Consider the following 104,835-nt stretch of genomic DNA (forward strand, 5'->3'; position numbering starts at 1 on the left):
AAATTGGTCAGAAAAATAATCTACAAAGGTTTTGATTTTCGATCAATCATTTGTAAGTCATTTTTTCATAACCAAAAGTGACAAAAACAAATATTGACTGCAGCTTCCATTTGTTTATATTTCTGATTTTCTTTTTTTTCTCAACATAAATCACATCTATACATCACATACAATACATATCAAATCAAACATACACTAAACCAAATTAACTTTCCCCTTTTTTTCTCTTATAGTGACTTTAAGAATGCTTCCACAGGTGCCCATTTATATTTCAGTTTTTCTTGATATTCTGTGATAATAAGAGCTCAATAAACTGATTGATTACCTATGAGTTTTGGACTTTTGAAAAATGGAAAACGGTCAACTCTGGTTTTTGGAACATAAGAACATTATACTGTTTTCTGACATTTTATATACCAAACGATTATCAAATAATTGAGAAAATAATTGGAAGATTAATTGATAATGAAAATAATCCTTAGTGGCCAGGTAGAAAGCCCATAATCACTACAAAATCTTACTGTAATACCGACAATGCTAGCTATCACTATAAGAATATCGTTGGATTATTTTAAGATGTTTGTAGGATTCTTTAAAATAATCTCGGGACTACAGGGGGTCAAAGGTCACAGTTAGGTCCGTTAGATCACTCTTCAGCCCTGATCTGTTCATCAACTGTTCCTGCTGTCTCATCATCATCATCATTCAGTTTTTCGGTGGTCGCCGTAGAAACAGTTGCCATGACACCCAATGCCCGTAAGTGATGCAAGTGTTCCAGGTGCAGAGAGACTGTGGACAGTGTTGAGGGACTCTGTGTGTGTGTGTGTGTGTGTGTGTAGTTACAGAGTTTTACTGTAAACTGATCCACACCAGCCTCAATGACAGATAATCGGAAATTGGCTCTGGGCCTTTTTCCACTGTAGTCACTTTACCTTTGTGAGCTGTCCCCACCTCAGAGCTGGACGGGTAGGCCACACGTTCAGGTATGAAATTAGATATGTGTGTGTCACAGTGTCAGAGAAAGTGTGTGTGTGTGTGTGTGTGTGTGTGTGTGTGTGCATGTGTGCGTGGTGTGTGTGTGGTGTTTGTGTGTGTGTGTGTGTGGTGTGTGTGGGTGTGTGTGTGTGGGTGTGGGTGTGGGTGTGTGTGTGTGTGTGTGGGTGTGGGTGTGGGTGTGTGTGTGCGTGTGTGGGGTGTGGGTGTGGGTGTGGGTGTGGGTGGGTGTGGGTGGGTGTGTGTTTTCACTAGATTTTTAAGAATCGGTCCTCTCTAATGATAATAAATGTTGGCTGCAACATATCAGTGGTCGTTATCATCACTAAGATTTGTATCTGCGTTGTACTCAAACTTATTTCCAGCTCTCCTCTCTGCAGAGATGTTGCTTAGCATTCAGGATGTGAAATAGATTAGACGTTTTTTTTCAGTGTTTGGCCGCTTAGTTCCATATTTGGATCAAACACGGCTGGAGGGGTGAACATCTCCACCAGAGATTGTAGCAAGGTTTTCATTTCCATTGCAGATTCTGATCTTTCCTGCCTTTACTAGGCCTACTGTTACATAAAAATACATGAGCTCACACTTTGTTGCATGCTCAGGCTGGAGTTCAGTTATTTAACTTCACAACTGCCTGCCTCCTGAACGTTTCTATTGTTTGAGTGTTTAACCTTTGTTTGTCCTTGATTTTGTATTTTTTTATTATTATCATTACGTTTTTGTTTGCTTTTTATATTGTTACCTCCATTTTAACTGTGTATTTTACTTAATGTTGCACTGCACAGCACCTTGTAACCATGGTTTTGAAAGATGCTTTATAAATAAAGTTTACTTACTTATTTAATTGCAACCTCCTTTGACTGTATTTCACCTATGAAAGAGAAGAAGGTCTTTATCATCAATCATGGTATCAAAATTGGATTGACATATTGTTCTATTTGTTAATAGCCTAAAGGAATACTTTGACATTTGGGTAAAATAAGCGTATTTACTTTCTGGCGGAGATTAATTAGGACTACAGCCAGCAGCTACTTATCTTAGCTTAGCATACAGATTGGAAACAGCTAGCTTTGTCCACAGGTAACAAAGTCTGCCTACCAGCACCTCTAAAGCTCACTAATTGTTGTTTAATCCGTACAAATAGTGTAAAGACAAAAAAAATTGTTGTTTATTTCTTGGTAACTTTCTTAAAGGTGTAATATGTAATACCGACACCTAGTGTTTAAAATAGTTACTGCAGTACAAATTCAAAATACCAGAGAGAGTCGTCTCCCCCGCCCCCTCCTCCCCAGACTCGAAGTTCATGGAAGTTGCCAGGCTGAGACCGGAGCATCCACAACAATGTTGCTAGACGCTTGTCTCACATAGCCAGACATTACTTCACAGCACAGCGGAGTAGCTAACGTTAGATGCTGGCTATACTGACAGTCATAAAAGCCCGTGCTCACGCAGAGCTCTGTACCCAACTGACAGACACATTTTCTCAGCTTAAAATTACGGTAGGAACCGCTAAAAACACAACAACCTCGCTGTCCTCTCCACCCTACAGACAGACACATTTCCTCTGCTTAGAATTAGCTATGGTAGGAATCGCTAAAAATAACATTACCTTGCCGTCCTCTCCACCCGATGGACAGACTTTATTTGCTTAGAATTATGGCAACAATTGCTAAACACACTGCAAACTCACGGATTTACAGCCTCCCTCTCTTGGCTTAAAATAACTCACTGTTGTCGGCTATGGCTGCTGAACAGGCTACACGTTGTAACAGCCGTGGCCCGCTTGCCTGGTCCTCTGGTAACGTTAGCTGTACTGTTAGCAGGGTTAGCATGGCGGCGTTAGCCAGGACTAGTCGGAATCACTTTACTGGCTGTGTCTCAATTGTTATTGCAAGTAACCAACTCTAGCTCTAGCTATATAATTCAATATGAGTACACGAATGTTGGAATTACATAAAATGCCCGTCCCTAGTAGCCGTGATAAATTAGCCTGAAGCTAATGCTTACCTGTTCAGGAGGAAATTAGCCAACTCTGCGTCCTTTTGGGCTGTAAGCTGTCTCCATCTTTCAAATACATCTTCAATATTTATATTGTTACGTCTCTGGTCACGCAACTGTTAGAAACATGCTGTTTTTTTTAGGTCGGGTAGAATATATCTACATTGATCCTGTTAGTTTATCATTACAGCTGTAGCGCGCTGGGTTTAAGTTTTTACAGGTATATCTGGCAACCCGGCCTGGCTGTCAAACTGGGCAGTTGATAACAACACACAGGCTAAAACACAAACAGAAATTCCGTCACGGAACGGAAATTTGAAAAGGAGAAAATACTGGAATTAGCAGTGTTGTCAGAAAAGATAGTATTTCAACTTGGCATGTTTGCTTAATATCTAATGATGCATTGGAGTCATTTCTAGATTTATCACAATAAATATATTACATATTGGACCTTTAAGTCTCACTAGTTGCGTGCAACTAGACTGGCACATAACTCCATATAACATGTTAATTAGTGAGCTTTAGGGGTGCTTGTAGATGGATTTTGTAACATTTATTAGAGCCAGGCTAGCTGTTTCCAGTTTTTTACGCTAAACTAAACTAACACTGCTGGCTCCAGCTGACCATACAGATGAATGGTATTGAGCTTCTTAGCTAACTCTCCGCATTATTTGGAATAAGTTTATTTCCCAAAATATTATTTTAAAGTTGCAAGAATATGTAAAAGTTTTTCAAGGAATGAAATCAAAAAAATGTCATGTCACTTTGGATCTACTAACTAAAAAGTCTGTTTTATAAAGTTTAGCCGTGAAATAAAGAAACAAATTCCAAGAGTGAACTGAGTGGAAGTCCCTTTGCATCTTAAATGGATTAATGGACATTTTTAATGAAGAAACGTTCATGTGTTTATGTTTTTTATAAAAACTTTAATCATTTTTAACAAGTTTTAAATATACAAAAACACATGCAGAATAGGGTAGAAGTTTAAAATATACAAAAACACATAGGTCTACAAAATCCACAAATCACTTATACGCTACAATGAACTGAAATAATTAAATTAAAGTTCAGAGAGTTCAGAGATTCGCCCCCCCCGCCTCACATAACCTTGTCGTTTTGACCCTCCATACCTCTGTCCCTCTTCTGCACTCTGCTCCAATTTTGCTTGCGCGGCCACGGGCACGCACACTGGGGGCTCGGCCCTACGCAATGGAAAGGCGGGCGCGCTCGACTTAAAGCAGCGCGTTGTCCTGTTCTGTGTTGATGTGTCGCAGATTTTGCAAAAGTGAGGGAGGCAGGCAGCTGGAGTTTGGAGTGAGAGAAAAAGGCAGAGACTCGGCGCTCAAAGCAAGTGTTCACACCGGGAGAGATCGGCTGCAGTCGCACTTTAAGGGACCACCCCACCCCCTGTCCTCTGTAGCGTAACTATTTTTATTTCACCACTTGGACAATAACAACAGAGAGACAGTTTACGACTTGTTTGGAGCGTGTGGAGCAGCGCGCGGAGATGGAGCTGTCATCAATAGGAGACCAAGTGTTTGCTGTTGAGTCAATAACAAAAAAGAGAGTGAGAAAGGTAAGAGGGACGACTACAAATTACACTTCATATAACTTACATAACTTATTTTTCTGTGTATTTTGTATCCTATTGAACAGTATGTTCCGTACGTTCCTTATAATATCTATCCTATATCCTTATAATTACCTGCGCCAAAGTTTAACATTGTTTCACAGCCTGAGTCGCATCCTGTATCAATACCCTGTGCAGCCGCTGAGATGCTGCAGCATGAACGTGTTTTGAGGGAGCCTACGCAGCTGTAGTACAAAGCTGGGAAAGGGGGTGTGTAGCTAGGCTATTCTGAGAACGGGTGTACGGCCAGTGTGCGGGGAGCTGCGCAGCTGATTTAAGTTTGGCCAGCCAGCGGCTGAGCGCCGTTGTGAAACTGCTACGTAATGTCAGTCACTGAATGCTGCGTAATGGGGAGCCATTGATTCTACAGAGGATGAGATGTGGACTCGTAACAGATGAGAAGTGAGCGGCACACTGTCGTTTTTGACGCAGCACGTGCACACACAGTGTATAATAAATAAAAAGTGCAGTGCGTAATCACTTTCATAGGCTAGGCTAATAGCTTGTTGTTGAAATGGTGAAACAAATGTATCCTACTACCGGTGTCCTCATAAATAAACAGTTTTCCTCCACATGGGCTACCGGAGTATCCGGGGAGTGATACAGTTATTTTTCTCTGGAATGGTTGCGATCCTTCTAGAAGGCTAGCTGGTTGAACGTTGCGCAACATCACGTTGTTTACGCGTTCCCATGGCCCCACCTATCAGAGCCACCGGTGTAATGGTCAAGAGAGAGCCCGTGCATTGTTGAAACCAGCCGTGCGCGGTCACGTCACCGCGATGCGAGAGAAAAAGCTGCTGTTTGGAGGCCGCCCAGCCCCGCTGTCATTGACGTCATTCCTCAGAAAAACAACATTTGAAAGGGAGAAAAATGTCCATGACCCTCCTTCTCTCTCTCTCTCCTCCCCTCCTCGCTCCAAACTTTAAAGGGACAGTCATCCTTTTTCTCTCGCACTCAAAACACAGCAGCTGGTTCCATCACACTGGACCAGATTTAAAATACAAGTTGTGTAAATGTGTCTGACACTGCTGCTTATCCTCTGTAAGTGTAACCCCCCCCTCCCTCTGTCTCCTCAGGGTAATGTGGAGTATCTACTGAAATGGCAAGGATGGCCACCAAAGTGAGTAAGCCTTGAGTCATCATGCAGTGAGCTCATGCTTTCAATATAAACTCAGTAACCTTTTTAAAATATGCTTCTTGATACCTGCGCACCATGTCCTGTGAAGACAGATAGATAGATAGATAGATAGATAGATAGATGTATTTACTTATTTGAATGTGTGTTGGCAGGTACAGTACTTGGGAACCAGAGGAAAATATTTTGGACCCACGTCTGGTCCTGGCCTACGAAGAGAAGTGAGTAATCTTGAAGAGCTTATTGTTTTATGCTTGCAAAGCACTTTTTTGTGTTTTCTTTTTTTTTTTTCTCTCGCTCACAATCTGTTTGTCACTTTGTCTCTGTCCTCTCTCTGTCCCCTGTTTCTACCTCTCTCTCTCTCTCCCTCCCAGTCAGGAGAAGATCAGAGCTCTGGCCTATCGCAGGAAAGGTCTCAGACCCAGGAGGCTCGTCCTGCGGGTAGCGACACTTACCTTTCTTCTTGTCTCTCAAACCTTTGTTATACCTTTCTCCACGAATGCTGGCTGCTCAGTGAAGACTGTTTTTTTTCACAGACAGTTTTCACGTTAACCCAGGAGATGATTGTTGGTAACACAACATCTCAGAATAAACCGTCAGATAGGTGCTCTTTAAGTTGATCAATTTGGAGTACCTTTAAAACAAGAAGAGTCCAAATTAAAGAGAGAGATTGAGATATCTTCACTTTTAGTCCCTAGTATGGGTCAAGCTCATTTCCCATAATGCAACTATCACATCTTTTATTTGACCCTACCCACCTGGTAATACCCACCTTCTTTTAAACCCCACATCTCCAGTTTGTAATGCAGACCTTCTGTTAAAAATGTTTAAGCGTGAAGACAGTGCCCACGTTCATCGTAATACACGAACATGTCCCCCGGTGCAACAGTGTGGTTCATTGATGTGTTTTTAACCACGCTAGATATTTAGTTAGATATTTATTTATACTCTGATTTATGACCCACTTCCTGCAAAACTAATGACCATCAGCTGCCCTCAGCTGTACTTTATGTACGTTTAATGCATATTAGCAAATGTTAGCATGCTAACAGGCTAAACTGAAATGGTTAATCTGGTTAATGTTACTTGCGCATATATCAGCATGTTAGAACGATCACTGTGAGCATGTTGGCATGCTGACGTTAGCATTTAGCTCAAAGGACAGTTGTAAGTACAGTCACACTGAGCTGCTAGCATGGGTGAGACTTTTTGGACAACAGTGGAGCTCTATGGCACAGCGGACTAGGCTATAATCAGGCTTTTGATACACAGTCGATACCTAGTAGGATCAATAATTGTTGGTTTTTGTAATTTTATTGGATTTGTTTACTACATTTTCCATATATGTCCTTTTTGTCACAAAGTTGTCCAGCAAATACATTTTGTTCGGCCAGCGGAAAGTACCCAGATGACAGAATTGTACCTGGGAACCTGATGTCGCTGTTGTCTCAAAATGAATACAGTGATGATTCACGTGTTAACCCGTCACCTTTGCTCTGCCCCAGAATATCTTTGCCATGGACCTCCGCAGTGCCAACAAGGCCTTGGAGAAGCCCCCCCCTCGATTGCGTCTCTCCCTCACCCGCTCCATGAGTACAGATGTGGACCAGGGCGAGCAGAGCAGCCTGTACCGTGGCCTAGCCAGGAGGAAGAGCAAGCAGAGGGTGTCCAAACGGGGGCCAGCGGGACCCTCAAACAAAACCACCTTTCCACTGGAGAAGATTGAGGAGCCCATTGAAGAGGACTGGGGCGTCACCAGCGAAGAAGAGAAGCATGAGTCTGAAAGCATTACTGAAGAGAGAAGTAAAGACATTATATTATATTATATTATATGGTTCGTTTGTCAAGTTACAATTCCAGTAGATTGGTCATGACCTTTGACCTTTTAAAAATGAACAAAATGTCTCTTTTTCTTTCCTTAGGTCAGTCAGAGTGCAGCTCCCCACCCTTGCTTGAGCGACAGGACTTAGAGATGGACGTAGAGGAGAAGGTGGACGCCGACCTGACAGCGGTAGGCACAGAAACATGGACTGACAGACCGGGCGGAGGGACATCTGAAACGAGACAGAACCAAACGTTTGCGTGCGACCTATCAAAAGACAGTGCCTCGGTGCCTGAGGCCATACCGGAAGATGTGGTTTCTGTGAGCGACAGGTCAGACTGGGACATAGGTGAGGAGAGCGTGGAGTCAGATGGATTAGAGATTAGATTAGAGGGCAGTGTTTGTCAGAGCAGCAACACGACCTCGGTGATAGTGAGCGTTCAGGGGAGCAGCAAGACGGCATGTGAGTGCTCCCCTACTGAGGCGAGGAATGAGGAAGTGAGTGACGACAGTCCGAGTGTTACCACGACAGCACCGGGCAGTCAGACTGCTCCCGTTGCAGCAGAACAACCCGGGAACGTGATTTCTACAGACGTGACTATCAACTCTCTGACGGTGACTATTAAAGAAGCCGTTGTGGCTGAAGGCTTCTTTAAGGGCTATTGAATAATGAGAAAGAGATCAAGAGAGATCAGAATAACCATCATTAGACTAGCCACTCATTTTATACATGTAAATATATGTGTATATTGGGTATTTCCATCCATCCATCCATTTTAATCCGCTTATCCGGGGGCCGGGTCGCGGTGCAGCATGCTATAAGCAAGGTATTGTGGACATCCCTCTGCCCAGCAACGTTTTCCAGCTCTTTCTGGGTAACCCCGTGGCGTTCCCAGGCAAAATTAGATATATAATTTCTCCAGCGTGTTCTGGGTCTACCCCGGGGCCTTTTATCAGTTGGACGGGCCTGGAAAACCTCTAATGGTGTGTTCACACCAAATTCAAAACAAACTTTTCAAGATGCGTGATTGTAATTGTGAATTACGAAGTCAATGCAAAGACGCAAATAGATAGTCGCGAAAATCAAACAGGGTTCAGATACTCCTGCATAGCCTTGATCGTTCCAAACGTTTTACAAATTGGCATCGCGATGTAGTTATTTTGGCGTACTTTTATCCCTTTATTGCAATTAACCACAGCTAAATCTGTACCTCAAGTAGCGCTGGAAGCGGCAGTCATCCGGATGCACTTCCTGCACACCGAACTGTGTGTGCCTCCGGATGATGTCATGAACCCAGACACGATTTGGTTTTCCGACGTATCTGGGACTTCCACAACGGGTACAAAGCAGCAAAAGTGGTTATTTGGTTACATGGTTGATGAGGGAAAGAAATGTTGTTGGTGCCAACAGTGATACACCGTCGAGTCTCATGTGAGTAACGCAAATAAACACAAATGCTCCCAATATGATTGCCGTCAAACTTGCGCGATCAACGCAAGGTGAAAGTTCCCTTCGCGGTTGGTGTAAACAGAACATAACGGGAGGCACCCAGGAGGCATCCTGATCAGATGACCAATCCAACTCAACTCGACCCTTTAGAAGTAGCAGCTGGTGCTCTACTCCACGTTACCTCCGGATGTCTGGGCTCCTCACCCTATCATAAAAGCCACCCTACGGAAGAAACCCATTTCGGCTGCTTTTTTTCGGTCACTACCCAAAGCTCATGACCAGGGCCACAGGGAGTCTGCGGACCCAGAATTCCGCAGATTTTCCGCAGATTTTAAACATTATATAAAATAAGACTCTGAATGTTAACACATCTGAATCAACGCTAAAAACTGTAAAAACATCCGCAGATTCTGTTTGGGTCTGCTCATGACCATAGGTGAGGGTCCAAACGTAGATGGACTGGTAACGCTCGCATCACTTCTGATGCCGCATCAAACCGCCTGTCCATCTTTCACTCCATTTTACCTTCACTCGTGAACAAGAAACCCAAGATACTTGAACATCTTCGCTTGGGGCAGTAACTCACTCCCAACCCAAAGGGAGCAATCCATCGTTTTCCGGCAGAGAACCGTGGCTTCAGACATTTACTGACTATCATCCCAACCGCTTCACACTCCCTGCAAACCGCCCCAGTGCATGCTGGAGGTTACGGTCTAATGAAACCAACAGAATCACATCATCTGCAAAGGCATATGGATAAGTCTTCCCCCCCAAACTCTGCCTCCTCCACAGAGGATGTGTTAGTCGGGTTCAGGAGTTCCTCAAAGTGCTCTCTTCACTGCTCGACAATATCTCCAGTCCGGGTCCGCACTTCTCCTCCCCTGCTGAACACAGCCTTAGCCAAGCCCTGCTTTTCCTTCCTGAGTTGTTTAAAGGTTTGCTAGAACTTCCTTGAGGACAAGCAAAAGTCTTTCTCCATAGCCTTCCCAAACTTTTCCCACATCCTGGTTTTTGCTTTGGCGACCGTCTTAGCCCGTCTGACCAACCGGCTGCTTCAGGAGACCCCTGGGCCAATCAAGCCGAAAGGCCTCCTTCTTTAGCTCAAAGGGTCATTAGGTTGCTGCCACGAACAGACACTGACAAACTTCTGACCACAACTCCTAGTATCTGCCGCCACAATGGAGGTTTTGAAAATGGCCCACTCAAATTCCCCTGTCCTCAACCTCCCCGGGATGCACAAAAAAATTCTTCCGGTGGCAGGAGTTGAAGACCTGGCGGACAGGAGCCTCAGCCAGACATTCTCAGTTCATCCTCAATACACGTTTGGCCCAGCCCCTCTCCAGGAGTTTGGTTCCAGAACCAGCGCAAATATATCTAGCTGATATCGCTCCACCTCCTGCACCAGCTCCAGTTCCTTCCTCGCCAGAGAGGCGACGTTCCACGTCCCTTTAGAGCCAGTCTGCGATGCCAGGGGTCAAAACGCCGACGTTCCCACCTTTGCCTGCCGCTCGTCTCACAATGCAGCCAACCCCAATGCCTATCCCTGCGAGTGTTGGGCCCACAGGGTGGCAGCTCCACGTTGTTCTTTCAAGATGTGCCTGACCGAGCCCCATAGGTCAAGACTCTATAGGTAATTCCACGTGTTTACAAAGCTACACTCATTTCCTACTGAGTTCAAGAAGACATTGTTGCCTTTGAATAATTAATGAGTGGTAATTGTATCATTGTGGCTCATGTATTAGGCGTGATAGGAAGCCTGAGGCCCCAAAAATGTCCTCAAATCATCCATTGCAATCCAGAGGACTAAATGGATCTCCATGGCAGCTTTCATTCCTGGGGTCACTGGTTCTCTGAGAGGTGGCGACAGATGCTGAGACAGATGCTGAGACAACAAACGAAACAAACCACATTACTACTTCCATGCAGCTACTTTTTCCAGTCATCCTCCAGCCAGACACACTCAAATCTGTTCTTGGGGCCTGTTTCAGGCGCTCCTTTTTCTTGATAATAATGTTTTGTAAAGATATTGTTCTTTTTCAGTATTTGCACAGTATTTAGTTACTGCATGCCCTGTCAGTGTGTGCCACACATCCACAAAGCCCTGTCCTGTGGTTTGTTAAGGTCTATTTCTGTCACACACAAAAAATAAAACAAAGCAAGAATTAATGCCTGCCGCTTAGATTCTAAGTTCTGCATTTCAAGGAGGCTGGATGCACAAAAAGAAGTACACAGTTGTGTTTGTTGTCTGTCTTACTGTCCTTTTACTTTTCAAGTATGAAATGCTACCTGGTTCTATTTTTGTATTACCAATTGTTAGTCTTCTCTTTTCACTAGCCTTTGTGTATTTCAAAAGAGGAGATATCAGTTTACATCACTGCTGTTCCGCCGTGTACAAATGGAAGCAAATGTGCGTTAGGTCAGACTGTAGTGCGCTATTATTTATTGCATGTCACATGTATAAGCTAAACTAACTTATGTCACTTATGTGTCTTTCTCTGACAAAGATGAACTGTCAAACATGTCTTCTCTCTAAAAATGGATTTTTATTTTGCATTTCCAATAAATATGTACTAAAATAACAGTCTCCTGGAGCATATTTATCATGAGGTGGTACTTCAAGTACCTCTTATGTACATTAAATATCAGATAGCAGGTTGAGGATGCCTCACATCGAGGGGAAAAAGCAGAAACCTCACAGCACAACTTCAAAAAGACATGTCTTATGTAGTTATTTTACTTTAGACAGTGTATTGGAGTACTGAAAGCACGAAGACAGTCCTGATGTACAAATGCAGACGCATTAAGATAGCTTTTTGTGCAACCCAGTTGGACTTGTTTTAAAGAGTTGTTTTGCGGTAAACAGAGCCCCAAATCCCAAAGTTACCTCTTGAAACACACCGTAGCCCAGTTTTATTAAATGTATTTGTTTTAATTAAGGGTAAAGTTGAGCACCTGAGTATATTTAAAGTCTAATTTTACTCAAGTGAGTTTTTACTGAAGCAGCGGGTACTGCACCCAAGTGGGGAAAATGTGCAAATGTCGACTTCCTGTAAGCATCAGAAACTTGCTGCTTATGTGAGCTCTGTTTCTCAGCCTGTTTAAACCCTAATGATCTAAAATATTAAATCTAAGCTAATTTTTACTCTGAAAGATGCAACTCTGTACTTTTTTTTAAAACCAGCTATTTCACTTAAACTCTGGTAAAATGTGCAGTAACAATACAGTAATGCTGAATGTGTTATGCATCCACTATTACTGCCTTGATAGTGAACAATCATACTGCCATGTGCCACCACTAGAGGGCGTGTTGCTCTCAGAAAAGACAAATTACTGTAAGTGACGCCATCGAGTGCAAGTTAATAGTCTCTGAATCATAGGCTCAGTATGCCTGAAGTACAGCAGTAGAAGTGGGAGGGGGGGGGGGGTACACACAGTACACACTAACAGGAAACATAATTTAGAATTCTACCATGCTACTTAAAGTTGACCTATTGTGAATTTGGAATTGTGGTTGAGCTGGAAAAGAGAAAATTAACAGGTTATAATGTGAAATCACAAGATCAGTGAGCATCATGTCAGTGCTGGCATTTACTTTTTCCTGCTCACCAGCTGTGATCACGATCACAGGGGTCTAAATCCAAAGACCATATACTGTATATAGTGGGGCTTTTGGTTTTCAAACTTTAGGGTTACTAATCAAATTTTCTTACAGAATAAATACAATGTATTTGCAGATCCACAAAAAAACAAACAGGTTAATTAAAAATTGAATTATTTTTTTCTTTTCTTTTTTTAGTCATGATGAACAAAGTACGGTATTATAAAATACGTGACACTACCTAATGTAAGACTGTTTCTGTCCCTGTAGGAATGACGACTCGTTTTACTGTGATTTGATCATTCAACGGCCGGGCCGCTGGCAGGTTTTGATCTGATCCGGAACAGGTTAGCTGTGCAGAATAATCAAGGTGATCCACCTCAGTTAAAAGGGAGCCAGCTGCACGATACTGGAGAAACAGAGCTTAGGCCAAAGGACAGGTGAATAACCGACTGCGACTTTGTGATACAGGCCCAATGTCTTTTTTAAAAAGGTAGACCTTATTCGTTGTACGTCTCATATTCACCAAATACACACAGCCACATGCAGGACGCGTCACTGTTGGTAATTTTCATTTTATTATAAAAAACAGTATTTGAGTCCACAGTTTGTGTTTCCTTTGTACAGTAAAAAATATTAAATTAAACTCCCAAAGTTCTTAGCAGAAAGATAAAGAGGATGGAGTTTGAGGGGAGGGAGAGCAACTTCCTCCAGAGGAGGAAGAGGAGGGGGTAGGGTAGGATTTAAAGTCCAAGGGGAGCAGCAAAGGGGACGAGGCAGAAAGAGACAGACACAGACTGCTCATATCTCCTCCTTTCTTCCTCTTTTCTGTGCAACACAGTTCATTTGGATCAAAATCCTCTGTTTATGCCAAACAGCGGAATTCTAAAAACACTAAGAAGGAGCCCACCCCACCCATTTTTTCACATCCCAGCCCATGTACTCAAAATGTTTCAGGCACACAGGTATGCACCCCCCCTCCCCAAGCCTCCACTGATCCATATTAAGGGTCTTTAAAAGGAAGGAGTGCACACACATTCGAGGGAGAGGGCTTGCAGGTTTGCGAGGGAGGAGTCCCTTCCAGCGTGACCGATGTCCAATACAGAAGCAGGCCGGGACGTCACAATGTCCGTTCAACATGTCAAACTCATAGCAGACCCCCAACCACTGCAATAAAACACTGACATTTAATTATTCCCACCTGGGCAGACCCAACTAAAGACATCTAAAGTGAAATGAAATATCCACTACCCCCATCATAACAGTCATAACAAAAATATATTTCTATACGAATTGTAGCAGTCTCAGGGAACATAACACCCCCACCCCACCCCCCAAAAGAAAATAAATAAAGCAAACCCAGACATTTAAAAAAAATGAAGATATGCATCATGTTTGGATTTACATTAATAACAATCCACATCACTCTGCAAAACAGAAATAGACAGATTGAAAGATGGGGTAACGAAACCGATAAAAAAAGTTCTTTGCATTAAATCATTTCATCTTTAATTCTTGACCACTTTTAAAATCTTAAAAACATTTCTTAAAAAAAGTACTCTTATTTACCCCCAAAACCCCGAAAATATCACCTTTCTTGTATTCAGCAAGAGGTGGGGGTGAGGGGGGGTGCTAGAGAAACCATCCCCCTCTTTGTCCACAATTGGCAAAAAAATATATTAACAGCAATAACTTACAATTCATTTATTCTAATTTCTTTAACGACTGCTTGATTTATTGTTCATCTCCCATAGGAAGTTCAGTTCAATGCATCTTTATTGAGAACATTTTAAATAACATTTAATAATAGTATAAAAAAAGAAAGGCTAAGTAATAACAATAACACTGTCCTGGGTGAGTGCAGTTTGTGCGAAGAATCACAGAGCGTTTCAGCTCAACTTGACACGTTAAGTAGAATTCCTACATGAGGTCTAAAGAGTTGTGATTCATATTCTGGCCAAGCGGGTCCTGACCGTTGCCCCCCGGCCCGTGTAGACCAGCCATGCCACTCAGCTGAGACAGCATGCCGCTCTGGTCTGACCCAAACTGCTCCATAGAGTTCTGTTGCTGCTGCTGGCTCGTTGGCTGTTGCTGTGGAGGAACCACCATGCCCGGGTGGTGCTGGTTCAGGTGGCCTGGGTGTGGGGAACCCGTCTGCATCTGGGGGGAGATGTGATGTGGGGAGGGCTGGGGCTGCATGCGCGGGGACGGGCTGGAGTGTGGCGGCTGGGACTGGGGTCTGGGTGAAGGCTGTGGGGATCGCACCTGGTTAGCTAGCGATGTGGACAGGTGTTGGTGTGGGTGTGGGGACTGGGACATCTGCTGTGGCTGCTGAGGGCTCATGGGATTGCTGTGCTGGGCTGGTGACCCCCCAGGGCCCAGATGCTGATGCTGTTGCTGCTGCTGCTGGAGCTGCTGCTGCTGCTGCTGCTGGAGCAGCCTCTGGTGGAGGGCCTGTTGGAGCAGAGCCTGAGAAGATGGAGGTGGGGGGCCACTTTGAGTGGGCTGAGGGCCCTGAGGTGGCTGCTGAGGACCTCCTACACCTCCTCCACCTGGCCCTGCATCACTCCCTGGCAGGCCAGCCATGGCATTCTGCTGCTGCATCTGGAGGTGGTGCTGGTGTTGGAGCCTCTGCTGTAGTGCAGCTGTGACCTGCTGCTGCGTCACCGACCCAGGGTAACCCTGCCCCTGCTGGCCTGGGGGACCACCGGGCTGCTGGGGGCCATGAGGTGGACCTCCAGGTGGTCCCTGTCCCACTGTAGGAGGCTGCATTCCAGGCTGTCCCATGTAGCTTTGCCCCTGTGGTGGCTGTGGCTGCTGGAACTGACCATGATTTACTCCCATTTGCTGCTGCTGCTGTTGTTGCTGCTGCTGCTGTTGTTGCTGCTGCTGCTGCTGTTGTTGGAGATGCCGTCTCATCAGCAGCTCTCTAAACTGGGGACTGTTGATATTTGCCATCTGTGGCCCCTGGCCCTGCATAACTCCTCCTCCCCCTTGCTGCTGCTGCTGCTGTTGCCGCTGCTGTTGTTGCTGCTGGAGAGCTGCCACTTGCTGCTGTTGTAAACTGCTGAGCAGTGGCCTCTGCTGTTGTTGTAACTGTTGCTGCTGCTGCTGTTGTTGTAACTGCTGTTGCTGTAACTGTTGCTGTTGTAGCTGCTGTTGTTGTTGTTGCTGCTGTAGCTGTTGTTGTTGTTGTTGTTGTTGTTGCTGCTGCTGTTGTATCTGTTGCTGCTGTAGCTGGGCCATAGTGGTCATGTTGACATTTGTCCCTCCCTGACCCCCCATATGCATCCCTGGCTGGCCGCCACCTGTAGCATTCATGTTCATCTGTGGGCCCCCTCCTGCCATGACATTACCAACAGGACCCCCTGTGGGACCAGGACCTCCAGGTACACCACCTGGGCCCCCCTGAACCCCCTTGTATTTTGAGGCCCTCTGCTTGATGAAAGCAGCCATGAGCTGTGGGTTAGATCGCAGGATGTTAAGGACTTGCTGTTGCTGGAGTGGTGAGCTAGGCGAGCGGAGAGTCCGTAACAGCTCCTGAAGGGCTGCCTGGGGGATGTTCCCACCAGCAACACCAGCCCCGGGGACACCAGTAATTCCAGGGACAGCTCCTCCTGGGATCCCACCACCAGCACCTTGCTGCTGTTGTACCATATTCATCAAGGCAGCATGGCCCTGAGCTTGTTGCTGTTGTTGTTGCATTTGCTGCTGCTGCTGCTGCTGCTGTTGCTGCTGTTGTTGTTGTTGTTGTTGCTGCTGTTGTTGTTGCTGCTGTTGCTGTTGTTGTTGCTGCTGCTGCTGTTGCTGTTGAGCTGCCATCATGGCTGGATGGCTCATTTGGTTCATCATAGTTTGCCTCTGCTGAGGTGGCATCCCCTGGCCTGACCACTGCTGCTGCTGTTGAGGGTTTTGATGTGGAACACCCATCCTCTGCTGTTGAAGCTGTACCTGAGGGGGCAGATGGCCCTGGGGCAGGTTACCCTGCTGAGGGGGTTGCTGCAGGGGCCCACCAGCACCAACCATCATCCCTGGTGGAGCACCTTGTTGTTGATCCATGTGGGCCCGGGAAGCTACCACTGCTGCTTGGGTCTGTGGAGGCATACCCTGGGTTCCGACCATCCCTGCAGCCCCTGGGTGCCCCATGCCCATCTGTTGACCCTGACCCTGTTGATGGTGAGGGTGAGGAGGCATCAAGCCGGCAGCTGCCTGAGCTGCTTGTCTCTGAAGAGCCATCTTCCTCTGAGCATCGGCTACCTGTTGGATCTTCATGGCAATTTCTACTGCTGCCGGTGGAGGGCCAGAGGTGGGCTGCTGTTGCTGCTGTGGAAGGGATGGCTGGCCCTGGGCCTGGCTCAGAGGCTGTTGGCCCCCAACACTCCCACCAAGCTGCTGCTGGGGCGGTGTTGCAGAGCCAAGGACCGGTTTGCCCTGGGACTGATGGATCGGGGAGGAGCCCGGGGGTCTGCTGGCATATGGAGGCAAATTGTTGGGGTGCTGATGGAGTTGTTGGGGGTTGGTCCCGGCTCCAATTTGCTGCTGCTGCTGGCCCTGAGGAAGCATCTGCTGCTGATGTTGGGGAGAGCTCATTATCCCCCCAGCCCCGCCTCCTCCACCTGCCATCTGCTGGAACTGGTGGTGAAGGGGGTGTTGAGAAGGCATGGCACTTTGTGGGGGCATTCCACCCAGCTGCTGTTGCTGCTGAACTCCAGGTCCAGAGCCCATTCCCTGCTGCGTGACTGGAGGCATGGTCTGAGTCGGAGTCTGGGGTGTTGGAGGTTGGGTTCCACCAGAGGTTGGGGTACTGGGTGCCGTGGTACCATTGTTCCCTGGCGATGGAAGTCCTACAGGTCCTCCCGGTGGCCCTCCGGCTGCCTGCCCCACTCTCTGCATGCTGGCCATCCTCCTCCGTAACATCTGGGCCTGCTGGAGCCTGTGCTGCAGCTGCTGCTGCCGGAGCTTTTGCTTGATGTTCAGACAGAACGGGACGGGACATTTGTTCTCCTGACAGTGTTTGGCATGGTAGCAGCACAGAGCAATGAGCTGCTTGCAGATGGGACAGCCGCCATTTGTCTTGCGCTTGCAGCCTTTTGTGTGCTGAACAACGCGCTTCATCTTCTGGCAGGACGGCAGGGAGCAGTTAGCGTTGCGGCACTGGCACGCGTGGACCAGTGACTGGATACAGCGCTGGATGCTGAGACGGCGAGAGTCTCCGGGGCTCTGGGTAGCTGCTGCTGCCTGGTTGTTGCTATCGTCATCCAGTCCAAGCCCCAGCTTATCCATCTTGTGCTCGTGACCTTTAGTGTTGTAGCAGGTGATGCACAAGTCATAGTCCTGGAGAATGAAAGGAAAAACAGAGAGATGGGGACAATAAATTAGAACCCGAGCACTGGATTAATTAATACACTTAAAACTTTCATGTGAAACTAAGTTTTATGAACAAAATTTTGTGCAGTCCTGTCTTAAATCTTGTGTCGTCTTGGCTTTTGATACGCCTTAAAAACGGCTTCATCCTTCATCTTTTCACCCGTACCCTACAGCAACATGCCCACCCAAACAGCCTTTTTTGCAATATTTTGTTGTTGCGCATTGTGCAACTGTTACACCTAAAGAAACAGTCTCAATTCTCACCTCGCAGACGGTGCAGTGGAAGCGGGTTTCCACGTGGTGTTTACACTCATTGCAGGTGTAGACGAAGCGGTCCTGGCTCTGGTTGTGCAGCTCCACCAACATACACATGGTGCTCCACATGGCCCTCCTGAGAGAGCTGAACTCCAGGTGCTTGTCCCTGGCCAAAGTCAGGAAGGCATCGCGGCCATCCATCAGGTCACAGGCCATGAGGGGGTCAGGGTCAGTGATGGGGGGCAGCGAGTTGGCGGTGGGGCAAGCAATGAGGCGGATGACAAAGAACACCTGGGAATTAAGAGTGGAGAGGATCAGCTGTAAGAAGTGTGAACCAGGCCTTGCACGTACAGACAGGCTTTTATAAAATTTGAGTTTAGATTAATACGTACGTTCAGGAAAATCCTATTACTGAAGTTCTATCTCTGAATTTTTATCTCTGTGGGTTTATCACTACGACTACCTTCATCACTACCTTTCACAGACAAGTATTTGTGATCCATTGTTTTGTTTTTTTTAAGATTTTTTTGGGCTTTTCCACCTTTATTTGACAGGACAGCTAGGTGAGAAAGGGGAGAGAGAGGGAAGACATGCAGGAAATCGTCACAGGTCGGATTCAAACCCTGGACCTCTGCGTCGAGGTATAAACCTTCAAGTATATGTGCGCCTGCTCTACCCACTGATCCAACCCGGCCACATCGTGATCCATTGTTGATATAAAAAAAATATCGATTATAGCCTCTTTAACCCTTTGAGACCCCAATAAACCCATTGTCTTTTGAATTGCATTTTTCTGCATTTTCTGGATATTGAGTACTTCTGTTCTGGAAACTGCTCACAAACCCCCTTAAGCTGAACCTAGTCTGCAATACAACAGCTGAATATTTCAATACAGCCGCAACACCGGTGCAACAGCGACAGCTGCTTAAAAATGCAGAATTTTAACAATCTGCATTCACAGAGTGGAGTCAACATGCTAACTCCGATGATATAATCAAATAAAAGAGTAGCCAGCTATTGCTATAATCAAATTAGACTTGCATACCTCTTTATGTTTCTCCATGGTGGCGTAGAGTTTCTGGGAAAGGTCGTTGGAAACATTGGGCATCCCTGGTTTCTTCTTATTGGCTCGGCTCATGCTACTCTTGTTCTTGCTTGTCTTTTTATTGTTCTTCTTTTTGGCATTCTTGCTGTCTCCTTTTGTGATCTGAAAATGTTTTAATGTCAGTTTCAATACATAGCACTGCCGTGACAAACATCCATTTTTTGTGATCCTGGAAGTGATGATTACATGTGGACTCTTATTCTACTCACATCTGTGCTCTCGTTGGAGGTACTGTTCTCCTCCCTCTTTCTCTCCTCCTCTTCCTGCTCCAGCTCCTTGATACTCTCTTCCAGTACGTTGGGCCAGAAGTCACCTTCAAAGTATGGCAGCTCTTTGGCACTGGTCAGCCGGTCCTCTGTTGCCTGCTTGAAGACGTCCTGAAGGACAAAGAGATAAGGGTTCAAATGCTTATAATGCCTTTAATGTCCTTATTAGCTTTTCTTTTTTTTTAGTTTAGCAAAACATACTTTTGAGGTTTTTGACGTATATTTGTGACAGGGTTCGTAAGAGGTTTGTGACAGGTTTTTAAGAGTAAAAATTACAAAAGAAAGACAAGTCTTCATATTGTGCCACAGTCTGACAACGTTAGGGACTATGGATGAGTCAATGTCTTGGGACGTGACGGTTTTCTGCAGTGATTAATGCACTAGCTCACATCGTTGGTACAATAGCTAAACTGAAAGCAATTCTCACCTTGTAATCGTGGACGATACGCTCAGCAACAGCCTTGTCCAGCATCTTCCTGTACCACTCCTGCAGCCGTTTTGGCTTGGGGATCTTCTGGTCCGCTGGGTGACAATGAAAGATGTAATCATCCCCTTCACTGGGTGGACAGGCCCAGATGTGACCCGTTGTATACCTGACACAGGGAGACATGGCGTTGTGTTCAATAGAAAAGAGGTAAATGGGTGGAGATAGATAGAGAGAGAGAGAGAGAGAGAGAGAGAGAGAGAGAGAGAGAGAGAGAGAGAGAGATAGAGATAGATATAGATATATATATATATATATATATTTTACATTCCATCTGCCTGCTCCTCATTTTCATGCACTGAAAGCGGTCTGTAGCAGCGCCTGGAACGCAAAGCCTGAGGCGTGGATATACTAGCGCGGGCCTCCGTAGATGGCGCGCGCTATGAGCATGCACGGAGACGTTCATGCTTAAGGCATTGTTCTGTGCGTTATTCTCCGAAACACCAGAGGGAGTACAAACTAAATAATCTGTGAAAGAGCAAGTAGTAGAGAAGAAGTGGAAGTTGAGGAAAGCAGACTGCCTGGCAACAATAGTAAACATATCCACGATAATCACCGACGTACCGCGGAACATTACATTTATCTCCTCTAATCATTAATATGACTGTCCATCTTCAAATCGAAATGACGGTCTGCCAGTAACACTGTTAAGAACACTTTCCATGAAGCCGTTCTTTTTTTTTTTAGCTTTGACAAAACGATCTCTCATGTTTTTCCCATACCCTCCAGCAAAAGGTTTCTTCTTTTCCCAGTGTGGTGTCTCTCTCTGACCACATATTTAAGGCTGTTTGACTCCCTGTGGTCTGTACATGGAGAATCACACAGATGTTTGGCGAACCTGCTCTTCCCAGCCGACCGTGTTGAACTGAAAGCGCAGGGGGCGGTAGTTACAAAAATTCAGAGGTGCACGACCATGTGCCCCGACAGCTTGCGGAGCCTTTGTGTTGGAAACGACAGCCGTGGTGACGTCATTTTGTGGCGCCAGCATCTTGCGCCGGGAACACCGTAGCTACCATAAACTTATCTTAATGAACACACTTCTCACTGCATACTGGGCTCATATTTAAACACCTGTGTAGCTATAATGCTTAAGTTTCTATTTAGAGAAATCTCAGAACTGATTTCAGCTGCTTAGTTTGGGTCTCTTGCAAGCATTATGTTTGAGATAGAGATGTTCCGATACCGATACTGGTATCGGTATCAGCTCCAATACTGCCTAAAACGCTGGTATCGGTTTCGGGAAGTACTGCAGTTTATGCACCGATCCGATATCACGCAATAAAGCCCTCAAGAAAATTTATGTAAAAGTAGTTTATGTTCTTTCTCCGTTATAACTGACTGGATAATAAAAGAAAGTTCTGGGGCGTTCATTGTTCATGTTTCACAAAGAGTTTAACCTGAGCCAGACTGACAAAGATAGAAATCATATCACATCCATACCGGGATAGTAGTATGTAGATGTTAAAACATAATAAAATATATGACACACTGATATCGGATCGGTACTCGGTATCGGCCGATACGCAAGTTCAGGTATCAGAATCTGGAAGCAAAAAATGGTATCGGACCATCTCTAGTTTGAGACTAAACTTTTCTCTTACCCCTGCCTCCTGACATACTCCAGGTAGCCTATCAGGATCTCGTGGTAGACACCAGTTCTGATGACTCGAGGTTGGAAGAAGTGCACGCTGTCCAGGTAAGAGATGTACACTCGTCTCTGATTGGGAGGCGGGCAGTCTGAGCCGTACTCTTGAACGTGCATGCCAAAAAAACACACATCCGCTCCATCGATGTCCTCAAATGCAAACAGGGCTTTCATCCTGTAGGGGAATGACTCCGACATCTCTCCACTGTCGACAAACCTGGAGGGAAAAAACAGCCAGGGTGAGGAAAACGGCTATGGAATCCAAGTTTTGTGAAAAACACTGGTGAATTTTCCGAAATGGATTATGAATGGGCACTAATATTATATATTTTACTTTTTCAAATTACCTAGACAACACAATGACTTTACTGTATTTAGTAAAAAAAATGTATTGGTGGGAACTAAAAGCCATCATCCTAAATATGTTATATATAATATATATTCCCTCCCTCCCTCCTACCTGGACTTCATGCCCGGCTTGACCTCGACCACCTTGTCTGAGACATGCACCACACGGACGGTGACATCGCCAGCTTCAGGGAGATTGTGCCGCTTGATGTAATCATTCACTCGTGTCTCCAAATAGCACCCCAACTTGGTCTGAGGAAGTCCTGCAAAAGACAGTATGAAGGATAAAAGAAGAGAGGTGGAATACAGAGAAGGGTGGGAAAAGACAAGAGAGATGTGAGTGATATGTACTGTATGTGTCTATGCTAACTTCACTTGTAACTATAGCCATTTTATCACCATTATCACCCTCTGCCTGGACTTTTATAGAAGGGCTTTTTTTTTTAACAGTGGAGGGACAGATCTCGTATCTGACTACACACAATTAACAGGTCATTTTCCTCATCAGCCCGTAAACAGAGCTCCACACAAGTGCAGCAGCTAAAGTTTAAAAGGAACAGATCAACATTTCTGTTGTCAAAACTACCAGCACCTTTAAAGCTCACTAATAATGTATTGTTGTATCTTGTTTGTTTAATCTGTACAAAAACTGAAGTGTAAAAACCACATGTTGTGGTTTTACGAAGTTAATGTGCCTGGCCATTTTTGGAGTCTCTGCCGGTTGCCTTGCAAACTCACGGTGACGTCGAGACATGCGAGTGGTATCAATCTTCTCACCCAACTCTTGGCAAGACATCTAATAAGTGTATTTCCCAAAATGTTGGAGTATTCCATTTAATATCATACATTGGTCTCAGTCAAAAGCACAAATCCTGATGACTGATTTTGAGCCCCAAAAACCCTTAAAAAGTATTAGGGAGTGGAATGATTTGTAAATATCCAATAGAAAGTAAAGAGCTTGTTTTAAATGTTGATATTAAAGCAAAAACACAATGACAGTCTAAACGAAGGAAAGGAGGCAGGCAGGGCCGCGAAACACAAGACATGAAATAAGCCTGTAGCTCAGCATTAATCCACTTACTTTTGGATGCATATTTGTTCTCTTTCCGCGTCTTATTGGCCTTTTTGAGGCAGTTGTCACATACAAAGCTGTGGTTGGGGAGAAAGTAAATAGTGAATGTTACATTTGCAAGTTACATTCAGCCCTGTCACAATCAACACCAATGAGAATGATTAAGTGGCTTTAATCAAGAGAAGACTTCATTCTTTCATGTCAGTCTGCCTTTCTTTAAACCGCTTTAATGACTCTGTAATTACTTGCATCTTTTAATTACAAACAGACCACACATGAAGGGAGATCAAACTTTAGGGAATTAGGGACTTACTCTACACTCGAGCTGCAGAACTTTGTTTGCATGAACATCTGTTGACATGTTCTGTCCTGACCAAGTCTCATACATATTCTCAGTTTCAACACTTTGTCCGAATTGCACCTCAATATGTTGAAACTTTGTGAGCTTTCTTAACAATTATCTTAACACAGCACATCTAAAGCTACATGGAAATGTGTATTCATGTGTGTTAGGACTGAACTGTTTTCACTACATTTATTGATGATCTGGATTATTCTAAAGCTTTTCAATGAATACAAAAGGCCACTTCCCCCCCCCCCCCCCCACCAGACCCAGCCATGTAACAGAATGTACAGAATGTGTGTTTGATAGCTGGCTCACCCCGACGGCCATATGGTATCATGATGCAGGACACAGATCTGGTGCATTTTACGACCGCAGTCATTACATTCCACAAGTCTGAGAAGGGAGAGGAGACAAGAGACAGCCAATATAATAACTCACATTATTTATATATAATATAACCTAATTCAAATGGCTCAAATTTTTTTTTATCTAAAAGCAAGATGCAATTTTAACTAAATACATAAAATCATTGATCTTCCATCATCACAGAGATGGTGCGAAATAATTATAAAGAGAAATAAGAAGCGAACATACAACTCAGGGTCGAGTGTGTCGTTCTTCTTCCGTTGGAACTGCTCTTTGTTGATGGACCTGTGGGGAAAAAAAAAATCAGAAAATAAACCACTGCAACAGACACAAGGTAATCCTCTTAAAGCTGCAGTAGGTCACTTTTATAAAAAGAAAGTTTTTTTTATCATATTTGCTGAAACTGTCACTATATCCTGACTGTAGCACACGAAAAAGATTATCTGCCAAAATTTTTTTTTATAAATATCACGTTCCTCTGCCACCTCCTAGTGCTCCTAATGGCATTTGCAAGATTCCATCGCGCCCGAAGATTAGCAACCAATCAGAGCCGAGTAGTCTCTAACGCAGCATCAATGAATTATGAACTGCTGCAAACTGTCAAACTAGGCAGCACTGATCAAATGTTGAAGAGTTAAGCTAAAATCACAGCACTGGTTAAAACAAACATTCTCATATTACAAGTAAAGAGTACACCAACATAGGTTTCTGAAAACATTTAAAGCTTGAAATAGGCTATGCAACATAACATAATCCTGATTCATATTTGATCAGCGCTACTTAGTTTTACAGTTTAACAGCAGTTCAGCAGCAGTCATTGATACCGCGTTAGACTCCTCTGCTCCGATTGGTTGTTTTCCTTATGCCACTAGGAGCGCCAGGAGAAGGCAGAGGAACGTGATTTGTTCACAGATTATCACAGATATGTAGTACTGTCAGGATATGCTCAGTTTGTTTTATAACATTTACTGTAGCTTTATGACTCCAGGCTGCGTGCAGAATCCAATATCTTCAATTCATAAAAATGTGTATTGAAATAAATAATGTGCCCACAAATAAATATTATATATATTTCAGCACTACGTACTGATTATTTATCCCATGCCTAAGATAAGAGAAGTGAACTCTTGTCAGAGTAAGAGTTTTAAATATAACATGGCTACTATATGATGGTGATGTGAAATACTGAAAGAATTAAACTATATGACAAAGATGAAATCACCCAATAAGAAAAGAGGACTTTATGTATTCAAGTTTTCTTTTATCTTATGTATTGTTTTAGATTTATTTTAAACATTTCAACCAAATGGCAATCTCCAGTCAAAACTATAGCTGAGCCATTGGTTATTATCATTATCGATCAATCTGTTTGGACTATAAAAGGTTACAAAACAGTGAAAAATGTCCACTTTCACAGAGCACTAGGTGATGTCATCAAATGTCTTATTTTGTCCAACAAACAGTACAAAGACATTTAATTTACATGGATATAACACAGAGAAAAGCAGCAAATCTTCACACAGGAGAAGCTGGAACGAGGGAATGTTTGGCATTTTTACTTCAAAAAAATGACTTAACCCATTATCAAAATAGTTGCTAATTAATTCAACTAAACGGCTGCAGCTCAACAGAACTTTACTTCAGAATTCTAGCAAAGATCCCAAAAGTTCCCAAACATACCAAATATGTAACGCGTTGGGAGAAATTATGCACAAGATGTCTACAGTTTAATATTTCAATTTGATGAAGTGGTGCAGCCATAAAAAAACAAGCCTCGGGTTTGAATATTTCACTCAGTGTAAACACCATATAGCTTCAATGACTGACTGGAATAAGCTGCTACCGAATATATATGTGACACTGTCAGTCAAACAATACTATGATAAGTATAATAAGATGATTTTTCTTACCCTAAAAGTACTTAAGGGGAAATAAAAAAGGTCACATCCTAACCACTGTCACTTTATTTTGCTATCTTTGTTTCCATATGCTCTTGTAAATGTTGTATTTTTTATTTCTATTATTTTAGTTTAGTTTTTTTTTTATATACCTCTTATTTCTCTTTTTCACTTTCTCTATCTGTACTATTGCTGTCCTTGGATGCTGGATCAATAAAGGTTCATCTTATCTTAACCCTAAATTAATGCTTGTGTGGTGTCTTATTAAACAAGAGTTTGGGGATTAGATATTCAAAGAATGGAGAGCTTATAACAGCTGGCACATTCAATCTTTGATGCTTCTAATACCAGAATTGCATAACTGCTCGTCTGGACAAGCATTACTTGAGAACCTCTCAGTTTTGATGGGGGGTGGGAGAGCTGTGTGTGAGAGGAAGGCAGGATTTTGAGGGTACTCACGTCTGAGGCTGCAAGGGGTCGTCCCCCAAGGAAATACTCTCGCCCTGGATTTCGTTGAAACACTTCTCACAGAAGTGGTACCTGTCAGCAAGAAGCCCATATTTTGGTGAACTACACCATTCGTCATCAGCACAGCCAATCACAGAGAGGGCACGAAGAAGCAGCCGCCAATCAGGGCAGGGCAGGACAGGCCAGGGGGCGCACACACAGGAGGAGGCAGAGGGCAAGGTAGGTCGTCGCCAGGAGGAAGCAGCCAATCGTGATGCAGGGTTTTTGTGTGGGCGGGTGTTTTGATTTTGCGCATAAATTTTGGAGTGGATGATTGGTCACACCAAAACAGGCCAATGCAGACATCACAAGCGTTAAAAAAGGAGGGAGAGAAGGGAAGGGGGGGGACGGAGATGGGGAAGGGAGGTCAAAATGAATATTAAAAAAGCGTGAAATAAATCGTTACAGGTCAGACGAGGACAATGGAGGGGACAGAGAGGGAGAGGGGGGGGGACATGGAGGAGGGAGGGACGGACAGGATGTGAACAACCAACAGAGGACAGAGAGCCAAGGCAAAGCAAAGATTAGCGTCAGACGTCCAGTGGTAAACAACAACAACATTACAGCAACATGAGAGACCACTAGGAGCTGTGAAGGAGGAGGGGGGGTGAGGATACGAGTCTCTGAACATGATAGGGTGGATGAGGAAAAAAATAAATGGCAAAGCAACGAGAGACCCATCATCCTTTTAGTTCATTTAAAAAGTGGGAACCTTTCTTCTGGTGGTGAGAATGGATCCCCCCGCCCTCTGTTTATTTATGCAAATTTATCAGAAAACACAAGCCGTCATGTGTTGTGCACGTAAATTTACTCAGTGGGAAACAATGGTGCAACAAATAAAGAATAACTACTGAAGAAGACAGGAGCCCACTTTATGAATGACCACATAATGAAAATTAAAACGTTGAACTATGAAGATGGAAAATGTTGCCATTGTAACCATTGGAAGCCAAATTAAAACTCATCTGTGATTGCACTGATTGCATGTAGAAAATATAATCAATGTGCAAAATACAACAAGACACATACTGTAAGCTGATCTCCTTGGCTGCATTTTCACAGCAAATGTCTAAATGTCGACAATACTTTCTGAAGGCTATCTGCGTGCGTTCCAATGTATCGAAAGCCCTTACCTGTTCTGGTAGCTAAAATAAGCAGCGTCACGTTGGATGGTGCATAATTGTTTTCCATAGCAGCATAGAGTTTGGGGGGAAAACTCATACTGCAACAATAAAGAGACAAAAAAAGAGAAGTTGTTTGCAGACCTGTTATCTGAGGAAAACGCATCTCATAAATACACTCCTCACACAAGCATACAGTACTTTGATCCACAATGACGACAAACTCATAGCTCAAAACACACTTGCATGTTAGTACGACTTCTGTGACTCATTTATGTGGTCACGCATAACCTAAACCTTACCCTAATCTAAGCTCTTATAATAGTTAGATATTTTGGGAACTACTCTTTACTTTCTTCTTACGGTAGATGAGAAGATCAATACCACTCTCCAAGTGTCTGTTACATATTAGACTACAGCCAGCAGCTTGGTTAGCTTAGCATAAACACTGGAAACAAAGAGAAGCAGCTAGTCTGGCTCTGTCCAAAAGTTACAAAATCCAACAACCTGCACTGCTAAAGCTCACTAATTAACATGTTTTGTTGGTCTTGTTTGTCTTACCCATTTCTTTACCTACCTATCGATGAGCTTAAGAGGTGCTGGAATGCAGATCTTTGGACAGAGCCAAGCTAGCAGTCTCCCCGTTCCCAGTCAATATTCTAAGCTAAGCTCAACAGCTGCTGGCTATAGCTTCATTTTTACCAAGCAAACATGAGAGTGGTATCAATATTCTCATCTAGCTCTTGGCCAGAAAGCAAACATGCATATTTCCCCAAATGTCACTACAAAACTATTTCTTTAAAACCCAATCCTGACCACAAATTAGTAAAATAACAAAAAAAAAAAAAAAAATCAAAGCAAAATGTCTTCACTAAAGAAACCATTCCTCTTCTGGGACCACATGCGTTTATAAAAACAAAAAACACACACTCTCACCTTCCTCCCACAACAGTATCCCAGGCCCTGCATGACGGGATCGATCTCAGACTCAAACACCTCAGCCAGCTTGGAGCAGTACTTGTAGACGCGGGACGTCTTGCGGTTGTACAGCCAGGCATTGTTGAACATCAGCCAGATATCCTCGACGTACTGCCAAGGCTCTTGGTACTGTCCCGTGTCCAGTTTCCGCTTGATGGTCGACAGATCTATGGGGTTCTTCACGATGTCAAAGTAGTCCTGATTAGGGAGGGGCGCCATCCGGAATCGAGTTGCAGGTCGAGGTAAAGTTGAGAAGGGTGAGACAGTGGGAAGGTTTGGTAGTCCGGGGGACCAGGGTGAGAGAGATGGGGAAGAAGAGCATGACCATCATCAGTGTTGGGGTCATCAGGTGGAGGTGTGATGAAGGTGTCGAAGTCGACCAGGCAGGACCAGAGTAGGGAGAGAAGAGGGTGCAGGGGGACAATGTTGTTGAGCGCTGCAGAGAAGAAGGTTCGTGTGCAAACAGAGAGACATGACAACTTCTGCCCTACAGCTCTCTGCTTTGCACCCTACATTCAAAGTCAAGTCCATATCTGTACTGCGAGCAGGGACCAGGCGACCGCCACAAGTCTGTCCGATCCTCTGCCGCTCAAAATTTTAAAAATAAATAGCTACAGATGAGATTGCATTTTACATATCCTATTGCAACTGAAGCAAAGCCTTGTGAAAATCAGTATATATCAATTTGTCTTAGAAAGTAGCTAATCGTGCCACACAGTGCTAAAAACACTGTCCAACAGCTGAAGGGAATGGTTCTCTGCTGAAGTCTGAAAGCAAACAAAGCTTTTCAGGCCCAGAAAGCAATTAGGGTGCAAAACCAAGAAGAACAGAGCAGTGGCAACAGCAACAGGCAGATAGAGATTTACTGGTTTTGGCAACAAAGTGGTTGGCATTAACAACGCCAGCAGCATGAGTGGCAATATGATGGCAGAGTTAAAGCCAACAGTGCTGGAGGAGGCAAATGTCAGACGGACGGATGAGTCTCCAAGTTGTTTTTCTTTTACCCTGATCTGCCCTCCGCTTCTTCTTAAACTAATTTCATTTACTATATACTAACACACACACACACACACACACACACACAAATTTAATGATATTCTATGTTGTACTGCTGTGTTATACGACATACAGCATCACTCATTTCATCATGTCATCTGTCTCCAAAAGCTCTTTAAAGTTTCCTTCTTTTTTTTTTTTAATTCTTTTTTATTTTAGTTTAGTTCCTTTTTATTATTTATATCTGTTACTTTCTCTACTTATCTGTATTTATCTATGTAACAGAATTTCCCTGCTGGGGCTCAATAAATGTGTATCTTAGCTTAAAACACTATTTGAGAAAGAAGCGGAGAAGAGGGTGAGAAAAAGAACGGCTTTGGAGATTCAACCAAAAAAATAAAATAAAACAAATTTGAGGACGTGCGAGAGCAGGGTCCATCTCGGTGTCACCATGGCAACAACAGTTAGGAAACAGACCCTTGTCTCTGAATGGAACCACTCGCATGAACAAACAAGTGATGCATATTACAATGTCAACCTACAGCCAAATGTATATCACGACACTGCAGTGTTGAGAAATCCTACCGTTTGTGAGTAACTTACATTTTCAATGTAAGTCGTTGAATGTTTATCTGAAAATGGTGTTATATAATACACAACAGTGGAAAAGTTGCATCACTTGTGGAGGCTCCTGTAGAGAGGTGAGCCAATAGCCTGGTGCTCGCTCATCATGGCATTAAATAAACTTTATATTGCATGAGGCAGTGGGAGGACGGACACTGTCGCTCGGTTTTCAATACAACAATTTGTACCTGTATGTAAGTACATACTGAGTCTTATACTGAATCAAGTACTCTTTTCCCCTAATTTCGATGCAATGAGGTTAAAAGGTATTGTCCCACCTCTACACACCGCCAACCTGAACACCGACACACTACTACTGGTGAGGAACTGAACTAGAAAGCTAGCGATGGAACACTGGGATGAAAACTACAAAAATCATGATTCAAATTAAAACCTAAAACTTGATGTCAAAAGTCAAACAAATTAAAGTGATAAATGAAAGCAATTGGCTCATGAACTGTTGTTGGATCTTGAAGCAAATTATGTCCTGCCTTGGGACTTTGCTCATTAAAATACATAGTGATGACATGTCTCCATTATTGTCTCCATTATTGTGTTTGGAGTGCTATGAAAGACAAACAGCTATTCATTAATTAAGCATAATACTCTGATGGATGCTTGGGCCATGTAATATTGTAACTTTTTTTTAGATTATTATATTTAGGGGGGGGGGGTCAAATCACAAATCAAATCAATTAAAATTACATCAACAGCTGTCAGCACAAAAACCTAAATTTCAATGATAATTTGTAATAACTTTAAATATTGTATATCTCATTTACATGTATCATTTACTTGTTGCCCTTCACTACAGTTCCATCAAAGTAAAGGCAAATGTTCATAAGAGTCATTGCTTAGATTTACAAATGACAAGAAGTTTAAAAAAAAGAGAATACACACACACACACATACATAAACACACACACACTTAAATCTCATTTTCTTAACTTCAGACATGCTATGGGAGAAAAATCAACTAAAAGATTAAAGAAACTGGAAGCAGATCTAAAATAAATTCAGAAAATATGACAACTATGATAAAGGAGAAAAAAATATTGAAGATGAAAAAGGAAAACAAACAAAAAAAAAGCTACGTTTTCAGAGGAGTTGAAGCAAAATGGCAGCCAGTGCAGTCCCTTACCAGGTTAGTTTTGTTACTAGTTCGAATACGTACGGGTATTCCCAGTAACTGGGGGTCCACCGGCTGACGGAAAGGAAGGGACTCAGGGTCCTGCCGGTACAAAGCTTCCAGGGTGGGCATTAGAGCCTGACGCAGCTCCTCCGGCTTAAAGACTGGGAAAGATGGAGGGAGGAAAAACAAGAAAACAAAAAGAGATTTAAAAGTTGAAAAGGTGCCTTTATTGGCATTCACAGAAAACCCATCCTGCAATGTATGTGTGGAGGACCCAGACCTTACTCCGCGGCGCTGTGAAGATATGTCTGGCAACGCGAGACTAATGTGCAGGTAATGGTAGCTGTAAAATTAACGACAGAGTGAAGCTCCAAACTTACTTTTCTTCTTGCTCTGAGCGCTGGCTGGAGAGCTGCTGTTGGCTGTCGACCCTGACCCCTCCTCTTCCTCTTTGGGCTCTTTCTTCACCTCCGGCTTCTTGTCTTCACCTGTTGCTACCGACGATGACGCTGAGAACGAAGATGTATCCATGGGCTCGCCTTTACACCCATCTCCTGACGTCTTCTCTTTCTTTACCTGAGAGGAAGATTCAAGTGTCCAAAGGATTTCCTTATCAATCTGATTCTTATAAATCTGCATTTAAGACCTCGAATCAAAACCCATAAGGCCTGAATCTTGACATCATTTTTAGATATTTCAAGACTTTTACAGGATTTTCAGACATCCACATAAGAGTGTCAGTAAGTCGACGTGGACGATCTTACCTCTGGTTTCTCCTCCGCCTTCACGTCATGCTGACCCTTGCCCATCTTCCCCTTGCCCTCTCCTTCGGTGTCAGCCCCTTCGTCCTCCTCCTCCTCCTGCTTCTTCACCTCCATTTTGACATCTTCCTGGCTGGGAGCAGGGCCGTCCACCTGGGTTAGCTGGGAGTTGGGATCTGCACTGCTGCTGACCGAGCCGGGAGAGGACACCTGACCATCACCTGTCAGAGAAGGCTTTATGGATAGCTGTGGCAAAAAGACAGATAGTGAGGTTTAGAAATGGTAAGTTAGAATCCAAAAAAGTACACATTTAAAACCACTGTTTTGTGAAAGGAAAAGGGTTTATTCTCAAAAGAAAGTGAAGTAGTTTAAAGCCCATCCATTCATTTGTAAAACCTAAACTTCCTTGCCTTTTTTTAAAAATCGTCTTAGTTTGAATGCATGTTTCTTAATCCCTGCGAGTAAAGCCTGTTTATGGTTCTGCGTCGAATCGACCCTACGCCGTAGCCTGACGTGCACCTCTCGAAAAATTTAACTACACGTCGCAGCGACACACGTCACTCTCTCACTTCTCCTTCGCTCTATCACACACTCACACACACGGCGGCTCGACGCACACACCAGCGCACAAGTATAAACATCAGGCCACTCACATAGGCTACGGCGAAAGCTCTGCGTGGAGCCTCCGCAGAACCATAAAACAGGCTTAAGAGTAAGTTAGAGAACAACTAGACATACATGCAAGTATAACGGGGATCAAGGACCCCAAGCTACTCGTCTGTGTTGGGAAAACAAAGACGAGTGGGCAAAGTAGTGAAAGCAGGGTGATCTACTCACTGGGGTCTGCGGCTGCTGCAATGGCACTTGAGCATTCTGGTTAGGCACCGAAGAAGCTTGACCTGCTTGGGGGCCTGAGGAAGCCACACCCCCAGGAGTCTGCTGTGGAATCTGATTGGCCTTCTCAGAGTTCACCGCCTGCCCCGATGGCTGCTGCGAAGCATGTTGTTGTTGCTGTTGTAGTTGCTGCTGTTGTTGTTGTTGTTGTTGTTGTTGCTGCTGCTGCTGCTGTTGTTGTTGTTGTTGCTGTTGCTGTTGCTGCTGCTGTTGCTGCTGCTGCTGTTGCTGCTGCTGCTGTTGCTGCTGCTGCTGCTGCTGTAGCTGCTGCTGTAGCTGCTGCTGTTGTTGCTGTTGCTGTTGTTGTTGTAGCTGCTGCTGCTGCTGTTGCTGATGTTGATGTTGTTGCTGCTGATGTTGCTGGGGGTGCTGTGGAGAGGGCAGCTGGGGTGTGCCGGGAGTCTGTGGCTGTGGGGTCTGAGAACGAGGTAACGTGGGCGGTGTTTGATGCGGTTGAGGCGTTAAGCTGCGTGCCGGTGAGGGGGAGTTTGTTCGGATGGGTGGGCAGTGAGGGTATGAGTTAGGCTGGGTGGGGGTGGAGGATGGAGGCATGTTGGGAAGAGGCCCAGCTCTACTGGCACTACCAGACCCCATGGAGCCTACAGGGGCTGCTGAGCCTGGAGCAGAAGAGGCAGACTGTGCTGCAGGGCTGCTGACTGGGAGGGAAGGTGGCGTTGACATCTGGTTCTGCTACAGACAAGAGGACACAGAGGTTAGAAATCTTTCTTACAGAAACTTTGGATGGATCTTCAGATTATAAGAGAGACAATGAACAACAACATGGGTCTGACTCATTATAGCAAAGGGTTTTACCAGGTACACAACTCTAGAACTCCTGAGTCTCAACAACTTTATTTCCAATCAGTCTCTTTGAAACCTATAAAGTGAATTAGTTAAAAATTGGGAAGACTGCCAAAAACATAAATAATTAGTCTTAAAATTTCCAGATTGAGCCAATAAAGAAATGCAATCCATCTCTCACAGCGGTCATGAATTATGTGCCAGAAGACAGTTTAGTTAATTACACAGTATTCATCACTATCCATCAATTTCCACAAAGCTGCTCTGAGAGTTGATGCCTATATTTGTCCTCATTTGCATTCATTCAGCAGGTTTTTTTGTCTTTGTCTGCTTTTGCAAAAAATGGTTCCCCTTTGCAATCAAACTCCTCTTTATGTTACAAGCTACTGACACTCTGTCACATAGCCCTTACCTGTGGCACAGCAGTCTGTGCTCCTGGCTGGTTCATGCCAACAGGACCAGAACCAAGTCCAGGACTGGACCCGGGAAACTGGCCTGGAGGGTGGTACTGGTTCTGTAACTGTGGAGCATTGGGCTGACCCATCCTCGTTGCTCCCATACCCATCTGGAAACGAGAGGGGTGTGCGTTATATAAGGCATCATTTCAGCCAACAGTCATATAAAGTAAAAAGTATCAAATAAAGTATCAAATTTACTGTTGCGTGGCCTTTAGATGATTTTTTTAATGCAAATGTAAACTTGAATATAACTGTAGTTCTGGTGTTCATTTCTTTGCCTTTTGTGTACCCTCCTCTACACCAATCACAGCTGAGATACACAGTGCTTAGGTTAGAAAAACAACTTTGTCCTAACCTTTAGGAGGGCTGAGTATCAATTCTGGAAAATCATTTATCTGTGATTTCTAAGCATTAAATTCATATAACCCCAAATAAATCTGTGTTAGAGATGGTGACAGTGATGCCAACCTGGTTCATTGGAGCATTAAGAGGAAGAGGAGACCTCTGGCCCATCGACGGCATCCCCATCTGACCAAACTGGTTCATTCCTAGAAGTGAAGGAGGACAGAAATGAGGCATGTCAAAATCAGAGGTAAGGAGAACACAAACACTCCTAGCGTGTTCATGCTAGGGCGTTCACCTTTTATTCGAAAGTCCCAGAGTCCAACTACTGTTTGAACGTGGGGGAAAAAAATGCAATATTCGATTGGTAATGATCTAGAGGAATTCAGTGACAATTCAGTGTATAAGCATAACAGGATGTACTTTGTACTCCCGTGAGGGGTCAGTCTGACCCATAGCATGTCCTGTTTCTTTATCAGTAAACTTACAAGGCTATTATACTCTTTGCTAACTCAAAAATGGAGAAAACCAGCAAGCCTGCTGAACAGATAATCATGACACTGTAGCGTCTAAGGAGTAAAGTTTGGTAGCATGAAAAGGTTCGCTTTAAGTAAAGTTAGGTGACTTTGTAAAATGCAACTGCATACAGTAACGTTAGCAGACAAAAAAAAGCCAGTCAGACAGGATTTCACCTGGTGAGATTTACTTTTACACTAAATATTGTGATTGAGTTTTATCAAACACTTGTCATTAACCTCTACCCTTTTCAAAGCTGTGAAAACCCACAAAACAAAGTTCCATTCGCCTCTGTTGTATTGGTGTGGCAGCAGAAATCTGCAGATATCTCAAATTAACAAATTAAAGCAAAACTATCTGCACGGCTAGATACCACTATATAAGTGAGAAATAAATATTTACTCTTATTTATTAACTACGATTGCTTATAAGCCTACTCTTCTGCAACCCATAGGCAGTCGGATACACTATTAATAATTCTCATTTGTATTAACCTTGGATCTGGGCCAATTATTTAAAATACATTTCTGTAAGCCTGGCTGCCTTTGTAATAACATCATTTACCCTAGTTAGACACGTACCTGGTGGGTTCTGCATCCGGTTGACCATCTGATTGGGTCCAGCTGGTCGGACCATGGACGGATCAGCATGAGGACCATCTGACAGGGTGATAAGAGTTAGAGGAATCATAGATCTTGTCTTCAGGATCACTGAACACCAGTAAAACCACAGATGTCATGTGTGTATACGTACACATAGAAGTGTGTGAGTGAGGTAAAAAACAGTATGTCTACTTACTCGGGGGTTGACCAGGGGCCATGGGCGGCTGTCCCATGCTGGGAGGCACCTGCGGGAGGCCTGGGGAGGCTATGCCAGGTTGGCCGGGCATCATGCCCTGCTTCTGGAGTCGTGTCCTTCTCTTTTCCTCCAGCTCCTTTTGGATCTTGTAGATCTTCTCTGCCAGCAGATGGTAGTACTCCGCCTAGAAGGGATGCGTCACGAGGGAGAGTGGATGTTACAGGATACATCGCAACAGTGCATAAAATAAATATGTTTATTTCCTCATTCCTTAACTGGAAACTGATGGTCATACCCCAATACTTTACACTCTGCTTGTGTTGGTTTCTTACCCTACTATTGGCCGACTCGTACATGTCCCCCTCTACTTTTCGAGCGTAAGCCACTAGATTTTCCATCCGCCGATCCTTCAGGGCCGCCGGATCAGGAGTGGGGAAGATTGCCTGCACACTACTCTCACACATGCACAAACAAGAAGGACACACAGATACAATTAACTTGAGGAAGGAAAGAGGCACCCAAATGACACCCAGTGATGAAAAAAATTCTGATACCACGATCTGATATCATACCTTTACCTAGCTGTTAATTCTGTAAATAATTTGTCACTATTAACATTTCTTATTATACCCGCACTACATATATTTGTACTTATACCTGCACTGTCTGCTGTAACTACTGCACACATTTCATACTGTTAATAGAGCTCATATTGTATGTACCGTATGTATTCATACCACTTACCGTTTATTCCACAATCTATTTATTATACATTTTATTCTGTATATACATATGTACATTACTCTGCACATAACTGCTTTCCGCACTTCTGTTTAAATGCTATACTGCATCTCGTTGTCTCAGTACCTGTACTCTGTGCAATGACGACAAAGTTTAATCTAATCCAATATTCAAATTAGTTTATTTCTTTATCTCCCGGCCATAGTGAGATCTCTTGGGGGCACTTGCAAGACACAGCAGACTCACAGCTTGTGGACAAGGTGGTTGCGGAGGTCCTGTGTGATGTCTTCATGCCAGGACTTCCTCATGCCTGCAGCAGAAGGAGGAGTTGCCGTGGGCATTGAGCCCAAGTTCCCCACACTATCATTCATCAAACTGGGGAAAATGACAGACAAGAGGGGAATGAAAGAGTGAGACTTCATTCAATAAAAGAACTAACTTTGACTTTCCTAAAGTCAGTTATAAGACAGCAGCCCGACCAATGAAAAGCAGTCCTACCTCTGTGCATTCATGCTGCTATGCAACAAGGCGTTTGGCAGTAGGCTGGACTGCTGGTTGGGGGATTGCACCCCAACTCCACCATTCACTCCCATAGAGTTTCCACCTGGAAAGAGTTATAGAGTAGTAGTTATATAGTTTGAAGGGTATGAGTTTAATTGGGAAATGAACAATATTTGTGCAATGAAATTGCTGTAATCTCAGAAGCATCTGGTATGGTTATCATTATAGGTGTTTTGAGAGTCTGCTTGTGTATTTGTATGTGTGTCATCAATCAAAATGTGGTGAGGAAGACATCTACTGTTGCGGGAACTACAGCAGAGGCGGTTTTGAGTATTTTGTTAGGCGTTTATATGTCTGAAGCCATATTGTGTCACCGCGATATTGGCGCAAACGTGCAGGATGCAGTCAGCCCCCCCCCCCCTTAAGCCCCTGGCCAACAACCGTGCAAGATATGGTCACGAAACTTGACAGATGTGTAATTGACATCTAAATGAAGGCCGAGTTTGAAAATGGATGTGGTCCGAGCAAGGCCGTCGAAAGAAAGGGGGTAGGAAGTAGGAACGGGCCCCCCCCCCCCCCCCCACACACACACACACTTTACGCCCTTGGCGTCGCGGCTGGTGTGTTCCTATCGCAAGATGGTCTCTAGTTTGAAATGATTTAATCACACATGCTTTCAGCAAGGTCAGGAATGAACATCCATGACCAGTGATAGTCCTAGTAGGTTACCAAATCATTTGTGATATGCACAATGGCATTACAAACTAACCCATGGTGTTTAGAGTCCTCATCCCAGGCTGCCCCTGCAGTCCCTGGTTTGGCATGTTGGCTTGCTGTAGTATCTGGTTGCCCTGGTAGGTGAGGCCTAGTGCAGCGTAGGCCCTCTCTATGGAGCTGGGGTCAATCTGGTTGGGAGGGTTTAGGTTTGGAGTGTTGGACTGTCCACCAGGCACCCCTGAACCTAAAGCGTTCACCAAACCCACTCCTGCACTGTTAACAAGAGCTGTCAACAGAACGAAAAGGGGGGGTTTGATGGGAGAAGGAGAGGGAAAGAGGTAACAGAGGATGAGTATTTGTGGATTCAAGCTGACTATCAAGATGTTTACTGTAGTAACAAGATTCTCAATCATGTATGGTAGATAATGTGAAATAATTCAAATGATAAGAGACAGACAGACAGACAGAGAGAGAGACAGAGAGAGAGAGAGAGAGAGAGAGAGAGAGAGAGAGAGAGACACTCACACTGCTGATTCCTCTTGTCTCCAGCATTTTTCAGTGGCAGGCATACAGGACAGTCATGTCGTGTGCAATTCTTCCAATGAGAGATGATCTGTCTGGATGAGGCACAGTGTGCCACTGGGGGAGAAGAGACAGAAATGGAGATACGTTTAAGGAAAGGGAAGGAAAAAGAGAGAAGAGGGACAGAGAGGGAGAACAAGTGAAATGAGAAATTGTGACAGAGTGAAGGAGGGAGATGAAAAATGAGATGAGAAAAGGGGAAAACTGTCAGACGAGTCAAAGGGGACAGAAGCCAGAGACTAAGAAAGTTACTGTATGAGTCATTCAGTGCAATAAAACTACATCCAGATGAGAGAAGGAGAAAGGAAAGAATACAGTTGAACAGCCAGCTAAAAAGAGAATAACTCATGATACAAAAAGGTAAACCAAGTGGCATATAATCATATTGGAACAAGCAAAACAAAAGACAGAAAAAATGAATTGCAGATACATGACAACTTTAAACACTGCCTGGTGTTTATGATATAGACTACACACAATAAAACCAGCAATGAGCATAATTCAACTGACTCACCCTGGCAGGACTTGCCAGCCTGGCAATGAGTCATGTGGTTGAGCACGTTCTTCATGGTGCGGCAGTGGGGCAGGTTGCACTGCCGCACTTCCCCGTTGGCCTGCTCCCTCCGCTGGCATTTGTGTGCGTGGAGCAAGAGGACCAGTTGCTGTTGAATCAGCTTCCGTTTCTCGGGGTCTGCGGTAGGGGGCGCTGTGCCGGGACCCGCCCCTACGGCATTAAGCCCAACCTGGGGGCCTCCCACTGCCGCTGCTCCGCTGACAGATACACCACCAACTGCTCCGGGCTGCTGCTGCTGAGAGGCCTTGAGACAAAAAGGAGACAGAGAGAGAGGATAGACGAGTGTTACGAGTATTTACAAGACTGCAACGATCAGGTGTTATGGAAACACTTGCAATGACCAATTTGGTAACAGCTCAGCAAAACACTAATCAATTCAATGATCAATCTTTCCAAGACTTCGTAGTCTAGCATAGGGCATCTAATTAGCGATTATTTTGACTGATACTGCGATTTGATTCACGATATTGGAGGGAATGATCATTTTTGTATCATTATTCTCATTTTCATTGAAAAATATATATATTTTTTATATGATTGAAGTGTGATTTTTTGCGAGGATCTGTACCAAACAAAGATTTTCTCTTCAGTCTGTTGGATACGATTCGTAGGCTGGCATGTCTCTGCAGCACCACAAAACTTAATTCAAAATGGCTGGACACATTTTTCTCTTTAACAAATATTACGCCACCCCTGCGATTTGGATATTGCACTAGTCCATATCGTGATTTCGATAAAATTGTGATTAATTGTGCAGCCCTAATATACACCAATATCAATATATCAATGCAATAATTCAGACTCATCAGACTCTAATTTTAATCATCGGCATTTGAGACGTTGCACATGACATGAGCGAGGGACACAAGAGAAACAGGAACTGATAGGTAAGAGTGTGAATCTGCAAACAAACAGGGAAACATAAGTTACTAACCTATAGTGAATTGCTGCAATCTGACAGGGACGTTCTGGGGCTTTTGGTTAATCTTACTTCAAAATGGGTTAATTTTTCTGAAGTAGGGAAGATTATTGTAATGGTAATTTGAGCTGCTACTTCTTTAAAATCCCACCCAAGTCAACCATGTCAATGAACATTCTCCTAGTCACCTGAGGACTGAGCCCGGGCTGCTTCCCCTTTGAGACAACTAGGAGTTTGTCTACGACATCTATAAAGATAATTCGCAGATAATTTAGCTACCAGTTACTAATTTCTCACTGTCAATTCCAGATTTGTCTGAAAAAGTAAAACTGGTATGTAGCTACATATCCCTGCATTGTCCAAACACTCCTAATTGGGGACAAGAAAATATGATGGAAATAGACCAACCTGGAAAATAGCTGTTCTTTTATAATAAAAAAAAATGGATCCAGGATCAATGATCAAACAAGGATGTTGGGGACCACAATCCTTAGCATTCCACAACTCCTAAGGCGGGAATTATACAACGAACCTCATGCAAAACATTTTCAAATTCTTTATTCTAAAATGCAGGTGTTTTAACTCTGATTCACCAAACTTTAACTGCACACACTTCACATCACTGTTTCAACTTGATAAACGCCATCTGTTCAAGAGTAGGTCCGCTCTTCTGAATGTAATCATTAGTATTAACAACGCCCCAAAGTTGCTATATATTCCACCTGTTCCGTTCTGTTTGTGGACAAGTTTAATTTACTAAAATGTTACGAAAGAGTAAAAAGAAGAATTTCACAGTTGTCAACGCCGTCATTGCAGAGCCGTACAGTAACAGAAAGAGAGGGGGAAAGATTTGACATTAACTTAAATACTAAAACAAAAGTCAAACACAAAGTGGTCCATGACTTAGATGGGAGGTGATCAAGGGGACATGACAGTCACGGAGAAGGATAGAATATTATACAGTCGGAGATAAAGATAAGTTAGGTGCAACAGGTTCACCTGGACAGCGACTTTCAATAAGGTGCCATGCCAAAATGTGCCAATAAAATCATTTTTTAAAAAGATTTTCTGCAGTGTTTATGTCTTGTGACCTGTGGCACGTCTGAAGGCAAAATGGCCACACTCAAATTCAACAGTTCTGGCCATAATATGCTACACCAAAAGTTATACTGTGTTCTGGTTCCAGTGAGGAAGTTAAAGGAATGATGCTCTACTTTAGACTATCTGAGAGAGTTCAGTTAAACTACACAAGCTCACTGTACAGTACAGTATATCCACATATTCTGAACAAAAACAAATCTTACCATCCCAGGCATGCCTTGACCCGGTGGTGCCTTCTTGTCCATGTTAAACTGGTTGGCCATATTGTTGGGCAGGCCTGCCTTATTCTGGAGCTGTGGGCCCGGCCCTGCTCCTGGCAGCCCCTGGCCAGACTGGCCGTACGGACCACCATAGGGGCCCGCATTGGCCATCATATTCATCTGGAGAGCAGGGTGAGGAGGCAAAAAAAATGTAATGAGAAAGATGAGAAGAAAAAGAGATAGGATGAGAGAAGAGGGAGGAGAGACGTATGGAGACAAGAGGGAAAAAAATAGTTTAGAAATCAATTAAAATACTTTTCATGACCTATAAAATCATGATTTAAGCAGCCAGTCAACATATGTTCAAACATTAAAGGACGAAATATGGGAGGTATTACAATTCTTACATGAGTTTAAGAACTACATACGTACCAAACTACTTTGGACTTTTGTCCTTCATTTTAACAGCAGCACAGCAAATATATCAAATGATTTGTTAATTGTTGCTTTGTGACTTTTAATTGAGTCCAATGAAACCGTTCATCCCTACATCTGAGAAAATAACTGCTTAAACTGCACAATTTCCTCTGCATTGAACAAGAAGACATACACTTCACGAACGCATATTTTAACTTCAGGACATTACTAAATCTAAAGTAAAAATCTTCTATTTGCTGTTGCACCACCCCAGTGGTAAGGCAATGAGAGTTATGCTGCTTGTTACGCTAACAATTAAAGTGCAGATCTGTCTTCACACCTTCCATCAAAACTTTGGCAAATTGACAAGCAAAGAGGTTAACCATTAATACCACAGAGCGAAAAGTGATGTAGCTGTGAGTCCAACACATAACCACACTTTCTCCTGCACCTGCTCTGGAGAACTCGTCTTCAGCACTCTCACATGAGCAACTACTACAGGTCTGAAAATACTGTTTAATCGCAACAAGCTCAAAGTGAAAGTAGCTTATAGGGTGAAATTACCACAAATCTTTCTTCAGCATATTCAAACTTTTTTGAGGCAGTGAGCTGTAACAGGAAAACCTCAATAATAATTTTATATACATCTTCCCACTTGTCCAATGGCTGGGATATGACATATTGACCAAATTCCAGTTTTTGTGTAAATGTTGTCCTTAATATAACACATTGCACTAGCAATATACAGTAAAAATCACTTTGAACTTTTCCACAACATGTAAAGGAATGAGAGTATTTCATAGTTGAAGAGAACTACATGCAGGTGTTGGATTCAACAGAGCATCAAAACCACACTTTGTTTTGGCCGGAATTCAGAACATCTTAGCCTCAGTTGAAATTTGAAGCTTACCACAATTGATAATTTGCTATAAAATAGTTGCTACTGAGATGTCAATTTCTGGCCGACAACTGCGGCCTTTTCAGAGTATCTGCAATGCCTGGCCCTGCTGGGATGAGTGTGCTTACCTTGTTTAGTGCTCCGGGTTGCTGTGGTCTCATCCCTGCCTGACCCCCAGGTCCCATTTGCTGACTGCCTTGCTGCTGCTGTAGGGTTTCCGCCAACAGATTACTGTTGTTACCCATGCCTGCACTGCCAGGGTAACCCATTCTTGGTGAGCCATTCATCACCTGCCCGCCCATCAGGCCTTGCTGCTGCTGTCCAGTATTGCCCTTCTGGACACCCATCATTGCAGCTGCCCGACTCATCGCTGCAACCCCACCAACCATCCCAACCTGCTGCATTAAACCAGGTTGCTGCTGCTGGCCCTGAGGGGGCATGCCTTGTGGTCCACCAGGGGAGACACTGACACTCCCCATCATCCCCATGGAAGCCCCAGATGCTGCGCTGTTGGACGTAGGGCCACCCTGCTGTGTTGGTGCTCCAGCGCGCAAGAGCTCAGACAGCTGTTTGTGTTTTGCAGCTGCATCTTGGCCTCCCAAACCGAGCCCTCCTCCAAGTCCGCCAAGGCTGGTATGGAGTTGGCTAACATCACCTCCGTTGGTTAGCCCCAGATCAGAGGAACTGATGAGCTCATCTGGGAGGTCATGTTCCAGGTCAAAGAGTGAACCAAAATCTAGTCGCAAAAGAAAAGAAACAAAGAATTTACCAGCCACAAATATAGAGATTAGGTTCACAGCTCAAGAAATTCAGGATTTGCACTACATTCAGCCACAATTTTTCAAGACTAATTTAATTTTAAGTGTGGTACAGCGCTGACATTAGTTTGAAAACTATCAACCATTAATCTAGAGCCCATAGCTGGACAGCCAGTGCAGCAGTAGCTGCCTCTCACAGCCTGGATTTCTCTCCTGGGCATCAGTTTGTGGTTTGATGGGATGCCAAACATGGAGAGTGAACGCAGTAAGGTCAGGGTGAGAAGCCGCAGAGGAGTAAACACTACAGTACCTAGGTAGGTGTGGGCATTGGATCTACAGTTGTGGTGCAAGAGCATGAAACAGAAAAAGTTTTAGAAGTCATAGCCACTGCGACAGGAGGCAAATATATTGAATTATTAAAAATCGCAATATTTTTCCTCAAGTAGACCTTTAAGCCAAGGTAAAACCTAAAAGGCAGTGATCTCTCTAATCTGAAGGCCACAAACCAAGTTGTCCCTTCAGATGGCCCCACAAAAACAAACTGCACATTTTATTTTATTTATGATGGCTTCTGGCCATGTCAACATCTCTATTAATTCTCCTGAAAAATAGATGCTACTGTGTAGATATACTGTGCCAGTGTTTGAAATCATGCATGAGACTACTCACTGCATTAGGAACCCAGATACTGTAGGAAATTAAACATGCATCAAGCTTGAAATTCACATTAGCTTATTTTCTGGCACAGCTGGAGGTGTGGCCACCAATCTTTGCATAGTTGACATACTGTATATATTATAAAGTTGTGTTATAACAAATACTTTCAAGCTATACATAGTTTAATTCTTAGTGGAAAAACATATTCAACTATTAACTAAATAATTATGGTTCTGTATGTCTCGTTAGAACAGTAGTGGTGATGCCAAGAGTTCATAGCTTCTAGCTCAATATGTGTAAATTAATTAGTTTGCAATATAAGTTTAATTAACAACCAACGTGAAAAGCATTAAAGTGACCTGCTTGGGATAAGCGTTGAATCCCTTTGAAAAAAGTAAAGTGCTGCGCAGTGTCACCGTGCAGAGTCAAACAATGGAGGAGGGAACAAGAATGTGCTTCGTCGGTAGCACAATTGAGAAACTAAAAGCCTTTGAACAAAATATATGAAAGAAGATGTTTCAGAGAGAGCGGACGATTTTGCCCTTTAATTTAAACGCTGCAACACCGTCAAAATTGACTCACAGCTACATCTTCAGTTGGGCAACAATGCTTTGCGCAACTTTAATGAAGTGTCGAACAATAGCTAGCTGGTACGACAATAGTTCACTAAAAAACAACACGTGAAGCACACAAAATTCATGACCCACAAACGTTTATACTGCAACTACAGAAAGGGTTAGTACCCACAGAAAAAGGTTGCTTTTGTGCCCAATAAGGTTTAGTAAGTTAACAATCACGTATTTCTTTGCTAGCCAGCTAACGAGCTCAGCTGAGCCGGTCGTTATCTGCCTAACGTTAGCTAGTTAGCTAGCTCGCTCCGTTACCGTTACTTTCTCCTGAAGCTGCAAGGAAACAGTACTTTGTCTCTTAAGTTTACAGAGTATAAAAGCCGGTTGTTTAATGTGTATGTGCTCTTGTCCTTTTAATTAGTTAACTTTTAAAGTAGCACGATAACTTGAAGCAAAGTGGGGTGACTCGACTCTTCCATTGTTTAGAGAGGTGGCTCTTATAGTTAGCCTGTTGAGGCTAACATCAAAACATCCCTGCAGGAAAGTTACTCCTGCCGCCAGCACTACATCACGTTTAAGCTTTAGCAATACAAAATCTCAGACTATCCTTTTTTAAATCAAGCTACAAGTACATTAATGTTTAAAAGCATTAGTTATGGAGCAGCTGTGTAACTCTACAGGCACCTCCAAGACTGACCAGTAATTAATACACCAACAGTCAAAGCTAGTTTATGTTTTATCTCCAGCTAAGTAGCTAATGCATGCAAAATATATTTACCATTTCCATCACTGGCAGACACCGAGAGAGCTGGAGAGGACAGCTTGGGCCTCTTGGCTGAAGGCGGGCCGGACTCCAGGACATTATCGGCCATATTTTTGACGAATTAAAAAAAATGCCGTAGATCCACGGAGGGCAAACGTATTTCCTTTATTTGCGTCTCCTTATCCCTTTAAGAAACGCTTCTGATCGTTCCCCCACCGCTTGGGGGACGGTAGGGGAGAAGAGAGCAATGTTGAACTCTTTCCCTCTCAGTTTATTCCTCTCTGCAGATATCAGTCCCCCTCCCCTGTCGGAGATTTTGTTTCTTCACAGATTTGAACAGGAGGAGGTGGGAAGGTGGAGTCGGCAAAAAAGGCAAGCGTGCGGCCCTCTGACAACCTCATGTAGCCTCTTCTGCGACACAAAAATTGTCCCAAGATCCGTCCTCCGTGCTGCACTCAGTCCTGTCCGCCATAGTCGGCGGAGAAATCCTGTATTTCAGGTCTGAAACGGCCCAGTGGAGAGTCTCGGAAATGCTAATTATTACCCAAAAATACAAACCAGGAGTATCCCTGTGTTAACTTGTGGAGGCCGTTCTCTCATGCAACAGTTTTCAGATCCTCGATTGCATTTACCATTTCTCTCACCTGACCACACATCTCACTGCTGCCGCTGATTCCTTTACGTTTCCACACCAAAAAGGCAGTCAACCGGTGTGTGACACCACCAGCAGTAGTTCTCAAATACAATTAAAGCGTAAGTGGTACGCTCAAGTGCAATACTGAGAAAAAAACAATTTGCATTGGCTTAACAGTAACTGAATAAATAGTCCTGCAGAAAGATGAAAACACTGGAGTCTCACACTTTGCAGTCACTCAGATAAATGGAAAATATATTGCGAATGTATACACCCATGCATGACTTATTTTGCATGTGCATGCTGACTAAAATGTGCACTTAGTGTTTGACCATGCAAGGCACTGGGTCAGAAAAAAAGACTCGTATTGCACATTTGGTTGTTGCAACCCTTTAGCGCGATTGTGCCTATTGCAGGCAGCGGGGATGGCAAAGGTTGAAAATAGAAAATCTTGTCAAAAATCCCTGCTCTTGTGCAATCGATTCTAATGCAGACTTTATTTCTTTGACAGTATAGTTCTTGAGGGCAATCACAGCGCTAATTGCCAATCAGTGGGCAGTCAGATTGATCCAATTAGTTTTATTTTGCAGAGGACTATCTGTGGGGTTACTTATCTTGTGCTCCACAAGAGGTTCCTCCTCCGGTTTTCGCTTGGTCTAAGCACTTTAAATCTCAGAAAATGAAAAGAATGATAAATATTCCAAAAAATATACCTGTCATTTACTGCTTATAGGTTGTCTTGGCCGTGCAAGTAAAAAGAGAAAGAAAAAAAAAAGATGTTAACCAAAAACCGGAGCACAGCGAGGGCGACAGGCAAAAATGTGATACAAAAAAATGACGTTGGGTCGCTAAGAAATTATGGCTATTTATTTCAGATCGGCACACTAATGTTGACACCCCCCCCCCTAAAATATTTTGGGCTGACAAAATCCTCTCATTGACTCTTTGTGATGGAGAATGCCCCCCTTCGTGTTGATCCTGGCAATTTTACCCTTCTCTTTAAACCCGTCTTTCTTTCCACCTTTCCCTTCTGCCCGGCAGCAATTTATTTATATAATTGTCTATGCGGACTCTTTCCTTCCTCCGCGAGGGACACATAATGATTTTTCATGTTGATGTTTTCCCTTTTTCGCAGGTTTTTCCTCGTTATGATAATACATAGCCCTCTTCCGCCTCTCCTCTCTGTCTCCGCTCTGCAAAACACCCCCTTCCTTGGATTTTTCGGAGTATTTCCTTCTCACGCATACATATATCACCGATTCGGTTTCCTCTCCACTGACGTCGTATCTTTTTGGTGGTGCTTTCTCTGTCTTGATAACACGGAGAGGATTTCGCCACTCTTTCTTCCTCCGGTGGTTCCCGGTGTAGCTGCCGTCGGTTACCGGAGTCGCTCCTTCTCTCGGTTATCTCCTCCTGTTTCTGACGGTCTGTCCGCTAAACAAAATGGCGCTTGTTGTTTCTACTCCTCTGATACAGGGGGGAGGGTTGGAGGTACAGCAACATTAGGCGTGAAGGGGAGGAGGGAGGGTGGAAGGGAAGGGAAGAGAAGCTGGGTGGTTGTCTTCGTAGGTGTTCGGGATTGTCCGGAAACCGGTTCCGTGCTCTGTCGGCAATCAATCTGCAGGGGACAGTGGCGCTCCATGTTTCTCTTCCTCAGCCAAATAGTAATAATAGTAACAATCAGTGGTGGAAATCAACTGACTACATTTACTCAAGTACTGTAAAGAAGTACAATTTTAAAGGTACTTGTACTTTGCATGTTATACTACTTGACACGCTATATTTTAGTGGTATACTTTTCCTCCACTATATTTATCTGACAGCTATAGCTACTAGTTAATTTGCAGATTATGATTTTGCATTTAAAACTGACGGTAATTATGTTATAAACTGCCCAGCAGTATACAAATTAGACCAATAGGTGTTTACCTGTCAATGTGTTAATAACAACAATGTAACACTGTGAAAGGAGCAATTCTAAAATTAGTACTTTTATGATTTATATTATAAGTACACCTTGCTAATAATACTTTTACTTAAGTTACATTGTGGATGCAGGACTTTTTCTTGCAGTGGAATATATTTGTTATTACTACTTAAGTCCTGCATTAAAATGTTACTCATGAAAACATATGCAAGTAATATCAGCAAAATGTACTTTATGTATCAAAAGTAAAAAATACTCAAGGCTAAAATGGCCCCTGTGAGTGTTATACTAATATATTATCACATTAGTGTTATAGTTTTTGCATTAATAGGCAAATGTCATTGGGTAGTTTAATCTATAACAATGCATCATGTCTTATAAACTCATGTTTTGCTGTGAAATATGAATCTATAAAGTAACTAGTAACTGTAAAATAATTTTAGTGTAGTAAAAAGCATATTTAATTCTGAACTGTAGTGGCGTAGAAGTACACCGAAATAGCATAGTGAAGTACAAATATCCCAAATTTATACTTTAATACATTAATGCACTTAGCTACGTTCCACCGCTGTCATATTATCTGTTCAAAGCTGCACAACACTATTTATTCATCACTCACTGAAAACATTTAACTCGTGTGCTTTGAGTGCTTCAAGTTTCCACTTTGCATTTGTGTAATTTTCATATTGAATCACGATTAGCTTCCAAAGTAGTTGTGATGTCACAAAGTCATGTTCGTATGTACACGTCTTAAACTGGGGTTAAAGGTGAGCCTCTTGAGAAAAATGCAAACCATTAGAACATCAGTGTAATCCATTTTAGTCACCAAGACTTATCTCAATGCATCACTGGGTCAGTTGAAGATTAAACTTACTTAACATTTGTATTCTATGTGAAAACAACAAGAAATGCATACACTGTTATGACAGAATTAGGGCAGTGGTGGCCCAGGTTAGAGATGCGAGCTTGTGACCGGGAGGTCGTCGGTTCAATTCCCAGACTAACAGGATAAAATCTGGGTGGGGAAAGTGAAAGAACAGCGCTTGTTCCTCCCTCATTACCACCACTGAGGTGCCTTTGAGCAAGGCACTTAACCCCAACCGCTCCAGTGGAGCTGCTCAGTGGCCAGCAGATCAGACTGTGGTTGTACTGGGCAGCTTCCAGGTATGAATGTGGAACTGTGTGAATGTGATCAGGGTGTTCCTGCTGCCTCTTAGTGAACCTTCCCTGAATAAATAAAGGTTAAAAAAAAAAAAAAGTTAGCTATGGATTTAAGAACTTCATCTTTAAAAAAAAAAAAAAAAAAAAAACTTTTCATTAAAAGGGCTGTGCCAAAGCAACCGAGAATAACTGTAATCAATTGTCTGATAACAGTGCAAGTATGACGTAGTCATTTCAACACCCAATATTGCAAATAATGTGACATACAACAAAAAAAAACACAGTTGTCACAAGGACCCCCAAAACCTTAAAAAATATCCACTTTGACTTCAGAGTCAATTGTTCATGTAGCAGTACATCAGTCTGATCTTGTTTGCTGGAAATGTCTGCACACAGTTTTATTTGGGGGGTTGGTGAGGCTAGACTGGATTACCAATCTGTCGAAACAGAAAACTGCCACAAGGCTCCAAACGCCCAGGGGTTGCAAAAGCCGCATGTTTGCTTTGACTCCATCGATTTGTGATAAATATGGCACATATAAACTGGTGCATATTTCTGAATTCCATGTAATTAAATTACCACAAAATTGTCACAGCAAACCTGGGGCCAACAGAAAAGTACTGGTTGGTCTCTGGGCAAAAGATAATTAAGATGCCATGTTGTGTATGTAATGCACAGAGATGGAGGAACAGCAGGCCAGCTAGCAGGTTAATCCAGCCGTGGTAAGAAGCCATGACACTCAAAGAAAACAAAAATAATATACAGACTGTGGCAGTAAATCAGAAACAAGCATTTTCAGTGGCTGTGGTGTTAGAATTCAACAATCTACAGACTTTGAACAATGCATCTGTGTGGAGTAGGCTAAATTCTCAATGAAGACTGTCACGACAACGTCTGTGAAATATTGTGGGTTACAGTGTCATTCTATTGTTAAAGGTTTCATTTTTCTAAACTCCTTACGGGACTTTGAGCACCACAAACCAAATGGCATCGTCCAGAGTTTATTCCGAGGCTACTGTAGGCCACCCACTCATTTTTTTGGACTGAGATAAAGGTGACATCAAATTGGACTCCAACTACTAGCCTAAATCCTTTAACATGATTCCATTTCCCTTGTTTTGTCAGCAAAAAGGAAATAAAAGGGATGTATTTACATATACAATGAGAGATCTCATCTTTTTAATAATATAAACACCATTTTCTTTAAAATAGAACATTTTTCTCTCTGCTGAAAAGACACAACAACAGCACACACAAACTCTTCAGTGTACACTTTTTAAGCCATTTGAGTGTATTGGTGTAATCATTACCATCATTGCAGGTTTGTCAGGAGCAGCTGTTTAAGACAGGTTGATCTTTATTCATCACTGCACTGGTGTGCATGGTGGTCTGTTGATATGACATAATGTGGTCATTCCTGACCTTCCTGCAGTTCAGTGAGCTGGGAAAGAAATATGTTTTTTTTTTGTGTAGGAGACAAATTAAGTGTGTGCACGTAGGCTTAAACACATTTTATTTGAGTGAGAGAACAAACAATTATATCCTGGTGTGCCATGATGGTGGCAACTCTGAAGAAAAAATACATGATGTGGAGCAAATTGATTTTAAGAATGAAAACGCTTCCATGGTTGTTGGATCTAACCACTGGGTCTTCAACTGAATATACAGTATACTTGATGCAGGAGGTTAACTGTTGTTCCTAGGTTTTTATTTATAGTTCAGCGTCAGATTTCACCCGCTGATAGCACCATCATAACACCAGATGAATGTATTATACATTATCAATATTCGTCTCCATGTGGTTTTGCTGTAGTCGCTGTAGCCCTGATGTGTAATTACCTTTTTGAAGAGAAATACAGCAGTTACAGCGCAGTATATGCTCCAAAGCCACACTGTAACCCCTATAACAGTGAAAACACACCGGGCGCGTAAGCGTCGCGTATAGCCCGCAAAGCATACGTGCCCAATCGCATGCCTGGCCATTCATACCGACGCGTATTTCTCTGTGCCAGCCACAAAGCAATCTCCTCTCTCTCTGATAGAAAGAGACACGATGAGTGGAGGAAATGGTGGTAATTGTAGTCTCTCTCTCTCTCTCTCTCTCTCTCTCTCTCTCTCTCTCTCTCTCTCTCTCTCTCTCTCTCTCTCTCTCTCTCTCTCTCTCTCTCTCTCTCTCTCTCTCTCTCTCTCTCTCTCTCTCTCCATGAACATAGGGCTTTTATTTTGAAATGTGTTTTATTTTTGTAAAGTATCCAGCTGCACTGTGGTCTTCCTGTATGTGATTACCTGCCTGGCTTGACACATTCATTCACTCACTTCTAGCGCAAGAATTAGAGGGGGCGCTGAAAACGATCCCTGCAGCGCACGGGCCGACACGGCCTCTCCGCGCCTGGTATGAACAGACAGACAGGATAACATGGGCGCCGAAATAAAAAAATATATACGCGACGCTTACACGCCCGGTGTGTTTTCACTATAAGGTTGCATTCACACCAGATCAGGCATTGCGGCGAAAACGCCAGTTTTCCCATTAATTGAATGTGGGTATTACGTTAATTCGTTAATTAATAAATAAGTTAATTACGTAACCAGCGTTCAGACAAAACACAATGGAGTTTAACGGTATGTTTCACGTGTAGTCACTCAATTTGGCCTTGTGCACCAGTTTAAAACCCTCGGTAATGATAGGCCTCGCATCCTGGTTAGTTATTGAAAGTCAATGTGTTTTTCTAATCCGTCGATATGGAAAAGGGAAACACTCGTAGGACCAGGCATACTAGCAGCATGGCTAAAAGCTAGCACCATGGGGAACACAATGGAGACACAAATTGGTCATTTAAGTGACGCTCCCACTCCGCCGCACTACCCTTTGCTAATCGCTGCAATGCCGGATTTGGTGTGAATGCACCCTAACACACAACTAAATTCACGCTTTACTGTTGATGAGCTCTTCATGATCATTCACAAACATGAAACCGGTTTCTTTAAACATTTAGGTAGACAACAGAAATCTTCCACACCAGATTTCTACATTTTGAGGCCTTGTTGCAAGTTTCTGTGTGCTCCCACCTTTTCATGTACCTGGGCCCTGAGCATGATGACGTCATCCCCGCGGAGACAGTTGAAAAAGAGCAGCACACTGCCTGCCATCGATGCCGTGGCTCACGTGGTCACTTGTCTGTCTCTCCCTGCCCTATCTCTGGGCACAGGCCTTCTCTACATCAGCGATGGTCTTGGGTGCGTCAGAGGACAGGATCAGAGGGCCTCCCTTGTCTTGGATCACCACATCATCCTCAATCCTGACGGCCAGGCCGCGAAAACGCTCTGGCACCTGGTCATTGTCCTCACAGATGTACATTCCTGTGACAATAGAAGGAGGAAAGTGGAACACAGAGCTGGGCGATATGGAGAAAATCAAATATCACGATATTTATGACCAAACACATTGATGTCGGCAATATTGTAGGGTTGATTATTGGTGCTTTCACAAAATATTAACACAATGAGAGTCTTGATAAATAACGCAAATTGTATGCCATTTTGGCGTGTTATCAAGCCGCATAATCGATTTTTAGCGTGTTTATCAACGCCGTTTGGCCTCCATTGACTTACATTACCTTGCGATTGCGTGTCAATTTACACCAAGTTCTCCTAAGAACAGAACGGTAGCGAGTAGTATGAAAGCCTGAAAATCCGCATAGGGAGGGTGGTTAGGGTGGTGGATGGGTCAAACAATGCAGGACTTTCACGCTGGAGACCGGGGGATCGTGTCCCACGTGTCACGTTTCCTAAACCCAACCGTTGCTTTCTTCTTTTACTAAACCCAACCCCATTCTTCTTTTCCTAAACCCAACCGTGCTGTTGTTGTCCCACGTCCCGTTATTGTTTTCCTAAACCCAACCATCTCGTTCTTCTTTTCCTACACCCAACCCGTCCGCTGTATACGGCGTAGACATACACGCGGATAGCTCAAAATGCGTAGACACAGCACGCCACTTGGCTTTCGAAAGTGGCGTGTACGTTTACGCGAAGTCGTGATGTCACGTTGGGTAAGTTCAGAAAATTACTTCACTTTACTGTAAGGCAGCCTTTAAAACCAGGAAAAGACAACGCTTGTGTCATGTCACGATGATACAATATCCAAAATTTAAGACGATATCCAGCCTCATAATCGATGTTGATATAATATTAATATATTGCCCAGCCCTAGTGGAACATTTATGAAAGCAGGAATAAGGTGAAATGTAAAAGAGAATGTAGAATAGATCATGTGTAATGAGGGGCTGTTCCCATCCACCACAGTAACTGGGAGGGATGTTGTGATTGGTTGTGCTGCAGTTTGGACTTTTTAAATCTGCTTTCACCTCGATTCTTGATCAACACAGCAGCACATCGTGAGGAAACATTAAAAGAGTGAAAGAGGCTAGTTTGTCTATACCTGGTTCAATAGTGATGGCCATTCCTGGCTGTAGAGGTTGTGAGCGGGACAGCTCAGGAGTGTCGTGGACGTCCATGCCCAGGTAATGGCCAACGTGGTGGGGGCAGTACCGTCGTGCAGCCTGGGATGAGTATACTAACTTAACATCAACAAAACTAAAGCTTTAAGCAGGTGTATAGAAGTTTCCAGTCCCAGAGCAGAAACAGCTTGTTACTAAACATTGATAACATGAAATGTAGGGGGCCACTGTGGTTTATTGAGATGAATAAGCATCATCAGAAAACTTCCTACATGCACTAACAGAGCACAACTGAATCCAGGAGCATCTAAACAAGAACATTATTAAAAGGGGAACACCAGCTAAAATAAAAATTCCAATAGGTTATTTCCGTGGCCTAGGAAAGTTTAATCTATATCTGTAAACTTGAGCTACTCTCTCAAAGTCAGAAACCAGAAAGTCTAATGGCGCTTTTCCATTACATGGTACCTGCTCGACTCGCCTCAACTCTACTTGCCTTTTTTGGTTTTCCATTACGAAAAAAAGTCCCTGGTACCTGCTAACAGGTACTTTTTTTAGTACCTCCTCAGTCGAGGTTCCAAGCGAGCTGAGGCGAGCCGAAAAGGTGACGTGAAAGCGACAGATGGGGGTGTCCTTTTTTTGCTGCCTCCAGCTTCTTTAGAAACTAAATGTGTCTTCTGGCAACAACACACACCTTCAACGTTCTGTGTGTGTGTCGCGTTAGGTCACGGCAGTTTACTGCGGCGCCGCTTGTTTACAGTTCTGCGGAGGCTCCAGGCAGAGCTTTCGCCGTATCCTACGTACACACACACACATGCTGGCTCGACGCTCACACCAGCTGACAAATGTATACATCAGACTACATACATAGGCTACGGTGAAAGCTCTGCGTGGAGCCTCCACAGAACTGTAAAACAAGCTCAAGTGGCCTGATGTTTATACTTGTGCGCTGGTGTATGCGTCGAGCCGGCAAGACGACCAGCCACGCTGAGGCGGTACTAAAATATGCAATGGAAAACGGACGCACGTGTGCCAAGTCGAGGCGAGGCGAGTAGAGTCGAGGCAAGTCGAGCAGGTACCATGTAATGGAAAAACGCCATAAGGTATGAACTAAGGTATAATGTTTTGCCATGTGCACCATCTTAGTTTACTGTGTTAGCATGCTGACATTTGCTAATTAACACTAAACACCAAGTACAGTTGAGGCTGATGGGAATCTCGTTGGTTTCAGTAAGGTTTTCAGTAAAAAAACAAATTATTAGACAAATGGAAATTTTGGTCTCTCACAGGGGAACCCCATTATCAATAAGTCAGCCAATCCAGAAGTCAACAAGTCAGAAAGAGAGGCCTCGGGATTTCCAGGCCTACTTTTTATTTTTTTTTTCCAAGATAATTTTTTGGGTATTTTAGGCCTTTGACAGGACAGCTGAAGACATGAAAGGGGAGAGAGGGAGGGGGGGAATGACATGCAGCAAAGGGCCGAGGTTGGAGTCGAACCCCGGCCCGCTGCGTTGAGGAGTAAACCTCTACATATGGGCGCCCACTCTACCAACTGAGCTTTCCGGGCGCACTTCCAGGCCTTTTTAGTGATTTTTTCTTTTTCTTTTCTTTTTAGAGAAACCAGTTGAGTAAATTTACATTCAGCTTTGGTTTGGCTGGCTTGTTTTATTTCCCTAAAAAGAACCACCGCAGGAAATAAATGCCTCTATTATACAAAGTTTCAAGCATATTGTGTTTCATGGAGGTTGTAATTAGGTCATTTCATAATTTACATTGGCTTTATACATAGCTGATGGCTATTTCCCCGACCCCAAACCACTGTTGAGGACATAAATGAACCAAAAACGTTTCAATTCAATGCCAAGCTGCCATGGTAACAGTGCTAATCTGATAGTAACATGTCCACCTCTGGTGTGGTTGATTGATATTCAACAGCAGGGCCAGATTTACATTAGCAATATAAAACTATATTTGTGTCCATGTGCGCGTGTATCCAGAAATGCAAGTTAATAGAGTGAAATATGATCTTGGGCTTCTGTATTTATCAGAGACCCTTTAGTCATCTTAACTAAAGGAGCAGCTGAATATTCGGATCCGGGTAACATAACTTTCTTGTATGGTAAATGATTTGCAACTTATCTTGAGAAATTGTGTGACTTGCGACAACTACTTTGCTTCAATTTATTTCATCATTACTTAAGGTTTCCACTGAATGAAGCCGTAGCTCGGCGCTCTTCTAAATCTCCTCGTCTTAATCCACAGGACCACTCGGTAAAAGTTTAACTATTTACTTTTCACACAAGAAAGAAATAGTATTGTGCAACATCCACTTCCAAAAATTATAAAGGGAGAGAAAAACGAGAGAGAGGTGAAAACAATGTGTGGCTCCAATCTTAGCTTAACGGACTCAAAAGCATAGACACTAAAATAATGGACACAGCTACGCAATATATTTCGACGGAGACCAGTGAAATCACTTTTCCGGTGATGGCTGAGCGTTACTGCGCAGCCTCAAACTGAGCTTGATGACGTAGATGTGACGTGAGCAACCTGTCTGAAAGTTGGAAGTCTTCTGGTAGCTGTGCCAAGAGAAATCTCAATCTAGCAGAGACGGCGAGCGTAGGTATATGTAAGGAGATAACATAGACATGGGCTAATTATTGATCACTAAAATGCTAGTTAAAGGTCCTATGACATGCAGCTTTTTGGATGCTTTTATATAGACCTTAGTGGTCCCCTAATACTGTATCTGAAGTCTCTTTTATAAAGACCTTAGTGGTCCCCTAATACTGTATCTGAAGTCTCTTTTATAAAGACCTTAGTGGTCCCCTAATACTGTATCTGAAGTCTCTTTTATATAGGCCTTAGTGGTCCCCTAATACTGTATCTGAAGTCTCTTTTATATAGACCTTAGTGGTCCCCTAATACTGTATCTGAAGTCTCTTTTATAAAGACCTTAGTGGTCCCCTAATACTGTATCTGAAGTCTCTTTTATATAGACCTTAGTGGTCCCCTAATACTGTATCTGAAGTCTCTTTTATATAGACCTTAGTGGTCTCCTAATACTGTATCTGAAGTCTCTTTTATATAGACCTTAGTGGTCCCCTAATACTGTATCTGAAGTCTCTTTTCAGAAATTCAGCCTTGGTGCAGAATTACAGCCACTAGAGCCAGTCCCACAATGAGCTTTCATTAGGATGTGCCATTTCTGTGTCTGTAGCTTTAAATGCTATTGAGGAGGAGAGAGGGGGGGGCAAGGTGGAGGGTGGGGGGGTGGTCTTGACCAACTGCCATGCTTCGCTCGTTTGAAAGCCATGATGTCTCTCTCTTTCTCATGGGCGGACCAAATTCTCTGGGTGGGCAAAGCAGAGAAAGGGAAGGTAACCTTCCTCCTTATGACATCATAAGGAGGAAGATTCCAGATCGGTCCATCTGAGCTTTCATTTTCTCAAAGTCAGAGCAGGATACCCAGGGCTCGGTTTACACCTATCACCATTTCTACCCACTGGGGGACCATAGGCAGGCTGGGGGATCTCATATTAATGTTAAAAAAGTGAAATTTTCATGCCATGGGACCTTTAACATTAGTAATTAAACTTAAACAGCTAATGTAAGTCGTAATACGGTAATTCCTCTACTATGCGACAGTAAGTCGCGTGGTTATGACACAATCGTTAGCCTATTTTTATAAAAACGTCTGCTACGGAGCCATAACATGAGATACTAGGTAATGGAGCCTTTTATACATTGTCGTGTTTCTTTAGAAATAAACAATGGACAAATAGAGTCTTTAAACTCTTCAGATGTAAAGTTATTCTCTGTCAAAGTGACGCCAAAATGAATGGCAGTCAATGGGATGCTAACGGGAGGTGATGGCTTGTTAGCCTACAATCTCTCCATACGAGGTACGCTTTCCAGATGCTCGCTTACCCCCTTGCTCAAAAGTGCCACATGTAAAATTTTCCTCCCCTCTAGTCAATGTCAAAGGTAATTAAAAGGTGTACGGCCACGTTTTCCCAAATATCACAAATGCAATATATCTAAATTAAATTGCATGTGTGTTTAAATAATCCACACACATATAGTCAGTGCAAAGAATATGCAATTAACTTATTGTACCACTGTAAATATGAACTGTAATTACTTATCACTAATACTGTACGTATTCCTAATATTCCTATTCCTAATATTCCTATAATGGTTCCTTTTAAATCAATCAACCATATAAATGACTGTATTTTTTCACATATCAACTTAAATTGTTGTACACCCATTTGCAACACATAAATAACTGCATTTAGGCTCCTACATTTACCTTTAATACATCGGCGTCGCTGGTGCTGGCCTTGACGATGCCTAGCCGCCTGAGCTGTCGTCCCAACAGAGCCAGCATGGTGCTGTAGATGTGATCCAGGCTGACGCCCGCTGAGCACAGAGACAAACAGGAGCGCTGGACCTCCAGGACGGCCTCATACAGCTCCGCCTGGGCAGGACTGAACCTGGTAGGGAGGAGGTGGGGGCAGCAGACAGTAAAGGTATGTTTGTTGTCTGTCATTGGAATCACTCTCAAAAATCGTCGTCACACTATTTAAAAGTAGGGCTGCAACCACTGATTATTTTCATTGATGATTATTTTCTTAATTAATCGATTAGTTGTTTGGTCTATAAAATGTCTGAAAATGGTGAAAAATGTCCCAACGCCCAAGGTGACGTCCTCAAAGGTCTCGTTTTGTCCACAACTCAAAAGATATTCAGTTTACTGTCACAGAGGAGTGAAGAAAGGAGACAATATTTTCATTAAAAAATGACTCAAACCAATGAATCGATAATCACAATAGTTGGCGATTAATTAAATAGTTGACTAATCAATAAATTTTTGCAGCACTAATTAAAAAGGCCCTAAAATCTAGAGACATGGAAGATTTCAAAACAAATTGTGTATAAAGCTAAAAAGGCATAATACTACCTGAAAATATCCAATGAGAGAAAAAAATGTAGGAAAAGATCAGAGTATTGTGGGTGTTCAAGAAACAAAAGGTGAAGACGAATGTGCAGAACAGATGGATTTCAGTTAAACATCTGCATTTAGAAAACAAGCATGGTAAAGAATATGTAGAGCATGTTTGAGTCTCAGCATAAACATGCAAAGATATTCTTCATCAACATTATTTTTATTTGTCAAACTTACTTTCCATTCACTGGCCACGTTCGAGTGATATCACTGACGTAACCAAAGTATTCACAACCACCATCAAGCAGCACCATTTCACCATCCTGAGGGAGGAGGGGGGGGGGGGGTATAATGAGTCAGTTAAGCTATTAAGTCATTACTGTATTTACATAAACACTTTTCGGGATGCTTGTTGTTGATCTTGGATGCATCTTCTGTGACAGGACGGATGCAGTAGCACATTCAACACCGTTCTTTACCTTTATAATCTGGTTGTTGTTTATGTAGTGCAGAGTATTGGCTCGATTCCCACCAGCAACAACAGGGGGATAGGCCAGGAAGTTGGCACCATGGATCCGATTCTCAAAATCAAACTGGAAGATTAACATTAGGTTTTTAGTTGTTTGTTTTTTACAAAGCCTTGTGAGCTTCATGTTTGCCGTCATCTACACTGTCCGATTTCTGTGAAAACAGCTTTTTAATTTGCAGCAACTACAGAACGGAGCTATAAAAACCACACCATCGTTACTGCACTCTGGCTTGGTAATCTCTGAGCTCTAGAAGCTGTTGTCACACATACTGATAATATCTGCCAAATAGACAGCCAAAACAATAGAGCTTAAAGCCAGCCAGGTGAGATCACTGGTAAGCTAGCCTTCTGAAGCTAGATCTAAATGATTGATTTGTTCCGAGTTACCTGTAAACTAAATATTTAATTTTGATAAACTGACATCATGGTAACAGTTACCTTAGCAAAGAGCACAGCTTCATCCACGTCTCCTTGAGACAGAGCCATCGTCCTCCTAAAAGCCTGAAAGACAAAGATTCGACATAGAGTGACTACTAGAGATGTTCCGATACCGACACCAGTATCGGTATCGGCTCCGATACTGCCTAAAACGCTGGTATCGGTATCGGGAAGTACTGGAGTTTATGCACCGATACCACGTAAGAAAGCCCTAAAGAAAATCTATGTTAAAGTAGTTTATTTATGTTCTTTTTCCGTTATAACTGACTGTCAAACTGGATAATAAAAGAAAGTTCTGTGGCGTTCATTGTTTGCGTTTGTTCATGTTTCACAAAGAGTTTAACCTGAGCCAGGCCGACAACAAAGATAGAAATCATATCACATCCATACAGGGATAGTAGTATACAGCTGTTAAAACATAATAAAATATATGACACACTGGTATTGGATTGGTACTCGGTATCGGCCGATACGCAAGTTCAGTTATCGGAATCAGTATCGGGAAACAAAAAATGGTATCGGACCATCTCTAGTGACTACACTATACATCTATCTATCTTAAAAAAGGTGTAAAGAGACACTGTTACAGAACAATACAAGGACATTAAAATATTGCCCTATTTGCAGGCATGTATCTGTAATTATAAACTATTACAAAATTGACATTAAGTAATTTAAAAACCAACCTGTGCTGTGATATGACCTGCTTCTTGCATGAGCGCTACCTCTGCTGAGCTCTTGATGGCCCTAAGAGAGTGTATGAGGGGCCTGAGGGAGCGCGGCATCGACCCCGCCTCCAGCACGGGACCCACATGAGTCTGGTGGAGCCGAGGGTGGGCGGGCTGAGAACTGTCGTACCACAGCACAGTGCCTGAAAGAGGTTCGGAGTAGGGAGAAAATAGGAACAGTGAAGTTAAAAAGTTTGCGGTCCTGTTTTTTGTTTTTTTTTTAAAGAAAAGTTCAACCTCTAAATTAAAAGTTATTTGCCATTAAACACACAATGCGTTAGCCGTTAAGAGTCACTGTTTTTAAAGGGGACCTATCATGCTCATTTTCAGGTTCATACTTGTATTTTTCTCATACTGCCCATGGTTGCTGCACCTGTATTCCCCCTCTGTTTGAGATGCTCCGTTTTAGCCCCCCTCCCGAAAAAGCCTAGTCTGCTCCGATTGGTCAGCCCTTCCAGGACTTCCGCACCTGTGCTCTCGGCGTGTCTGTGGCTGCATCTCATAACCTTTATTTGATAGCTCCTCCTCGACTCCTCGATCCTCGGCTGAACTGGAAGTTGTTCTGTCCCTCCTCAGTGAAGGCTGCCTCAAAGCTCATATTTCTTAGCATCGAGGAGGATACACGAGAGCAGCCTTCCCGGAAGCTGTGCTGTACAGCTGACAAACTCATGTGACGCTTCAGATGAAAGGACGTCTCATCCCTCTAAAACACATTTTTTTGCTTGTTGCCTCTCTCCTCCCATTAATTCCTCGCGTCTCTCCCGTGCCTCCTTGGTGGGAGGGACTAAGACGCGAGGAAAGGCGGTAAGTGGAGGAGTCGAGGAGGCAATTTAAGGGTTATGAGATGCACTGCTTGTATAGCAACACATTAACCATGCGTCCTTACACACCAACCTTTAAGGCTCTTGAGCACAACCCCTAGTTCTTCTGTGCTATGAACTCTCTCTATGCTGGTCAAAGCAGCCGCCCCATCCTTCCCTGAACGGGGCCCGTCCCACAGCTCTCTCCCCGGGTCTCTGCGGGGGACAAACAAGATGGCCTGGTCTGGTCGTCCTTTCCCATAAAGAACCAGAGCACTGTCAGGCTCTAGGATGCCACTGAGGTAGAGAAAATCCTGGGGAACATTTGGCTCCAGGTTAATTGACGAAAGCCTTGCTAAAATAACAATCAGTATTCCTATTGAGAAAAGAATTAGCATAAGACTGCTAAGTAAGAGACATTCACATTCCCTTCCCTTGTGTGTAGATAAAGTGTTTTTAAGCTGTTACTATTACCTCTTACGTTCAAAACCCCACAAAAGGCAAAAGAAGACTAAGCTGAATATAAAGAAATACAACTTAGGACCAAACAAGCACCTGGTTCTGGTGGAAGGGATAGGGGATGTCATTGGTCATGTAGCGGGTCGGATGGGACAACACGATGACCACATGGGTGCTAGAGGAGGCAGAGGGTCCCAGCCTGTCTGACTGGGCCTCGATAAGTGAGGCCAGCCGGTGTCTGCGGAGCTCGTATTCTGTCTGGCTCAAGCCTGGAGTCACCTCACCTGAGGAGCAGAGATCACATATGCTGTGTTTCAGTGTTAAACAGCAGCTCATCATCACCTACACTGTGCCCTACTATTTGTCTCCTTGATGTATTCTTATTTTATATTATTTATTTATGTCACATGCGGTGTCTGTGATCTACAATAGCTCCTGTGTGAGAGCAGGAATCCTAACATCCTAAATAAATAAATAAATAAATAAATATGCATTGAGCCTGTTGCAGGTTTTCCCTGAAAAATCTAAATGTACTCATTGTCTGTCATGTGTTTTTATAAATAATACTCACCATGTTTGATGAGGTGTGGATGAGTGTAAGGGCTGGGCTGGCCCAGGTACCGAGGTGGAACTGTCTTTGGTTTCAACCCTCCTGGTTTCACAGAAATGTTTCTGCACGGGCACCAGACGCATCCTAAAGACAGCAACACAACACAGACAGGCAAAGACTCCTGAACTGGGAACCCACAATGCTGCATGCAGACACTTTAACTATTCATTCTGTTTCGACAGTCACAGGATGTTTTACAGATTAGAGCTTCACAGCTGGATGATTAAGGCTTAATCACAGTTATATTAGTATCAGTGCATTATATATGTCAGCTGATAAGTGACAAGAAATTGCAGAACAAAAATGCCAAAGATGACGAGTTTATTTCTCAACAAAAACCAGTCACCAGCAGTATGTTTCAACAATTTCCAGACCACAATATTTAAATTGTTCTTATAAATCAATGACACGTGGTCAGGTAGGCTCAGTGGGTAGAGCAGGCGCACGTATACTTGGAGGTTTATGCCTCAACGCAGAGGTCCATGGTTTGAGTCCGACCTGTGACGATTTCCTGCATGTCTTCCCCCTCTCTCTCCCCTTTCTCACCTAGCTGTCCTGTCAATTAAAGGCGGAAAAGCCCCAAAAAAATAATCTTTAAAAAAACGAAATAAATAAATCAATGACACAACAATAGACCCAAACCTATATTATCCTCATTAGGATAATGCAATGGATCAGGGAGGTTATATGCGTCTTCAAATTGATCACTTAAAAATAGAATATGGTTTTCCTTCATTGACTAGGTGCCAACAACATGTACCTTTTTCTTTACTTTTACTAATATTATAATTTGATCATTTTTATTTATTTATTTATGACATAAAGTGCCTACTGCAATATGATGTGCTTGTTCTGTTATTAAAATGCATGAATAGGCTGCATGTTATTCATACAGTATTATGCTAAACATGGGAAGTCTGCAATTGATTGCTTCGACTGCCAAACTAGTGTCTGAAAATGTGGTTATGAAACAAATGATCATTTCATCCGGGCTTTATAGGGGTGCTGATTGTCTGATTTTACATAGAATGGCTTGTTTTTATACAATAAATCATGATATATAGCCTATTTTAGTATACATATCTGCCTATTTATAATAATAATAATAATAATAATAATAAATTATACTTTATTAATCCCACAAGGGGAAATTACAATGGTTTCACTCTGTTGTTATTACACACAGGGCTGAATTACACACATGCTCAGTACCTCTACATGCACTAATGGAGAGATGTCAGAGTGAGGGAGCTGCCCATGGAAAGGCGCCCCGAGCAGTTGGGGGTTTGGTGCCTTGCTCAAGAGCACCTTGGCAGTGCCCAGGAGGTGAACTGGCACCTCTCCAGCTACTGGTCCATATGGGGACTTGAACCAACAACCCTCCGGTTCCCCACCCAACTCCCTACTGACTGAGCTACTGCCAGCCCCAAATATGTATTATAATGCTGTTAGTAACATTTGGAAGTAAGGGTACTCATGGGGACAAAAATCATAAGTGCCGGTATTTAGTTCTGGGGAGTTTGGGCCCATTTCAGACCCTGCTCAGATCCTTTACTGGAGTATGGAAGTCCAGTCTGTAGTTCGAGCAACAGCCCTAGCACAACTGAAAAACTGCTGGCCTGTGAGTAGGGAGATCTGGGCACTGGTAAGATGGAGGGAAGTTTTCCATAGTTCAATTACACATACTAACGTTACCAACATTATTAGGATACAAATTTGGTTGAATATCGGCAAAGTATCCCTTTAATATTTCTCTCTGAAATGTAACGTTAGTGGAGTAACGTTAGTAGTGTAAAGTACAAGTACCTTACAATTAAACAGACAACACCAAACTATTCTCACCTCGACTCCAACTTCGCGGCGGCAGCAGCTTGGCAGCAGACCTGACCAAGGTGCTGGTTGAGGGCAACATTGTTGCTGCTACTGGAGGACACCGATCAGTCAAAGCATGTCGCCCCGCTGTAGACATGTATAACAGTCAGTGAAGTACAAATTAGTCAACTAACGCTGGATATTTACGGAGACACATAGCGGTGTGTTGTTGCGACTTACCTCCAAAATCTTCTCATATAACTGTTGTATATATCTTCGGTTGACATTTACCTCGTTAGCTTGATGTCATGTTTGCTAACCGTATTCGTTCGTGGGGGATGCTGGGAGTTTGCTGCCCTGAAATTCGCTTCCCAGGCAGAGGCGCTTAATCCCGCCTCTTCTGCTACGATTGGCAGAGCCAAAGAAGTTTAGTTTATAATTAATTTACAAACAGTAAAGCGATCATTACAATTATATCTTAAACTGCTTTACTCCAAGCATATATATATATATATATTTTTTTTTTTTTTTATTGTTATGTTTTCAAATATGCTATACTGGACTTCCCAGGGCTGCCAATCATTTATAGATCATTGAGAACCTCTTGATCATTCATGTTTTTGTTACATGGATTCCAGACTAACAGTCATATGAAGTATAAAAAACATTTTGGGGAGACACGATCCCCTCAGGCTCTTAGAATATGTTAACCATCACATTTGATAATCTTTTATCAGTAATTGTTGATCACCTATTTTAGTTATGCTGCGTTCCAGTCTACTTTAACTCGTGTTTTAACCACCTTCTACCCGTGAAAGTACCCTGGAACGGCAGTCAACCCTGTAACTTACTCCCCGTGAACTCATACCAGATGGTTGTACTCCAATAACCCAGTTACAGTTTTTGACGTCACGCACACATAAACAACAATGGCTACCCCTGTTGACGCTATACAGACGCCGGTGATTTACAGTGAGAAATACAAATAAATATACATAAATAGGCAACGTAAAGTAATTCCGCACATTGTAATCAAAAACAATACACATACGATTGTGTACTACTACAGGTTGTGTTTATTAAATGATGCCCAAAATATGTCGCTGACTAGAAATCGCTAATATCAGCTAGCGCTAGCTAACGTCAACGTCAGGTAGTCGCTATAGCTAGGAGGGTTTGTGGTGACTTTGCCTGGAACGCTACCAAGTTGTGAGTCATGACTTGAAGTCGTAACTTACGAGCTAAAAATTGTGTCTGGAACGCAGCATTAACCTCACAGCAAGCTCCACCAATGAAATGGCTATGTGAGGCTACAGGTTATGCAAGCACTGGCATCATTATAAGCTTGTTCCAATAATTCCCCGTTTTTGCTGGTAACCCACCGATCCACTCAAACCCCTTCAAGGACCCCTGGGGGTCCCCAGACCCGGACTTTGGGAACCACTGAGCTAGGGCATCTGTGCTGCATTCATGTGGTGACGTAAAATATAGAAAAATTCACACTGAAGAAACTGTGAGATGTGGCATGTCTTGGCTTCTTACACACATTTTCCTTTTATTGACAAAAAATGACAACATACACAACTCTCGTAAGGGAAAGAAAAATGTACATCAGTAGATACAACACAAATGACAATATACAAGAAAGAAAAGAACCACCCAAGCAAAAAAAACAACAACAAAAACAAAACTAAAAGGGGGAATTACTTTAAAAATCACCAGTAAAAACCAGAAAGGCTAGAGAAGAACAAAAGTCAACATTTAGGAGAAGCATACAAGGGAAGGTGAACCAAAACAATAATCTCCTAGATATGTCACTACCCATTTTTCTGGCAATACAATCCTACACACATGCATTACAAATCACAATGTGCTTACTAGAAATTGTACTAACATAATATTTAAAAAAAATCATAACAATGTTGTCACGATGTTTTTAAATAATGTCTGACTTTTAATCGTTTGGAATCAACCACTATAATAATGTATAATGGTATACTCCAGCAGCTTTGATGGTTGCGGATTTGTACGCATCGACCTGACAGGCCAAATTCAGGGTTACAAACTCCCAGGTCCTCTATCAGTCTGTCCGACTACTCGCCTGAATGAAAACACAGGAGCGACGCCACTGCAAGTGAGGCAGAGTTGAGGTGATAAAAATCAACTGCAACCATCCTCTGCGGGTTTCTTCTCAGGTTTCAACGGTGTACATCTTTGTTCAGGTGCGTTTGCATTCAAATACTGACATTCATGGCTGCAGCTACCAACCGTTTTTCATTAATCACGGCCCGTATTACAGCTAACATTAACCTTAGCTAACGACGTTATCATGCGTCAGTTATCGCGTCACATTTCCAGAAACTTCTGGATTGCGAACTTAACGCCAAATAGCCAATAATGCTAATTGTGCATGGTTTCATTGTTAGCCCCTCAACTTCACGTATTGTTGAAGTGTGGAGTGAACAAAGGTGACATAGTATTTTATCGTATCGTTAGCATACTTTGCTAGCTTAACAACCCTGGCAATAACGTTAGCACCTGAGCACGTAAACAAAGCCAGACAAAGAGTTTAAATTGTTAATTGTTTTTCTATCTGGTTTCCCCCACATGCAGCGCGCTGTGTGCTGTACGTGACAGAGAAGCATGGACCCACGGAAAGTGGCAGAGTTAAAGGCCTTCGTGCAGATGTGCGAGTCCAATCCCCAAATTTTGCACCTTCCAGAGATGAGCTTCTTCCGGACCTGGTTGCTTGGGTCAGTAATGTTATAAATGGGAGCATAACTGTTGCTCCAACCGGTGAACCCTCCGTGCAAGTATACCGGTTGTTATGTAACAGATTAATGGAGGATTCATTATGTCAGTAAACTGCTTAGCTAGATAACGTAAAGTCTCAGACAGGCTTACCACGTGCCCTGTCCCGCCCACCTTGCGGACCACAAAACGTGCAAAACCAGTCATTCAACTAACTTATCTTTGATGATTTACACCAGTGGTTCCCAAACTTTTAACGCGAATTTACCCTAAACTGACAAATTAGACCAAGGACCCCCATTTGATAATATTTTGTCCCAGTGTATGTACTAAGTGTATGAAACCCATGACCAAAATAGTCATACATTCGGTCATTGTGTTACTTATGGATGGAATTATAGTCAAATTAATTATTCCCCTTTTTGCTGGGGACCCCCTTGGAACCCCCTCAAGGACCCCTGGGGGTCCCCGGACCCCACTTTGAAAACCACTGATTTACACTTACAAGTAACTGTTTTTTCTATCTCCCTAATGTTATTTTATAGTCAAAAACGCATAGAAACCATTCACACTTTTGTTTTTTTTTTGTATTTGGACTCATAAAGTAAATTTTTTTTATTTTATAAAAAGCTGCTGCGGTTCAGTGAAATACAGACTTCAATAGAGCTGAAACAATAAGTCAGTTTTAATTAAATAATAGATTGACAGAACATTAGTTGGCAACACGTTTGATCAGCCATAAATGGTTGTAGTCATTTTCCTAACCATAAATGGCCAAACTTCTCTATTTCTTGCTTCTACAATGTGATTATTATCTTGTGAACATCTTTAGGGACTGTTGATTTGACAAAACAATTTGAAAACATCACCACGTGTTCTGGGAACCATTTGTCAACATTTTATCGATCTAACAATTAATTGGAAATTATCTGGAGATTATTTGATAAAGATAATATATACAATTGATAGTGGCAATAACCCTAACCCTGTCACTTGTATTGTTAGCTGAATTGTAATCCATATTTTTATATTGCAGAATGGATGCAACAATCCCTCCCCCAGCCAAGACAAAGGAGTCATGCCAGGTAACACATGAATATTGTTATCATTAGGATTGGGCGTCAAAAACCGGTTCCAACTTGGAATCGTTTCAAAAATTACTATTCCAATGAAATCGTTTCGAATCCAATCGGTTCATTATTTACACGCAAGTTTTGGTTATGTGAGTGGTCGCCGTACTTTCAGGCCCTTGTTGTGTTGCAGCCATGGAGCGCAGTAAGCGGCGCTCTAGTGTGGCTTTATTTTATGTTGAAAAAGCCCGGTAAAACTGTAAACCACCATTGAATCAAAACATTATTAAAAATGGTTTCAACTCCTGGGCGCCTTTGCTGCATGTCGTTACCCTCTCTGTCCTGTCCTGTCTAATAAAGGCCTAAAATTCCACGAAAAAAAGAATCCCAGTTGATAAGAACCGTAATCGAAAGGAACAATAGAAATTGCAATCAGAATTGTTCAAATCAAAACGATGCCCAACCCTAGTTATCATGCTATACTTTTTATGATTTGATATTTGTACGCTTGTCACACGTGTTGTAACAGAGCGCTCTCTGACTTGCAGGGTGGCTGTCCTTGTGGCCCTCCTCCTACATCAGCTCCAGCTCCTGAGCCGGAGCCTCCTGTACTGTCTACGAGTGAGGAGAGTGATATAGGTACACAACGTTTCCTAAATCGCAGCTCTGGCCTTAGGGGACATGGGCCTTATCCTGTGGAGAGAGTAGATACAGCGCATAACCCCCTGCAAAACAATGAATTGTCATTACACTAATGGTTCTAAAATCTACCTGTATCATTACCTATGTAAAGAGTACAGTAGATCAGGTTTTTAAAGTAAAGTGTTGGATCTTTTTCAGAAATAGACAAAGAGGGAGTGATCGAACCAGACACTGATGAGCCACAGGACATGGGAGAGTTTGAAAACACTGAGGTAAAATGTTGAGCTTTTCTATATTTTATCAATTATCATGCATACAAAATTCAATCCCTATTCTCTCAGGATATTAAATGTCCCATATTGTATAGGCATCCAGTGTCTTTTTTTTAAATTATAAAGCAAAAAAATGAACTTGAAAATGAGTAAAATATGGAAGATTCCATCCTGGAAAATAACTAAGCTTTTACCCTTTTACCACTTTAGACAGACTTAGTTTGAACATCTGTGTCCATACATTTCCCCAGGTCACAGAGGAGATGATGGACCAGGCCAATGAGAAGAAGATGGCAGCCATCGATGCTCTCGGAGAAGGTAGGTTGATGTTCTGTTCACAAGGTGAATGCGGACTGATTAGGTAAATGGAAAGACGCTCCACCTTGAATTAGATTGATGTTCTCTAATACCAGTTTCAATTTGTTTTTCTCTTATAGGTGATCTGCAAAAAGCTCTGGATCTTTTTACTGAAGCCATCAAGCTGAACCCCTGCGTAGCCATCATGTACGCCAAGAGGGCAAGGTGAGAGTCCTCGGTGTCTTTTATTCAGGTTATCCATGGCAGAGCATTAAAGTGTCATTCAGCCAAGCCGCTGTTGGATTCCTCAGAATAATAAATTATATTCAAGAGCTTTTAAATGGTGTCTTCTTGCCTTTTGACTCCTGTTACAGTGTCTGTTATGAGTGACTGAGCGTAGTCTGTTGTCCTCTTTGTGTTAGTGTCTTTATCCAGATGCAGAAACCCAACGCAGCCATAAGAGACTGTGACAGAGCCATCAGCATCAACCCAGACTCTGCACAACCGTACAAGTGGAGGGGAAAAGCTCACAAGTACATTTCTATCTAACACCTTTACACACACACATGACATAACCAAACCCTCAGTGTACACACTTGAAGTAAGACACACCTCGTGTTGTTTGACAACCGGCATTTAATATTTAATCAGCTGAGCTAACAAACAGATATAAATGTGTTGCAGTCTGCTAAAAAACGTGGCATATCTTTAACAGAGGGTTAAGCTCCCAATTCACTGTGCTATCCCAGAAGAGAGATTTGACAGTTGAGGTCTTACACCGGGAACACACCACAGGCATAAGCGTGGCGTATAGCAGTGTAGCGCAGCTATTTTTATTTCGGCACCCATGTTATCCAATCTGTGCGGCCACACGGGGCGCGTAGTGTCCGCGTATGCCCGCGCATGCCCGCGCACTGCGAGGATAGTTTTGGTGTCTCTATTTTTTTACGCAATACGCGAGCGTATGTGTCAAGCCAGGCAGCCAATCGCATACAGGAAGACCACAGTGCAGCTGGATTCTTTACAAAAATAAAGCACATTACAAAATAATGCACCTAGGTTCATGGTGATTTCAGCTATCTTGACATCTCACAGTGAGACGCAATCTGGCACACGGAGAGAGCGACGGACTGACAGAGAGAGTGACACACACACTACAATTGCCAGTTTTACCCCACTCATCCTGTCTCTTTCTATCGGAGAGAGAGAGACGGAGAGAGAGCCGAGAGGAGAAGGATCGCTTTGTGACCGGCGTGTAGAAATACGCGTCTGGTGTGAAAGGCCAGGCGCACGATCAGGCTCGTGTCTACGCTACGCGACTCTTATTGCCTGCTGTGTGTTACGGTGTTAGTCTGCACCGTGAGACACCTTCACAGCTGGTTTTTTTTTAAGAGTTTTGGTGACCAAAGCGGCCTGCATTAAAATCCTGACTGTGTCAGAGCTGTAGGAGCAGATTCTCACGTGACTGCCACCACAACACATATCACAAACCAGCCAATCAGAGTACGGCATTAAATGACATAGAATTCCCGTTGTAAGCACTATTGTCGAATAATGTTCAACCGTGTCTTTTGTTGACGCATTCTGACACAGATTGCAACCAAGATTTTATCAACGCGATCTCACAGTGTGACATTTAATGAACCTGCAAGATCGCTTTTAGTTCAGTGGGTATAACATGAAAAGTGTGTTGCAGGCTGCTGGGCCACTGGGAGGAGGCAGCCAAGGACCTGGCCACAGCTTGTAAACTGGACTATGACGAGGATGCCAGTGTAATGCTGAAGGAGGTCCAGCCTAAGGTATAATACAAGAGAAAAGGGGGAATAAAAAAAAAAGGTTCAGCCTTTTTAAATTAGTTTGTACTAACTGAAAAGCAGATATGTTACTTTAATGTGTTCAAGCTCTGAATAGAAGGGTTGATCAGTGTTCACATGATCCTGTTACAGATGAACAGTTTGATCAGAGTAGGGCTCCAGAAGCCCATAATGGCAGACAGAGACAGAGCTGATGCTCCCAGCTGTGAGTTTGTGGTTTGTCATTCTTGTCATGTTTCCTGTTTTTTGTTTTTTCAGGCTAACAAAATCATCGAGCACAGACGCAAGTACGAGCGTAAGAGAGAAGAGAGGGATGTCAAGGAGAAACAAGAGCGGATAAAGAAAGCCAGAGAGGAGCATGCACGGGCTCAGAGGGTGAGATGCTGTGGGGATTACCAAATTCCGACTTAAAAAGTATAATCAATGTCTCTTAAGTTGAACTATTCTTCCTACACAGTCAACTGTAACATCATACTAATATAATAAAGTTAGTTGATAAAAGCTGTGCACTTCAAGTTGCAGCTGAACACGCTGGTGTCCATGATTTTCCCACCTTTGTAGCTCAAAGACACAACGGACGTCCGCTAAGCCCCACCCCCCTCAGCTACTGTTACTGCTCCTGACGAGCTCATACAAAACTTGTAACCCGAAAAAATAATGTAGTATGAAATGCTCCTTGGACTTTGAAGTAACGCTGGGTTCTACTGTAAGCTAGATAGCTGGACATGCTAACGAAAAATCCATGTCTAAAAGGCGATTTATGCTTCTGCATTAAATCTACGCCGTGGCTACGTACTGTATGTAGGTGCGCGGAGACACGGACTCTACGCCGTAGCCGTTCTCCTTCTCCATAAACAACATGAGATCAAGGAGAGGGTTAACTTTTCCTGCTCCAGATTTCCCACCGTGGTCAGAAAGCACAGGGGAGACACTTTGTTTCTCTCACTATGACTCTAGAGTCTGTACTCGCGCCGAAGCTAATCGTCGTCTCTACCACACACTCCACACACACTCCACACACACAGACTCTGCTATTCTCCTAAACAAGTATAAACTTCAGGCCGCTTGCGTAGGCTACGGCGAACGCTCTGCATTGAGCCTCCGCAGAACCATAAATCACACTTTACACGTTTACTGTTGTCATTGGTCGTGAAAAGTCTTTTAAAAAAAGACTTAATATACAGAGTATCATGCACACTTCTTCAACATGCCTAGTTCTGGTTGCTAAACTAGGATTGGACAATTGTTTAGGGAAGGGGTTAAGCGAAAGGCTCTCTGACTCGCCGTTCGCCACTTCCCACCTCAGACTACAAACGTGCAGCTCAAGGCTGTCTCCATCAGAAACGACATCATCTACATTCTTACATCCATTATTTTGAACACAAAGCAAATATGATTTTACGATTTTCACAATGATAGTTATTAGTTAGCCTAATGACAACCGAATGCGTCCAACACTATTAAACTCGTACCATTCTTTTGTCTTTCAACAGGAGGAGGAAGCACGACAGTTCGGAGGAGGATTCTTCCCAGGTAGGAGAGTAGAAACAAGCCCGTTCATTGCACGATGGGATGAGATGAACACTTCAAATTATAGGCGAAGCGAATAGAAAGATAATACCGTGTGGGAAATAATTCATACTCTTATAAACACTTAGATTATTTTATTGCGTATTGTATGCTGTAAGATCCAAGACAGAAGACCGTGTCCTTGAATTACAGATGGATATTCATTTTGAGTTTATGTTTGTACCCTTTCCTCAGTTTCACTGTATTTACAGCTCCACCCAGCAACATTCCAAAGTATTTCTCTGTTCCGTTGGGATTCCTCAATGATTTGTCAGACTGACGTGCTGCTACAGTTAATAAGTCTGGTTGTTTTTCTGCAGGTCCTGCTGGATTCCCAGGCGGAGCCCCTGCTGGCATGCCTGGTCTCGGTGAACTCCTGAAGGATCCTGAGCTGCTTAATGCCATGAAGGTGACTTAACTGCTCAAAATCCCACCACTTCCACTGCTATGTCCCATGACTCTAGTAAAATACGCTTAATCGCTTTCTTGCAAAGAGATAAGAAGATTGATACCACTCTCAAGTCTGTATGGTATATGTATTACCTTAGCGTAAAGACTGGAAACAAGGGGGAAGGGCTAACCTGGCTCTGTTCAAACGTAACAAAAACCACCTACTGGCAACCTCCTAAAGCTCACTTGTACTGTAACAGAAGTCAGATACAGCCTTAAACGCAGAGAAGACTGTAAAACTCATCTCATTTAGACCTGCGTTATTTTCACATAACAGGTTGTTGCGGAGGGTTTTTTTGACAGTTCAGAATGACAACGAATACAAAATCATCACTTACAGGGGTAGGAGGTCCACACACCACCACGTGTATTTGAGCCTTTGGCAGTGCCACATAGAGGTGAACTTATGTTATCCTGTTGTTCACTCGGAGATTAAAAATCTACGGGGGGGGCTCCTGGGTAGCTCACCTGGTAGAGCAGGTGCCCATATATAGAAGTTTACTCCTCCTTTGCTGCATGTCGTTCCCCCTCTCTCTCCCCTTTCATGTCTTCAGCTGTCCTAGACAAATAAAGGCCTAAAATGCCCAAAAAATTATCTTTTTAAAAAAAAAAAAAAGGGGGGGGGGGGAGATCCTGTCTACACAGAACAGCCAATGTACTCTCACTGCCACAGCGTCATTAGAGAGGCAAACTTTCTTCCTAACTGCCACTCAACCCAACTAACTGGGACGTTGTTAATGTCCTCAAAGTCAGAGAACACCTGGGCCTGCACCCAATAACATGGAGCTGTGGAGAGATACAGAGCTGTAGACAACTGCTAAAGCTGTGGTAGGCATTTTAATTTTGGCATCATTGGGCAACAACTTCATAATAATATTTCAGCATAGTGTAATTCAAGGGGTCTGAGAGAAAACTAGACTTGTGCACCTCCTCTTGGCTCTGTTTTCAGGCTTTAGATAATCTAGCCATGATGGGAGATTTGGGCCAATCACAGGTCATTTAGGAGAGAACGAGTGTTCCTGTTGGCTGTTCTGCGCACCGAGAGGGGAGAGCTACAGCTTTAACCTTCACCCACACTCCCCAACATTAGAACTTGGAAAGATGTACTTTTCATTTCATCTCGTCTTTAAAGTCGACGTGAATAAAGGTGACCCCGTTTGTATTCCATGTTAAACTCCAGGACCCTGAGGTGATGACTGCCTTCCAGGATGTGGCACAGAACCCGGCCAACATCTCCAAGTACCAGAACAACCCCAAAATCATGGCGCTCGTCACCAAGCTGAGTTCCAAATTTGGAGCTTCACCACAGCCGTAGACGGGACCGAGGATGAGAGGATACGTGGTGAAACAATCTGGAGAGCCACACCGCTTTTCAACAATTATTCCACTGTGTGCAGATCAGACAGGGGAGCAGGTGACGGGTTAATTGGTGTCATGTAGAGAAGGTGGGGCAACTTTTTAAATGTTCTTAATCAGCCTGTTAGCACTTAGCAACGTCTCAACAAATCAAACCGATGGTTAGGCGTCAGGTCTGATAACCTCCACTGGCTCGTCTCAGCTGGGACTTTACTAAACCACAGGTTGACATTTCTTAACCTGTATCTGAAAACGCTAAACTGGAAGCTCCAGCATACAATAATTCTTTTTTACAGCCATTGAATACGTGGTAACGGTTTAGGTTTTTTCTTTCTCCAAACATAGCCGAGCTCTCACAAAGTGTCGCCACTTTTTGTAATCGGGTCTATTATTATAAATGCAAAAAAAATGGCTGATCTTGATGTTTGACCCTGTTGGAAAAGTATGATTAATGATGATTCACAATAATAAAACCTCTGTTGCTTCAAAACAGGTTTGACATTATTTTGTAGTTCAGTTGTACATACCAGATTTTACAGAATGACAACATGCACAAACGGTACATCTTTTACTGCTGTTTCTCATCTGTTCCAGAAAGCTTCAGTGAGTTCATATTTTTAGCAAATTCGTATCGTTTGAGTTCCTCTCACGTATCCTCACTTGAAGAAACAGTTCCTCATACTGATGAATCTGGTTTAACTAAACCAGATAGTCAACTGTTACAATTTGGCAGTTTTGAGGGCAGTGTAAATTATGGAGGGAATTTTCTGTATTTTGACAGATTCATTGTTCAACTTTTTTTTTTATTTATTTTTTTTATTTAATCCGTAATAGGGCTACAACAAACTATTTTCATTATCAATTAATCTGCAAATGTTTTCCCCTCAATAGTTTGGTCAATAAAATGGCAAAATCAACGTGTGTGTGTGTACGTGTGTGTACGTGTACTTCACAATTAGTTTCCTGGGTACCCAATGAACTTGGGGTTTGGATATTGAGCAATTTGGACATCGTTGGATATTAACAAAAACTAAATGGACAAACAAAGGTTGAGCAAAAAAATTGAGCCGAAACAACGTCATTATAAACGCTGACTGTGGTGATATTAACATGCAATAATCGTTGAAGAAAAAGAACACAAATGTTTTACACGCGCACACCGCGGTCTGGTTCTGCTGGTTGATTAACCTGATGGGTGATGATTAGCTTCAATAACAGCCGGGTGGGTAGCACAACGCCATGAGGCAACTGTCTGGTTAGGTACTCCACATTTTCACTGTGATATTTTGTGATTAAATTCAAAATCTGCCCCGTTCTCGGTCAGGTAAATGTAGTAGTACAATGTCTTCCTCTGATGTAGACGTAGCCTACCTTGTAAGTCAGTAGTAGGCTACAGAGGAGTTGCATATTAAGTGGTTCGGGGTCGTTCTATAAGTAATTTTGGGGTACAGTTTGGTTTTGGAGAATTCTCCAAGCAGCAATACCACAAGCAATCGGCCCGTTCCAAACAGGCACATTTCCTTTTTCTTTTTTTAAAGATTATTTTTGTGGGCTTTTCCGCCTTTAAGTGACAGGACAGCTAGGTGAGAAAGGGGGGAGAGAGGGGGGGAAGACATGCAGGAAATCGTCACAGGTCGGATTCAAACACTGGACCTCTGCATCGAGGCATAAACCTCTCAGTATATGTGCGCCTGCTCTACCCACTGAACCAACCTGGCCACAAACAGGCACATTTTCAACAGGCACTGTACTAGTGTTGTAAATTTTATGCTTTTTGGCGCCCTATGTACCAAGGCTCAGTCCTTACTGCAGCGGCCCAAGGTTCGATTCTTACCTGTGGCCCTTTGCTGCATGTCATCCTCCTTTCCTGTCTACAACTGTCCTATCAATTAAAGAAGAATGCCCCATTCATTTTAAAAATAAAAACAATCACAAAAACAAGTACCTCCTCCTTCTGACAAACATACAAGTGAGTCCCTACAGGTGCTGCGGTATAAATCAGGCCCAGAGGGAGAGTGGCTCAGCAGGCCACTTAATCCCCACAGGGAATCTGTTTTTCAGCCAGAGGATTACTGCTCTGTAATACGTGGTGGGTCTGGCTCTCATGAAGCCCTGAATCCCTGCGTCAAAGCTGATCTGACCGAGCAAATTCCCCTCACAGACAGATTTTTATCCACCAAAATGTAGTTTAACATTAACCAAGTTGTGAAAGAGTTCTTGCACGTGAACGATAAACCTTGTTATTTTCAGCAGCTGGCCTTCCTGCTTCACAAACCAGCACACTGAACTGTCAGAAAGCCCTACTACGTGCACCAGTAAAACAAGATTTGTGACAACATTAATGTTTATTTGTGTACTTACAACATACCAAAACAAAGACATGGGTGTAAAATAACAACTAGGCTTACAAGCGGGAGGGAACAGAGAAGCAGTGAGGGTGACACTTGTAGTAGCCAAGAAAACAGGTCAGCAATAATACAGCTAGTGTCCGTATCTGAAAAAACATGAGAGAGAAAGGACATACGATGTTTGTTACAATAATCCACAGACATTTCCCCAAAGCCATACATCTGTGCTACACTTTCAAGTACTGATACTCACTTCTGAAACTCCCACTCCCTGTTGTCCAGAGGGCACACCTGTCTGGTTTTCAGCCAGCGGGAAATACAGTGGAAATGGAAGGCATGCTGGGGAAGAGAGAAAAAAAACGGGTATATATATATATATGCACTGTACTGCTTGGATGAAACATTTTAGGGCAACAGATTAAAATTCTTTATATTTAATTCTTTAACCTATAAATAATGCAAGATTACATGATCATTTTACTATAAAAATGTTTGTTTGCATCATATATGTCACCTATGTAACAGTATAAACATTGTGGTGCACTACTACTATAACTGCCATCATACAATCAGCACTCTGATCACTGATCATAATTTGGATTCCCTGCTCATGTTGCCTTCATTTTGCAGCACTCTTCTAATTTTAATCCAAAACAAATACACAAATCAATCACTCAATCCGCTTACTGTTTTGAAACCAAATTTGCTGGATGAGAATTGACGGGATCATGTTAGGGTGGATTTGTTGAGCCAAAGCCCTGTAATATGGTATTATGCTCATTATGATGACATGTACTGTTTCTGAGTTTTATACCGTAATATGCTTAAGTGTTTTAGAGCCCCCTATCAGCATAACTGTGCACAGCAATCACTTGAATTTTCTCAGGAAATGCTTCTCAGTTTGAATAATCATCTGTTGAGAACATGATGCTGACGTCTCATCTATAGGATCAAACTCTGAAATTACTCAAAACTACATGGTCAAAAATAATTGGATATCTAACCAAGTTATATCTAGCCATGCAGACAGTTTTGGTTTTATTTGCAAAGGATTTGAGATATCCCATCTCCATCTCTCTGTTTGTCATGTGTTTACAACATTTAAAGTTACATTTTAAAAACATGCTTTTCCAGAAACAATGACCATGTTACATGGGATATCCCCAGAGACAGAGAAAGCTGTCACTTGCGAACCATTTTGCACTCGAGGGGCAAAAAATTTGACAACACAACCGTTATTGACCTGATCAGTGACATAAGTTAGAGTATGGAAACTCACGTTGCAGACACCCCAGGCTACAGTGCACTCCTCAGAGGTTGCAGAAGCTTGGTTGGCCTGGCACTCTATACCTGATGAGGGAGGGAGAAATGTGTCAACAATTTCAAAGCTGACATGATGTCACTAGAACCTAACAACTTGTTGATGTGCAATTTCACAGCTGCTGTCCCCAGGGTTCATACGCATTTTAACCAATACTTTTCCATGACCTTTTCGGCAAATTCCCATGACTGTGTATTCCTGAAAATGTCAGTCGACATTATACAATAAGAATAAAAATCTGTGTTCAAGTTTACCCTCAGAGGTTTAACAATAAAATTAACGACAACTTATGTTGTCATAATATCGCGCCCTGAATAGAACGGTGAGGTTAGGACGACGGAAATACATTTATTAATCACATATTATTATACTATGTTAAAAAACAATTCCATGACTTTTCCAAAACTTTCTGGGTCTTTTTATGTTTCCAAATCCTTTCCAGGCCTGGAATTTGCATTTTTTTAAATTCCATAACTTTTCCAGGTTTTTTCAAAACGTATGAACCCTGTGTCCCTGACCAATTCATTTGTTATTCACAGTCCAGTACGTATCAAAGGAGAAAGTCCAAAACTGTGAAAGTGAACTCACAGAGATCCATGATGTGGTTCCGACAGATAGCACAGTTATCCACCACAATGTCCCAGGCCCACAGTGCCACAGCATTCCACTGGTGGGAAAATTAAAATACAAACAAACATTATCTGACTGACACATTCACTTCAGATGACACAGAATATAGAATTTTTTTTTAAAGATTTTTTTTGGGCTTTTCCGCCTTTTAATTTTTGACAGGACAGCTAAGGGGGGAGACATGCAGGAAATCGTCACAGGTCGGATTCGAACCCTGGACCTCTGCGTCGAGGCATAAACCTCTCAGTATATGTGCGACTGCTCTACCCACTGAACCAACCCGGCCACAGAATACAGACATTTAATGACAGCGTCACACTACATTTACATTTTATATTCAAAATATGATGCGGTATTTTGGTAAGTTGTTGTCCTGACACTAGTGGACCTTCTTCTTTTAGGTAGCTACACCTTTTCATTTCATTGTTGTCTGTGATCAGGCGCCCACCCCACCTGATAACTGTTTACAGTGCTGTCACTGAAATATAACTCTAATATTGTGTTATACCATTACATAACCTTAACTAACTACATCTGACGTTGGTTAATGAACGCAACCTTGAAAGCTGGGTTCACAAAATGTTCTCAAAACATTTAACGTTAATTAGTTGCCAACGTTACCATAACTTCAGGTTTTGACTCGTTGTAAGGCTATCAATCTCCGGAAATGCGGCTTAGCTAGCTAGCTAAGCTAACTTAGCTCGCAGAGTTAAGAGCTTTGTTTTTTAACTTTACGTAGGTTTTAATGTTAACATCGGGAAGGCTTTTCTGTTGCGTTGATTACACTGTGGTGAGGGTTGGTGATCTCCATCACATCCCAATATGTTTTGATATACATTTTTATGCGATTCCCCAAAAGCGAAGTGCAAATTCATGCCCTGTTTGAGGCAGGCTAACAGCTAGCTTAAATTAGCTACTGTCGTAACGGTAGGATAGTTAGCGCTAAAATGCTAACGGAAAATATGCTAGCTAGTTAGTAGCAGTGAGCTCAGTTTTAGCGGTCATTTGTGGCACCCGGCAGATTATACAATTCCTTTACACCACGACACTGAGTTACTTCATTCAATCATACCTTCTTTACTTCAAATCGCTTTTTGCTAGCTCCACTGTTTGTGCCGCTTGGCGTATCTACATCCATAGCTGCTGCCATCTTGAAAGGAGAAGTTTGTGACGAATTTATTTACCCGGAAGAAACACAGCAATTTCCGTTGTAGTAGTTTTCTGTTGTAGTTCTTATTATACAACCATGTCCTTTAGTCGCTTGTGTCATGATTTTCTCATTCTGAAGAGGATCTGATAATGTTATGTTGCTTGAAAGAAATGCACACTTAGTCATTTTCATCAAAATGAAGTGGAGAGTGCATTGAAAACTAAAAAAAATTTAGGTTCCACCGAGATTTGAACTCGGATCGCTGGATTCAGAGTCCAGAGTGCTAACCATTACACCATGGAACCCCATAGTGCAGCATTGCAAGAGTTAGATAATTTATAGTAATCTATATACTTTTCAACTTGAGGTAGATAGGCTGGCAGCAGTATGTGATCTTATTTCACTGTAGTGTAGCTCTTATAAAACACACAAACGACCAGATATGCCCTTTACTGGTTCAACATCTGTATATCTGTATGACGTGTATGTATATTGGTAGGCTAAATATTATTTATTTACTACCCATTATTCACTGTAGTGTTTTTTTAGAGATGGCACTGAACTAAATGAGACAAAGATGTGGTTATGTTCACTATCTGTCAAACAAATCCCATCAATGTATATCTCCTGTAGGATTGGAAAGGCAATAGGCTGGGTACTCAGGTTGCTTCTTTCTTTTCTTTTCCTTCTTTGCTTTGCTGTGTTTCTTATGCTCAGATAGTATCGTATAATAGTGCATGTAAATTCCACACAATAATCTTAAGCTCTTTAATTTTGAAACATGATCTTCACACTTTTAATTTGTTATATTCACTTATTACAGTGTCTTCTTGTTCTTTATCACTTTTGGTGCCACAGGTTTCCTCTGAGGCTTGTTCTTGGTTGGTTTGGGTAGTTTAGCTTTGGGCTTTGCAGGCCTAGCTTTGACTCCAGGTTCCTTCGAGAGGCTGGCTTTGGGTTTCTTCACATTTGGAGGTGTCTGGGCCACAACAACCCTCTCGTCTGGAGGAGCGCTGCTTTCTGGGCAGGACGTGAACACATGGACGTCCCTGACATTCTGACCTCTGACCTCAGGAGGGTGACCACAGGTGGCGATCACCTCCAAACTTACATTCTCCATCCACCTGAGAGACAGAGGGAAACAAGCACACAGTCAAATAAGTATTGTCAATAATGTAGCTTTTGATAACAGTTGACAATCTAGGACCCAGGTGTTGCTCAAGAACACTTCAACAGCAGTGATGAAAGTTCATAAACTTACTACCAACTGTGCCACCCTCCTGCTATAAAAAAAACAACTAAAAACTAAAAAATAGTTTCAATGAATTTGGTATTAACATCTCAAGTTATTCCCAAAAGGGAAAAAATAAGTTTTCCTCCAAATGTTTTGCATAGCCCTAGTCTCGCTTTGCCCGACTTTCCTCCACAGCAAGGCAAAGGAGGGTCTGGCTAGTCCACACAGCATTCTGGGATGGGAGAAAAACGTGCTGTGGTTTATCGGCATTTCTTTAAACCAATCACAATCGTCATGGGTGGCGCTAAGCGCCGGGCAGAGCCACAATGCCGCTGCAAAATAGCCTCGGGAAGGAACTTGTTTTGGTGGAACGTGTACGTTCAAAAGTCTTTTTAGTCGTACAACAGAAAACTCAGATTGGACAGATAGTCTAGCTAGCTGTCTGGATTTACCCTGCAGAGATCTGAGGAGCAGTTAACCATCGTCCTCAGAAATCCACCAGAGTTTGAAATTCCAACACAAAGAAAGTGGAAGGTAACGGACATCCGGCTGAAAAGAGTGACATCCGGCGGAATTTAGACAGCAACTAGGGGTGGGAATCACCAGAGGCCTCACCATATGATATTATTGCAATTTTAAACATATTGCAATATTCTGCGATATATTGAAATTTATCACCTTTTTTCCAACTTCAAATTTTTCCCAATTTCAAATGTGTGTCCCCCAAAAGGAAACTTTGTCGACAATTTTTTCTGTTTGTTCATCTCACTTCAATTTTATTGCTGCAAAATGGGATTGTCAAGCAGACAAACTGACCAACACATATATAATAAAAGATCGATACTTGGTGTCTGTGTATCGATACAGTATTGCCTAGTAAAATATCGCGAAACTATGCTGTATTGATTTTTTTCCCCCACCCTTAGCAGCAACTTAGCAATCCCAGAAGTGGAACGTCGTGAATATAGACTAGCATAGCCCTAATATCAGGGAAACTCTGCACTGACCTGCGTAGCGGCAGCAGAGGACAGTCACACAGCAGGGGGTTGTCCTGCAGGCCAACCACCTGCAGGCCGGTGAGGGGGCTCAGGTCAGGAAGCTCCTCCAGCTGGTTTCCTCTCACAGTCAGAGCCCTCAGCCCTGGGCCCAGCCCTGCCAGAGCGTCCCTGGACATCTGGACGGTGGTATCATTTAAAGAGCTGATCAGCAATAAGTCCTGCTTTTTGTAGCCATTAGCATTAAATATGGTCTCAGTGTTGAGAATAACATTAATCCAATACTTAAATTCACATATAGTCACATACAGACTTCACAGCCTGATGTGAAGGAAGGTGTTTTTCCTTTTGTTAGAATCTTGTTTCCACAAGATGTTAAATTCACTTCAAAAATATATCTTAGTGTTCGTCTTAGTTATGTTTGGGGCACATGTGCATTAGTCTCAGACTTGGACTTCGTTCCCACCCTTTAACCCTCATTTGGATTTTCAGACTCCAACAACTAACAACATGGCAATAAGCATACACTCAAAATTCATGCTCCAAAGAGTCAAAGAGTTACACAAAAAGGTCTCTCGTACCTTCTCCATGCCCATCTGGTCCATGTAAAGCCTCTTCAGACTGTGAGATATGGGCTTGAATGCGTTTGGTCCCACCCAGCGAATTGAATTCTGAGACAGGTTGAGTTCCTCCAGGTTAGGGGCCTCGGACAGAGCCTGGGTAGGGATCTCCGTCAGCTGATTAGAATCCAGATGAAGTGTACAGAGGAAAGCCGAGTCCAGAGCACCCTTGGCAATAGCAGTTATGGTGTTGTTGGTCAAGAAAAGTTCCTGAAGTTTAGGTGTTACTGAGGACAGCAAACCAGTGGGCTCCAGTTTGGAGATGGCATTTCGCTCCAAGTGTAACACAAACAGACTTGGTAAGACTGCCAGAGCTACAAGAGAGACACAAAAAGACAGAAAATATCATGTTTCTTTTAGTTTCCTGTTTTCTTTAATTACATACTGTATGTACGGTGTAAATTCTTGTAATGTACATACAGCCACACTTGACTGGACTAACCACTCACCTGATCCGGGGAACTGTATCAGTCGGTTCCCTTCCAGGTGAAGGTAGTTGAGCTCTGGGGCTCCAGCAAAGGTTCCGGGGTCCAAGGATGTGAGGTCATTGTCAGAAAGATACAAATAAAACAGGTTTTTCATTCCCCGAAAGGCACCGCCTTCGATTTCGTGGATTTTGCACAATTCCAGGTGAAGAGAAACAACTTGGCTGGTGCCTGGGAAGCTGTTGGCAGGAAGGTAGTGGAAGTGGTTGCTGCGGAGGTCAAGCAGCTGTGTCTTAGTGGGGAAGCCTCGCGGGACTTTGGTGTGACCCCGACCCTCACATGTGGCGTGCTGGGCTTCAATCTAGGGAGGGTTAAAACCAGAATGCAGTATTAAAAACAATGGTTTAGGTGCTGGGCGGGTAGAGTACAGTGAGTTTTTACGCCTATTATAAAAAAAAATAAAAAAAACGGTGGCTTTGATCCTTCCGTACCTTTGGTATCCTATAATGTTGACAGTCCAGTCATTGTAGGAACTCAATCTAAAAATCTGACTTTTGCACGCACTGTATGTACAGAGCAAAGCAAAGCAGCTACTGTTGGAGGTGCACTGTAAAACACTCACATCACAGTCACAGTTAACTGGACACTTGACTTTCTGCTTGGGTTTGGCTGTGGGTGGGATGCTTCCAGTGCTCTCATCATCCTTCTCAAACTCATCCTTCAGCATCTCCCCCCTGCTGCGGCAGCGCAGATCCAGAGGAACCACGGCCTGCAGCGGCTCCTCTGAGAGGTGAGGTGGTCCAGCGCAGGCTCCCAGCAGCTTCACACCACGGACACTCGCCCACTCCCTCAGGGGCCGCATGTAGCAGTTACAGTACACTGGGTTGCCTTTAATGATCAGGAAATATTGTATATGTAAGTTATTATCCTCCATGTCTAAATTTATGTCAGGGGCCGAAGGAGGGGGTGGCTTCTGTGGCTCCAGCCCCGAATGACAATTTTTGCCCCGTTTTAGGGGGCAGGAGTGAAAATTTGTCCTTAACATTTAATGTGTTCTGGTTTCAAAATGATGAAGACAGTCAGAGAACAATCACATACAAAATCGGATGTATGCTCTACAGGATGATTCTTTTTCTTGGCAGCTATCATGCTTTTCCCAAACGATGTACAGATTTCTAGATATTCCAGTCAAATTCAAATGGCTTGAAAAATAGTGCAAAAAGCAGCCGTAAATGGAGCATGTGCCCAGAACCCGCCTAGGTTTGGGCTGAGCCTCAAATGTTTACAACGTCTGGCTCCGCCCCTGATTTTATGTCAATCAAAAATGTCAGAACAGAGTTGTACCTGTCAAGTTGAGGCTGGTCAGCTCCTCGGGGCCTGAAAGGGGCTCCAGGTAACGAAGCTGATTGTGGCTGAGGTCCAAATGGGAGAGGAGGGGGGCGCGGGACAAAGCCTGATTAGACAGGTCCTGAAGGGACATGTGGCTGAGGTAGAGGTGTGTAAGCTTCGCCATGGAGACGGATTCCTCCCCGAGGTAGGTCATGGGGTTGTGGCTTATGTCCAGGCGCGTGACCTCAGGGGGTCTTCAAAAGGAGAGGAGAGTAAAGTAACAAGTTGAATGACAAATGACCTGTGGTTTGATATTTCATTATGTACTATTTCTTCCCTCTGTAGGTGTAGAGGGAATTATGTCTAAAATAAGGCCCTAAGGCCTGTCAAATCTGACTCCAATTATTATTAATTTATTTACATCGGACTTAAGTTTACCAGAACACAAGGATCAATCTGAGACAAAGAGTTCAGTTAAGTAAAGTTTACGGAGTCCAGCACAAAAGTTACAACACAATTGTGGGTTCACAAACAGAGACTAAGTTTCCCTGGCAACAGACATCAAGTCTGGGGCTCCTGGATAGCTCAGTTGGTAGGGCAGGTGCCCATATATAGAGGTTTACTCCTCAACGCAGCGGGCCAGGGTTCGACTCCGACCTGCAGCCCTTTGCTGCATGTCATTCCCCCCTCTCTCTCCCCTTTCATTTCTTCAGCTGTCCTGTCATTAAAGGCCTAAAAATGCCCAAAACATAATCTTAAAAAAATAAAAAAGACATAGAGTCAGAGCTGGTCCACCAAGTTGTCCTCCGAATTATGAGCTCTGATCTGTTCTCTCAGGCTTTTATCTTATCCTCACGGGGGGGGGTGTGGTGCAACTTCCTCCTCCGTTCTCGCAACCTTCAAACAATGCACCTCTATGCCATAAAAGCCTAAACTATTTTTATGACTTAAGCTTAACTTTCTGTGCATCAGAGGCCACCCAGAGTACTTTTAACTTCCACAGCTCTTTTGCAACGAGCACATACACACATTTTGTTAATAAAATATTCCTACATAGGCTCCTAATAGTTTTCAAGGTTGTACCTACCTCTGTTACTGTAATTATTTACTGTATATCTAATAACCAAAACTGAACATTTAAAACAAAACAAATGAAAAAATGATCTGAAATAGTGTGTTTCTATACTATCTACATCAAGGGCATGTCACTGAAAACCAAAAATGTCAACCTCATGGTGGCACTGGGAGAAAAGTCAGGTGAAAACAGTAGGCTTAATCCTCTGGGGACCATGAATGTCTGTAATTCCATAGCAATACATCTAATAGTTTTCACAAAATTTGACAAAAAGTCAAAAATGTCAACCTGCTGGTGCCACCAGAGGGAGTCAAGGTATCAGCATCCAGAAGGCTTTATGTTCTGGGGTTACATGAATCTACATGACAAAATTGCATGATAATCCATCCAATAGTCGTTGATATATTTTAGTCTGGACCGACTGGGAAACTGGACTGACAAACAGTGCCATCCTTAGGCGCAGAGTGGCAAAAATTTACACTGCACTGATTCAGGTCAAATAAAGCTCTTAATCACAAATCCGAGGGGAGAGAACACCCTCCTTTGTCCCCCAATTTGGATAAGATGAAAACGCCGCAAAAACTATTTTAATTGGAAAAAAAAATAGAAAACTCAAGAAGAGCAACAGATGAGAGATCCCTCTTCTCTGACATGCAATGGGTGATTGCAGATTGCAAATTCCTGTCAGTAGCCCTCAAGGTGAAAATCTTAGTGACAATCCCAGTGTTGTTATTTCTCTTTCTGGTCTTGTACTGGTCAGCGATAACACAATCAGGTTTGTTTGCCAGTAATGCTTTGCCCCTAGTTAGCAAAAGGCGGCGACATTTGTTCCTATTCTTCTGCTGAGAAGTCATAAGCACTGTTTTCCATTAGAATATTAAAATAACACCTGTATAATGCTCATAATAATCCTTCAGATGGTCCCACCTGGTCATGGTCTGAGTGGGGAAGAACTGCAGCTCATTGTGGTCCAGGCTGAGGCGGCTCAGGGTGAACAGTCCAGCGAAGGCCTCGAGGTCCAAGTTGTTCAGGGAGTTATGGCTAAGACGAAGCCACTTGATGTTGTTCAGGCCCTGGAATAGGAGTCAGATTGCTGTGGGATCATATTGCTAAACATAATCATTCATTGTGTGTATAGTATGTGTGTGCAGCAGCATCTTACATTTTGTATCAGTTTGTGATGATCAAAATCCTATAATCAATAAGTCTGAGTACCTGGAAGGCCATGTTAGGGATGTAAACTAGCTGGTTGTGGGTGAGGGCCAGCATGTTGAGGAAACCGAGCTGTGTGAAGGCTCCAGGCTGGATCTCTTCAATGCGGTTATGGTCCAGGTGCAGCTCCTTCAAGGAGGAGAGGCCGTCAAAGGACTCCTGCATCGGGTCAGAGGTAGGAAGTACGTAGGGAGGAAAAGGGAAAATGAGATAACCTCATACTTTCTGAATGTTTCAACCGCCAAAACCAACTCAACTCGGTCTCTTCAGTGTTGCAGTTCTGCCCTCCTACCTGATAGAGGACGTCAATTTTGTTGTAGGCCATGTTTAGGGAGACCAGGCGTCCCAGGGTCCGGAAAGCGCCCTCCTTCACCTTGATGATGTTGCAGCGCTGCAGGTTGAGGTGGGTGAGGTAGGGTGTGAGGATGAACGCCCCCCTGGGCAGCACCTGCAGGTTGTTGTTCCTCAGGTCAAGTTTCACTGTAATCTGTTAGAGCGATAAAACGGAACGAAGGATGTATCTGCGGCAGTGGTGATGCACAATTAAAGGCCAGGAGGAGAATCAGGAGGAGGCCCCTGACTGGAATCTTTCTGATAGAGCTCTGTCAGTGATAAGAACAATACTTTTGCTGTAGAGCCCCTGTGCAAAACACTTATCTCCTGTTTTCTTTCATAGCTGTCCAACAGTATGAATGGCAAAAAGTGTGTGTACATTTACCTAGTCTCACTTTGCCAGACCCTCCTCCAAAGCGCACTGAAGGAGGGTCTGGCTTCTTTACATAGCATTCGGGGATGGGAGGAAAAGTGGTCTGGTTTATTGGCATTTCTTTAAACCAATCAGCATCTTCATGGGCGGCGCTAAGCTCCGCACAGGGCTGCTGCAAAATAGTTGTGCGAGAGAAAACTCAGATTGGACAGATAGTCTAGCTAGCTGTCTGGATTTACCCTGCAGAGATCTGAGGAGCAGTCAACCATAGTCCTCATAGATCCACAGATTTTACAACAATCCTGGAAGTGTAATATCAAGGATATAGATTAACATTTACCTAATCTGAAATGCACATAATAGTCAACAGCTGCCATTAAAGTGCTCATATTATGCTCATTTTCAGGTTCCTAATTGTATTAAGAGGTTATATCAGAATAGGTTTACATGGTTTAATATTTTTGTTGTACTGCACATTGCTGCAGGTCCTCTTTTCACCCTGTGTGTTGAGCTCTCTGTTTTAGCTACAGAGTGAGACCTCTCACTTCTGTTCCATCTTTGTTGGGAGTCGCACATGCTCAGTAGCTAGGTAAGGACTACTAGCCAGTCAGAAGCAGAGTATGAGGGCGTGCCCTGACAGTAGCTAGGTAAGGACTACTAACCAGTCAGAAGCAGAGTATGAGGGCGTGCCCTGACAGTAGCTAGGTAAGGACTACTAGCCAGTCAGAAGCAGAGTATGAGGGCGTGCCCTGACAGTACCTAGGTAAGGACTACTAGCCAGTCAGAAGCAGAGTATGAGGGCGTGCCATGCTAGCAGCTAGGTGAGCATTATAACGTGTGTTCCAAAGTGACCACGTTTGTCTCTGAAGTAAAGGCTGGACTACAATAGAGCTGTTTGGAGCAGTTAGTGAACAGTGTTTTCTGTTGGAGATGGTAAGTCCCTTTGGGGTGGACTTTGGGCTTTTTCAATTTGTAAACCTATTACATGCACAAAAAGATATATAACACAATAAAGGAAAGGGAAAAAGCATAATATGAGCACTTAAGTGTTTTTTCCTCAAACACTTGTGTGAAGTAAAAGGGAAGCACTACACTTTACATTTGAATTCCTCACCTCCTCTATAGTCGGGGGAATCTCCGTTAAATTCTTGCCAACACAGGTGACCATGAGCTTGGTGCTGTCACAGCTGCACACTTTGGGACATTTGCCTGCTTCAACGGGTGAACTCAGCACTAAAACCAGCAGGAAGGCCGCAGCAGAGAAGAAAAGCATCTGTGCCAGAAAATAGAAATATGACAAAGTTATTATGTCAAAGCTACTGTCAAAACTCTTCGCCATTCAGTGAAATGTGTAATCAGGCACAAGCTTAAACAAAGTTTGGTGCTTAGAGAACTAAACAGCCTTTTTAAAAAATATATATAATTAACTGTTCAGACTACTGCTTGTGATGACATCGCTTATGTGCTGTTGTCTAATTTCTAAAATAAATACATAAAAAACACATTGTTGGTTGTCAATTACTTTTACTTTTCATTATCTCAAATGTTGCACTAGAACCATCCCAGTGTATACTCATCAGGAGAAAAACTGTTCCAAGACAATCTAAGTCTAACCTCAAAAACAGACTGGAGGATATACTGAGAAACCAAACTCACGTAATAATAATAAAAAAAACTGGCTTACCTTAAAGCAGAATGTCAGGCTGTCACTGTCTGTTTGGTAACATGAGCTAAAGGCGGTTTATATGTGAATCTGCCAGTTCAGCTTTCAGTTATCTGCTGCTTTATTTCACTCTGAGTGTGTCCAGCACTTACTGCCAGCGGTCCAGCAGGCTAACAAACAAGGCTTTGGTAAATTCTTTTACGATGACCCCTGATCCCTGAGCCCCCTCACTGCAAATTAACACCTTGGCTTTACATTTTCGTTCTCGTTAAGAAGCCGAAACACAGGCAGCAACTGTATTTGTTGATGTGTAAGAGATAAACTGACTCTCCTTGGTTTGTAACATTTGGGCTTTTTACTTCTTTGAAGACTTCTTCAGTGCCACTAAACAAATGTGAACAAAAATATGTACAAAAAATATGAGTTTCTTCCATAAATTTAATGAGCAGGGATAAAAGATATCTAGTTTTGTTGCAATTAAAATTTATAAGAGCCGTTGTGTTGCTCAGTTTTCATGCATTTATCTGTATTTCACTATGACATCTCTCCATTAGTGCAAAATGTAATTTCCCCTTGCGGGATCAACTAAGTATGTCTTGATTTTATTCTTTTCTTGTGACATTACCCATTTAGGTGCAATTAATATGCAAAAACTGTGAAAGACCTTCAACACTCAAAGCAGCTTTATTTTCACAACCCTAATGCAAAAACTCATTAAAATCAGAAAACACATTTAATTATATTTCATCCCTTTTGATTGTTCTATTGTTTTTTTACAGTCTTATTTTCATAATATTTGTCAGTGGAATACATATTTAACACCATTGTTTGATCATATTATCAAGTTCAACAAACATTCAATATAAAACAGCAGAATAGTAAAAGCTATATATGAAACAGAAAATGTACAATAGCTGAAACTTTGAGCCCAGATTAATTCTGGTCAGAGCTTTTCTAGTTTGCACCAAAGTGCTGTCTTGTGGTTATATGAGTGTACACATTAGCACTTCTGTTAGTCCACACCATAAGAGCATAGTCTACTTCAAAACACAAAGCGTTCAAGTCCAGTCCAGAGTCCAGAAAGAGGTTTGTTGCTGAACTTGTGAAGGACAGCGGTGACACAGTCAAGTGCGTCTTAGCGGAGTCTGTTCTTCTCAAGTGCTGCTCTGCTTTATTTGCTTCGAATTTTGGCCCATGTGTGCCGGTTTTTCCAAGGTCCATTAGTGATCAGTCTGTGTTTGTTTGTGTGTGTGTGTGTGTGTGTGTGTGTGTGTGTTTATGTGTCCAGAGTCCTCTCAGACCCGACTCTCTGCAATGTTGACTGGAGGCTGTTTCTGGCATTGCCACATGACTCCAGAGCCTTGATGTTTCTGTAAATAATAACAAACACAGTTATACCTCTTTCACACCAATGACCAGGGTTAGCTTACCCGGGATCATATTCAGTGAACAGCTAACGTTGTCACATACTCCAGTCCAACAGTACACCACCAGAACTGGATTTTTGTAGTGGATTACAACTTTAAGGATAAATTACCATGAGTGATAGGGCCAGAAAGTTACATGTTAGTCCACTGAAACTAAAGGGTTTAATTAAAATTAGGGCTGTCAAACGATACTTTTTTTTTTTTTTAAATTGCGATTAATCACTGAATTTCTATAGTTAAATCACGATTAATCGCATATTTTATCACAATTAAAATTCTATTATTTTGCATTTCAGAACAGTTTTTAAGTACATATTAACAATGGAAAGCAATTCTTACCAGTGGATCTTGATTGGGAACCAAATGAATGCAAAGAAAGTTACTTTATGAACTTGACTTTAAGATTTGTAATTATTTATTTACTGTAAACAAAAGTAAAATGTGTGAATCTGTCATTATTCCACAATTCCTCGAAGTACCTAACTAAAAAACTAAAAATCCCTATCCTTACTAGAGTCAATATAGTGTTTAGTAACTCCTAAATAATGTTGATTACTCACTGACGTCCAGTGATCACCAGTTAATGAGACAGTGTTTGCAGCACCTTGCAGCTGTTCCAGTGTGGCTGCTTTCTCCGTGTCATACAGGCTGTGTATCTGTGACAACTACTGTCCCCCTCGACGGCAACGAGACAGGTCAGAACATGCCAACCGTAGTACGTCCTCTACGATGCTGACAGGTCTGCAGTTAGTTGCCACCCGTTTCGCAAGAGCTGTAGTAATTTTTTGGGATTTGGTTTCATCCACAGATCGGCAAGTAGCACTCTCCAAAATACTGCTTTGCCTGAGTGGTTAACTGTTCTACTATGCTTAGCTCCGTAGGTGGTAGCTCAAGCTTGACGTGCTTCGGTGATATTTTAATTCGGCTTCACACAATGTACATATGGCTTTCGATTTGTCTACGAGCCGTCCGGGAGTTTTGGAAAATAAAAATCGCCATTCAGGATTTCATTGCTGCTGTGTTTCTCCATCATGCTGCAGCCTGCAGCAGCAGGATGTGTTACGAGGAAGTGGCAGCTTGATGATAAGTAACGGTGCTGCAAAGGGTCAAAATAGTAGCCTGTTAGGCATGACGCAAAGCCGAGTGAAGTGTAAAATAAATTCATAAATGCCGGCATGCGATTAAAAAGAAATGTATCGCATCGCGTCGGCCCTTAATCGCATCGCGATTAATGCGTTAACGCTGACAGCCCTAATTAAAATACATTTAAATAACCTAAAAAACAATAAATAAACCCATTCCAACACCAAAATGAGCAATCACCTGTGTCCACCACCGCTACTATGCGCACTAAGTGCAAAACATTCATTATGTGCTTCATTCCTGAAGATAGGATGGTAACTGTGGTATTTTGTACCTGGAAGCTGCCTGCTGATTGGCTCATTCTGTCACGTCCTTACCGGGACATGAAGGCCTGCAGCACGGCCACGTTGTCTTTGGGGAAGTAGTCCTGTCGAACGACGTGCTCCAAGGCGTGGAGGTGGCCGGGAACCACGAGCACAGGCTTCACCTTGTCCTCACTCTGAGCAGCCGAGAGCACGGGACGGAGGGACGGAGGGGGGAGGACGAGAGGACAGAAAAGAGAGGAATGTTAAAAACAATGGAACATGTAGTGAAAAGACCAGGGGCGATTCTAGGATCAGACCTTCAGGGGGGCTCAGCCCCAAATGAGAATGTGACACGCATACATGGAGTCACATGACTGCTAAGATGTAGTCCATCTGTGTTTGCCAGAGAAGATGGTGTCCCAGCAGCCTCAGATGATGCCCCTCCCCCTGCTCAAGAGGTGGAGCAGGATGGTGTGTCTGTAAAGCGCCTGGGAATGGTTTTCAGAACCATGTTGTAGGCTGAGGACAAATGATGTCTCAACCCACCGCTCCTATTTAAAGAGAGTCGCTCCACTTTAACAAATATGGCCTCCTTGACGCCTCTTTCAAACCACCTATCCTCTCTATCCAGGATATAGACATCTTGATCTTGAAAACTGTGTTGTTCTTTTTGTAGATGAGTATAGACTGCTAAAACTATGATTTATTACATTACACTATGACATTAATATTATAGAGTCTATGGTTTTTAACTAAACCTGAGACTTTATAAGTCACAGTAATAACGACCAGTTTGACACAATGTTCTAACATTCAGCAATTTTAGTTGCTTACGTTTCAATTTGGCTTCTAATCTGCGCCACGAAATGACCAACTTCTTCTCTGGGGACTACCAACTTTAAACTCAACAACCGTCTCCTGCTCTCCCTCTGACAGATCAGATAGAGACTCAGCCAAAGGCGGGAGTCTGGCACAACCTCCTCTGATTGGCCAACACTACGTTTCTGTTAACCCTTTCCTTGACTGGGTTACAGGTGCATAACATCGGCGACAGACACACAGGATATTAAACCTAAAAAGGCTTGAGTGCCCCTAAAAAGGGTCTAAAATCGCCAACGGAAAAGCCCAACGTGAGAAATGCAGACAAGAGAAATGTAAAGGAAGCAAAAAGGCATCAGAAAATGACAGTGAAGAAATAAAAGTGCCTTGGCAAACCTTGCTGAATATGTGCAGATCAAGCATACCTTGAGAAGTCCGAGCAGCACTAACAGAGATGATACAAAGCTGTAGCCTTGGAAGGACGGAGTGGCAAAAGCTTTTTTCAGAAGGGCGTCTGTGAGGAAAAAACAAACAAATCAGCTATTACAAAACGTATAATCCAACAGTGTCAACTAAAAAAGAAAATAACAGAAAATGCACGTCTTGTTAGCACAGACGCTTAAAGGTGCAGTAGGTAAGACTTATAAAACTAACTTTCTGTCATATTTGCTGAAACTGACCCTATGTAGTAGAACTACATGAAGCTGGTCATTTAAAAGAATAATCCAGCTCCTCTGGCTCCACCTACAGCGGGGGGTGTCTAACTGCGTGTCAATCACTGCTCATGCACACACATTCATTCTCCCTTGTGGGGGGAGGGGCTTAGGAGACCGTTTTGGGCTTTAGCGGAAAGGGGGGAGGGACTGAGAAGTTGTCGATGTTCAAATTTTTTGGCTAAGTCCTGGATCTTCACAATCCTACCTACAGCACCTTTAATGGCTAAAGTGAAGCATTACATTTTTTTTTTTAATATATTGTGTTAAACAACCTAACTAGCATCTTCCATCAAATATCTGTGTAGTCTAAATGTAGCAGAGGTCGAGATAAAAGGCAGGTAAAAAGCAAAAACTTCAACAGACCATAATGCAATTCAGCTACTAGAAATGTTTTCTTTACGGTCGAGCAGAGAATGACAGGAGATATTAAGAAATATGACGATGATGAACGAAAGTTGTTAATGGACAGGTTAAAGTAATAGTTAAACATTTTGGGAAATATGCTTATTCGCTTTCTTGCCTTGAGTTAGATAAAAAGATTGACACCACTTAGTTAACATGAGCTTCAAAAGCCTTTTGACAGAGCCTCTGCTAGCCGTTTCCCCCTGTATCCAGTCTTTGTGCTAAGCTAAGCTAAGCTAAGCTAAGCGGCTGTCGGCTCCAGCTATATAATTGTCATATGGTGTTTTTCTACTACATGGTACCTGCTCGACTCAATGGTTTTCCATTCTGATAAAAAGTCCCTGGTACCTGCCAACAGGTACTTTTTTTAGTATCACCTCCGTCGAGGTTCCAAGCGAGCTGAGGCGATACCAAAAGGTGACGTGAAAACCTGCAGACTACTGATTGGTCGGAGAGAATCGTCACTAATCACTGTCTCATCATTGCTATAGCGACAGACGGGGGGGTGTCCTGAACAAACCCGCCATTTTTAAATAGTTCAGCCAGCTGTGTTTTTTTTGCTGCCTCCAGCTTCTTTAGAAACTAAATTTATCTTCTGGCATGCTGAGAGTCAAAAACGACACACCTTCGACGTTCTGTGTGTGTGTTGCGTTAGGTCACGGCAGTTTCCTGCGGCGTCGCTATGACGACCAGCCACGCTCGCCTCACACATGAGGCGGTACTAAATCTGCAATGGAAAAAGGAGGACAGGGCACCGCGGCCGAGTCGAGCCGAGCTGAGTCGAGCAGGTACCATGTAGTGGAAAAACGCCAACAGAGACATGAGAGTAGTATCAATCGTATTATGAAATAAGAAAGTAAAATAAGCAAAACATTTTCTAAAATGTCAAGTTATTCCATTACATGTGAAGGGTCTTGACTAGACAGATTGGGAGCAGGGTCCAACATAAAAAAAATAAATAACTGCAAGACACTGAACGGCATTAATTAATTTGTGACACGAGGTTTCTCGTCAGTCACACTTCTGTCAGCAAGGGCATGTACAACAACAATCGAATCAACTCATGAAGACCAAGTGCCTCACCGATGCTGTCCAACACTGCATTCTTAACTTCATTATTATCTTCCTTGTACACAGATGCAATCTTGAGGAAGGCTTCGGCTGTTTTTGTAGCATCTGACACGTCCACCTAGACACAGAGAAAGGAAGAAGCATTTACTGATGTGATGTCCACTCTGCTTATACATGACCAAACTGATGCATGCTTGTTTCTTTTGCATCGAGTAATCACACAGATACATTTTAACTTCCGTGCTGAAATGTTCTTAAATGTAACTTAAAGTGCTCATATTATGCTTATTATCAGGTTCATAATTGTATTTAGAGGTTATATCAGAATAGGTTTACATGGTTTAATATTTTTGTTGTACTACACATTGCTGCAGCTCCTCTTTTCACCCTGTGTGTTGAGCTCTCTGTTTTAGCTACCGAGTGAGGCATCACACTTCTGTACCATCTTTGTTGGGAGTCGCACATGCTCAGTAGCTAGGTAAGGACTACTAGCCAGTCAGAAGCAGAGTATGAGGGCGTGCCATGCTAGCAGCTAGGTGAGCATTATAACGTGTGTTCCAAAGTGACCACGTTTGTCTCTGAAGTAAAGGCTGGACTACAGTAGAGCTGTTTGGAGCAGATTGTGAACAGTGTTTTCTGTTGGAGATGGTAAGTCCCTTTGGGGTGGACTTTGGGCTTTTTCACTTTTTAAACCTATAAACGTGCACAAAAAGATATATAACACAATAAAGTGAAGGGAAAAAGCCAAAAAGCATAATATGAGCACTGAGAGAGACACTGATGAGAAATTTCTTTTGGACTTTAGTATCTCATTACCAGATCGATGCAGTTCTGTGGCTACAAACTTAAGCTGGTGTGCATGTATTCGTGGAATCACAATGTGTTTACCTGCTGCTCGATCAGCAACGCCCTCTTGGCCCCCAGTTTGAGCAGTTTGTCTGGGGACGGAAAGCTGAGGAAGGAGGAGACGTCTGGCGGCCGTGGTGCTGATACAGGGGTGGACAGCTATGAGGGCAAGGGGAGAGAAAAAGAAAGTCAACTAAACCACAACACCAAACATACACAACAGCAGCTTATGTGTCCTCAAACTGACGCTGTTGTGCTATAAGATGTGGAAATACATGTCAGAAATATTAATATAGCAACATATGCTCCTAATTAATAGGAACGGGAACACAAACGATACACATGAAGAATGATCTTTCCATTTCAAATTAAATTGTTACAGTTTTTGCCTCTTTTCAGTGCAGCAAGCTTGTGGGGAACTGTTGGTGCACAGTCCTCCTATCAGATCCTGCATTTAGGCTCGTGCTAAGAAATATCGTACGCAAAAATGAGACCTTTAACATTGCTTAACTTACCGACACATGTCAACTGCAATGAGCAGGAGGGTGACATTGTGGTTGCTTTTGAACAAACAATGTTTTTTGAATCACAATCAAACTTTGTTTATTAGGTGGGAATTTAAACTTCACTCGACTCATGTATGCACAGGTAATTAAGGATGTTTTCTTTTTTTTTTTTGGGGGAGGGGGGTGTTTGCTTTGATGCCACACGTCATCATCCCACATGTATCTGACCTTGACGTCATTGCTTTCCTCTTCCTCCTCTTCTTCCTCTTCCTCCACTAGTTCCTCCTCATCCACATCCTCGTCATCTTCGTCCTCTTCCTCATCTTCGTCCTCGTAGTCATCCTCTGGCTCACCCTCGTCGTCACTGAGGCAAATTAAAGACACCGCTCAGTTAGGGAGGATTTTGGGATGAGACGCATCGTTTTAAGCGATCGTGATATTCCACAAAATCACGTGCAAAGTCTTTGGGGGGTTTTCAGGTGCAGATGTGATGTATTCGACCACAAACACATAACGTGTACGGTACAAATGGGATTTACACAAGCCACGAGGAAGGTTATGGTGGAAAAATGTGAATTAATTTCACCTGCAATTGTACTTTAACGTCACCTGCCATCATTTGTAATTATTTTATCCAAGGGTTATTATTTAACCCGCCTGCCTCCCACTCTGCAATTGGACAATCTGAAGAGTTGCAATGTGTTTTGGGGCAGTTGAGTTTGTCCTGCTAGCTCTTGTACCATACCCAGAAATCTATTATGCTGTACATCCGAGCATTTCTCACGTACACAATGTCCACATAGCAGTTGGAACGCACTACATACTCAATGTTATATATGGATTCCATTAAATACACCACAGGAGCTATAGTATGACATGATTACCTGAGTGATCCTAGAAGCTTGCCAATGTTCATGCCTTCCATGGCATCTTTCAGAGCTTTGCAGCCATCCTCTCCTAGACAGTTACCTGAAAATCAAAGATCATTTTATTACCACGTAGTCGGGAGCAAATAATCATAAAGAAAGTCTGTAAGTAACGTCTCTTCAAATGAAAGTCACTGACTCCTTTAAAACCGTTTAAAGCTGACTTTTGTACTTTTGAAGAGGATAACAGCTAAAGATAAAATAACTAAAAAGGCAGATGCGCGAGTTAGTTTTTTTTGCCGTTTTTTTTTTTTACCATTTAGGTCCAGTTTCTCCAGCTGGTCCCGGTCCTTTACTGCTTGTGCCACAGCCAGAGCAGCTTCCTCTGTAATCTCGCCAAATGACAGATTGAGTTCCTGTTAAACGTAACAGAATATTTACTCAGAAGGGAAGAAAAAAAAAGTCAGCAAAAAAAAAAAGCTAAGAAAAAGACCTTTCAGAATAAATTTGGGATAGAAATGATCAAAGTCCACAGGTGTGTGCCCATGTTTAGTCTGGCTGCTTATGCCCAGTTACATCCAGATTGTCCCCAAATGCAAATGATCAGGGTCACAACATACAAGCTGACTCTGGCAACAAATTATCATTCTGAGGGCCCTGACACACCAACCAGACGGCCGACCGTCGGCAGAAAAGCCAGTCGGACTGATCAGTCGGGTCCCGAGGTCCAAAAAATGCCTCAGAACACACTGAGGCGACGCCGACTTGAGCGTACGCTCTGCGCGTGCGCGAAACGTAATACGTCTCCATAGCAGCAGGCGGCGCTGCTCTGTATTGTTTCCATTAACAGTCTGATTATTTCCCAGAAAATGAAAACCAGCAGCTGATTGGACGAACGCATCACGTGGTTCTTTTTTCTCCGGAAATTCCCAGCCAGACTGTCATGGCGGCTTGTTCAGAATACGATCTCATATTGTACTAAAATAGTTCACCGAAACGTGTTTCTGAAAACATTTTAAGCGAGAAATAGGCCGTGCAGTTGCTAATTCTGTCTTCATTTCAGATTGACAAAGGTCAGTTTAAAAGATTTTCGTCAGATTTTGAGCGGCTCATCTGCTCCCCATTTCCGGGTGAGTCCCGACTGCCCTGTCCCCGACTGAACATGTCAGGTCGGCCCAAATGAAGGCCGACGGCTCCTCGGACGGACGACGGCACGGGACACACCGAACAGACTTGAGTCACGGACCTCGCCAGACGGCCCGACGCCCGATTATCGGGCTGGTGTGTCTTCTCTCTGAGAGGTAGTTACAGCTCAGGCCAGATCGGAGGGGGGGGAATACTATAGCTCACTTCACTCACCTTGAGGATTGGTAATCCCTCTGATACAGTTTCTGCAATAGCCATGGCTCCTGCTGGTCGCACCAGACAGTCGCCAAAGTTGATCACCTGGATGCTGCGTAGGTGCTTCAGGGCCTGTGAAGGACACAGATATTATTTGCTACAGCTTCAAAGATTGTTTGCTGTTGAAGCCTCAATTAACGACAACAGCAAGTTTATGTGTGGGCCCTGAAGATGGAAAAGATAACTTCCTTCACCAAGTTCATAGGTCTGTAAAAATGTTGCGGTGTTGGGTAAACAAGGTAATAAAAACCTGGTACAGCGGAAAATAGAAATTCAATGTCTTTCATTCTATGCTTGTGCACTGCTGGACATATCTATCTAATAAATGATAAGATTGATGGGATAATGATTAGGGGAGTCACTGTAAGAAGTGAGGGAATCACCTGCACTTGTCATTCAAAATAAAAACAAATTCATTTATTTTAACAATCATTTTGACAAGGAGCTTTTCACTGTCAGCCACTGGCAGTAATTGTAATCTCAATTGCCAACTGTCATGATATTGTCTGATGTAAGTAGTAAGTAAATACAGTCCATCCAGAAAAATGCGGAGTTTCTTTGTGATTTTTGCAGTCAAAAATCCTTGATTATGCGGCACGTTTTCTTAAAAAATGCGATGGAATATGCAGGATATTTATGCAATTTTATGTGATGAAATTGCAGGAACTTGCAAAAACTGCGGTTTCATCATGGCTTCATCGCGGGGTTTGCAGCTTTTCGATGATGTTCACGTCGCGTAATTACGTCACTTCATAACGTCACTTCATAACGTTCCCATGGCAACAGGGGAAAATGGCTGCTCTTGTGTAAAGTAAACGCGAAATTTTTCAACTTTCTGCTAAGATATGTGACTTTTTGCAACGAAAATGTAGGGATTATGAAATCTATATCAAAAATATAATCTAAATCATATTTTGCGCCGAAATCGGCAATTTATGAGGCGAAAGTGCGACGTATTTGAAAAAATGCGGCCCCCGCATAAATATGCGGACTTTGGCTGATTATGCATTGAATTATGCGATCGCATAATTGCGTTTTTCTGAAGGGACTGTAAATAAAGTTTATTTGTATAGCACTTTTCACAGACAAAGTCACAAAGTGCTTCACAGGCCAAATAAATACATACATTAAAACAGATAAATAGTCATAAAAAGCACAATAAACCACAAATCTTAGTCAAACACAAAATTATAAATACAAAATAATACAGTCTGCAATTTGGCTAGATGAACGCCTTACTAAAAAGATGCGTCTTGAGCTGTTTTTTAAAAAAAGATTTCAACAGATGCAGACATTCTTAAAATATGTGGTAAGACGTTCCACAGTCTAGGAGCGATTGTTTGAAAAGCTCAATCACCTTTTCTTTTCAGCCTAGTACGAGGAACAGCCAGTAATCCCTGATGTGATGATGTCAAAGATCTGCTGACAGTAGTTTTAAGGGTGCAGCAGATCACTTATGTAAGCCGGTGCCTGACCATTGATGGCTCTCTATGTAATTACAAGAATTTTGAACTGGATCCTGTATTTAACCGGTAGCAAGTGCAAAGAGGCCAGGATAGGGGTAATATGACATCATGACCTCCCTGACATTGTCAGCAACCTAGCAGCAGCATTCTGGACCAATTGTAAACGATCTACAGATGATCTAGTGAGGCAAGTAAAAAGAGAATTACAGTAATCCAAACGCGAAGAAACAAATGCATGTATATTCACTTCTAACTCAGTGTAGGATGCAACACGTCTGAGTTTAGCGATGTTTCTAAGGTGGAAAAAAACAAGTGCGGGTTAGTGACTTTACATGTTTGTCAAGGCTCATGGCCTGACCTAAAGTCGCACCAAGATTTCTTAGGCTGGAACGCACATTGGAGTTTAGTGAACCAATACTACTAGCCACCTCCGACACAATGCTGTCCGCAGCAACAATCAAAACCTCAGTTTTGTCGGCAATTAACTGAAGGAAGTTACTGGCCATCCAGTCTTTTATAGCAGAAAGACACTCCTGTAAAACAGTTAGATGATCAGTCTGGTTGGGTTTAAAAGATAAATACAATTGAATGTCATCCGCATAGCAGTGGTATGAAATACCTTTAAATTTATTGATAACGTGTCCAAGTGGAAGCATATAAAGGGCGAATACAATTGGTCCCAGAACCGAACCCTGGGGCACCCCACAAGTTAAAGCAGTGAACTCAGACATGTAAGGGCCAACAGCCACAAAAAAAACCTCCTAACTAATAAGAACAGACCCAATCAAGGGCTCTCCCAGAGATGTCTGTGTACCTGAGCCATGGCGATAGCCCCCTTCTCAGTGAAGGTGTTGTCGTTGAGGTTGAGGATGCGGAGGCCTGCGTTGTGCTGCACGGCTGTGGCCAGAGCTGTCACACCAGGATGATTGATGCCATTCTGGGGCATGTGAACCTCCTCCAGGCTGCCCATCAACTGGGAACACAAATTATAATCCACAAATGAATCTACCTACACAGCCACACAGTACTTTTACACAGAGAACAGCAGTTAGTCTACATTAACAGATTCGTACAGCTTTGAACAACTACAACAACTATGGTCAAGTAGTCAAATAACTGACAATATGAGCTGCATAGATATAAACAGATCTGAGATAAATCCATGGAATTAATCATGCCAAGTGCTCCAGGAAGGAAAGCTGTAGTGAAATCTCTCACAATGGTCGTAACGTAATGTAGCGTGACAATGTGGCATTCTTCATCAAAGGAGATTTTTCTGTTTCCCCAGAAACAAGTAAAGTCTTCAAAGCTCAAGCAGTAGTTAGTCCTGTACCTGGAAGGCTTGAGCGAGGGCAGTGGCTCCATCGTTCTCCAGACGGTTCCTCCCTGCAACAAACACCTTCAGGCCGAGGGGGGCGCCCTCTGCACTGGACTTTTTATGGCACTGGGTCAATGAAGCAGCCAAGATCTGAGGAGTCAACAAACACAGAATTTTACGTCTAACATATTGCGAATTTTTACAACCATTTTTGTTTTTGGAAAATTCTCTTTTTATTCCAGCTTTGAAAAACATTGAAAAATATATCTAGTCTATCTTTCAGTGCTTGAACTTCAACTTAGTCTTCAACTCCTTTCATCAGAACATTATTTGCATCTTAAAAGTAGTATTGGATTGCATTAGACTGCACAGGTGTACCTAATAACGTGACCAGTGAGTAAATATTGTCCAACAATGATGGTACCCAACAATGTAGATGGAAACATGTCTCATTTTTAAAAGAGGTTCTCATGACTTACCTTCCCCCCTCCAATGCCCATGCCACAGTTATTGAGCCGTAGCTCCTGCAATGTGTAGCAGGCCGTGCTCTTGAGCAACTTCTCGATGCCCTTCACCCCATCTGGTCCAAAGGCGTTGTCACTGAGGTCTATAACAGTGAGCCTGGCACCCGCCAGCATCAGAGCGTCACCCAGTGAATTCTACAACACAAGGAGAGAGAAGAGACTGAATAAATGGCAGGATAACTCGGGGCAGTATCCCAAAAACAAAACAAAAAAACAACATAGTTACAGCTATGTAATCATTCAGAAGTAAAGCCAGACATGAACAGTGTGCAATATTTCAACACCTTCTGACTGGAAGCCTAAACTTGCTTTGACAATGACATTAATGTTGAGGAAGAAGTGCATTACCAGGGCAGGTGGGATCTCAGAGCGCAGGCGACCGGTAAACATGTCACTCCAATAGCAGCGCTGAAAGAGAGTAAAGATACACAGTGTCAGCTGAGAGACAATCTTGAATATATACTCCATTATAAAAAATAAATATAAAAACCTGAAGAGTTTTTCATGTCTTATGTGATAGTAAACGGAAAATCTTTAGGTTTTGGAATGTTCGTCGGACAAAAAAAGGTTTTGTTGACATCACATTAGGCTTAAGTAAATTATGATAGGAATTTGGTATTATTTTTTTATAGACCCAAACCGTTCCACCAGGATCTCACAAGAAGAGCTGCAAAGATGAATCGATAAGTTGTCAACGATTAAATTAATGGACAACTATTTTGATAATTGAGTCATCGGTTTGAGTCATTTTTTTTATGGAAAAACAATCAAAATTCTCTGATTCCATCTTCTTAAATGTGAATATTTTCTTGTTTCTTCACTCCTCTTAGTATTTAAACTGAATATCTTTGAATTGTGGACGAAACAAGACATTTGAGGATGTCATCTTGGGCTTTGGGAAACACTAATCGACATTTTTCACCATTTTCTGACATTTTATAGAACAAACAACTAACCGAGAAAATAATCGTTAGTTTCAGCCCTAAATGAGAATGCTGAAAAAAGTCAAGAATAAACAACCCAAACCTTGAACTTGCTCTTTGTTTCTAGGGCCTTGGCAATGGCCTGTGCTGCTGCCACACCTATAGTGTTTCCCTCCAACCTCAGAGCCTGTAAATCCTCAAAGTCCTGGATTTCCTTAACCATCTCCTCCACTGGAGAGGGGGGGCATGGTTAGGGGTAACAGTTGAGAAAGAAAGATAAGAGAGTTGGGATGTTAAAAAAAAAAAAAAATCATTAAAACCAAGACTTTAATGTGTTTAAGCAATCAAGCCTCGCTGGCTTACAGGCAGGGTTTCTGGCACACATGCACAGTGACGTCTGACACTCACCTGATTGGGCATCATCCAGCTTTCTTCCCTGGCCTTTGTAGCTCAGCTCTCCTTCCTCTACTGCAGCCTTAGCCAGAGAGTCGGCCAACTGCGCAACAATGTCTGTCGCCATTGGGACACCTGAGGGACAAACACATAGTTCACTTTTAAATCTGTTTCATGATAATCCTGGTGTCCAATGAGAGAGTTGGTTTCCTTTGCCAAACAGGTATCACTTATTACCAATTAAGAACCAAATAACTGACCACATAACACAGTTTTAGTGTGGACATTCTGGCTTTAACTACCGTGTTTTCTTTCTAGAAAGCTTAGTCCACCTTTCTACTAGACAGAAACTGCTGAAAGTGCTGTTTTCGCAAAAGGACAATCCACCCTAAAACTAGATGTATATCTGCTGTACAACATTACACTGCAGCTCCGATTTAATTTGTAGATTTGAACATGTCTCTTTGTACGCTGAACAGCATACAGACTGTAAAGATTTCATCTAAAGATAGCATAGGTTAGGGACAAATCCTGAAGCTCCTCCATGTACAATGAACTAACAGTGTTTTCTGGTAACTTCAACGAAATGTGAACTTATTGAAGTCAGTCACTTCCCAATTCACTGTCTAACCAGATGCAAAAACATTAGTTTAAGTTGTCATGCTTCTTCAACACAGAAAGATTATTCACTCATCAGAAGTGAATGGTGTTTTAAGCAAGTAATAATAAGCAGGCTGAGAATTGGACCAGGCAACCTAAACAGCACACATCACATCAAACTGTTTTTGTGATCATTGTGAGGAACTACAAACTGTAGTATAGAGCATGGAGGAAATATGTATCAGAGAGAAAGCACATGTTGGAATAAATTAAACGATGTGGGATAACAAACGCAGAAATAAAGAACATAACGTTACTGGAGTGTGGTGAAAGTGGACAAGTTAGAAGATGCTTGTCAGTCTCCTAATTAGAATAGGACTGATGAGGAAAATGTGACATGCTGGACACTGTAGGAGTTAACTCCAGAAGATGACAGTAGTGCAACATTAAGGATGCAAGCTGCCGTTAAAACCCAAAGAAGAGAAAGAAGAATGTTGTTTTGGGGTAGATTTTCCCCTGTTAGCAGCTGCCCCCGGCGGCTAGCATTAGCTGAGTGCTGCTAACGTTATGCTAACACAACAACACGGTTTGATGCCAGTGGAGTTACTATGGCCGTTGTTGACAACTATCTGTTCAGTAACATATACCGTGCTTGCAAGATACTTAACAAACTTAGTCCGGTGGTAATAGGATTATAAAATAGAAATTTGAGTCAGCTAGCTAGCACTGGTAGGTGGGACAGAGCGTGGCTTTTACTCGGCCTCTCCAGTCGGCAACAACCGCTGACTAAGGTACCTAGCTACACCGCAGTTAGCCTGAGCCCTCCAGTCCCCAGTTTAGATTCGTTATTATTACCCATTACTAAGTGTACTCCCAATAGAAATTAATATATTCATTACCACAACACTGCTGTGATGATTGAATCCTGTCCAGTCACACACACACACACACTCCCGCTTGCTCGTAGTGTTTAAAACCAAGTCTTCTTCTTTTTAAGGTTTGGCAGACTAGCCGCTGTAATGGCGTATCGCTGCCCTCTACTGTTAGTTATACAATTGTACAATAAAGAGAAATTCAGTGTACATGATTTACATACAGAGAGTGCCAAGCTTATACAGAAGTAATTGTTAAAACTCTAAAAGGTGTATGTTCTTTTAGTGGTAAAATATATCAGTAAGGTTTACTTAATAGCTTTTTTTCAGATATTTTGAACACCCCACAGCCTTCTTCAGCCTTTTTTGTTTATTTCTTGTTTTCAATTTTGGATCTCATACTGTAACTAGTATTTGAAATTTGAGGTCTGTTTGATTAATAAATAGCAGCTTTAAAGATGTTTTCAAAATATCAAACTATCATACATTTGATCAAAAATAAAGTGGCTTTATTTAATCCCAAAAAAACCAAATGCTACATAAAAAAGGTGAATATTCATCTCAAGGAAAACGCATAAGTCTCGGATAAGTCATACATTTCTTTAAGATTATTTTTTTGGGTTTTTCCGCCTTTAATTTTTGACAGGACAGCTAGGTGAGAAAGAGAGAGGGGGGAAGACAAGCAGGAAATCGTCACAGGTCGGATTCGAACCGTAGACCTCTGCGTCGAGGCATGAGTATATGTGCGCCTGCTCTACC

At 42.8% G+C, this 104,835-nt stretch overlaps 7 protein-coding genes, 1 long non-coding RNA gene and 1 other non-coding gene across 26 annotated transcripts; 2 read left to right on the forward strand and 7 right to left on the reverse strand.

Moving 5' to 3' along the window:
- Positions 1-4,284: 4,284 nt before the first annotated feature.
- cbx7a (chromobox homolog 7a) lies at positions 4,285-11,604 on the forward strand. 2 transcript variants are annotated; one of them, XM_031320712.2, is made up of 6 exons: positions 4,285-4,567; positions 5,698-5,741; positions 5,912-5,977; positions 6,131-6,197; positions 7,262-7,559; positions 7,679-11,604. In XM_031320712.2, exons 1-6 carry the CDS (start codon positions 4,499-4,501, stop codon positions 8,242-8,244), a joined length of 1,110 nt encoding a protein of 369 aa, XP_031176572.1. In that variant the 5' UTR covers positions 4,285-4,498; the 3' UTR covers positions 8,245-11,604. The 2 variants fall into 2 exon arrangements, with proteins under 2 accessions (XP_031176572.1, XP_035852719.1); XM_035996826.1 differs by lacking the exons at positions 4,285-4,567; positions 6,131-6,197.
- Positions 11,605-13,185: 1,581 nt separating this feature from the next.
- Positions 13,186-47,435, reverse strand: ep300b (E1A binding protein p300 b). Of its 11 annotated transcripts, XM_035996795.1 has the most exons (31): positions 45,119-45,212; positions 42,485-43,092; positions 41,045-41,221; positions 38,762-39,065; positions 38,191-38,304; positions 37,718-37,951; positions 36,946-37,051; positions 36,694-36,822; positions 36,039-36,177; positions 35,707-35,890; positions 35,490-35,567; positions 34,519-34,598; positions 34,005-34,157; positions 32,735-33,481; positions 31,901-32,143; positions 31,517-31,712; positions 31,146-31,297; positions 28,343-28,582; positions 27,419-27,507; positions 26,238-26,348; positions 24,109-24,165; positions 23,830-23,907; positions 23,178-23,245; positions 22,209-22,359; positions 21,705-21,965; positions 20,047-20,212; positions 19,563-19,730; positions 19,294-19,455; positions 18,258-18,539; positions 15,516-17,960; positions 13,186-15,485 (listed from the first exon to the last, which is right to left on the reverse strand). In XM_035996795.1, the coding sequence occupies exons 1-31, from the start codon at positions 45,210-45,212 to the stop codon at positions 14,547-14,549; spliced, it is 8,955 nt and encodes a 2,984-aa protein (XP_035852688.1). In that variant the 3' UTR covers positions 13,186-14,546. The 11 variants fall into 11 exon arrangements, with proteins under 11 accessions (XP_035852688.1, XP_035852692.1, XP_035852693.1 ...); XM_035996799.1 differs by having other exon boundaries at positions 13,186-17,960; positions 31,179-31,297; positions 32,735-33,478; positions 36,039-36,156; positions 45,119-47,433; XM_035996800.1 differs by having other exon boundaries at positions 13,186-17,960; positions 26,238-26,318; positions 31,179-31,297; ... (1 more) ...; positions 36,039-36,156; positions 45,119-47,432.
- A 1,761-nt stretch (positions 47,436-49,196) lies between these two features.
- Positions 49,197-74,794, reverse strand: LOC116065294. Its single transcript, XR_004896222.1, has 2 exons — positions 74,749-74,794; positions 49,197-50,908 (listed from the first exon to the last, which is right to left on the reverse strand). It is a non-coding gene; the product is annotated as an uncharacterized LOC116065294 (long non-coding RNA).
- On the reverse strand, positions 51,479-74,388 carry xpnpep3 (X-prolyl aminopeptidase 3, mitochondrial). 3 transcript variants are annotated; one of them, XM_031320686.2, is made up of 13 exons: positions 74,379-74,388; positions 63,850-63,861; positions 63,640-63,756; positions 61,759-61,881; positions 61,284-61,471; positions 60,823-61,042; positions 59,887-60,071; positions 59,201-59,263; positions 58,713-58,826; positions 58,471-58,556; positions 57,598-57,781; positions 53,264-53,384; positions 51,479-52,185 (listed from the first exon to the last, which is right to left on the reverse strand). In XM_031320686.2, the coding sequence occupies exons 3-13, from the start codon at positions 63,707-63,709 to the stop codon at positions 52,019-52,021; spliced, it is 1,521 nt and encodes a 506-aa protein (XP_031176546.1). In that variant the 5' UTR covers positions 63,710-63,756; positions 63,850-63,861; positions 74,379-74,388; the 3' UTR covers positions 51,479-52,018. The 3 variants fall into 3 exon arrangements, with proteins under 3 accessions (XP_031176546.1, XP_035852712.1, XP_035852711.1); XM_035996819.1 differs by lacking the exon at positions 74,379-74,388 and having other exon boundaries at positions 63,846-64,089; XM_035996818.1 differs by lacking the exon at positions 74,379-74,388 and having other exon boundaries at positions 63,640-64,089.
- st13 (ST13 Hsp70 interacting protein) lies at positions 65,621-74,320 on the forward strand. 3 transcript variants are annotated; one of them, XM_035996828.1, is made up of 14 exons: positions 65,621-65,831; positions 66,223-66,362; positions 67,397-67,445; positions 67,979-68,069; positions 68,271-68,344; positions 68,596-68,662; positions 68,782-68,866; positions 69,064-69,174; positions 70,338-70,440; positions 70,714-70,830; positions 71,949-71,988; positions 72,345-72,433; positions 73,655-73,832; positions 73,870-74,320. In XM_035996828.1, exons 2-13 carry the CDS (start codon positions 66,253-66,255, stop codon positions 73,787-73,789), a joined length of 1,071 nt encoding a protein of 356 aa, XP_035852721.1. In that variant the 5' UTR covers positions 65,621-65,831; positions 66,223-66,252; the 3' UTR covers positions 73,790-73,832; positions 73,870-74,320. The 3 variants fall into 3 exon arrangements, with proteins under 3 accessions (XP_035852721.1, XP_031176577.1, XP_031176578.1); XM_031320717.2 differs by having other exon boundaries at positions 73,655-74,320; XM_031320718.2 differs by lacking the exon at positions 65,621-65,831 and adding an exon at positions 65,920-66,077 and having other exon boundaries at positions 73,655-74,320.
- Positions 74,795-76,156: 1,362 nt separating the features above from the next.
- On the reverse strand, positions 76,157-79,464 carry rbx1 (ring-box 1, E3 ubiquitin protein ligase). The gene is made up of 5 exons (XM_031320736.2): positions 79,202-79,464; positions 78,088-78,166; positions 77,458-77,528; positions 76,432-76,517; positions 76,157-76,324 (listed from the first exon to the last, which is right to left on the reverse strand). The coding sequence occupies exons 1-5, from the start codon at positions 79,277-79,279 to the stop codon at positions 76,312-76,314; spliced, it is 327 nt and encodes a 108-aa protein (XP_031176596.1). The 5' UTR covers positions 79,280-79,464; the 3' UTR covers positions 76,157-76,311.
- Positions 79,465-79,512: 48 nt separating this feature from the next.
- On the reverse strand, positions 79,513-79,584 carry trnaq-cug. The gene has a single exon. It is a non-coding gene; the product is annotated as a tRNA-Gln (tRNA).
- Positions 79,585-79,859: 275 nt separating this feature from the next.
- Positions 79,860-89,102, reverse strand: chadla (chondroadherin-like a). 2 transcript variants are annotated; one of them, XM_035996811.1, is made up of 11 exons: positions 88,560-89,102; positions 87,990-88,148; positions 86,462-86,656; positions 86,173-86,328; positions 85,885-86,030; positions 83,898-84,136; positions 83,176-83,441; positions 82,578-82,914; positions 82,090-82,442; positions 81,521-81,687; positions 79,860-80,403 (listed from the first exon to the last, which is right to left on the reverse strand). In XM_035996811.1, exons 2-11 carry the CDS (start codon positions 88,146-88,148, stop codon positions 80,097-80,099), a joined length of 2,325 nt encoding a protein of 774 aa, XP_035852704.1. In that variant the 5' UTR covers positions 88,560-89,102; the 3' UTR covers positions 79,860-80,096. The 2 variants fall into 2 exon arrangements, with proteins under 2 accessions (XP_035852704.1, XP_031176543.1); XM_031320683.2 differs by lacking the exon at positions 88,560-89,102 and having other exon boundaries at positions 87,990-88,163.
- A 610-nt stretch (positions 89,103-89,712) lies between these two features.
- Positions 89,713-104,280, reverse strand: rangap1a (RAN GTPase activating protein 1a). Of its 2 annotated transcripts, none has more exons than XM_031320677.2 (16): positions 104,104-104,280; positions 102,620-102,739; positions 102,315-102,442; positions 101,637-101,696; positions 101,244-101,423; positions 100,780-100,914; positions 100,261-100,419; positions 97,939-98,052; positions 96,896-96,995; positions 96,598-96,682; positions 95,942-96,077; positions 95,250-95,366; positions 94,374-94,479; positions 92,598-92,686; positions 91,426-91,547; positions 89,713-89,908 (listed from the first exon to the last, which is right to left on the reverse strand). In XM_031320677.2, the coding sequence occupies exons 2-16, from the start codon at positions 102,729-102,731 to the stop codon at positions 89,815-89,817; spliced, it is 1,737 nt and encodes a 578-aa protein (XP_031176537.1). In that variant the 5' UTR covers positions 102,732-102,739; positions 104,104-104,280; the 3' UTR covers positions 89,713-89,814. The 2 variants fall into 2 exon arrangements, with proteins under 2 accessions (XP_031176537.1, XP_031176538.1); XM_031320678.2 differs by having other exon boundaries at positions 89,749-89,908; positions 91,383-91,547.
- Between the last annotated feature and the right edge of the window lie 555 nt (positions 104,281-104,835).

This window comes from Sander lucioperca, chromosome 21 (genome assembly GCF_008315115.2).
Source record: "Sander lucioperca isolate FBNREF2018 chromosome 21, SLUC_FBN_1.2, whole genome shotgun sequence".
Taxonomy (NCBI): domain Eukaryota; kingdom Metazoa; phylum Chordata; class Actinopteri; order Perciformes; family Percidae; genus Sander; species Sander lucioperca.

What these genes read in the sequence shown, in the direction of transcription:
- cbx7a (XM_031320712.2), top strand. Translation starts at nt 4,499, where the DNA reads ATGGAGCTGTCATCAATAGGAGACCAAGTGTTTGCTGTTGAGTCAATA. An exon ending in GTCCTGGCCTACGAAGAGAA is followed by an intron (nt 5,978 to 6,130) that starts GTGAGTAATCTT and finishes TCTCCCTCCCAG; the next exon opens with TCAGGAGAAGATCAGAGCTC. An exon ending in CCAGGAGGCTCGTCCTGCGG is followed by an intron (nt 6,198 to 7,261) that starts GTAGCGACACTT and finishes GCTCTGCCCCAG; the next exon opens with AATATCTTTGCCATGGACCT.
- rbx1 (XM_031320736.2), bottom strand. Translation starts at nt 79,279, where the DNA reads ATGGCAGCAGCTATGGATGTAGATACGCCAAGCGGCACAAACAGTGGA. An exon ending in GAACCACATCATGGATCTCT is followed by an intron (nt 77,529 to 78,087) that starts GTGAGTTCACTT and finishes CTCCCTCATCAG; the next exon opens with GTATAGAGTGCCAGGCCAAC. An exon ending in TAGCCTGGGGTGTCTGCAAC is followed by an intron (nt 76,518 to 77,457) that starts GTGAGTTTCCAT and finishes TCTCTTCCCCAG; the next exon opens with CATGCCTTCCATTTCCACTG.
- st13 (XM_031320717.2), top strand. Translation starts at nt 66,253, where the DNA reads ATGGACCCACGGAAAGTGGCAGAGTTAAAGGCCTTCGTGCAGATGTGC. An exon ending in TTCCGGACCTGGTTGCTTGG is followed by an intron (nt 66,363 to 67,396) that starts GTCAGTAATGTT and finishes TTTATATTGCAG; the next exon opens with AATGGATGCAACAATCCCTC. An exon ending in GAGAGTTTGAAAACACTGAG is followed by an intron (nt 68,345 to 68,595) that starts GTAAAATGTTGA and finishes ACATTTCCCCAG; the next exon opens with GTCACAGAGGAGATGATGGA.
- chadla (XM_035996811.1), bottom strand. Translation starts at nt 88,148, where the DNA reads ATGCTTTTCTTCTCTGCTGCGGCCTTCCTGCTGGTTTTAGTGCTGAGT. An exon ending in GACCAGCCTCAACTTGACAG is followed by an intron (nt 83,442 to 83,897) that starts GTACAACTCTGT and finishes TGATCATTAAAG; the next exon opens with GCAACCCAGTGTACTGTAAC. An exon ending in GATACAGTTCCCCGGATCAG is followed by an intron (nt 82,443 to 82,577) that starts GTGAGTGGTTAG and finishes TCTCTCTTGTAG; the next exon opens with CTCTGGCAGTCTTACCAAGT.
- rangap1a (XM_031320677.2), bottom strand. Translation starts at nt 102,731, where the DNA reads ATGGCGACAGACATTGTTGCGCAGTTGGCCGACTCTCTGGCTAAGGCT. An exon ending in GGGCTATCGCCATGGCTCAG is followed by an intron (nt 98,053 to 100,260) that starts GTACACAGACAT and finishes TGTCCTTCACAG; the next exon opens with GCCCTGAAGCACCTACGCAG. An exon ending in TGCTGCTCGGACTTCTCAAG is followed by an intron (nt 91,548 to 92,597) that starts GTATGCTTGATC and finishes TCGGCTGCTCAG; the next exon opens with AGTGAGGACAAGGTGAAGCC.
- xpnpep3 (XM_035996818.1), bottom strand. Translation starts at nt 63,766, where the DNA reads ATGTCTACAGCGGGGCGACATGCTTTGACTGATCGGTGTCCTCCAGTA. An exon ending in CAGGTCATATCACAGCACAG is followed by an intron (nt 59,264 to 59,886) that starts GTTGGTTTTTAA and finishes TTTGTCTTTCAG; the next exon opens with GCTTTTAGGAGGACGATGGC. An exon ending in GGCCATCACTATTGAACCAG is followed by an intron (nt 52,186 to 53,263) that starts GTATAGACAAAC and finishes CTATTGTCACAG; the next exon opens with GAATGTACATCTGTGAGGAC.
- ep300b (XM_035996789.1), bottom strand. Translation starts at nt 45,212, where the DNA reads ATGGCCGATAATGTCCTGGAGTCCGGCCCGCCTTCAGCCAAGAGGCCC. An exon ending in GGCCCCTGGTCAACCCCCGA is followed by an intron (nt 35,568 to 35,706) that starts GTAAGTAGACAT and finishes TCACCCTGTCAG; the next exon opens with ATGGTCCTCATGCTGATCCG. An exon ending in GACCCCTTGCAGCCTCAGAC is followed by an intron (nt 24,166 to 26,237) that starts GTGAGTACCCTC and finishes TTTTCCCCACAG; the next exon opens with GTCCATCAACAAAGAGCAGT.